The sequence below is a fragment of the Pangasianodon hypophthalmus genome, chromosome 2 (genome assembly GCF_027358585.1).
Source record: "Pangasianodon hypophthalmus isolate fPanHyp1 chromosome 2, fPanHyp1.pri, whole genome shotgun sequence".
Taxonomy (NCBI): Eukaryota; Metazoa; Chordata; class Actinopteri; order Siluriformes; family Pangasiidae; genus Pangasianodon; species Pangasianodon hypophthalmus.
Genome location: NC_069711.1, coordinates 26,716,089 through 26,838,926, shown reverse-complemented (window position 1 = coordinate 26,838,926; position 122,838 = coordinate 26,716,089). Strand labels below are relative to the sequence as shown.

At 38.6% G+C, this 122,838-nt stretch overlaps 6 protein-coding genes across 12 annotated transcripts; 4 read left to right on the top strand and 2 right to left on the bottom strand.

The window, feature by feature from the left end:
• Nucleotides 1-2,145: 2,145 nt before the first annotated feature.
• Nucleotides 2,146-21,862, bottom strand: fhl2b (four and a half LIM domains 2b). Its single transcript, XM_026933434.3, has 6 exons — nucleotides 21,732-21,862; nucleotides 8,381-8,553; nucleotides 5,410-5,584; nucleotides 4,534-4,703; nucleotides 3,822-4,008; nucleotides 2,146-2,704 (listed from the first exon to the last, which is right to left on the bottom strand). Exons 2-6 carry the CDS (start codon nucleotides 8,534-8,536, stop codon nucleotides 2,553-2,555), a joined length of 840 nt encoding a protein of 279 aa, XP_026789235.1. The 5' UTR covers nucleotides 8,537-8,553; nucleotides 21,732-21,862; the 3' UTR covers nucleotides 2,146-2,552.
• A 5,183-nt stretch (nucleotides 21,863-27,045) lies between these two features.
• Nucleotides 27,046-30,308, top strand: dph3 (diphthamide biosynthesis 3). Its single transcript, XM_026933530.3, has 3 exons — nucleotides 27,046-27,228; nucleotides 29,299-29,373; nucleotides 30,016-30,308. Exons 1-3 carry the CDS (start codon nucleotides 27,121-27,123, stop codon nucleotides 30,088-30,090), a joined length of 258 nt encoding a protein of 85 aa, XP_026789331.1. The 5' UTR covers nucleotides 27,046-27,120; the 3' UTR covers nucleotides 30,091-30,308.
• A 141-nt stretch (nucleotides 30,309-30,449) lies between these two features.
• On the top strand, nucleotides 30,450-85,076 carry nck2b (NCK adaptor protein 2b). Its single transcript, XM_026933017.3, has 4 exons — nucleotides 30,450-33,547; nucleotides 69,401-69,642; nucleotides 80,912-81,603; nucleotides 82,117-85,076. Exons 2-4 carry the CDS (start codon nucleotides 69,417-69,419, stop codon nucleotides 82,309-82,311), a joined length of 1,113 nt encoding a protein of 370 aa, XP_026788818.1. The 5' UTR covers nucleotides 30,450-33,547; nucleotides 69,401-69,416; the 3' UTR covers nucleotides 82,312-85,076.
• A 3,635-nt stretch (nucleotides 85,077-88,711) lies between these two features.
• Nucleotides 88,712-95,065, top strand: otos2 (otospiralin 2). 4 transcript variants are annotated; one of them, XM_053231653.1, is made up of 5 exons: nucleotides 88,744-88,944; nucleotides 91,001-91,273; nucleotides 91,635-91,702; nucleotides 94,228-94,245; nucleotides 94,766-95,065. In XM_053231653.1, the coding sequence occupies exons 3-5, from the start codon at nucleotides 91,645-91,647 to the stop codon at nucleotides 94,948-94,950; spliced, it is 261 nt and encodes an 86-aa protein (XP_053087628.1). In that variant the 5' UTR covers nucleotides 88,744-88,944; nucleotides 91,001-91,273; nucleotides 91,635-91,644; the 3' UTR covers nucleotides 94,951-95,065. The 4 variants fall into 4 exon arrangements, with proteins under 4 accessions (XP_053087635.1, XP_053087628.1, XP_034169674.1 ...); XM_053231648.1 differs by having other exon boundaries at nucleotides 88,758-88,944; nucleotides 91,001-91,330; XM_034313783.2 differs by lacking the exon at nucleotides 91,001-91,273 and having other exon boundaries at nucleotides 88,745-88,944.
• A 1,994-nt stretch (nucleotides 95,066-97,059) lies between these two features.
• On the top strand, nucleotides 97,060-102,300 carry ecrg4b (ECRG4 augurin precursor b). Of its 2 annotated transcripts, XM_026933499.3 has the most exons (4): nucleotides 97,060-97,214; nucleotides 99,132-99,179; nucleotides 100,287-100,444; nucleotides 101,941-102,300. In XM_026933499.3, the coding sequence occupies exons 1-4, from the start codon at nucleotides 97,145-97,147 to the stop codon at nucleotides 102,088-102,090; spliced, it is 426 nt and encodes a 141-aa protein (XP_026789300.1). In that variant the 5' UTR covers nucleotides 97,060-97,144; the 3' UTR covers nucleotides 102,091-102,300. The 2 variants fall into 2 exon arrangements, with proteins under 2 accessions (XP_026789300.1, XP_034169672.2); XM_034313781.2 differs by lacking the exons at nucleotides 97,060-97,214; nucleotides 99,132-99,179 and adding an exon at nucleotides 99,258-99,805.
• Nucleotides 102,301-102,302: 2 nt separating this feature from the next.
• Nucleotides 102,303-122,553, bottom strand: st6gal2b (ST6 beta-galactosamide alpha-2,6-sialyltranferase 2b). Of its 3 annotated transcripts, XM_053231634.1 has the most exons (7): nucleotides 122,174-122,492; nucleotides 115,168-115,423; nucleotides 109,630-110,289; nucleotides 107,378-107,475; nucleotides 107,160-107,261; nucleotides 106,758-106,932; nucleotides 102,303-105,897 (listed from the first exon to the last, which is right to left on the bottom strand). In XM_053231634.1, exons 3-7 carry the CDS (start codon nucleotides 110,252-110,254, stop codon nucleotides 105,653-105,655), a joined length of 1,245 nt encoding a protein of 414 aa, XP_053087609.1. In that variant the 5' UTR covers nucleotides 110,255-110,289; nucleotides 115,168-115,423; nucleotides 122,174-122,492; the 3' UTR covers nucleotides 102,303-105,652. The 3 variants fall into 3 exon arrangements, with proteins under 3 accessions (XP_053087609.1, XP_026789298.3, XP_026789299.3); XM_026933497.3 differs by lacking the exon at nucleotides 115,168-115,423 and having other exon boundaries at nucleotides 122,174-122,553; XM_026933498.3 differs by lacking the exons at nucleotides 115,168-115,423; nucleotides 122,174-122,492 and adding an exon at nucleotides 114,816-115,089.
• Nucleotides 122,554-122,838: the final 285 nt, after the last annotated feature.

Here is a 122,838-nt window from a genome sequence, read left to right as displayed (position 1 = left end):
ATTATTTTAAAATTATTTTTTTCCATAAATTGTATTTAGGAGGCATATCTCCATAATATATACTACTGTACGGTATATATTCAAATCATGTCCAAATGTTTATAATTAATCATGTTCATGCATAGTTCAGAATGGTTCAGGAATGGAAAGGAAACCTTACACTAAATGAAAACTCAGAAAGGGTCCCTAAACATACAGTAGTAGATTGTGTGTCTATTTAAAAAGTATTTAAATGTGTTGTGAGACACAGTATATAGAAGCAGCCCATATTTATGATTTGGAACTGCATGCTTTGTCTCTGGCAATATAGAATTATTGGATTATTAATGTTTAACTGCATTCAAACCCAAAATCTTTTTAAATAAATAAAATTTGGTGTCAATTCTAAATGAATTTGACATCTCTATGGTTTTAGAGAATACAGGGATCAGTGGATCAGTTTAACCAATGATCTTTACACACACACACACACACATATATATATATGTAAGAGTTCAGCCAAGGAAAACAGCTGCAGTTGGTGGCAGAAACACTGTGATAGCTGTGATGAAAAACCCAAAAACAACATCACCAACAACTTTCACAGGGCAGGGGTGAAGGTATCACAAGCCTGGAAAAGCATCACAAAAGAAGAACAGTTTGATGGTGTCACTGGATCACAAGCTTGATGCAGATATTGCAAACAAGGGATATGCTACCAAATATTAAGTGTCATTTACTTTAATTTACTTTAAGACTATTTGCTCCAATACATTTGCTCACCTAAACATTGTGTGGTCTGCCACTAAAGAATTGGCCTTGCTGTTCCAATACTTTCAGTGGGGGCTGTATAACACATACATGCCTAGTTTGTCTAATGTTTGAATTGTTGCTGTGATCATTATGGAGTCATATGTCTGAGAACCCCTGCTTTTACAACTACTGAAAGAGGGAAATCAAAGGAGGAAGAAACTATTTCCAGCAGTGGCAAATAAAACTTAATTCATTCTTAACTTATTCATGTAACTCATAATGAAAATAACCACATGAACTATCTTTAAACATACATTTACAAAAATGTTGTAGAAATCATTCACTGTGATCAACGGTAGCTGATCGGTTATTTTTCATTTCCAGAATTTCAATTTTCACCACCAGATGGCGCCAGATATCATATTTATGGACCTTGTAAGACCGTATGTAGCCTGTTAGAGATTCTTCTTAGAAAAGAGCAAAACACAGATATTCATCAGAGCTTTCCCCTGCAAACAGCTGAAGCTTTCTCTGGAAGCTTTCCAGCCAAAAGTGTTGAAAAATGTATCATTTCTTGTTTTTTCAAGTGTCCACTAGAGACATTTAGTCCAGCTTGTCCACCTAGTCAACAGAATATTGGCCTCTGTATCATGTAAAAGTGGTTTGGATGACAGCTGTGTGTGTGTGTGTGTGTGTGTGAAATATTTGGACTAGTAAAAGGTAATGAGAAATTAATGGTTGTTGATAGGCAATGTCAAATAGAGCAATACTTAAGAAGTTACTATTTTAATGTAGCCTAGATATTAACTGTGTATTATTTAAAGCACATGATTACAATGTAAAAGTTCATATTACAGTTTGTTTAAAGTACATTTTAAACCCTAATGTGGTAGACATGGTCTAGTATCCTGCTTTTCTTTCGATAATTTTGATTGAATACATGATAAATTGCTTGGCCTTACAGTAAAGAAAACAGTGAAGTGTCCCCCTAATGAAGAAACAGTGAAGGAAATAAGTCCCACTCGACATCCTGTTTCTGCATCGTCGATGGAGCTTACAGTGCTTAGGTGGAGGTAAGATGAGTCACTGGTCATTGGTGCAATCATGTCTGTAAGGTTTAGTTTTCTACAGCTGGATAGTAATAGTTTTTCTGTTACTGGCCAGTGTACATGGTCATAATATAGACAAAAACTTGACCTTGTCTCAACACAAACCCTAAATGAATCCTCAAATCATTATCAATTACAATAAAACATAAACATTGATACGGAGCTTCACCTAAAGTGCCCTACCTTCTCGAAACATGTTTTGAAGCTTCATGACCCAGCATAACATCACTAGGTGTCAATGATGCACAATGTGATATGGTGATATGGTAATGGAGACCTCTTTAACACAAGACACTTTGGGGCTTTTTTTTTTTTACCATTTTATTAACAGCCATAACATACAGATACCTCTTAATTTTGCAGAAGTAGTCACAGAATCATGCTATTAGTCCATTTCAGTGTTATGTCTACAGAAATCTGCAATATCATAAATCAAAATAGTCTTTAGAGTCAGCATAAAGCCTTTCACACAGCATGTACTACTTTGGTTTGGTTAACCAGCCTCATGAGTTTCCACCTTATATTACCATAATGATATAATAACACAGTTATCTAGTTTAAAATAATGTACATATGAATCACTCAATCAGATTAGATGTGTCAGTGAAAAGTTTGACAAAATGTTAGGCTGGTTAGATTAAAATAGTCATATGACATCAGCTACCTATTATCTCATGCCGTCAGCTGCTTTTCCGCTCAGATGGTCAGTGCTCAGATGTCTTTGCCACAGTCAGGACACAGGATGTTGTCCCTCTCAGTCAGGAAGCCACGACCCACCAAGGACACAGCGCACTTTGTGCAGTTGAAGCAGTCATGGTGCCACTGGCGCTCCTCGAAGGAGATATACTTGCTTCCACCCAAACCTGTAGTTTGCAGGATAGATTTACATTCATAGTGACATAATTGCATTAAACATGAAGGATATTTATTATCTCAAATGACACACTTTACATACTTGCTAGTAATGAGTTTGCACTGGTAAATCCAGTGAAATGTCGTGCACTATTAATATTCAGATACTATACTAAAAATGGTAAAAATGTAGTGAATCGTTTTATGTATATGATTATGAATACATTATTTAGATTGAAAAGATAATGCATTCTAGCATTATCACACACAGATACAAATGGGAAGCAGAAGAAGAATGCCAGAAAGCTTCACATGGATCCGGCTGGATGCAAGAAAGAAGACATCCAAGCAGGTTTTTATTTATTTTTTTACTTTCATATGAGCTAGGCTTTTGCTTGAAGGGAGCCAGGGTTTGCTGCTGTAGCCCAATTTAAGCACTATATTTCTACCATATTTCTGTACAAAAAATGTGCTTCTATTTACAGAGCACCTGCTCCATAAAGCCCTCACAGACCATGCACTGTGCACAGGGTAACATATTTCTACTGGGTGTCCAAGAAATAATAATTTAATACATTTTTAAAATATTAACTTGTACATTCATGATGCAAGTTTTTGTCATTCCATTGTTATTCAAAGAAAATCCTCCTGGAAAAATCATACAGGCATTATAATAATAATGGACCCCAGTTTGACTAGCAGCGGCACCACATCCCAGATTCATAGCAGATTCTGACAGTGTGTCCAGTGATCTTTTCTAATCTTTCTGGAATATATCAAACCCAAAAACTAAATATAAAAAATTTTGTCAAATATAAACATCAGTCCCTTATTTTGGGAAAGATATCATTGTTTTGAAAGATAGTTCACTAGCCTATTCAGTCGCATTAGATAAAAGGTTTGCCAGAAAGTTCTGCACTGTTCTGTTTGAGACTAATTATGAACCCGAGTGATGTAGCTGAGGTTGAGGAATTGAACAAGTTCATTAGTTGAATGAAGTTATGTTCTGCAAATTCTATTCGTTCTAATCGTTGTTATAATTTGTGAATGAACTTCTTATGTGCAGGAGCCCTGGGTTTTTCAGTGTTTCCATGGAACATCATTGTAAAAATATATATATATATATACCACTGATAGGGCTGGTACAGGAGGCACACTTCTTAGCATGAAGGTTGCAGAAACAGGTGAGGCAGTAAGGGAAGCCATCACGAGAAGTAAAGCGCTGGCCAGCCAACTGCTCCTTGCAGCCCGTGCACAGCAAGCAGTCTTTATGCCATGGCTGCTCATGGTAAGTCACACCTCCAGTGGTGATTGGCTAAGGGAAATAAAAAAAAGTAGAGTTTAAACTTGTGACATTTATTTAATTAGTGAAGTTTTGGATGGGGATGTTTTGTATGTAGGCTCCAGGAATGATAAGCAGTTACGGAACATACTGCAAATTTTGGTGGAAATATATATTATCTGTAAAGACAACTTGAATACGCATATATGTTCCTGAATTTATTTTGCAGTATGTTTTAAATATGACATATGAAATGTCACTATCATGTGGATGATAGTGTTATGGAAAGCACACTTGTCTTGAGTTTTCATTCAGTGAATGGGAAAGTTCATTTGTTTTTCTATTTAATATTGTTTTCAAATCTGTATCTTTCATTTAATTTCCAAAGTCCAATATGTCCAACAAAAAAATGTTACTGATAAAAATCAAGTCTTATTTTCATATACGTTGTGTTTTTATGTGTTAATATTACTATAATGTCATAAACTGTGAAGCATGTAGTGTGTTCTGTATCATTTCAGGACATGTTTAGTAAGCTTTTGCTGTTATTAGTGTCACCTTCTTGCACTGCACACACTGGAAGGCAAACTGCTTCTCGTAACAGGGCACACAGTAGTTGCTGTTGTCTTTTGGGATGAAGCTCTTGGTGCCGATAGGCTGCTGGCAACGCTGACAGGCGAAGCATGTCTCATGCCAGCTGTTGCCCTTGTGCTCCATTTTCCTCGAACCTGAAAAAGTGGGTTTACACACATTAACTCTTCAGTTCTCTCAGTGAAACACCAAAACAGAACACTGGATATCATTAATAACATTGTAAGCCCTCCTTCGATGACTTCAATACTGTAATTAAGGAATAAAACACGACAGGACATGGTGTTATAGGAAAATAATTAACGACGAGGTGGTGTGATGTGTTACCACCCTGAAGCTGATCATTTTCTTATAAGTGTTTTATTCTTCTTATACTACAGCAATTTGCCAACTCTAACCATTTTTATTTATTAAAGAATAACACATTGTATGTTTTTACGTCTGTAGTTTAAATTGGTGGAATGTCTCTGAAACAGTAGGAGTCTCCAGTGTCAGAGCTTTGTAACACTATAATAGCAGGAACTAACTTAAATCTAACTATAAACAGATAAAATGTATGACCTGTCATTCTTTAATTGACAAATTGCTGTGGTATAAGAGGACGTCATTAAAATGTAATAATAAAATAAATAAAAAGTCAACTTAACATCACACCACGCTGTCATTGATTATTTTCCTATAACAGCATGTCTGTCATGTTTTATTCCTTATTTAATATACACCTTCTGACCAATCAGAATCTTTGTATAAACACAATTACTATATTTTCTACATGTACATATATGACATTCAACTCAATTGAAAGTGAGTATGATAAAAGCATGCTCCATTTTTTTTTCTCACCAGGCATGATGGTCTTCTTGCACTCATGGCACTTAGATGAATACTCGTTAGCGTAGCACTCGGTGCAGAGCAGCTGCTCATCCTTGGTTGAGAATGGTTTGTCCGCTATGGAGCGTCTACACGTGAAGCATTGGAAGCAGTCACTGTGCCAGTGGCGGTCCTTGTAGGAAAGATCCTGTGTGGGACAACACCAAGCAGCCTGTAAATGCTGCGAACACTCATTAAGATTTAGATGAGTACAGAAGTCTTAACTCTGTCTTACTACATAGCTGTGGATGTCCCATTGACCCTTCCCACCTCTGTTACAGTTTAAATTTAAAATATCTCAATGATTAGCTACATTGTACATGTTATACGGAATTGTACACACACAAAACCTTTTTACATGGTTTATGTGTGTCAGTGTGACTGCAAATATAACATTAGGAGAGATTTTTGTCACTCTCAGGCCAAAATGACTACAATACAATGATTGCAATATAAAATGTCGTGAATTGTGAGCTTCTTTTTCATGTTCATGTTCCAAGCACATAAAATTTAATGTGTTGTATTTATTATTTCTTTTAAATAACTTTTAAATGGCTGTTTGTTGGCTGAAACTCTCACTGCATAAAAGACTAAGCATAAACCGATTTTCTTTAATCTTCAGCATCATGGCAGGTCATTAGGCTGTGTGTGATGGTGCTTGTGATAAATCAGGGTGTTTTGTTGAGACTTAATCTTATCCTGTGAGCACAACAGCACAAGCACAGTCTTGTGACCTGACATACTTAATTATCTGCCAATGTGGCCTAAATGAGCCCGAGGGTGTGCTTGTACATATTAAATCGCTGGTCCGAGGTCCAGCACTGTGCTTTGGAGAGTTCTGGTTGCTGTAAGAGGGATGAGATGGCTAAATAGGCCAAGGACACTGGTCACACAAAAATGGCTCCACTGCAGGTTAATTACCCTGTAATGTGACCCTAATGCCAGGAGCCCGAGGAGAAAAGAGAGAAACACACACTCCACAGAATAACAAATTTTAGAGTATGGCTTATTATTTCAGAATAAACAGGCTAGGTCCTGTTTTTCATGGACTACAATCATCTATTTGATTATTTACTATGCAGATCTTAATGATTGTCATTCTCTAGCTGCATTCTAAATCCTACGTTCCACTTTATAAAGGTTTTTACTGAGTTTTGTCCTTGAAATACCAATGAGGAGCCACGCGTAGCCTGTATATCTACAGAACAGGAATGACTGAGGGCTAATAATACCAAGAAGTTTATGAAGTTTCCAGAATATTTTATCTGGACCTACACTGTTTTGCAATCCTGTTTTCAACAAGCCCCCATCAAATCTCTTTACAAATCAGAAAATTTTCTGCATGACCAAGTAAGGGATATGTGGAGAAGGGTTTAACACTGAACAGATTTTGACATCTTCCTTTCTGCAGTAAGTACAATGTGCTAACTTGTGTGCTGTCTGCTACCTTGTTAATTCAGCAGAAAAATGAAGTTTCATCAGCTGCTGTGTACTGATGAAGTATTTAGCTACATAAAATGCAATGTAAACATAGGAAACCAGATTCATCTGTTAATCCTCATTCCCTAGATCTCCAAGGGCTCATCTAAAAACTTAAATTAATAAACAAAGAACAGCCCTAAAATGGTGACAGCAATTTGTCCAGCAAATGGCAGCATGAGCACTCTGTGGTAACACATTACAATGTAAGACATTTGCAAAATATTAGTTTTTTTCCCTGGTGTAAAATGAAAGGCCATAACAGGGGCAGTTGGTATAAATGGGATAGCAGGGCTACACCCCCTGCCTTTCAAAGATAAAAATAATCAGTATAAGGTTTCATTTTTGGCATCCAAATGAGATTCATTGCTGTTAACAAAATGTGCAACTGCACCACCAATGGTCACAAAAAAAATACATAGAATATTATGATGAAACAAGGCTGGGGCTGATTTCTTTCTAGACCAGACTGTAGATTCATGCAAACCAATAGTGACAGTCATGTCAGGTGATTAAAATGAGTGAAACATTTCCCTAGATTTGAGCTCCATTTGGGCTGATATGACAAATGACAAATATGTGACACATCATCAGCAGTGACTGAGAAGGCAACAATCCGAAGACATTTAGACCCAAGCAAAAATCAATAAATTGATTAAACATGTCAGATCAAATGGAGCCTGGGTAATCATGCAGCAGCGCTAACCAAATCCAACTTATTAATGCCATGCATGGTTCACGGTTCAAGCCAAAAACTGGCTACGATAAGCTATAGATGCTAAATATTGGGCAATCTCCCAAGGTTAGTGATCATGGCTTAGTGATCTAATTTAGTCCATATACCTTACATTGACCTAAGCCTGATAAGCCATGAGTCTTAGTCCATAGTCTATATATTTAATATACATTTTTTTATATTTACAATGACTAGTCATTTGTTATACTTTTATCTAGTCTTACTCTAAATGTGTCAAACTACCCAGAACATGATATCTATAGTGGTATACAGTCAACCCCATCATTGTTGCCCATCCTTATGATAATAAACAAAAAATTATTTATAATTAGATTCCACATTAATTCAACATTTCTTTCTGCAAAATATTGCTAAAATGATTAACACCTTCACAATTAATATCTGGTGTAACCTCCCCTGGAGAGGAAAAACAAACTTCTAACAAATTTGGAGGCACTTGTAGAGGACCTTGCACATTTGATGGAAGTTTGGGGCCATTATCTTGGCAGAAGATTCATTTTGGACTAAAACATCTCTCTGTGTTAAATGTGAATTATTGTTTTATTGTATTTTATAAAGTAATGTTTCCCTGTTCTTTTGAAAGGCATCAATCATTGTGTTCTAAACAAGTATTTCTACTTTTGTTCCACTGTTTGTGAAAATTTAAACTGGGTCCCCAAGAGAACATAAGAGCCAAGATGAAATCTGAAGCAAAACTGATGAACTTACCCTGCTGTCGCAGCCAATGGGTTTCTTGCACTCCTCGCAGGTGTTGGAGTAAAGGCTGTTGTAGCACTTCACACAGTAGGGGTTCTCTTCTCGCAGAACGTACTTACTCCCAAACAGGGACTCCTTGCAGTAGTGACAATCATAGCGTTCTGCCATTTTGGGTCCAACAACAGCTGAAATATATGTATACAGTTGGGATCATAAGTTTACATAGTCCTTGCAGAATCTGCAAAATGTTAATAATTTAAAAAAAAATAAGAGCGATCATAAAAATTGCATTGTTTTTTTATTTAGTACTTCCCTGAATAAGCTATTTCACATAATAGATGTTTTCAAACATTTCCACAAGACACAATAATAACTGAATTTACACAAATGAACAGTTCAAAAGTTTACATATGCTTGATTCTTAATACTGTGTGTGTTACCTGAATGATCAATAACTGCTTTTATGTTTTGTGATAGTTGTTCATGAGTCCCTTGTTTGTCCTGAGCAGTTAAACTGCCCACTGTTCTTCAGAAAAATCCGCCAGTTCCTGCACATTCTTTGCTTTTCCAGCATTTCTGCATATTTGACCCATTTCCAACAGTGACTACATGATGTTGAGATCCATCTTTTCACACTGAGGACAATTGAGGGACCCGTACACAACTATTACAAAAGATGCAAACATTCAGTGATGCTCAAGAAGGCTAAAATAAGAGCCAGGGGGGTGTACATTTTTTAACAGGATGATCGGTAGTAATTGTTATTATTTTGTCTTCATGGAAATGTGTAAATATCTTATGTAGCTTCTGAAGGGCAATAGTAAATGAAAAAATAAGATCTTTTAACAAAATAATAACAATTTACGCCAATAATCCTGTTCAAAAGGTGCTAACTGAGCACTGGAGTTTGAAGAAGAGGAAGGGGCGCTTCATGTTAGACGAGAAGCACACATCCAAGCAGTCGAGACCTCTGACAGTCCACCAGTTCCAGTCCAGGTGAATTATGAAAAGCTCACCCCCATACAGTGAGAAGAATTAAATCAGTTGTTGGCAAAGTATAGTGACATCTTTTCCAAACATGACAGTGACTATGGGTACACGCAGGCAGTGACGCACGACATTCACACTGGTGATGCTCCACCAATAAAACAAAGAGGCACCGTTGGGTACCGCCACATGTTTTTCAAGAATTCAAAAAGCATGTACAGGACCTTGTGTCACAGAGCATACTTAAGGAAAGTACGAGCCCTTGGGTGTCCCTAGCCGTAATAGTTGTGAAGAAAGACGGCAGTGTGCGTTTCTGTTGTGATTACAGAAGGTTAAATCAAGTCACATGTAAAGACGCATACCCGCTTCCTAGAGTGGAGGAATCTCTGGACACGCTGGGGAATGCTCAGTTGTTTTCTACCTTAGATCTGACAGCCGGCTATTTCCAGGTAGCTGTGAGTGAGCGTGATCATGAAAAGACAGCTGTCACCACCCCGTTTGGACTGTTCGAGTGGACGTGGATGGCGTTCGGGCTGTGCAATGCGCCAGCCACTTTCCAGCGCCTTATGGGGGTGGTGCTTGGGGATCTGTCCTTTGAAGTTCTCTTGATATATCTGGATGATATTATCGTATTTTCCAGGGATTTCAAGGGCCACTGCGAAAGACTAGAGCTTGTCTTTGATCAACTGAAGCGCCATGGCCTGAAGTTGAAACCAAGCAAATGCTTTCTCTTTAGATCTGAGGTGAAGTTTCTGGGCCACGTAATCTCCTCCGAAGGAATCAAAGTTGACAGTGAAAAGGATAGTGCCTTGGATACTTGGCCTGTCCCAAGAAGTGTGAAAGAAGTGAGACAATTGATTGGATTCATGAGTTATTACCGGCGGTTTGTACCAAAGTTTGCTCAAATAGCAAGACCATTGCATGCGCTAATGGTCAGCAAAGACAAAAGGAAAGCCTCAGAACCATTCTTGTGGAGTAGCGAATGCCAGGCTGCATTTGATCAATTGAAACTATGCCTGATGTCACCACCTGTCCTCACTTACCCTCACTTTGGCCTCCTGTTTATACTCACAATAGATGGGAGTCACCTGGGCCTCAGAGCTGTATAGAGTCAAAAGCAAGGAGGAGTTGAGTGGGTCATTGCATTTGCAAGCAGGGGCCTGAGAGGGTCAGAGAGACATGACAAGCACTACAGTGCATTCAAATTGGAACTGTTGGCACTTAAATGGGCCGCAACGGAAAAATTCAAAGAGTACTTAATGTTCTCCAAATTTACTGTAATCACTGACAACAATCCACTGCGTTATCTGGAAACTGCTAATCTCGGAGCAGTTGAGCAATGCTGGGTGGCTCAGTTAGCGGAGCCTAATTTCGAGGTTCTGTATAAGCCCGGACAACTGAACACCATTGCTGATGCCCTCTCAAGACTTCCCTCCGGAGAACACCCTGAACAAGAGGACAGAGAGAAGGATTTCATCCGAATGAACTCAGAGGAAGTGCGTGCATGCCTGTGGCCTGCTCAAGAGACCAAGCAGGGAAGAACTGATGTTAAAGTGGCTGTTCAAGCAAACAAACAGAAAGTGGTGAATGGTTAAAACTGGGACGAAATTAGGGCGCTGCAGAGAAGTGATCCCTTGATAGGTCCCATATACCATGCCGTATTCAAAAATAAAAGACCGAACCGAGCAGGACAGCAAAGTAGGCTCCCAGAGTTGAAAAAGCTTTGCAGAGAGTTTGAACGTCTTCAGTTGCATCATGGAGTGATATTTAGATGTATCCTTGACCCATGCGATGGAAAGAAAATAAGGCAGCTAGTTGTTCCAGTTCCCTTACGCCGTTCAGTTTATGACAGCCAACATGAACATGGTCATTTTGGGTGGAAGAGTACTTTGACGTTGATGAGACGAAGCTACTATTGGCCCAGCATGTCTAAAGATGTGCAAGAGTGGATAGAACAGTGTAAAAAATGTACTCTTGCAAAAGATGTCTTCCCAAGAATCTGAGCCCAAATGACATGCAGCAATGTCACAGCTCCGCTAGAAGTTTTGGCCATGGACTACACCCAGCTGGAAATGTCCTCTGGGGGGTATGAAAACGTACTTGTACTGACTGACATGTTCACTCAGTTTACAGTTGCTGTCCCAACCAAGAACCAAACAGCGAATACCACTGCAAAGGCCCTCATCAAACATTGGTTCGTCTACTATGGGTGTCCAGCTCGTCTGCATTCAGATCAGGGAAGATGCTTCGAAGCACAAGTGATCAAGGAACTCTGTAAAGTATATGCTATCGGGAAGAGCCGTACAAGTCCCTACCATTCTCAAGGGAACTCTCAATGTGAGAGGTTTAACCGCACAATGCACGATATGCTGAGAACATTGACACCTGAGAAGAAGAAGGACTGGAAAACTCACTTACCAGAGCTAGTGATGGCATACAACAACCACGTCCACACGTCCACACGTCCACCGGCTATTCTCCTTTTTACTTAATGTTTGGGAGGGATGCACACCTTCCATTAGATGTCCTGGGTGGAAAGGATTTGGAGGAGAGTGATGAAGAAAACTTGGATGATTGGGTGAAGAGTCACCAAAGCCGACTAAAGACTGCTGTAGAAGTTGCAAACACAGTTGCACAGGAAGCCTCTAAAAGACGAAAGAGAGTGTATGACCCTATGGAGCGCTTGTCAGGCCGGGTGACCGTGTGTGTTGCGCAATCACAGACATAGGGGCAGAAACAAAATCCAGGACAAGTGGGAACACACACCATACACTGTAGTGAAGCAGAATCATTCAGACATACCTGTATTCACAGTCAAGCCTGAAAAGGGGTCTAGGGTAATACACAGAGATCAACTTTGTCACTGCACATTTCCCTTATTGCCATCTACTGCACCTCATAAAACCGGATACAGACCTGTAAACCAGTCAGATTCTGAAACAGAATTCCCAGATATTGTGTGTTTTCCAGCCAACGAATAGAGACAGAATAGAGATAAAGAGGTGACACAGGTGGAAACGAGTGATGTAGAAAGAAGGCAGAGTGTAGTGCAAGAACAGGTGGAAGTAGCACAAGATGTAATTCCAGAAAGGGAATTGGAAATACAAGAAGTTTCAGATGATGCTGACATTTCAGATGTTGAATGTGGAAGTGTTCCAGAGCTTAGACGACCAACGACCAAACCGTGGAAAATTATCTGTGAGGTATAGAGTTGATTATCTTAGGAAATAACGTCATAAAAGAAAAAAAATAACTGAGATTGTGTTGAGAAATATGTATGAACTTGTTGAAATTTGAAAAGTTTGAAAGAATGTGTATTTTGTTGCACTTTAAAGTTGTGTATTGTTTATGTTCCAGGGCCAGGCTAACTGGAGATGTCGATGGTATGGCAGGGTTTTGCAGGGGGGAAAATGTAACGGGGGTATTTTTTTAAGGGATTTTTATTTTGACGGGTTGCCCCATTTTCAGTATGGTCGCGGGAGATGTAAAGACGTCTGGGAAAAAGTGGAGAAGAGAGAGCAGTTTTTTTTTTTATGAGAGAGACGCACCATGATTGCTGTGTGAGAGATCAACAGTTTTGCAGCCGGAAACGTGAAAGCCGATAGTAATACGCATTAAATTTGAGTTTTTGCATTTAATTTGAGTCATTTCTGAACCATGCTTTAGATTGGGAGACATTGATTTCTTCCTGCGTGTCATTTAAGTGCACTTGTTAGGGCGCGAAAATGTGTATATGAACTGGAAGTGAGTTTTTCACAGAGTGTTTAATTTTTTTTACTCCCTCTGAGAATTTTTGCATTTTGACCAAGACAGTCCATCGCCTACGGTCAGTTTTGCTTTTGGGAGACACTTTTCTTTTGAGACTGCGTCAGTGCGTGCTGTGGCTAAGTTGCGCCATTTGGTTCTAGAAGGTTCCCGAGTTTTTCCTGGGCCACGCTCAGTTTTTGCTCATGTGTTTTTATTAACCTGCCATCCTGACGACATCTCCTCACTGTCTAGCCCCAGCTGTTCATTTCATCATCACAAGTCGTCGCTGATATAGACTCTTCACTGATATAGATTGAACTGGACTGTTAACTTGAACTAAGTAATTGAACTGGGTTGGTGTGAGAACTGAATCATACGTTGATTCGTAAGAGCTGTTTGAACTGAGCCAAGAGTTATTGCAGAGTTCATTTGAGCTGAATCAAGAGTTATTTCTGAGTTTATTTTAAGTGAATCGTTTGAATTGAATTGCAAGAGTCATTTATATGGTTCAGAGTTTTGGTTGAGATATCCAGTGCTGTTTGAAATTCAATTTGTGTGCTCTGATGTTGAATTTAATTCTGGGAAACTTGTGCATGAAGAGTTAAAAAGAAGTGTTGAACGGTTCCTCCAAAGCTAAAAGAAGACTTCAGAGAACTTGTCATCAATTATTTGTTTTATTTCATTCTTTTATTTAACCAGAGCCAGTCCTTCCAAGGAAAAGTCCAGTTTTCTAAAAAAGAGAAAAAGAATAAACTACTAATTGTTAACGGGCCACACAGTCTATAGTTATTTGTGCAACTTACCTTGGAGTAGGGGCGTCTCACTTACACTATTAGGTTTAGGAGGGTGGGAATGTGAATGATTTATTTTACCTCACATGAACATACTTCAAGGAGCCACCATACTGATACTTACTTACCTGAAGCCTACTTTTCCTATTCTTATAGTTCACAATAGTATAAGCTAAACCATATACACACATAGTGCATACTGAGACTAAAAGTACCGGAGTGGGGACTAAGATTCTTTCACTTTTAGGTCTTCCAAGGACACAAAGTAGTTTCCCCTACAAGGCGGGACTGATAGTCTTGTTACATTTGGCGTCACGAACAGGATAGAATCAGACAGTGCATTCATTTCTTGTGTGTGTCACCAGTCCCAGGCCTACAAGCTGAAGAATGGCAGAGCTCGAAGAACTAAGGAAGGAGCTGGCAGAGATGCAACGGTGGTTTGCAGAACAGGCCGGAGCACTCGAGCAAGCCAGAACCGAACAAAGGGAAGCCCTGTCACTTGCAAGAACGGTTATCGAGCTTCAAGCCACCGTTCAATCGACCCCAGCTGCCATTTATATCCCCAGGGATAGAAAACTTCCAGAATTCAGTGGCCGTTCAACTAATGCAGGAGAGTTAAGCATCGAAGAATGGGTTGCATCAATGAAATCGGCCTTTCAAGTAATGAGAGTACCCACAGAAGATCACGTAGAGTTCGTTAAGCAGCACCTCAAAGAAGAAGCCAAAGCGACCGTGAGGTTTATGTTGGGTGGCCATGAAAAATCTGCTGATGATATTTTTAAAATCCTTCTAGATACATACCTGTATGGAGACAAAGTGCCAATCGGAACCAGACTGAAGGATTTCTATAAATGTAAGCAAATGCAGGGAGAGACGATACGCTCATACGCGTATGACCTACAGGAGAGACTCAGCCGAGTTCAGCGCAGGGAGCCGAACAGAGCTCCAGATGCCGAAAGTGTGTTAAAGGAGCAACTTGTCCTGGGCCTTCGAGATGATTTTCTGAGGCGTGAAATGAAAAGACGAGTTAAGGAGGATACAGGTTTGACTTTTGTTCAGGTGATGCAAGCTGCGATTATGTGGTCTGAAGAAGAGGAGACACAAACAGCGAACAACCAAAAACCCAGCACCCGTGTCAGAGTAGTTAATGCAGATGCAGAACAAGCTTCATCTACGCTAACCCTGGAGAAACTGCACGAAGCCATACAGATGATTGCGGCCCATGAAGAAGAGCTTTACCAGGCAGTACACAGTAACAGCAGAGTACAGCTTCAACAGAGCCATCCAAGAAGGCAGCCACTGAAGGACAGCGATGGCCGATACATCTGTTATTCATGCGGTGAACCTGGGCACACTAGCAGACGCTGTTCACAGTCTGAAGCAGCTAAGGTGTCTGATCAGTTGCGTCATCCTACTGGGACAGCTGAAAGTAACATAGTGAATGTACCAGTAAGCACATCGCAATCTGGACCATCTATGATAAGGAGCCATACGGCTGAATCGACTGATGGAGTGACCAGGCATTGAAAAGAGGTGCATTTGGGTATTGTCTGAGTCAGCATAGCTGGTGTCAAGACAAACTGTTTGCTGGATACGGGCTCAGAAGTGTCCACTATTACAGAGTCGCACTTTAGGAAGCACTTCGGAGAACAAGAGCTTAAACTCTCGTCCGCTCATTGGGTTAGGCCCACTGCAGCTAATGGGCTCGACATTCCTGTCCTAGGATGTTTGCAAGCTGATGTGGAGTGCATGGGGAAGGTCCTCCCGGGGAAGTGCATCTTTGTGCTAACAGACACCAGCCCAGAAGCAGAAGAGATGAGAGGACTTTCGGGAATCATTGGAATGAATATTATCAGTGAGTTTAAGTCATTATTCGCCACAGGAGAGGGCATAAAGACAGACAATAAGTATGGACAACCTGCAGAAGCAAAGATAAGAAGGGTTTTAGCAAGGGTCCAGAAAACTGAATCCCTGGGTCCTGATGGCAAGATTGGATTTGTCAAAGTTGGTGGAAAGCAGGCCATCACCATCCCCCCCACTAAGTGAAAAGGTGTTTGAGGGCCGTTGCAGAGTGCCACCTAAAGTGAAGTGCCAGGTGTTAATTGAGCCCACCTCTGGTGCAAGTCTACCCAAGGGACTCCTGGTAGCCAATGTGCTGACACAAACCGAGGGTGGGAAAGTTTCTGTGCGCATAATGAATTCGAGTGAGCGAAACATCAGACTTAACCCAAGGTGCAGAGTGGCAGTATTGTCTAAGCTTCAGCAGGTGCTAACTGAGCATATACTGGAGTTTAAAGAAGAGGAAGGGGCACTTCATGTTAGACGAGAAGCACACATCCAAGCAGTCGAGACCTCTGACAGTCCACCAGTTCCAGTCCAGGTGAATTACGAAAAGCTCACCCCCATACAGAGAGAAGAATTAAATCAGTTGTTGGCAAAGTATAGTGACATCTTTTCCAAACATGACAGTGACTATGGGTACACACAGGCAGTGACGCACGACATTCACACTGGTGATGCTCCACCAATAAAACAGAGGCACCGCCACATGTTTTTCAAGAATTCAAAAAGCATGTACAGGACCTTGTGTCACAGGGCATACTTAAGGAAAGTACGAGCCCTTGGGCGTCCCTAGCCGTAATAGTTGTGAAGAAAGACGGCAGTGTGCGTTTCTGTTGTGATTACAGAAGGTTAAATCAAGTCACATGTAAAGATGCATACCCGCTTCCTAGAGTGGAGGAATCTCTGGACACGCTGGGGAATGCTCAGTTGTTTTCTACCTTAGATCTGACAGCCGGCTATTTCCAGGTAGCTGTGAGCGAGCGTGATCATGAAAAGACAGCTGTCACCACCCCGTTTGGACTGTTCGAGTGGACGTGGATGGCGTTCGGGCTGTGCAATGCGCCAGCCACTTTCCAGCGCCTTATGGGGGTGGTGCTTGGGGATCTGTCCTTTGAAGTTCTCTTGATATATCTGGATGATATTATCGTATTTTCCAGGGATTTCAAGGGCCACTGCGAAAGACTAGAGCTTGTCTTTGATCAACTGAAGCGCCATGGCCTGAAGTTGAAACCAAGCAAATGCTTTCTCTTTAGATCTGAGGTGAAGTTTCTGGGCCACGTAATCTCCTCCGAAGGAATCAAAGTTGACAGTGAAAAGGATAGTGCCTTGGATACTTGGCCTGTCCCAAGAAGTGTGAAAGAAGTAAGACAATTGATTGGATTCATGAGTTATTACCGGCGGTGTGTACCAAAGTTTGCTCAAATAGCAAGACCATTGCATGCGCTAATGGTCAGCAAAGACAAAAGGAAAGCCTCAGAACCATTCTTGTGGAGTAGCGAATGCCAGGCTGCATTTGATCAATTGAAACTATGCCTGATGTCACCACCTGTCCTCACTTACCCTCACTTTGGCCTCCCGTTTATACTCACAACAGATGGAGAGAAAATAAGGCAGCTAGTTGTTCCAGTTCCCTTACGCCGTTCAGTTTATGACAGCCAACATGAACATGGAGGTCATTTTGGGTGGAAGAGTACTTTGACGTTGATGAGATGGAGCTACTATTGGCCCAACATGTCTAAAGATGTGCAAGAGTGGACAGTGTAAAAGATGTACTCTTGCAAAAGATGTCTTCCCAAGAATCCGAGCCCAAATGACATGCAGCAATGTCACAGCTCCGCTAGAAGTTTTGGCCATGGACTACACCCAGCTGGAAATGTCCTCTGGGGGGTATGAAAACGTACTTGTACTGACTGACATGTTCACTCGGTTTACAGTTGCTGTCCCAACCAAGAACCAAACAGCGAATACCACTGCAAAGGCCCTCATCAAACATTGGTTCGTCTACTATGGGTGTCCAGCTTGTCTGCATTCAGATCAGGGAAGATGCTTTGAAGCACAAGTGATCAAGGAACTCTGTAAAGTATATGGTATCGGAAAGAGCCGTACAAGTCCCTACCATTCTCAAGGGAACTCTCAATGTGAGAGGTTTAACCGCACAATGCACGATATGCTGAGAACATTGACCCCTGAGAAGAAGAAGGACTGGAAAACTCGCTTACCAGAGCTAGTGATGGCATACAACAACCACGTCCACACGCCCACACGTCCACCGGCTATTCTCCTTTTTACTTAATGTTTGGGAGGGATGCACACCTTCCATTAGGTGGAAAGGATTTGGAGGAGAGTGATGAAGAAAACTTGGATGATTGGGTGAAGAGTCACCATAGCCGACTAAAGACTGTTGTAAAAGTTGCAAACACAGTTGCGCAGGAAGCCTCTAAAAGACGGAAGAGAGTGTATGACCCTATGGAGCGCTTGTCAGGCCGGGTGACCATGTGTTGTTGCGCAATCACAAACATAGGGGCAGAAACAAAATCCAGGACAAGTGGGAACACACACCATACACTGTAGTGAAGCAGAATCATTCAGACATACCTGTATTCACAGTCAAGCCTGAAAAGGGGTCTAGGGTAATACACAGAGATCAACTTTGTCACTGCACATTTCCCTTATTGCCATCTACTGCACCTCATAAAACCGGATACAGACCTGTAAACCAGTCAGATTCTGAAACAGAATTCCCAGATATTGTGTGTTTTCCAGCCAAAGAATAGAGACAGAATAGAGATAAAGAGGTGACACAGGTGGAAACAAGTGATGTAGAAAGAAGGCAGAGTGTAGTACAAGAACAGGGGGAAGTAGCACAAGATGTAATTCCAGAAACGGAATTGGAAATACAAGAAGTTTCAGATGATGCTGACATTTCAGATGTTGAATGTGAAAGTATTCCAGAGCTCAGACACTCTCAAAGACCAAACCGTGGAAAATTACCTGTGAGGTATAGAGTTGATTATCTTAGGAAATAACGTCATAAAAGAAAAAATTAACTGAGATTGTGTTGAGAAATATGTATGAACTTGTTGAAATTTGAAAAGTTTGAAAGAATGTGTATTTTGTTGCACTTTAAAGTTGTGTATTGTTTATGTTCCAGGGCCAGGCTAACTGGAGATGTCGATGGTATGGCAGGGTTTTTCAGGGGGGAAAATGTAACGGGGTATTTTTTTAAGGGATTTTTATTTTGACGGGTTGCCCCGTTTTCAGTATGGTCGCGGGAGATGTAAAGACGTCTGGGAAAAAGTGGAGAAGAGAGAGCAGGTTTTTTTTTTTTTTTTTTTTTTACGAGAGAGACGCACCATGATTGCTGTGTGAGAGATCAACAGTTTTGCAGTGGGAAACGTGAAAGCCGATAGTAATATGCATTAAATTTGAGTTTTTGCATTTAATTTGAGTCATTTCTGAACCAAGCTTTAGATTGGGAGACATTGATTTCTTCCTGCGTGTCATTTAAGTGCACTTGTTAGGGCGCGAAAATGTGTATATGAACTGGAAGTGAGTTTTTCACAGAGTGTTTAATTTTTTTTACTCCCTCTGAGAATTTTTGCATTTTGACCAAGACAGTCCATCGCCTACGGTCAGTTTTGCTTTTGGGAGACACTTTTCTTTTGAGACTGCGTCAGTGCGTGCTGTGGCTAAGTTGCGCCATTTGGTTCTAGAAGGTTCCCGAGTTTTTCCTGGGCCACGCTCAGTTTTTGCTCATGTGTTTTTATTAACCTGCCATCCTGACGACATCTCCTCACTGTCTAGCCCCAGCTGTTCATTTCATCATCACAAGTCGTCGCTGATATAGACTCTTCACTGATATAGATTGAACTGGACTGTTAACTTGAACTAAGTAATTGAACTGGGTTGGTGTGAGAACTGAATCATACGTTGATTCGTAAGAGCTGTTTGAACTGAGCCAAGAGTTATTGCAGAGTTCATTTGAGCTGAATCAAGAGTTATTTCTGAGTTTATTTTAAGTGAATCATTTGAATTGAATTGCAAGAGTCATTTATATGGTTCAGAGTTTTGGTTGAGATATCCAGTGCTGTTTGAAATTCAATTTGTGTGCTCTGATGTTGAATTTAATTCTGGGAAACTTGTGCATGAATAGTTAAAAAGAAGTGTTGAACGGTTCCTCCAAAGCTAAAAGAAGACTTCAGAGAATTTGTCATCAATTATTTGTTTTATTTCATTCTTTTATTTAACCAGAGCCAGTCCTTCCAAGGAAAAGTCCAGTTTTCTAAAAAAGAGAAAAAGAATAAACTACTAATTGTTAACGGGCCACACAGTCTATAGTTATTTGTGCAACTTACCTTGGAGTAGGGGCGTCTCACTTACACTATTAGGTTTAGGAGGGTGGGAATGTGAATGATTTATTTTACCTCACATGAACATACTTCAGGGAGCCACCATACTGACACTTACTTACCTGAAGCCTACTTTTCCTATTCTTATAGTTCACAATAGTATAAGCTAAACCATATACACACATAGTGCATACTGAAACTAAAAGTACCGGAGTGGGGACTAAGATTCTTTCACTTTTAGGTCTTCCAAGGACACAAAGTAGTTTCCCCTACAAGGCGGGACTGATAGTCTTGTTACAAATGTGAATAAGATGGAGTATTTACTCTATCATCCTTTTTTCCCCAAAATGCCTTTAGAGGAGAAATTAAAAGTAGAAGCAAACATTCCACAATCAAATATACACAAAAGGACAGATGACTGAACCATATTTTTAGTGGGGTTTTGTAAACAAAAGCATTAAAATTTTGGTGTTTACCATGTTTGGCAATTGGAGGAAATACAGCAAGACCCCAGTACAGCATTACAAACTTGAAATTGGCAATTCTGAATTCAGGTTCAAAAAATTATCTTCACAAGAATTCAACAAGGATTCTTTTGAATATTTATAGTATAAATCAAGATGCTAGCTGATGCTGTTCAACTACGTATTAGATGGATGGTAGATTATGGTAGATTGTACAAATTTCATAAAGCAGCAGGAAAAAGCATGAGGATATGTTAGTAACAGCTGTTGTGTGTTTTTTTGTTTCCTCCAAGGTAAGTCTTTCCCATGTATTATCCCTGGAAATTGTGGTCAACCACTTTACAGTGCTACATCTTACCTGACACTGGCTATAGATGAAAATAGTTGTAATTTGATCTGAAATATAGACAGCTTTGACAAAACATTAATTTGCTTTGAAGCATTGCCAATAATGAAGCAAGATGACTCCAAGAATAAGTTTATATGCCCAGCTGAAAGTGCAGCTCCCCAAAATCTTGCCCTTTTACCTTGCCAATCAGAGATTAAGCTAAATTTAGAGTGTGCATACAGGATCTTTTACTCACCAACACAGTGTGTCTATTGTAAACCTAACAAACTGTAAATAACTTTTATTTAACATTCACTGTAATAGAGAATTAGATGACAGACTGCAGGGGTTGTGGGTCAAGCTGATTTGAGAAAAATCATAATACCTTCTCTGCGTCTATTGCTGCAAAATTGCTTCTCTGATCTGTATTAGATATGGTGGGTATCTGGCATTAGGTCTAAAAAAAACTGATATCAATGCTCAATATGAAATTCAGTAAGTCATACAGATTTTTTGTGACTTGAACAAGGTAGAACAAGGTAGGTTCATCTAATAAACCTGCAACTCTGTCAAATTACATGCATTTCTGTTTGATAAATGTCATGATCATCTCTGAAAACAAGCCTAACTGGGCATTTTTGTGCAGCCTTGGAAACCATGGGGTGGGTTTTAAAAATATTATGCAAACTTTATTCCTAAAAAAAAATGTTTACACTACAGGAAAAAATAATTAGTCTCTTTTGTAATGTATAGTACATAGATTTAAGCCATTTGATAACTACATATATTACAACACAGTCCATTTCAGAGAGGAGAAGAGAAGAAAAGAGCTCAGGCTTTGGATGTTGCACGTACCTGTATTTGATGCAGTGCTGAGCTGTGCTCAGTTCCTCTGTTGCTTTGGATTTAGTATCTGAGGAAGACACAGAGGGGCGATTCTGTCTCTCCTCTTTATTGGATTACTCCCCCTTCACACAGGGCAGTGGCGTGATGGGGATGGGAAATTTACTTTAGCACTAACTATAAATACACTATTAATACATGCACACATATGTAAAAGATACTGAAACATACAAAGTGAACTGACATGCTGCATGTATCTGGTACTTTACAACAAATTAGGGCATAATACAGATTCATATGCACAGTCCCAGTGTATTTTTCAATATACACTATTTGGGAACAAATACAAGATGAGAATGAATATTGTTTCCTTGAGAGCACTTTATCTGCAGCCTCAGGATGTATTTATTTTTCTCGCCCTTCGGGAATGAGAGGTGTGTGAAACAAAATCTGAAAAAGCCCTTTCTCCTTTATGCACTGTACATCTTATTGGCAATTAATAGATCTTCAAACTAATCAGAGTGCTTACTGATGCTTAGTATCTAATGAGCATAATGACATGAAATTCCTGAATATAATGACAACAATCTTGTTGCAATAGAGAAACAAAGAAGGAGAGTACAAGGTGAATTTTGCTTTAATTTCATGTAGTATAGTTAATAATCCATAACTTCCAATCTCATAAAACAAAACACCAAATAACAATCACCTGAATTTGCTCAGAAAAAGACTTTCATACAAGCTGTGTATTCCTCATAGAGTTCAAGCTACTGTTACAGAGCTTAGGTATACTGAATTCATTCAGCAGTGTGGCTTTGACGGTGTACCTCATAGTCTACTAGAAGGATCAGAGGCTAATCTGGGAAGTCTCCATCACCAAGTTCCCCCCAGACTATGCTCTCTCTCACATATCATACACGGACATGCCAACATTTTCCTGTAGTAGCCAGAGAGAAGGCTCTGAACGCTCACATCCCTTGTCAATTAACACATGACATCCACTGGGACAATAGACATTCAGGGGGAAGTCCAAGGGGTCAGCATAAATGATTACTGCTTTATAATTGTATATAAACGTTTTCACTGCTAACTGGAATTGTACCAACAATCAAACATCCACATCTTCAAGCTTTGCATTAAATAATTGAGAGATACCCCACTAACAGAACTCCAGATACATGCTCAATATTCAATATCCTAAATCAGAGAGATGTTCAAGTGACAACACAAAAGCAATCTGTGTATCTTGAAGATATGAGCAAAGCAGAGTCAAATGATGCAGCCTGGTGTCTTTAAGGGTAAATGAAAAGGCATCACACTTACTTTTAGGGGGAAAAAAGGTTTAATTAACTTAAACAAATGAAGTTTTAGTCTTTATTAAATTATTTCAGCCTTTGATGTCCTATGGCTGCTCCCTTTCAGCTTCTGTTTACTCTTAGCCAGACCATGATCTCCCGCAAAAATTGTAGGAATTCGAACAAGTGACACTGATTTCATTGGATTTCATTTGAATGAGGCCGTAAAAAAGCTAGCCTAGGCTCATGCCTGAATATTTGCTATTTGTACCTTTTCTGATGCAAATTCTTACTAATCATAAGACTATGTTGGCACAGTGCCAGGCTTTCTGCCCAGAGATAAGACCTCAGATAAGCTCAGCAGCTGTCTACATGAGGCAGCTAAAGCTCTTCGTTTAGCATTGCAGACCTCCAAAAGGTCAGCAGTGATCCCCCTTACCCCCCTTACCCCCCCCGAACTAAACTCACTCTATGACAAATACTTTTTTTCACAGATCCTGAACAAGCGGTACATGCCCGTCCTCTTTCTAGAACTGACCACACAATTACTGACTGTTTATCTTCAATGAACTGCAGCTTGTCTGTAATTCTGTCTAACTAGGTTACCCATTTCTGTGTGCGTACTGTGTCACTCCTAATGCACAGGAATGTCTCTGACTCCCGTTGACAAGGTGTCCCTTGTCAATATGCAAGTTTAATGTAAAAGGAGACTGTTCGAAGACCCCTATTCTGGATAAATATCCTTCACCAATAGTAAGATTGGGAAATACAATCTTATCTGGTCGATGTGGCTGCAGGTTTTCATCATAGCCCAATAGGAGACATATGGAAAAGTAATTTGAAGACCAAGAACAGCTAATGAAGTGTGACTCCTGTTTATTTGGAACAAAAGCCTGCAGTCACATTGGTGTTTGCAGATAAGATTTAAGACCCCTGACCAGAATCAAAAACAGAATCACACAAACGATATATGGCACGCATGGAATGAATTTGTTTTAACAGCGTTGGCAACATGCATGCACATGCTAATATACAGTAGTATGCAATATGTTAAACCCTAATTAAGATATATTGAAAGAATATGATGTCAAATAAACATCTGACACATGAGTTAAATGCAGTAAGGTCCATAAGTATTTGGACAGTGACACAATTTTCATAATTTTGCCTCTGTACTCCACCACAAAGGATTTGAAATGAAGCATTCAAGATGTGACTGAAGTGTAGACTTTCAGCTTTAATTCAAGGGGTTTAACAAAAAATATTGCATTAACAGTTTAGGAATTACAGCCATTTTCTTTTTTACATAGTCCTTCCATTTTCACAGGCTCAAAAGTAATTGGACACTTGACTGATAAGCAGTTTCATGACCAGGTGTTGCCTGTTTCCTTGTTATTTCATGACAATTTAAGAAGATGAAAGGTCTAGAGTTGATTCCAAGCTTTGAATTTGTATTTGGTAGCAGTTTATGAACTCTCAACATGAACTCTCAATATGCGGTCCAAAGAGGTGTCGATGCAAGTTAAGGAAGCCATCGTTAGGCTGAAAAAACAAAACAGACCTAACAGAGAGATAGCAGAAACTTTACGAGTGGCCAAATCAACCATTTGGTACATTCTTAAAAAGAATGAATGCACTGGTGAGCACAGCAAAACCAAAAAGCCGGTAAGACCACAGAAGACAACTAAAGTGGATGATCACAGAATTCTTTCCTTGTTGAAGAAAAACCCCTTCACAACATCTAGCCAAGTCAACAACACTCTGGAGGAGGTAGGCCTATCATTGTCAAAGTCTACAATCAAGAGACGCCTTCATGAATGTAAATACATACGGTTTACTTCAAGGTGCAAACCACTGGTAACACTCAAGAACAGAATGTCCAGTTTAGACTTTGCGAAAAAAAAAACTCTAAAAAAAGCCTGACCATTTCTGATGCAAGATTAACATTGTACCAGAATGATGGAAAGAGAAGAGTATGCAGAAGGAAAGGAAGGGCTCATGATCCAAAGTATACCACATCATCTGTCAAACATTTGGAAGCAGTGTTAGGGCATGGGCATGTATAATTTCCAATGGAACTGGGTCACTGGTGTTTATTGATGATCTGACTGCTGATAGAAGTAGCAGGATGAATTATATGTTGATCAAGTCAAGGTTTACATTAGTTAGTCTTCTTATGTGTAAATTTACACACACTCAGGAGCATGAGTAGGATATGTCAATGTTTTTCTGAATTTATGTGATTTTCATGAATACCAAATTTCTTGTGTAAAAGCTCTTGATTATGAATGATATACTGAATGATGAATGATTTACTATGAATGATTGAATGATATGAATGATTTACTAAAAAATGTGTGCATATGAAGCTTGGTAAAGAAGGCCCAATGTCAGTTTACCCTTATTTGCCATTTAACCTGTAAGATACTAGAAGAAACATGCATTATGAATGTAAGGTATATAAAATAATGTTTTTTTTTTTATTTATGAGGATACTTAACACTGGGGCATAGAGTATTATCGACATCCAAATAAGTAAGATCAAAATAAAGTGTAAAGTCCATAAAAACAACATACTGTAGGTCTCTGTATGAGTCAATTAACTGGTTAATCCAGTGAAGTCATTTACTCAAATAGTTAACAATAAAAATATTGTGGTATAATTATAAACCAAGATAACGGGGGTGAATTCTCCTGCCTTGTGCCCAGTGTTGCCAGGATGGCTCTAGATCCACTGTGACCCTGTCCAGGATCAAACAGTTACTGAAGATGAATGAATGAATGAATGAATGAATGAATGAATGATAATAATAATAGTAGTAGTAGTAGTAGTAGTAGCAACAACAGCAAGGGTGAGGCCTCAGCGTTAATACTTAATTAATCTGACAGAACTGAAGCCACTATTAGAAAAAACTGAGCTGCCTTTATACTTAACATACTCACTACTAACCCATTGCTATTATACTGTATGATCTCTTTCTGAAATACAGCAGCACATACACATGGGTCAAACCAGTTATTTTAAGTACTGATATTTGTTTAAGAGCAAAATGCAGCCAATGTTAGCAAATAAACATGAGATATTGTTGCCTGAGATGGGTTACCACATACTGCGAATAGTTAAATGCATGTTTTCTTAGATTCAGGTGCTGAAAAATGATTTAAAAAATAATAATAAAGTTTAATATTTTAGGTCCCAGCTAGTCCAAAACTAAAATGATATACCTGATTGATTGACAGCTCTGGACAGTGCCTATTTCTTACCAGCTTTGTTATATATTTTAGTAGTTACACCAGGTGCTGGGGCACGGTGGTTTAATGGTGAGGATGTTTGCCTCGCAGCTCCGGGGTTGGAGGTTCAAATTCCGCCTCCACCCTGTGTGCGTGGAGTTTGCATGTTCTCCCCGTGCTTTGGGGGTTTCCTCCGCGTACTCTGGTTTCCTCCCCCAGTCCAAAGACATACATTGTAGGCTGACTGGCATTTCCAAATTGTCTGTAGTGTGTGAATGTGTGTGTGATTGTCCCCTGCCTTGTGCCTTAAGTTCCCTGGGATAGGCTCCAGGCTCCCCCGTGACCCTGTGTAGGATAAGTAGGATGGATGGATTCCAGGTGTTCTCAAATGTTTTGCAGCCAGGGACCTCTTTAACTGCAAAATACATTCCACTGACCCTCTCAGTACAGATTTATTTAATGAAAATTACTTAAATTAGACAAATTGTTTTAGAGCCATCTATTCCTGAACCTTCCTTAGAGCACAATAGAACTGAGTTTACGTTGGTGCTTGGACCCCGAAACATAATAACAACTACAGTTGTTGTGATTTCCACCACTGTAACAAATTTTACAAAAATTACTGACCACCCTCGCTATGCTTCCCCAGACCCCACTTTTAGAAACCACAGGGCCCTTGTTGTTGATTTTGTGTCTTAGAGTAGTAAATAACATACACACACTAGAAAATTAGTCGAAACAGTAGCCTCTAGTGGCCAAGTACGTCCTAGCACTTGGCTAAAAATGCTCGTTACGTCATATTTCTGCGACGCTTGTGGCAGAAGCCGCGTGAGGCATAACCTCTTGATATTCAGTAGTAACAGTTAGGCTTTAAAATGTCGGTTTTTCACGACGAAGTCGAAATTGAGGACTTCGAATACGACGAAGAAACAGAAACGTATTACTTCCCGTGTCCCTGTGGAGACAAGTTTGCTATCACAAAGGTAAGTAATGCTAAATATACAGTAATGCTGAAATGTAGGACACAACCTGCTTTGCTTACTGAGCTGCATTACCAGATTCACCCCAAATTACTTACACATGCTGTCCTTTTAACTACTTTGCTAAAGATACAGCTTAAGTTCATCATAATGTGTTTATCAAAGCAAACGTTTTACTTCAGTTTAGATAAGAACAAATATAAGATGGCATTGAATGACTTTACACTTACACACAGTTAGAACAATAATAAACTGTTAAAATTAATGAAGAAAACAGCAGGAACAGAATCAGTGGGTCACAGTCCTTAAAACCAGTAAGTAAATAAATAATAACATATATAAGCAGATAGATGGATAGACAGATAGATACAGATGTTGTTGTAAGTTTACATACAGTACAGCTTGCAGAATCTGCAAAATGTTAATTTTTGTTTAAATAAGAGAGATCATAAAAAATTACATTTTGTTTTTTATTTAGTACTGCCCTAAATAAGCTATTTCATATAGCAGATGTTTCCATATAGTCCACAAAACAAAATAATAACTGAATTTACACAAATAAACCAGTTCAAAAGTTTACATATGCTTGATTCTTAATACTGTGTGTGTTACCTAGATGATAAACAACCAGTGATAGTTGTGATAGTTGTTCATGAGTCCCTTGTTTAGTTAAACTGCCCACTGTTCTTTAGAAAAATCCTCCAGGTACTGCACATTATTTGGTTTTCCAGCATCTTCTGTATATTTAATCCCTTTCCAACAGTGACTATATGATGTTGAGATCCGTCTTTTCACAGTGAGGACAACTGAGGGACTCGAGCACAACTATTACAAAAGGTGCAAACATTCAGTGATGCTCAAGAAGGCAACACGAGACATTAAGAGCCAGGGGGATGTAAACTTTTGAACAGGATGACTGGGGTAAATTGTTATTATTTTGTCTTCTGGGAAACGTAAATATCTTATGTAAATTCTGAAGAGCAGTACTAAATGAAAAAAATAGGATCTTTAAACAAAATAATAACAGTAGTGAACAACTATCACAAAACATAAAAACAGTCATTGATCATCCAGGTAACACAGACAGTATTAAGAATCAAGTATATGTAAACTTTTGAACTGGTTCATTTGTGTAAATTCAGTTATCATTGTGCTTGTGGACTATATGGAAACATCTGCTGTATGAAATAGCTCACTCAGGGCAGTACTAAATAAAAAACAAAATGCAATTTTTATGATCTCTCTTATTTTTAAAAAATTATTAACATTTTGCAGATTCTGCAAAGCGTATGTAAACTTATGACCCCAGCTCTATACAGATTGATGTACAAATAGATACATTATATGGCCAAAAGTATGTGGACACCTGACCATCACAGATCCACAGCAGTTCTTCTCCAAACTGTTGCCGCAGACAATTGACTAGGACATCATTGTATGCTGTATCATTAAGATTTTCCTTCACTGGAACTAAGAGGCCCAAACATGTTCCAGCATGACAATGCTCCTGTGCACAAACTGAGGTCCATAAAGATATGGTGTGCCAAGATTGGAGTAGAAGAACTCGAGTGTCCTGCACAGAGACCTGACCTCAACCACACTGAACACCTTTGTCGAACTGGAACGCTGGCTGTGTGCCAGACCTCCTCACCTGACATCAGTGCCCAAGTTCACTAATGCTCTTATGGCTGAATGGGCAAATCCCCACAGCCACATTCCAACAACTAGTGAAAAGCTTTTCCAGAAGAGTGGAGGTTATTATAACAGCAAAGGGGGACTAAATATGGAATGGGATGTTCAGCAAGCATGTAATGGTGTGATGGTCAGGTGTCCTCAAACTTTTGGCCATATAGGATGGATGGATGGATGGATAGACAGACAGACCCACTTATTATCTTTATTATATGTTTTAAATATTGGGCATTGGTATTCTCCCAAATCTTCCATATGCACTATTTACCAGATGCTGTCCGAATAAATGACTTGTTTGTAACTTTTGATGAGAGAGTCTTCTTTTTGTCACTAGTATCTAAAGAAATTATAAAGCAAAAACTTGACACGTGTATTTTACAGGAGGATTTGGAGAATGGTGAGGAAGTGGCCACATGTCCAAGCTGCTCGCTGATTGTTAAAGTAATTTATGACAAGGCAAGTACTTCTGAGTAGTAGTTCACTTCTGTCATGCAGAGTCTTGTTACTGGCTGTGTCTCAAATCGACCCCTTAATGCCCTATTTAGTACACTTTCTCTGTTCTGTTTATACCTTTTGTATTAGTTTGTATGCTCCCTCTTAACAGAACCTCATTACTTTGAAGTATGTAATATAAAGTCTCAAAGTCAACATTTTCTAGGGTGTCCCCTAGGACTAGTATATTCAGTATCACCAACACCTGGGCTAAATGAGAGAAAATCATGTGTCACAGGCTGCTGAGCCAGTATAGTTAATCACCGCATGCTATGACACATAGACTTCTTGTTGCTGGTAAAATGAAGGTGTAACCTTTTTGTTGTATTTGCTGTTTGAATGAAATTGCTTAGCAACTGTCCCAGCCAGGACGTCTTTTGATTTTATAACGATACAACTGCAAACTTTATTCAGAAATTTCTAACATCTGTTCATCTCCATATTAACAATATAACAACATTTTGTAAACTTAGTATTACAAGCTTCTATCTCCCATTCAGTATTACCCCAAATAAAACCTTAGAATACTAAGATTACAACTGATTCAATAGACATACAGGAATGGAAAAGAGTTGTACATGTTTAGAACTATTGTTTATTTTTCAGGAGCAGTTTATGTGTGGGGAAGTCATTGATGCACTGCCTGCATCAGAAACAAAACTGGAGGTGGCCCAGAGATGACAGCTCATCGTCTAAGCCATCTAAATCTAGGCCTAAAGGTTGTTACTGTGTAATGAACATTGGACCTGAAACCCTTACGTGAGTCAGAATTGTGAAAGGAACCATTGTGAAAGGAAGTATCCCTCTCTTCTCATGGACTCAAGACACTTGCAAAAGCAGCATTTTGCACATGGACTATTAGTTTTATAAATGTTATAAACATATTTATTTTAATAATACGTCACGCCTCCTTGTCTGAATATGGGTTGCTTAAATTCTGGAGCATTCGAAACTTACTGTATGGTGTTTAGGCAGCAGGGGGTGCTGCTAGATCATGAGGAAAAATCTGTTGCTTGTGGATTGGTGGATTATCCAAATTAAAACAGGTTTGGGAGGTAACGTCGTGTATGTGTGAGACAAATATACATGTTAGGATAGTGTGAAAATATCACACCAAACACTAAGCGTGATCTACACACGGAAGGGTTTGGCAACAATTGGAAATACATATGAGAATCCATTTTAAATATAGTGAAAATTAAAGTAATTTGAATATTAAAAGGGGTATGATTGCTTTATGGTGGCATTGCCACATAATTTTTAAGTAAATGATTATTCAATAAGTTGTAGCAGTATGCATTTTGAGAGTAACCACGGCGGTGCAGCGGGTAGTGTTGCCTCCTCACAGGGTTCTCACAGATTCGCCAGTTCAATCCTGCACTTGGGTTACTGTCTGTGTGGCAAGATAAATAGATGTCCATCCATCCGTTTTCCATACTGCTTATCCTACATAGGGGTAGCCTGGAGCCTGTCCCAGGGGACTCGGGGCACAAGGCGGAGGACACCCTGGATAGGTAGCCAACACATTCACACACTATGGACAATTTGGAAAATTGTCAGCCTGTAACACCTGTCTTTGGACTCGGGGAGGAAACCCCAGAAGTTCGGGGAGAACATGCAAGCTCTGCGCATACAGGGTGGGGCGTGCAGCTGCGAGGCATTTGTTCTAACCACTAAGCCACCGTGCCCCCAAATTGCTGGTAGTCTGGTATCTAAGACTACCTTATGTCCATCTTGCAGTGATAGTTGGTCTATTTTATAGTTAGCATTTAACAACAAATGTTCACTTTTAAAATTGGCAGTGGGGATGACGGCTGGGTTTTACTCTAAATATTACTTTAAAGTGCCTCACAGTTAAAGCAGAACATAATCAGTTCAAAAGCATGTAAATGATATACCACAGCAGCAGGTTGTTTTATGATTTCCGTTTCCCAGTTCAGGAATTCATACGCTGCATATTCATATTTCAAATCATTATTAGCACATCTGGCTGTGTAATAGAAGCTCTCAGTCTCCGTGACTCAGCTCTGAATAATGATGCTAATGGTGCTAAATGATGAATATGGCTTTTCATAATTATCACTTAACAGGTTGGACAGATTTCTTCTCCAGATCCTTTTTTTAGAAATATTATCCAGTGCTAATAAAAAATCTTCATGTCTCATCACATTTGAAAAATTCAGGAGACAGAGCTCACTCACTTGACTGCACACAATCACAATCTGATTTCCACAGATTTGACTGCATTTATAAAAGCATCATATTACTGAGACCCCAAAAATATTTGTGGAGTGTAGCTACAGAGGAAATAGAGCATAACTGTTGCCAGATGATATTGCTTATAGACTTTTAAAAAGAGCGGTGCACTTAATATTAACTAAATCTGTTCCTACTGATACATGTATTATTGTATTTTGTTACATATTAGTTTATTGTACACAGACTGTCACCTCTACACTAGTTGTATGTATGATACGATACAATTTTGACTCTGAAGGCAATTATATGATATTTGACGATACCTGCTACAATACGACATGATTTTAGTTTGTAAGGCAACTTTTGCAAATTTTTTTATGGTACCACTGAATCTGCTATGATTCGATTCAGTAGCCTCCAGTTGATGTGTGACCAACTTTGTTCAGAATCTGGAGTAAGCCTACTGTTAGCTTGCAAATGATGATGAAGTAGAGAAGGACTATATGAAGTATCAGAATTATGGACAAATCAGCTTGCTGTCCTGTTTACACATCAGTTAAAATATGAATTATTTTTTTACCCACTAGATGTCTGTCCCTTTTTTGGGGGGGCATGGTGGCTTAGTACAAAATCAAAATCAAACTCAAATCCCACCTCCGCCCTGTGTGTACGGAGCCTGCACATGCTCCCCATGCCAGGGGCAGTCAAAAGACATGCATTGTAGGCTGATTGGCATTTCCAAATTATCCATAGTGTGTGAATGTGTGTGCCCTGTGATGCATTGGCACCCTGTCTAGGATGTCCCCCACCCTGTCTAGGATGTGCCCCGAGTCCCCTGGGATAGGTTCCAGGCTTCCCTGCAACCCTGTGTAGGATAAGCAGTACAGAGAATCAATGGATGGATAGTTGTCTGTCCCTATTTGATGACAATCAATTATAATCAATAATAATAATAGATTTATGATTGTTGCCTCAATTCATATCTATTGCCTTTTAAATTGATGCATCAATCCCAATTATCTGATCATTACACCCCTACTCTACACACACTCTTCTATGTAACAAATGATATAGTGTGAGTGTACACAAGCAAACCACACATAACACCACAGGCTCCCAGCCCTGGTCCTGGATTCCCCTCTCTGTTCTACACATTTTAGTGTTTTTCCTGCTCTAACACACCTAATTCTACAAATTAACAGCCCTTCGTGAATTGAAGTGGGTGTGAATTGAAGAGCAGGGAAAACCCTAAAATGTGCAGGACATGCAGGGACTCCAGGGTTGGGAACCTGTGCATTAATCTGATACTCAGGCTGAGGCATGTTTTTTTTTTCTTTTTCTTTTAAAAAACAGCAACCCTACAAATTACCTTGGGATCAATAAAGTATCTATCTATCTATCTTAAAGCAGACAGCCCATCTGCACACACATACACAAACACACACACACCTCAGTGATGAGACGATCCATACAAAAGAGGACTAACAGTTTTTTAAAGCTTATTCATTAAAATTAGCATTAAAAACCAACTTTTAAGACAATACTTAAAGTTAAATTATTTCTGACAGTGTACAAAATTGAGGCAAGTATGCACACAGCCAAGCACGTGCCGTAGATAAAACGTTCATTAAAAGGCGCTTTTAAAATATCTTTTTTATTGTATGATGTGGCTTGTGGTTTGACGCTTGAACAGCGCGCGTGACAGTCCTGTCCGGGCGGCGATGACGTCACGCCGCAGCCCTCGGCGAAGGAGCAGCAGCAGAAGCAGCAGTAGAAGCAGTAGAAGAGGATAGAGGACGAAACTAGGGGAGGCCTGCTGAAACCACCGAGAACACAAGCTCCATACACTTTCATAATAAAACTTTCGCATGTTGTGGAGCAGCAGCAGAGCAGGAAGTTCCACTCCCGCTGTATTCGCTGTCCGAAAGCGAGCCGCAAGGTAAGACTGACATTAAATAGCAGCTCGCTGGAAAGTTGGCTTGTGGTTGCACTGTACATGTGCGTGTGCAAGCGCGCGCGTGTGCGTGCGTGTTGTGCGTGCGTGTGTGTGTGTGTGTGTACACATGTGCATGTGTGTTTAATAGGTGATGCACTGGCGGGACAGTTTGGAAGCGATTTAAAGTGCGATTTGCTGATCAACCTGCACAAATGCAAAAGAAATGCACAAAGTTTCATCTCACCCACGCGAGACTGACATACGGTGTTTATTTGCTTTGCCGATTTATATATTGGACAAATAAAAGGGAATGGCTTTGTGTAGCCGCGCGCGCGGTAGCTAACGTTAGTAGCTACAGCAGGACAGTACAATAGCTGGACACGGTGGCGCTTTTCGTAGCAAAACAGTCGTAAATACTTTCTGCCGATTTTCAGAATGAATAATAATCCATCCTGAGCATCTTGTTCAGCAGAATTTGATCGTTAAACGCCTGGTTAGATGTAGGGTTTTTGTGTTTTCACACATCCTTGTGGTGAGACCGCGTCGCGATAACGCGGTTAGCACGCAGGTTTGTTGTGTTTTTTTTTTTTTTTTTTGGTTAAATAGTTGTAACTGTAAAAGTTGACACAGTTCAGAGAAACTACGTGTGTCTTTTGTGAGAGGTGGGACAGCCGGGTTTGAATGTGTTCACTTTGTGTTTGGGGTGTGTGTACGGCTTGTGTGAAAGGCCATCTGTTTGCCTCGCTAATGTTGCTCAGGATTTACTTCACACTCTGTGCTCTGGCTATCCGCTGAATACAAGCAATAATACTGGTTGTAGATGTAAATGTCGCAGACAGGAGTGATAGGTTCATGATGAAAAGTAAGGGGATTTCCCCTTAACAGTTTTTTTTTTCCTTACCTACCTGATCCATCCTGATGCCCTACTCCTGGTTGGGTTTCTCCATCCATCTATTTTTTTGTACCGCTTTTCCTACACAGGGTTGCAGGGAGCCTGGAGCCTCTCCCAGGGTCACAAGACAGGGGACACCCTGGACACCCTGGGTGCCAACCCATCGCAGGGCACAATCACACACACACACACACACACACACACACCCATTCACTCACTACAGACAGTTTAGTCAGTCAGTCAGTCTGCAAGGCATGTCTTTGGACTGGGGGAGGAAACCCCTGAAGCATGGGGAGAACATGCAAACTCTATTTAAGAACATTGCATTTCCAAGCTCTTGGGTTGCTTTTGCAGTATGTTTTGGGTTATTGGGTCATTCCTGACCCCTTCTGCTGTCCGTACCAGCCTGATCCAACCTGATGCCCTGCTTCAGGTTGGAGTTCTCATCACTTGGAAATCACTCTCTGCTGAGGATGGCCCCACATGGACAGCCTAAAGATCAATGAGATTACTGTGGATGATACCACTTAAAAACCATGAAGATGGCTTTGGACTGCAATTGATATGAGCAGTCTTGCTACGATGGCTTAGGAATACAAGTGCTATGATAGCTTTAGGACTGCAATTCCCACGAACAGTTTTCAGTCTCCATTATTGAACAGTTGATAACTTCAAAATAGACTTCATGTGAAAACTATAATGAATTTCCTTTCTACACAATTGCTTTTTTTTGACAATCCATCAGCTGTTTACCATTAAAACCATTTGCCAAATGATTTCCATTACATAGTAGGATGTATTATGGACATAGGTCCTTAACGGTTTCCACTAGACACAACATGCCAACAAGAGAAGGCAACAAACTACCAGTAGAGACCCACAGGGACCATTACAGTTTCCATTAAAACTAATACAATTCCCGTTATACCCATTACATATTCTATGAGTATTTCTGTTGTTTTTTCTTTTCACCAGGAAGATTTACAGTGAAAATGCGTGACTCGAGAGAGGCGCATCTGAATATAGGAGCAGTCAGGTTAAAGGTGGTGAAAAGTGACTCCTCTTAGACTTGTGGACTTGATGGTCTACAAGTGCACATTACTTCATGGAGAGGCCACTGAGTCTTCCAAACAAAATCCATGAAGTCTTGTTCAAACTATACATTTGTGTGGATTGAAGAAGAGGGACTGGTCCAAATATAGGTGTGAGGTTACTTTAGAGGTAGAAGTGTGAGATAAGTAAGGAATAAAACTTTTGTTAAAGGAAAATAATGACGGAGTGGTGTGATGCGATGAGATGTGAAGCGAAAGGCCATCACTACCCAGAAGTGGCTTATTTTCTTATTACAGCACATTTCAAACTTTTATATTCCTCTTGTACCACAGTAACAATTGTTTGTTGTTTGTTTTAATTGTTTAAGACAATATACTCCTTAATGTGCGATCAATAATTCATCACATGGAAGACAAAAATGGAAGAATTGAAGTAGCCAATGATTCAGTAAAAAGTAAGAAAGTGAGAAACAGTTTGAAAGGATTCATTTAATAAGGTTTCTAAACAGTAATATGCTTCATGTGGCCTCAGACACAGTACAAGATACTGTGTTGATTCAGTTGCCTCTCATATTTCCCCAGCAGATGCACTGTATGGGTGCAAATGCATCCATGCAGTGTGATCAGTAATCACAATGGCAGGATGTAAGATGGGAGTTTTTGCTTTGTTTTGCCCACTGAGTGTCGATAGGCTGGTGAAAGTGATACATGAGATCTAGATGTGAAAGAGCAGACATTCATGGAGGACTGTGCCTCCTGCAACACCACTGGCAACCATGTGAGAGGAGGCAGAGACGGTGAAAATCCTGCTGGTGTAGCTTCCTACTAGCTGGTAGCTGACTCAGCGTTTTTGTTTAACAAGAGCTGGTTGTGGGGGAGGGCGAGGTGAGATGTGACATGATTGATTTTTTTTTTTTTTGGTCCTTATTAGAGTACACATTCACAGAGACTGTTAAAGTTACTGGAAGATTATTTACAAAAAATGCTTAGTTGAAGTGATTTAATACAGAGGAAATGTGCACAATGTAACCAGGAATCTGAGCTCACAAGGTTAAAAATGTCGGTTTTGATTTCAGGTGGTCTTGAAGTTGTATTTTACGAGCTCTTTTGTCAAGAAATCAACTAAATTACAGTGGAATCGATCAGATTATGCAAAATTGCCATAACCGTACACATTCTCATATTGTATCTGCATTCCCACTGAGTAGAAATCCATAGACCACGTGAATCCATTAGCCAGGGTGCGGAGTGATGAGCTGCTCAGCATGTGTGGCTGATGCATCTTTTATTAACCATCTGGGGAAAATAGCGCCTCAATATTTAATCAGGCTAGTGTGCCTACTCAGTGCCAGGAAAAAGAATGACGCTTACTAAAAATAGACACTACTGGAAGTTTCAGTGAGGGGGACAAATTGTAGGCCTATTAAACCGAACTGAATGCCACGTGTTGCTCCTCATTTATTTCAAAAGACAGTTTTGTTGAAACACTAGAATGCCTGTGAATAAGCAACTCTCCATTAGAAAAGATTCAGGGATGATATGAATTCCTGCCTGAGACAGTTATGGGACAATTTAAAAAATGTAATCGGTAAAGCATGCTCCCAGCCTCTCTCTCACCAGGGACCAAATAGCTTTCCTTTATTTTACAAGGGTTTTTAATGCCCTACAGTCATGGGAAAAAGAAAGCACACCCTCCTTCAATTCTGATTATCAGGGCCTAAATAACAACTGTGTGGTCCTCACTAACGTCAGTAAACAAACAAATAACGTCAGGTGACAACAAAACAACACAACAGATTTCAATATGTAGTCATTTTTCCCAAAAAGTAAACGAGCATTCAGAAATCATGTAGGGGGAAAAAAATAAATACATCCTATAATTCAGTAACATGTAGAACCACCTTTAGCAACAATAACCTGTAGTAAACGTTTCCTGTAAGAGTTTGAGTCTCTCGCATGGTTTTGGAGAAATTGTGGCCCTCTCTTCTTTACAACATTGCTTCAGTTCAGTGATGTGTAAGGGCATTCGTTTATGCACAGCTCTCTTAAGGCCAAGAATATTCAGGTATAAAGTGTAGTTCATTGTCGTCTCAATGACTGCAAGTTTCCCAGGCTCTGTGGCTGAAAAACAAGCCCAATTCATCATCCCTCCACCACCATTCTTGACAGCTGATATGAGGTGTTTATGGTGATACGCTGTGTTTGGTTTATGCCAAACATCTCCACCTTGGTCTCATCAGTCCAAAGGATATTGTTCCAGAACTTTTGTGGTTTGTCCAGATGCAATTTTGCAAACCTAAGTGGTGCTGCCATATTCTTTTAAGAAGAAGAAGCAGAAGCAGCCTTTATTTGTGATGTATACATTACAGCACAGTGAAATTCTTTTCTTCGTATATCCCAGCTTGTTAGGAAGCTGGGGTCAGAGCACAGGGTCAGCCAAGATACAGCGCCCCTGGAGCAGAGAGGGTTAAGGGCCTTGCTCAAGGGCCCAACAGTGGCAGCTTGGCAGTGCTGGGACTTGAACATCTGACCTTCTGATCAGTAAACCAGTGCCTTAACCACTGAGTCACCACTACCACTGCCCCTGCTTTTTTTTTGAAGAAGAAGAAAAGGGACATTTTCCTATCCACCCTTCCATGACAGGCTGAAAGGAGTGGAACCTGATGTGGTCTTCTGCTGTTCTATCCCATCCACCTCAAGGCTTGATGTGTTGTGCGTTCTGTGATGCTTTGCTGCTCACCACAGTTGTAAAGAGTGTTTATTTGAGTTTCTATACACTTCGTCAGCTCAGACCAGTCTCCTCAACAAGGTATTTCAGCCTGCAGACCCTCCACTCAGATGATATTTTTTTTCTATTTCATTTCAAACAGAACCATTCTGTGTAAACTCCAGAGACTGTTGTGTGTGAAAATCCCAGGAGATCAGCAGTTTCTGAAATACTCAAACCAGCCCTTCTGGCACAATCAATCATGCCATGATTAAAGTCACAGTGATCTTTTTCCCCATTCTGATGTTTGATGTGAACATTAACTAAATCTCTTGACCTGTATCTGCATGATTGTGCTGCTGCCACGATTGGCTGATTGGATTACTGAATGAATGAGCAGGTGTTCCTATTAAAGTGGACGGTGAGTGTATGTTTGTTTTGTAGAAATTCGTGAGGACCACACAGTTGTTATTTAGGCCCTGATAGATACAAACATAGAATTGAAGGAGGGTGTACTTTCTCTTTCCCATGACTGTAGTCCTGAAAACGGGTCTCATTTAATTATTAATTAATAACTTAAAAATGTACACTTGGGTAGTGAAAATTAAAATGCCCAGATTGATAAATACATGTAAATATGTTATCTGGAAATGTTCTCTGTCTCCTGCCATTCCAAACAACTATCTGGCTAGCGCACCGCTAGCAAACAAACATACTTTCAGAATATATGCTTATTTTTTTAGATCCATGTGCCTTGTATTGTCTACACTAATTGGCCATTTTGTCAGGTACCTACTGTAATGGTCACTTTGCATGTATATAACTATTCATGTAGCCCATCTTCTACTGTGCACAGTTTATCAGCTCTCCTCAACCCGCTTCATTAGTGGAAAACGACAACCACTGACAGTATTATTCGGATGATGAACCATTCTTAGGGCAACCAAGACCGCTGGTGGGTCAAAGCAGTCCATCAACCAAAAATATCCAGCTGGTAGCAGTTCTGTGGGCCTAAGTGAGACCAATGATAGGGCAGAGGACAATTAACACAAATGGTACATTTAAAATATGAGCTACAGTAAGTGTACAGTATTTTTAAAAACCACAGCAAAGCAGCACACACACACACTACTATGGCAATGTCACTGCTATCCTTGAGAATGGTCCGCCATGCAAAAATGATCTAGACAGTGGTGGTCCTTGTGTTCCTTACTGTGTCTGTATAATCGCTGTTCATAAACACGCACATGCCACTTTATTAGGAACACCTTCACATTCATGCAGTAATGTGGCAGCAGCGCAATGCATAAAATATTGCACGTACAGGTCAAGAGCTTAGTCAGTGTTCATATTAAACATCAGAATGGGAGAAAAAAATCTGATCTCAGTCACTTTGTTGGTGCCAGATGGTCAAAAATTGCTGATCTCTTGGGATTTTCATACATAGTTGCCTCTAGAGTTTACGCTGAATGGTACGAAAAACATTCAGTGAGTTGCAGGTCTGCAGGTGGAAATGCCTTGAGGGGTCAGAGGGGAATGGCCAGACTGGTTTGAGCTGACAAGATGGCTATGGTAACCCAAATAACCAATCTTGAAAGAGGTGGTGAGCAGAAAAGCATCTCAGAACATACAACACTTCGAACCTTGAGACCATTGAGTTCCACGCTGGGCAGCTAAGGAAAGGAATCCAAGGCTATAGTGGACACAGGCTCACTGATACTGGGCAACTGAAGATTGGTAAAATGTCAGCTGGTATACTGAAACTTGATTCTTTTTTCTGCTTCTGTTTTGCACAGAATGGTAGTGGAGATATTACTGTCCTACAAAAATCAGATATTATCTATTACATAGTGTAGACAATATGGTGCAAAGTACACCATTTGAGACATATCAGCCTGAATCTATGGCCAGTTATCTCTGCCACTGGCAAGTGAATTATGACATTCCTAAGGGTTTTAGACTCCTGCTCTTGCATAACAATCCAAATCTCTCATAACATCCCAAATCCCAAATCAAAGAACCCAGTTAATGCTGTTCTGTTTTGCTTTGTGGGTGGTAAGTGCAGAGTGTAATGAAAACACTGTAGAAAGCCTTTAGACTAACCTCCTTTATTTGCTAGCTAATTGAAAGAGCTTTGCTGAGATTTATTACAGTAAAAAGACTCAGAAGGAGACACTGAGTGCTTCCATCTCTTCAGATGATATGAGTGACAGTACCAAAATAAAAAAAATCATTCTGTCAGACTATGAGGCTTTTTAACAAGTAATCAACTTGCAAATGAAAGCATTAAGTGTCCTGCAGCTTGTCTGTACTGGAGTATACAGTCCCCTTTGGAAGTTTTGGAATTTCAAGGCCAATACTTTTGTTTTGTCTATACACTGAAAGATCTTTGGGTTTGAGATCAAATGATGAATGAGATGACAGATCAGATTGTCCTTTCAGTCTCCTCTTCGGGAGGTATAATGCAAGCTCATTTGGGTTAAGGTCTGGTGATTGACTTGGCCAGTCTAAAACCTTCCACTTTTTCAACTGATGAAGTCCTTTGTTGTGTTGGCGGTGTGTTTTGGGTCTCTGTCCTGCTGCATGATGAAGTTCCTCCCAATTAGATTGGATGCGTTTTTCTGTAAATTGGCAAAACAGAATGTTTCTGTAGACTTCTGAATTCATTCTGCTGCTACTGTCATGAATTCCATCAATAAAGATTAGTGGGCCTGTTCCAGAAGCAGATCCTTTCTTTCTCCATACTTTGGCCTTTCCATCACTTTAGTAGAGGTTAATCTTGGTTCCATAACTTTTGTGGCTCATCTCTGCATTTCTTTGCCAATTTTGATCTTACTGTTGTTGAATGGTTTGCATCTTGTGGTATGGCCTCTATATTTCTGCTCTTGAAGTCTTCCTTGAATGGTGGATTGTGATCCTTTCACTCCTGCCCTGTGGATGCTTGCTTTTCTCCTATAGATAGCTCTCTGGTCTTTATGTTGGTGTAGCCTTTTGAACAACAAATACAGTCTTCACAGGCAAAAACCCAGAGCTCAGACCAAGAGCAGACATTCAGAGCTATTAATCGTTTAAACAATCAGTCTAACAGGGCAGACCTGGGCAACATGAAACCCCTGTCAGTCACATGTTCCAATATTTTTTGATCACTTGAAATATGGGTGGGTTCAAACAAAAGGTGCCATGTTCTAATTTGTTTAACGTGTCTAGATATATCAGGAAATGAAAGCTGAAATTCTTATCTATCTTCTCATTCATCTTTTGATCTCAAACTCATATGTCTTTATTGTATAGCACGAACAAAAGAATTGGTCTTGCCATTCCAGTACTTTTGAAGGGGACCGTATGTTTTATTGGATTCCAGCATTAATGTCAGTATTCTAAGAAGTTATGTTTCCTCTTTTGCAACAAATGGCTCACGAAAGTCATGATCATGTTCAGTTGTGTGCCTTTCGCGTTTACCTGGTTCCTTTGGAGGAGCTTGGATGCCTTTTGGCCTCTGACTGTTGCTACTGAAGGTATAATTCCACAAAATGGAATTGGTCTAATTCAACAATGAAGGTTAATCTTTACTGTATGTTTAGTTATTGTTCAGTAGGGCTGTCAAATATCTTTTAAAACTGCAACCAAATTTCAGTTGATGAAATCCAGTTTCCACACAATGTTTGGGAGTTACGTTGTCGCATTTCATATTTAGTCAGCTAGGGTTTCTTTGATTTAGAATCTGATTTAGGCTTGTGTTAGGTGACTAAAAGTAAAACATAAGCTCTTGAACATTTGAAAGTGTGTGTTTTTTTTTTTGGTCATTTGAATAGTATTTGAATAGTGAGATTTGTTTTGACAGCCCTATTGTGCAGTGCTCCGTGCGGAAATCTGTGGTGTCCGTACTGTTTTAAAGGTTGGTGTATATTGCGAGCTTGTGTTAGAGGAAGCTTCTTTTAGCGTGCTGTCGGTTGTGTATAATTTACTGTTGAGTCATGTTTGAGGCTGTATTTGATTTGCAGTTTGTGATGTTGCCTCTTTTCGTTTCGGAAGCCTCCAGGCTTCAAGTCTGCCACTGATTATTTATGCGATTCTTTAATTTGCTTTGGCCAACTTCCTTCCTGGAACTGGTCCTCATGTCTTTCTCGCCTTGTCAAATTTTCAATTTGCATATCGATGTATCTTCAATTTACATGTCTGCTGTGCAGAGTGTGTTTCTCTTCCAGAGAAAAGGTCAGCAGTTGTACTGATTCATTTTGAATCGAGCCATCACTCACAAAGCCTCAGCTCTTTATACATCCCAGTGTCTAATTTTGAAAAATATAATTTCTTTGAGCATTCAGTCACATGAGCTTTATCTGTCTTCTCACTCACTCTGCTTCCTTGCAACTCATTTTCAACAAATCACACTTGTCAGCTTGTGAAAGTGTGTGTGATACAGGAGGAGGTAGTTTACTCCATATCTTGTTGGATCTATGGATAACGTGTGTGTGTGTGTGTGTGTGTGTGTGTGTGTGTGTGTGTGTGTGTGTGTGTCTTTGGTTGGTTGACAGGGAGAGCAGTGTGTGGTTAAACTGTCCATTCCAGTTTTAGACCATAAGATGTAAATGTGTGAAAAGGAAGAGTGTTGATGGATAGACATAATGTTTTATTGGCCTAGCGGTTGCTTTGTTGGTATTTGGCAGTTCTGGAAACGGTTCCATTACTAAATTTTTCAGGTTGTAAGACTTTTTTGCCCACTTGAAGGCAAAATGAAGATATGAAGATACAACAGATACTACTATTTTAAGGACAAAGGGAAAGTTGTGTAGGAGCTGTTGTTTGTGTGCAATTGATGAATCCACTTCATCTGCTTGGAAACAAGCTCCTGCCCATTAAGTAGAGAGGCTATCACACTTGACTTTTGCTATAGGTTACTATCTAAATCTTTAGAGTAACCCTGTAATAGGCAGTTGAGATTCGACATACAGTCATACGGCATACAGTTTAGCAGCTCATTTGTAGCAGTTTTAGCTGTATCTTTGCTCAGCTGTGTTCGCCAGGTTTCAGCAAAATTTCCAGCTATCTCAAAACCATCTCTTTAAAAAAAACAAAAAAAAAAAACAACCAAAACTCAGCCTGAATGGGTAACAAGGTCATTATAGCGCACCTGCATTTCTGATCTACTGTCATTATCTACTACATAATCCCCCTTTCATTCCCCAAACTTTGCAATATATCTCACAATACAATACATTATATCTATACATTATAGACACACTGTCTGCACTTACCCTTTGCCTTTTTTTTAAAGAAATATATTTGCTTTAATTCTGATGATATGCTATAAAACAGGATCTTGTTGGCTGTGAAGTGTTATTAAACTAGCTCAATTTGATGTAAAAAACGCATCCCTGGCAACCCTGACACTGTCCTATGCTCCTCCTCTACTGAAAATGTTCATATATTGAGCATGGGGCAGCGTGATTGCAGCGGGCCTCGATTGGCAATTGTTGCCGTTTTTTATATATATGTATGTATATGTATGTATGTATGTATGTATGTGTGTGTATATATATATATATATATATATATATATATATAATGTGTGTGTGTGTGTGTGTGTGTGATAACGGCTCTGCTCCTAGGACACACCAGAATTTTCCCTCATAGACATCCAACTTTCATAAAACCCTAATTCATTCAGGTGTAAAAGGAAAGATCCATAGAAAAAAGTAAACGGACAGTGGGGGGAAAAATGCATTTCATTGAGGCCGAGTTAAAGAAGCTTTTGTCCAATGTTGCTGCAAATAAAAAGACAGCTATAGAAGTGTGCTCTGTTTTTTAAGCTGTTTAAGGTCATATTCAGGTACCGAACTGAACCATTTTGCAACCTGCAGGCTATTGTGAACTTTATTTATAGCTAGGTATTTATTCTTTTCAGAACTCAAATAGTTCAGATTTAACCCGAAGTCAGCGTTAATGAAAGCTTTATTTATAAATATAGATGAGCCTATATATGTTTCCATCCTTAACAAATGAACAGATCCTTATTTCATATAAACAAAACACTGAAAGAAATTAATCGAATACTGAAAAGCAGACAAAATGAATAAATATACACAGTATTTGCTATATTAGTTGGTGATTCTGACACTGATTTTGATTTGAATTTTTCAGGTTGTTAAAATATTGCACTCAAATTTACATGTACTCCAACCAGAAACGAGTTTGACCTCACAGATGCCAAAGATTAAATTGTAGAACAAGGAAACTGTTGGTGGAATTTGTGTGCACTTGCTTTACAATCAGATTTGACTGATGCAGCTTTGATAAATAAGGGTCACTGTGATTGTAATTTGCTTAGTGATGAGCACATTTTAATGTAGTCGCAGTGCACTCTGTAAAGAGCTTTTACCGAGTGATGGGCTAAAAGTACACGAGTGACATGCAGAGAATATACGCTTTTGTGAGGGAAAAGTTTTTGAATTCTTTGCAATTACCTTTAGAGCTGTGTGAGTTTCACATGAAAGACTTAAGTGGCTCTTACTACTAAGCTGGGTAATTTACTGGTGAGGTGTCTCTGAGCAGAGAAATCACCAAATTGTGCTTGAATCTGCTCTCCAAGGCGGCAATTGATAACCCCTTTTTGTTAAGAAAGTACAGAAATGATATTGAACCATCGCTGCACTTTACCTATAGTTGTAAAGCTCCTTGTTTTTCCCAACTGAGTGTTTCCAGTCTCTAATGGGAGATGTTACAGGTTGGCAGTTTTCATCTTGGCAGAAGCAAGACTTCGTTGAAAAGAAGAGCTAGTTTTCTGTGTCTGCAGTGTTCTTGAGGAGATCCACATCAGGATAATGGCTGTGAACTCTGAAGAGGCTTGAAAGACCAATGTTAACAGAAAAAATATCACTCTATAAAGTCTTGTGTGCTGACATTACCAACATTTCAAAGGATGTAGCATTGTAGCATCCTTTTTTTTTTTTTTTTCTTTTTTAATTTTTTTTTTTAATTTTGTGACGCCGATTATTAAGCTTGATTAAGGGTTTGTGGCTAGAGTGAACTACATGCCATACTACTCAGAGTGAGTGGTCACCCTTGTTAATTGTGGTCGGTGTTAAAATTGTGTATCTGATCTATGATGTGGTTTCCAGCCTTGAAGAGGAAGGAGAGCACAGATGGTGACGGAATATAGAATCAAGGATCCCACTGTCAGCACACTCTTTATGTAAAGAATAAACCACCATGAGCCATGCTGTTATAAGCAAATAATGGGGTTGCGGAACTTGCATGAGATAAGCTCCTGCTATCACTTTCTCTATTATTATTTTTCTTGCTCGTGAAGTTAATGGGGCCAAAAAAAAAAAAAACAGTAGAGCTTGTTATGTTACAGAGAAGCCAGAAACTGAAAGCCTCTTCTGAAAGAAAATGTACCGACAGTGGAGACACCTTGCACAATTGTTAAACATCTAACAACAACTTCACCATATCAATGACTATGCATTTTATTTTGTTGAATTACAAAACTTGTTTATTATTGGTCTTAGATTAGTTGCCATACAAATCTGTGTTCGTACTTACTGTACAATTGTTGAAAGGTTTTTTGTATTTTGTTTTCTTTTCTCGGGAGCAATGTCAGTGGGCATGGGCGTTAAAAATGCGCTTAAGTTGCAGGAAAAATTGTGCACGCAGCGGAATTCGCGAGTGTGGAGCAGTGACGCAAGCGTTCAGCAAAACTGAGAGAGAGCACCTCAGTTCTGCGAGCACTAAACACTGATATCTCTTCTCCACCGAAACAGTTCGCGTTCTGGTTCCGGACCCGGTTCTCGGTCAGTGCTGGGCTGGGCAAACTGGAGCCTATTGAGAACCGGCCAATAGTTTCCACAGACTTGAGAAACGAATGGTGACGTAACGGGTTTCATTGCAACATGTTGTTTACGTAAGTATGGTGACTCTGTGTTCATTTGCAGCGAACCACTGTCGCTGAATTCAGTGCGCTGGTGTCCGAGTGCAGAGTCCAAAACATCATAGTGCATGGTTGCTTCGTCCACTGCTGCTTTTGCTGAGCTCCTTCGTCAAGTCAAGTCAAGTTGAGCTTTATTGTCATTCTGCTACGTGTGGACATATAGTGGAACAAAATGTCGTGTCTCGCAGGACCATGGTGCTACATACAAGTTAAACATAAATATGAGCATGCAACAATAGAAGTATAAGAAAAACAATTAAGTTGACCAGAAAAACAATTAAGTTGACCTATACATAATGATAACTATAAATGAAATTGTGCAAAAGAGATATTCTGTACATGAAATTATGCAAAAGAGATATTTTGGGGGGAAGCAGCACATAGTGCAAGATGATTTGTAGTGCAATGCACAGTAAACATATTGTCAAATTGAGTCTTTGTGTGAGGGAGTGTCTATAAAAAGTGTTCAGTGTACATTCATGTACAGTGTACAAAAGAGTGTGTTACTACAGGTGGTTTGTATAGCCCACTCACCTGTGTGTAGCACGCTCAGAATTGCACTTAACAGATTGTCAGTTTTTCAAGAGTTGGGGGAGGGGTGAGGTGTTCATGGTTTCAGGAGATAGGGTTGTGGAAGAGGTTTCAGAGGGGGACAGGGAGATTGGAGTTGAGGGCTCTCACAGCCTGGGGGAAAAAGCTGTTGAGCAATCTGACAGAGCGAGCTTTGATACTCCGGTACCTTCTACCTGATGGCAGCAGCTGGAAGAGATTGTGGGAGGAATGGGTAGGGTCCTTCACAATGCCGGTAGCCATGCTGGAGCATCGTGCAAAAAAAATGTCCAGGATGGAGGGGATAGGGGCACTGATGATCTTTGCAGCTGTGTCCACTGTCCGCTATAGGGTCTTGCGGTCAGCAGCACTGCAATTTCCATACCAGACAGTTATGCAGCTTGTCAGCACACTCTCAATGGTGCCCCTGTAGAAAGTGGTGAGGATGGGTGGAGGGAGACTTGCTCTTTTCAGCCAGCGGAGAAAGTGGAGGCGGAGAAAGTTGGGCCTTCTTGTTGAGTGACGTGATGTTGGTGGTCCAGGTGAGATCCTCTGTAATGTCACTCTCAGGAATTTAGTGCTGCTGACTCTCTCCACGGCCGAGCCATCGATGGTCAGTGGGGGGTGGTCAACAGAGTTTCTCCTGAAGTCCATCACAACCTCCATTGTCTTACTCACATTGAGGGACAGGTTGTTGACACCGCACCATTCAGCCAGCTGTGCCACTTCCTCTCTGTAGTGTGTTTCATTGTTGTTTCTGATGAGGCCTACCGCAGTTGTGTCATCAGCAAACTTGATGATGTGGTTGGAGCTGAACTTGGCAGTGCAGTCGTGAGTCAGCAGCGTGAAGAGCAGCGGGCTGAGCACACAGCCCTGTGGGGCACCTGTGCTCAGTGTGGTAGTGCTGGAGGTGTTGCGGCCGACACGGACTGACTGAGGTCTTTCGGTTAAAAAGTCCAGAATCCAATTACAGAGGGGTAAGTTGAGGCCCAGCAAGTTTAGTTTGTTGATCTGCTCCCTGTACTCCTTCCTACGTTTCTTAAGATGATTTGTTCAGTCATCTAATTGAAGCCGGCGTTGAGCATTTCTTGCTGTTTCTCCTCGTACACCTTTTTTTTCTCCTTTGCGAGCTCTCTAGTTTGTTTTGGATCATAGTTGAAGACCATATTGACAGTAGAATGCATATTTCCTCCGTAAACCACCGCTGAAGTACTTTTTCAGACATTTTGTGTCTTTTTTTCTGCTGCAGTAGTTACTGGAGATGTTAGTCATCAACACTGTTGTTGTTCAGAAAACTTTTCGTGGTGACGCTACATTTCCCCGCCCCCTGATGTAACCGGTTCTGGGGTTCCAGTCCAGCAAGCTTTTAGGGCCGGGGTGGAACTGATTTTTCCAGCCCAGAGCTGCCTTCTCTGTGGTGGAAACCTGCACTGGAACAGTGTTGGTGGAAAAGGGGCCTGAGACGCACTTCTTTTAACCTTGTTGCAAGGGTCTACATATTGGTCTTCATCAAGGTGCATTTCATTGACCTTGCTTTTTAATGATCATGATCGCCGATACTGCTCTGCACGCTTAGGCCAGCCATGCTCATGCTTTTTATTAAAGATGCAGTTTGAACATCATAACATCTTAAAACAAGTAACTCAGCACAAAGAATTCATTGCTAGTGGCACATGGCAGCAGCAGCAACATAAATGGAGCTAAATGGAATTTATTCATACTCAGTCAGAAAAAAATGATATTGATACTAATTTTGTCCATCGCATTATACCTGTACTGTAACACTTTTACATAAGAAAACAAGATATTAAACATAATCCACACAGAATACAAACACCACACAGCAGAGCGATAAAGTAATGAAGTACTGATGAAGTACTGAAGTAATGATGCGAGAAAGAGAAAGTGTGATTTTCTGTTGCCGTACACACACTGGTACACACACTGGTGTCGTGCAGTACCTAAAAATCGCTTGTGTTGCCTTTATTTCAGCAACATTTCATTTACTCTCACCTCCAAATTTCTGTCACTGGTTATTTAGTAATCAAATTCATGTGATGGTGTCATAGAGACAAAAATCTCATTGATTGGAAACCCGAAATGACAATGTAGTCTGTGCTAATTAGCTTAAATAATCAATTGCAATCACGCTCAGCGCCACTTAGAACATACTGTTGTCTGCAACAACAAAACAAAAGGTATGCATCTAATTTTAGAAACGAGAAAATATGTCACATTGGTGCTGCCAGCTGAGCTGTGATTGGCTCATGCCCCGGTCTTTTCTGATTTAGAAACAGAACAGGTTTTGCTTACTGGCAGCGTGTGGAGGAAGAAGTGTTAGCGTCCATCACCGCCATCTTTATTTATAAAAATAAAACCCACTATTTACTTTTGTGGTGGTTTGCTAAAAAGTATGAACTTTAATTTGCTTTATCTTTTTATATTTATTCAACAAGGAATTGAATTTAAAAGGTAATATAAATGTCAAATTCAGTTTGGTTTTTCTTATTTTTGTTCATCATGGAACCAAGGAAGGGCAAAAATATAGCAAAGTACATGTGGTCATTTGTGAAATTGAAAGAACATCCCATTATACTGTGATATCTACTCATGCCGTGATCGTTTTTATCTGTATTGTGATATAAATTTTTGGGCAGGCTACCCACTACTAGCTGGTCTGGAAGTAAATGTTAGCCAGCTATTTGTATTTCAAATACACAAGCTGTGATTTTCCTTATTTCCTCCTACTTTTTTCGTTTTGTTTTTTTCTGCCTCAGTTATTGCAGTATTATTTTTGTTCTTAATTTTTTTTGCTATTCTTCTAACAGAATGCATTTCTGCTCGATGTTCTACTGACCTTTTGTCCCATTGATGTTACTAGTCAAACCCATTTATATAAAGTGATTAGATGACTAGTTACAGTAATTTGTGCTAACGGGAGAAAGTTGCCATGGTTACTATTGAAGTTTACTACATTAAAGCATCACTCATGCTGGCAAAATCGAACATTATTTAAAGTTTGAGAGATTTTAAGTCATTCTTGTGGGTAAGGTACACCCATATTTTGAGTTTTATAGAGTTTTTGTGCAACTGGGCACAGAGCCTCTCAGCAGGACATCGTTTTATTCACTGATACAGTCATCTTTATTCTCCTGCGTTATCAATCACAGTGACTAATGTCCAGAAAACAGATTTCCATTTCAGTTTGCTCATTTCTTCCAGAAGACTAATGATGTAAGTGTGTATATTTATATGTTGTAGTAATTCTTTAGGGAAGATTAATGTGTCTGTTTTCATGTATTTTATTTTACTAATTATCTGTTTGTTCTGTCACAATTTATCCAGGTGTAATGCGCTGTGCAAGCCTAATCTCGCTTTCATAAGCACAGGAAGTAGAAGAAACCACACACTGCCTTTGTACTTTCTGACTTGTACACATGTTTGCTGAACTATCCTTGTGAAGACCTTTCACTGACATACTTATTAATGCAGCTAAATAATGCTGTGCTACACCTGAATCTAATCCTATCCTTAACAATGACTCTGTGACAATGCAGCTAAATAATGCTGTGCTACACCTGAATCTAACCCTATCCTTAACAATGACCTCAATGACACTGACCACTGAGGTACCGCTTCCCCAAAACTGTCAGATATTCCTATCCTCGTGGGGACACAAACACACAATCATAAATGCACCCTGAGAACAGAGCAGGATGGAAATGTGGTACTCGCACAGTGATGATTTTAGACTACTGTGTTGCTGATTGCAGTGGGAGAGAGGATCTTATATAGCTCTCTCCAGCTGTTGTGCTTCTCCTGCATCCTTGCACTCAGACTCTGCCCTCGCATCACGCCTTCACTGAGTCACTCTGCTATGATGGATGTTTTGTATGGTCATTAGGGGCACAGCGATCGACCGCTGATGGATAACTCAGTTTATAACTGTGAAAACTCAAGGGTGAGAGGACAAGAGACAAGAAGTGATTTGATGAAACAAGAAACCAAAAGAAGTCTGTCATACTGGGTGGTGTTAAAGGCTCAGTCCAGTTAATTCCAGGTAAAACGCAGTGTGGACTGAGTCAGTGAGGTGAACAATCATTGCACATCTCACTCTCTTTCTCTGTCTCTCTGCCCTCCTCTCTCTTTCACAAATAGCGTTTTACACCAAACAACACGGCGTACCTAGCCAACCAAGCCGAACCCACAGCTATCTGAGGGCAGTGCTGCCAACTCGTTTCAGGGGAAAATAGCTAATGCATGCTTAAATAGTCCCTAGAACTTGTTAGAGGATGTCATAGACCAATTTGCATATTAACAAATGTCGTCATAATCGTTTGCAAATCAAAATGTGTTACATGAATCAGGAAAAATAGACATGGGGTGAACAGTTATGAAAGGAAGACCTCTCCTTTATTACTTGTAAATAAAGCCAAGAAGAGAGTTTAAAACAAAGAACAAAGTGTGTGTGTGTGTGTGTGTGTGTGTGAGAAAGAGAGAGAGAGAGAGAGACCAATAATAGTGATCATTGATTATTGGGAACAGTGGGAATCAGTGATTAGTCATTGGGAAAAATTATGATCTGTGATCGGTTGTTGGGAACAATGGGGACCAGTGGTTGGTCACTGGGAACAGTGGTGATCAGGGATTGTTCCCTTGGAACATTGGTGATCAGTGATTAGTTGTTGGGAACAACAACAGAGATTGGGCATTGAAAAAAATGGGGTTCAGTTGTGGGTCGTTTTAATAATGGTGGAACAATGGCAATTTGTGATTGGGTGTTGTGGGAATAATGGTTCATCAATGTCTGCTGAAGAAGTCATAAACTTTGTTGCTAGGCTCTTTTTTCTCCAATACTTTAACCTTTAGTGAAAATACTGAGAAATTTTAGTGCAGACTTTATCAAATGTAAAAATACATTGAACAGTTTTTGTCACTCAATCTCAAAGATCCTTCTACATTATTTTTGTAGGGCACAGAGTGACAGCTGCCTTATGTTATACTCTATGTAGGACTCAAATAAAGAGAATAAAAAGGCAATAAGACAGGAAATTACTGTTAAATTACTGTTAAATTAATGTTTGCAATTGTATGTTTGTGGTGTTGCCTTTTACGTTCACCAGAAATAGGCCACTACACACAGCCACCATTGAAGTGTTCAGAGAGAAAAGCAATTCAAGCTAGAAACATTATCAGAACGAGTTTGTAACACCAGTTGGTTTTCTGAGCCACAACGTCCGGTGGGAATGCAGCTGTGTTTGCTTCACTGCAAGCCCAGTTATGGATTAATAGTTGGCATAAGATCCAGAGCCAAGAGCAGCATCTCGTCTTAGAAGTTGCAGCCGGGCTGTTCTCCTAAATTCATGACAGGAGTGTGTTAAGTCTACATAGCTGGGAAACTACAAATCATCCACGAGTGTGAATCGTGCCATTCTCTTAATGTTTCATCAGACCTTCCTTGGCATTTGCATTTCTCCTTCAGGCAATGCTGTGAGAACAGATACACACCCGTAACTAAGCCTGTACATAACAACTGTCATTCTTTCCCTATTTGAATGTAACATGCAATACTAGATGTTTTCTGTGCAGCTGATACCTCGGCATTACCTGTGTTGGGAATTCTTTAATCCAAACAGATGTTCACTGTAGCGTTAACCTACATTTCAATGCTCCAGGGCAGATCTGGGAAGATGCATTCACTGTGATGATAAAGTTACGGTAGCCTCATAACTAAATGTTAACAGATGTTTTTTCCACAATTGAAACCCGATTCTCGTTTCAGTGTCTTGTGAGCTTTGTGTGTGTTTATACGGATGCCTTGTGAATGGTTTAGCTTTTGATTTGCCTTTCACATTAAAGGGAAAATCCACCCTGAATACCTTTCACGTCAATACTGAGTGACATTTAAAGCCGTCTACAGTGTACTTTATACAGAGCTTCTTAGTTAACTTTTTTTTTAGTTTAAGCTTCTTTCATCAACTTGGTCTGTTTTCACTGGCTCTCCATAACTCGAATTTGACACTCACTTAATATAGTGCTCTGTCATTCCTGCGATGTGGAGATAACCGTCTGAATCACAAATGTGATATGAAAACGGATATCGGATATTATGTTCAGATAAAACTGATACGACCTGGATGTTGTTTTGCTTTTAGTGGCTATTCTTTGCTATGTACGTCAAGTACTTCACTGTCTTGGAGTTTCAATACGATGATAAAATCCGACATTTTATAGGCTACCTTGGACAGGGTCGTGCTGAAGTCTTTGCTATATGAACTTGGAAAAGAAACAAGCAAATGGGACAACTCTGCTAGTTCTGCAAGTTCCTCTACTTAACCAAAGAATCACGTTTTCTCCTGTTCAATACAACTCTGTTTTAAAAAGTATTCAGCTTAGAAACAAGCTATAAAATAAACCTCTATCACATCTTTAAGAATAGTAACTGTTTTGAAAACAAGTTTTGTCACTGATCCCTATGTGCTGACAGGCTTCAAGTACAGTTTACAGTGATTTTACGACTGGGTGGCAGTTTCCTTTGGACCGTGTGGTCCAAACACCTGCCACGTGATGCGCTAGAGATGGGCGATATGATAAATATCATCACGATTCTTGAAGGCTTTTCTACTACACATGAAATGTATCATAATATTTAGGTTTGCAAAACAAATTGCTAGCAATACAGTAGTTCTGCAAAAAATGCGTTTCTTTTTCTTTTTTTTTTCATTATAAAAATTTTCTTAAAATAAATAAAATGAAATCAGCTGCTTCCAGTCAGTTTGTAATTTTTTTTTTTCACAAAAATAATAAAAAGATATTCACAGTATCTCAGAAAGGTGTATTGGCATAATTTCTCATGATCTCAGTATCATATCGTCATATCTCCCAGCTCTATTTTGTGCCTTACAAGTGTATTTGAGAGCCATATTTTTTGTGATACAAAATCTCCATAATTGCAGCACTGAGTGCAGTGCTGTAAATGAGCATAGATTAACTGCATGTGAAAGGGAATAACTGTTATAGCACTGGGTAGTTTCATTAACTCAGCTATTCATGCCAATAATGATGCATAGGACTAATACACACACACATTGAGCAGGTTTTTTTTGTGTTTCAGTGCTTTAAAAAGTGAACACTGAGAGATGCATTAGCAAGTTCCGGGCATTGAATGTGAATAGTCAGTCATTCTGTGAGGGCTTGATACACGCCATTATTTTTCTTGGGAACAGTATTAAATTCCTAAATATAATGTGAAACTGTTAACTTCACATGATGTAATCTGCCTTAATTTCAGTTTTGTCAAAATATAAAAGATGATACAATTTTATAATTTTTAAAAATGTTTAGTTTGTAATGTAAGACAGACAACTTTTGACTGAGAATGAAAATATAAATCAAAACAACAGAACAAAGCAGACAATATAGATGTGAGAGGTGTTTAATGACTGGCTGAGACTGACAGTTCTGAGAAACATCTGATCAAAAATATGGAAATGAACAGAGAGGCAAAGCAAGGAGCAAGTAACCAGAGGGGAAGATTTGGATTCCACGTACTGAAACATCTGAAACAATCATTTTTGAGCTGTCTGCTCTGGCTGTTTTTGAAATTATCCTGCAGGCCCTCTGAATACATGAATCTGTAAGTTTCAATGGTAAGGTGTTCAAAATTTTGGCTCTGAGACTTTCTGTAAGTCCCAATGGCAATCATGTGGGCTGTTTAGGAAGCTTTTTCCTGAAAGCTTTTCCTCTGTATTTGCTTTTTAGTTTAGGACAGGGGGTCCTCCGTGTGAGCATCTGATTGGCTGTTAAGATTCATTGCTCAGCAGAAGAGCACTGCGTAATTAATGGTTATGATGAATGTTAAGGAATAGATTAAGTTGTGAAGGTGTGAACCACATGATGGATTACTTAAATAACCCAGTCGCTAGTTTGAGTCAAGTTTGTCCACTTTTGGATAGTTAATATAAAGGTTTCCATTAGAACCAAGCATTTGGTTTCATTCTTTATATATATATATATATATATATATATATATATATATATATATATATATATATATATATATATATATATATATATATATATATATACGGATAGTCAACATAAAGTGGAAAATAGTGTTGGGTATGAATGGCTGCATGATTAATAAAAAAGTAGGAATTGAAATCATGATTTACTGCTCATGATACTTTGACAAATTTTATTTAAAAAAAAAGAAAAAAAATAGGACTAAAATATATATATAGTAAATATATATATATATTAAAAAATATAATAATATATATATATATAAAACAAAGAAAATAAATGTTCAATATCCCTATTTAAATGTAAGCAAATTTATGATATTGACCAAACTGCTTTGTACAGAAGGTCAGATTTTCCACATGTCTAATCTCTTCTATTGAAGCACACGTTCAGACGACACTCAGATGTATTTGATCTAACATGGATCGTAAGTTTTTGCACAAACTTGTGGAGTCCATGCCAGCTCGAGTACACACTGTCATTAAAGCAAAACGGGGACGTACCAAATACTCCGGAACTCTGGAATTCATGTAAAAATTTCAAAGATTCTACTTTTCACTCGAGTTGTTGTCAGTAGTATAGTTTGTAATGAAGATTGTTGTATTATATTAGAGAAAAAAAAAGCGAAATAGAAGCATTTTCACTGGACCCCGCTGTGTACTTTTTTAGTCGATGTTTATGAATGAAAGCTTGTCTACATTTTGAATCACATGTATACTGCAATAGCTGAAATCCTGAAAAAAGTAAATGCTATTTAGTGTAAAACTTTAATAATATCAGGGTGCCAGGAGCGCAGTGTATGGATACTTCCAAAGTTAAAAGGGAAACTAGCATTATTAATAACTGGTTAAATTAGTAATGATGCTTAATCTGTTGATAGTAATTCATAAGGCACTTATAGGAGAATTGGTATTGGAAAACACATGTAATGCATCACTGGCAAGTTTTCTGAGAGAGATGACTGACTCACTCACATTTGTTTATTAGGCCAAAGTTGTCACTTCTCATTACATGCAGACATTTTAAATTTAATCACCTAGAAAGAAAAATATTATCAAGTTATGACAAATCATGTTCAGTTATTCAACAATGCCTTGGTAGTATTAAGATGATATTGACTCACTAATCACAGAAGACAGATAATAGTGGAATGCTGTTCAGGGTCATTTGATACACACTCATGTTTGACGAATCGGGTGAAGTTTCTATCCTGACATGATTCTACTCTGGATTACTTTTGTGCAATACAAGGAGATGCTCATTTTGGAAATGTTTGTCACTATTGAAGATGATCACCAAATGGAGGCAATTAAACCTGTTTGTGTGTGTGTGTGTGTGTGTGTGCGTGCATGTTTGTGTGTGTGCGTGCATGTGTGTGCGTGTGTGTGTGTGTGTGCGTGTGTGTGAGTGTGTGTGCGTGTGTGTGGTTGGAGAGAGCCTAATGACTGACTTGGAGTTATTTATATCTGTAGTGAACAAAAGGATAAAGATCACTTTCCTGCTAAAGGCAAATAGAACCGGATTCTTCTGACAGCTGCGTGTGACTCAAATACTAAGCACAGAGCATCGGGCTTCACTTTGCGTCTTCCTCCTGTTTTGTTTTAAAGAGTCACTTGAGCTATCTCCATCTGTTTTTCTTCAGATAATTTCCGTGTTCATTCATCTCTCTCAGTCTTACTCGCTCTGTCAGGTGTACTTTCTGAATTCTGGCTTAAAACAACATGATTGATGTTACATATTAATGCTGCAAAGATGGTTGCTCCTGTGGTTCTAGCTTCTGGGAAACACAACATCAGAGTGGTGTGACAGTGCAGCTAGAGCTTCTGGGATTTGTGAGAGAGGGTTTAGGATGGCCGGATGAGCTAAACACGGAGGAGAATGTTTGGTCCCTTGTGTATAGTAAAGACAGAGAGAAAATGAAGAGAAATTTGATAGGAGCAGTATGAAATCTATCTCACAAGGCCAGTCCTGAGCTTTTAAGGGCTGCAACTATCAGTTACTAAATATTAAGCCAAATACCGTCCTCAGTATCCTAAAAGGGTAGGAAATCTCTCTAATAATTTAATACAAGATAACCAGCACAATACAAAACGTACAGAAATTCTGTGGGACATCATTCCATTAAATCTAAAGACTAAGCTTACAATTTAAAATACACAACGTACATGTTTAGCAGTGAACCTGTTTACAGCAGGATGTGCATTTTTTTTTTTTAATTCTCTGCTGTCCTGCTCATTTGAGGACTAAATAGTCGATAGAGTAGAACCAAGGTGGAAGTAACAAAATCCCATGCCAAATGATGAACAAATACAGACCCAAACACTTGCTCAAGTGTTTTTCTTAATCACTGCTTATGACGTTCTATGGACTTGTTGAAGCAGGCTTAAATAAATTAGCCCCAATGCACATGAAATCTAGGGGGCGTTTCACTTTGTGTAATCACCTGACACCTGACCTGACTGTCACTGATAGCCTGCAGGAATCTACAGCCTGGGCTAGAAAGAAATCAGCCCAGTTTGTAATAGCAAATAAGACAGGGGTTCCCAAACTCTCTGCGCAAACAGCCCCACATTTTCTGCATCTTACGTACATCACTGGATGGCACACCCAAAAAAAATTTTCTGTCAAGTCACTTGTCATTTGCAAGTCAAAACTGTAAAATGTTTAGCGATTTTATGCGCAGTGTTATTGATATACACTGATGAGCTCCATCTCTTTTAAACATTACTGTCACTGACTTTGACAATGACAGTGTGCATGTGTAGCTTATTTTATAATCATGTGTAGCCTTTTTTTTTTTTTTTTTCTTGAAAGAGAAAAGAGACACAGTGCTTAGCCCAGCCCAACCGTTGCATGTAAATGGCAGTTTTGTGGTTTTAATGAAAAATAATCATTAAAAATAACATAAAATATAAAAATAACAGCAGAATACCATTTTCCTACTTCTCATTGAGAAGCTCATTTAGTTTCCATTTGGTTTTATCCAAATGCTAGCAATGAAATGAAGCAGTAGAGCTCATTGCTCGAAAATAACATTGCTCGAAAATAAAAGTTTCAGTGAGTCTGTGCCCATGATAGCCTCAGATTCTTGTTCTTGGCTGACAGGAGTGGAACTCAATGTGGTCTTCTGCTGTTGTAGCCCATCCACCTCAAGGTTTGATGTGTTGTGTGTTTTGAGATGCTTTTCTGCTCATCACGGTTGCAAACAGTGCCTATTTGAGTTACCTTAGACTTCTGTCAGCTCAGACCAGTCTGGTCGTTGTCCTGTGATCTATCTCATCAACAAGGTGTTTCAGCCTGCAGACACTCCACTCACAGGATGATTTTTGTTTTTTGCACCAGTCTGTGTAAACTCTCGAGACTTTTATATGTGACTTTTGTTTTATTAGTAGTTATGTTAATGCTGGTCAGCTATTGTTTTTTGCTTCATGTTTTTAGGTGAGTGTAGCTGTTATAGTGAAAATGTAAAAAGCATGAGGAAAAGATTTTACTGGTGCCACACCAAGTTGACAAAGCAGAACATGGTGTTTGGTCGTAAGGGACGTCTTTGGAAAAGTTTTACCATTTTTCAATTAAATATAATGATCAAATTTATTGAATATTCATTGCAGCCCTAGAAATTTTTATTGGACAGTCTGTGGATTTTTACTGTTTTATACTGATCTCAGCATACACCAAAGTGTGATATGGCATTAGATGCTCTGTAATAGCTCTACAATGGCAGTCAAATTAAATGAGTGTTAGATGAGATTGTTGTCATTTTGGCACAATTTTAAATACCAGTATACTATGAAAGCATTATCTTGCTTTTTAGTTAGTCATGCCACAAAATCCAAACACAATTCCCCCACACACACTGAGGAGAATGCAGGGATTTGTGCGTCATTGTTTTTAGTCTGCAGATGGCACTGGCTGATTTCTGAAGCTGAACAAAATGTGTGAAATACAACAAGCTGCAAAATTTTCAACAGGGAGAGAAATATTTCCTGTCTCACTGTTTTGCTATTTCTGCACCATTTTGCAAGAAGATTCATAGCAAAATTGCAGTCAGGCTTCATCCTTGTATGTTTCTCTTAGCAGTTTAGTCATATAATTTTTTTTTTTTTTTTTTTTTTTTTTTTTTTTTTTTTTTTGGGTCATGGTGGACCTGTTTTTTTATGATTCTTAAAATTCTTGCTTACAGTACTGTGTATAAAGAGGCTGATTTTGGCAGACAAGTGTCAGCCTGCCATGCATTCCACTGAGGAAGGTTCAGGTACAGCAGGAGTGTGTGTGTGTGTGTGTGTGTGTTCTTTTTTTTCTTTCTTCTTATTTTTCATCTCATCATGTCTTGGAGTATGTTGACTATAGTTCTAAGCATTATCCTATTAGCAAGATACAGATCTTGATTGCAGTAATTGTTTGTCTTGTCATGTGTATGTGAGGTTCGGACAGGCATGGTGTTTAACATAATGCCTGTCAGTAAAGGATTAATGAGAGTGTTTTATGTTTGCTCCATTTTCTCCAATACCACCAGGGATTGTTGCCATTCGCCCTACCAGGCTGTTGGGTACAGTGGGTTAGGACTAGCCGATATAACGCTAACATTTATGATCAGAATTAGTTTTTGGTTTTGGTAATTAACATCTGAGGTACTTTTTTTTTCGATGTTGTTCTATCCTCCTGTCCAATTGCAGAGTTATTTCTATTTCTGTGTCATTCAACTAGGTAACTAGGTAGGTATTTAACTCCACAGACAATGCAGTAAAAGAAATCTAGCCGTAAGTGTAAATAAGAAGTCTGCAAGGCCCTAAATGTGGTAGAAAATTACCTCAGAACATGAGGAAAAATGTCCACGCATGCTCTGCAAGGTGGAATTGGTTTGGTTTTCAGGCAGATGTCACACAGAGCAGCATTATTTGAAATGTTTGCCAGAGACAGTAGACAGATTGGTATTTCTAGTTAACTGGTAGCAGTGAACATGAAGTAAAGTTAAAAAAAATAATAAATTAAAAAAAAAAAAAAAAAAAAAAGTAAACGAGCATTCAGAAATTAGGTGGGGAAAAATAAGTACAACCTATAATTCAGTAACATGTAGAACCACAATAATAACTTGAAAACGTTTCCTGTAGGAGTTTATCAGTCTCTCACATCGTTCTGGAGAAATTTTGGCCCACTCTTCTGTACAACATTGCTTCAGTTCATTGATGTTTGAGGATATTCATTTATACACAGCTCTCTTAAGATCCCGCTACAGCATCTCAATGGGGTTGAGGTCTGGACTTTGACTTAGTCATTCCAACATCTTGATTTTTTTTCTTCTTTAGCCATTCAGATGTCGATTTGCTGGTGTGCTTGGGATTGTACTGTTGCAGGATCCATTTTTGGCCCAGCTTAAGCCTCACATTTGTCTTAAGAATATTGTGGTATAAAGTGGAGTTAATCGTTGTCTCAATGACTGCAAGTTTCCCAGGTCCTGTGGCTGAAAAACAAGCCCAAATCATGACCCTTGCACCATCATGCTTGGCAGTTGGTATGAGGTGTTTGTGGTGATATGCTGTGCTTGGTTTTCACCAAACATGGTGCTGTTTTGCAAACTGTGCTGCCATATTCTTTTTTTTGGAGAAGAGGAGCTTTTTCCTAGCCACCTTTCCATGAAAGCCATACTTGTTCAGTCTTTTTCTGATTATGCTGTCATGAATATTAACATTTAATATGCTTACAGGGACGTGTAGGTCACATGATGTGGCTCTTGGTTTTTTCTTTATATCTCTGAGCGTTAAACAGTCTGATTTTGGACTGAATTTGCTGGGACGTCCACTCCTGGGAAGATTTATAGGTGTCTTGAAGGCTCTCCATTTGTAAACAATCCTTCTTGCTGTAGAATGGTGAATTTAAAATTGTTTGGAGATGGCCTTATAACCCTCCCAGTTGATAATCTGCAACAATTGCTTCTCTGGGGTCATGGCTGATTTCCTTTCTTGGCATGATGTAGAACACACCTGAGTGCTCCAGAACACCACACTGTCAAAAGCTCTGCTTTTAAAGAGGTTGCCACACTTCCTGATTAACTAATCTTATACATTTCATTAGTAACACCTGGCTGCTAATTACTCTCTTAATGATTGTGGAAGTAGGAAGGGTTTACTTATATTTCTCACCTGGTTTCTGAATGTTGGTTTACTTTTTGGGAAAAAATGACTACATATTGAAATCTGTTGTTTTTTGTTGTCACCTGAGGTTATTTTTGTGTATAGAAGCTGGTGAGGACTGTACAATTATTATTTAATTCCTGATAAATAAAAATATAGAATTCAAGGTAGGTGTATTTTCTTTTTCCCCATGACTGTAAAAGGTTTACACGCCCCTGTTAAAATTGCAGGTTTTTGTGATTAAAAAAAAAAAAAAAGAAGATAAATCATCACATCTTTTTCCACCTTTAATGTGATATAGCAACCAACAAAGTTCAAGTGAGAAAGAAATCAAAATGTTTTATTTAAAACTTTTAAAATTTAAAGGCCTCTGTTAGGCAGCTGAGGATGAAGAAAAATTTCCCCTTCCAGAACAACAACCCAAAGCACAAATCCAAGTCAACAAAGGAATTGTTTTAGAAGATAATGATCAACCTTATCTAACCCAGTAAGAGGCTATATCTCATTCCTGTCAAAAACTTGTTGAAGGGAATGGAATGTAGTTTTTTTTTTATTTGATGTAGATATGTTAACCTTGAAGTTGTAACTACAGCGGATTTTTCTGAATCCCACAATCAAAAAAAGTAAAGTACCATGCAAAGCTGTTATGTATCTCTACTGCTAGCACAACAAGCAGTCGCCTCACAGTCAACAGAAAATAAGTACACTAGCCTGACTTGAATATCTTTTATGTGTGATGTGAGGAGTGGAAATTTTTGCCGCTGACTTTCTCAAACCACAATGTGCCACATTCAAAACTTTGATAGAATAATCATGCACTACTCCCTTAGTCTGTATTACATAACTAGCTATCTAGCTCACCATACATTGTTATGTACCATTAGCTACCACTTTTTAGCCTAGTCATTAGGTTTCTGGGCAACCAAAACATGGGTCTGGAGCTATTACATTCCCAGTGGGCTAGAATTCTGCTAATTACTGATACATTATTTATATATACACACTATATATATATATATATATATATATATATATATATATATATATATATATATATATATACGAATGATACATCAGAATACAGAATAAGATAGTTGCTCTCAAACACATGAAGCCATCATTACATCTTTTCAAAATACTTCTCATTCAACATTGCAGGGCAACTCAACACACTTGTTCTCAATTGGCTACAGAAGAGGAAGCCAGTCCTTCTAACACAGAGAACAGGACTCTTTTTGATGGCTGTAGCACCACTAGTATTAAAACTTGCATTCTCCTGACTATTTCATTCTGAAATTTTTAATAGTACCTGTATATTCAGATTTGTAAAAAAAAAATCAATAAATAAATATATATATTTTATATATAAAATCAAATTTGGAGTTACATGCTCCTAGCAACGGGGCAGAGGGGAATAAAATATATTTAGAATTTGACAAACAACAGGCTTTGAAAAGGCAAGATGTCAGTAGTTTGACACTCGTTCCTTCACTCTCCCTTTTTCCTCAGTCACTCTCTCAGGATCAGATGGTTCATGTCTCTAACTTCCTGTGTGTCGCATCTATCTCTGCTCTACACATTCCTGTCTGTCTTGTTCTCTCTTGTGCAATCTGTTTCTCTTGCTCTCTCTCTCTCTTTCTCACTCCTTCATTCTTGCCCTCTCTCTCTCTCTTTGCCTCCGGGTTAAGCTTTTCCCAGCAACTGGGTCACAAGGGGCTCAAGTCACATGGCTCAGTCTGGCTAACAGTACTGAAAACTGACACCACTAATATTGAGACCAGGTTTGAATATCTCTCTCTCTCTCTCTCTCTCTCTCTCTCTCTCACTCAGACACATACACAAACACACACAAAATATATAAAGTACTTCTAACCTCAAAAGTGTGATTTTTATATGGGTAACACCTCTTGTATGTCTGATTCTGTTACTATAAATTCCGCATTTAAAACAAAAACGTTCTCAGTACTTAAAAATTGTTTTCGGAGTGTTATGCAGATCTGATTGTATTCAAGATTAGAGAATGATATGGCACCTGAAAACCTTTAGCTCCCAGAACCTCAATGCTAGTGGACTTGCTCACTATATTGCCTAATTTTGGTGGTGATGAAAATCTTAATTATTATGTAATATTTGGCCAGGTTTATGTACTGTTGAATAAATTGCTGAAAATATAGTGATCTGATACAGAAATCCCACAGCTGTGACAAATGTGGGGTAGCAGACAGTAATCTAACTAAATTGCATTATGCTCAGGGATGGACAGACTACAGATTTATTAGCAAGCCCACAGGACCGGTAAAAGCACCAGTGTGCTGTCCAGTTGGTTTGGTTGCCCGGAAACCTAACGACAAGGCTAAATATTGGTAGTTAATGTACGGAACAGTGCTGTTATATGGTCCAGCATGTTGTTATGTTTACACCACAGTGAATTTGCTGACAATTACAATATTTCATTCATCAATAAACAACATATTTTTACACACACTTTTTAACAGCTTATAGTTAGATTTAATATAGTGGAACTTGTGTGAGGAAAATAGTTACAGCTAGAACTACTGTCTGAGCCTTGCTCAGCAATACAGCTGTTACACAGCAAAAAATACATACTTCTGATGAAATAGATTAAGAGTTTAACCACACTGTGGTAATAAATTTAACCACACTGTGTAATAGCATATATCCAACTTGTTAGCTAATACAAACTGTAACAGCAAGGGAAACTAATTAGCGTATGATCCTGTGGCACACTGTGTTTATCAGCAAGTTGATGGCTTTGAGATTTGGTGTCGGCATTGTTTCAGCAAAACAGTTTGGTTTGGGGAAAATAAAGTAGGAGGAAAAAAGGAGGTGGATTTTTTTTCTATTGTTGAACCTTATTGTCTGCTGAGCAACTACAGATTACACTTGGTTGCTTCTCAGACTAATGGCCTCAGTACACTGGATTATTGGCTTATACATTGTTGCACAGTGACAATCTGTAAAGCTTATTTATTAAAGGCATATTTTTTTTTTTACCTTTAAACAAACATGAAGGAGAATTTGTAGCATACATCTGAGTACAGCTGTCTGTTGGTTTACATAAAAAAATACATTAATTCTCTTCAGTACAATTCTTCTGGCTTGCTAAATCACAATGAGTCAAACAGAAATAATTTAGTTGTCCTTTCATTCTGTATATTTCACAACAGAGACAAAAAAGACTGAAGGAATTAATTTTCTGATGAGAGCAATGAGGATAAGGAGGATTAGTGAGTCTTGGTTATTATTATATTATACAGATCTTCTTATGCTTATATCTGACAGACGCTTGATGAGCCCTCTTTCCCTCTCTCTGAGCGAGACTTGCCAACACGCAATGGTTCACATGGCACATCTTGTAAAATGGAGTAGTTAAAAAAACGCTTACTCTCTACTCCTTGTTCAACTTTTTCCCCTTTTCTGTTTGGCGGCAAACCAGCTCACAGCACCGTTCTCCCTGAATACTGTTGGATGAGGTGCTAAATGAAGAAGGATATTAAGATGAAGAAAAAGGGATAGTGTGAGAGGATCATTTCTTGGATGTGCCTCCATGAGAGCTTAATCTTTGCTTAACAACTCCCAGCACAAGCTGGCGGAATATCGTGGGATTCTTGTTTGCGGAAACAAAATTGCTCTCTCGTGCCCTCGACCCGATCATGTTTTCCAGCTGCAAGGGTGATTACGGGTGGCTGTGGACTAAACCGAAACATCTGCCTTGAAAGAACAAGGTCAGAGATGGTTCCCATAGGCCCCGTGTACATTTTAGACTGTGTGAGGGGGAAGATGGAGGGAACAGGATGAGGTGTTGCTTGTTGGTACTCTGAAAGCATGCTTATCAGCAAGGTTTTATCAGAGAGATTTTAGTTTAAAAAAAAAACAAAAAAAAACTTGTCGAGCTGTTGTGAGACTGAGGAAGTGGAATCAGTGTTTCTTTGATTGTCATTATTTTCAAGAATTAATTAGCCAGTCATGTGCCACTGGACAGTTGAAGACTGGAAAAAGACTAGGTGATTTTTAATCAGTGATTCTAATCTTCAGCTGTCCACTTTGGCTGAGCCTGTGCCCATGATGGCCTCAGACTCCTGTTCTTGGCTGACAGGAGTGGAACCCGATGTGGTCTTCTGCTGTTGTAGCCCATCCACCTCAAGGTTTAATGTTTTGTGCATGCTGAGATGCTTTTCTGCTCACCATGGTTGTAAAGAGTGTTTATTTGAGTCTGTTCATACAATGGGGATGGTGAAACAATAGCAATTAAAAAAGAAGTATATTTGGTATTTTCCTGTGATCAAATGCTTTGCTCGAGCTCTCTCATCCATACCTTGTTTGTCTCTTGGTTGTTTCTCTGGCTATTGGCCTCCTTACCTGTTCACTCACTTTTGGTGGACGACATTCTCTAGGCAGAGTCGTGACACATTCAGTTCATTCCATTTGTCACTAATGGATTTAATAGTGCTCAGCAGGATGTTCAAAGTTTGGAATATTTTAAAGTTTTTTAGCCAAACCCTGATTTAAACTTTTCCAGAACTTTATTCTGGGCTTGTTTTGATATCTTTTTGGTCCTTGTGATGCTGTTTGTTTAGGTATGATCTCCAGGCCTTCCAGGAACGGGCTTATTTATAGTGAGATCATGTGACACTTTAATTGATGGCAACTGGTTGTACCAGACCTAATTTTGTGTTAGGTCTAATTAGATGTTTCACTGCAATGGCGGTGAATACTCATGCCACCACAAATTTTTTTTTATTTGTAAATTATTTTTCAGACTATATTGATATCACAGCAACTGTTTCTGTCATCAGAAGGCAATGGAAAAGTTAACGAACACAAACAAAAGAAAATTTGCAGTACATAATTTGCAGTTTTTTTGAATTTGTGATTGAACCAGTGAACACAATTTTTTTCTAATAAAGCAAATTTGTGAAAGCTTTGTAGTGAATGTCATTGGTTAAATATTTATATCACAAAAGTTTAATTTGAAACAAACTGTCAACAGGAAAATATGCTAATATTTTAACAAGTGTTAATCCCTTACTTGTATTGGTCAATGGAAGTCAATGGAATGTAGCTTTAGTGACTTCTATCTTTCTTTCTTTCATTTTCTTTGTTTCTTTCTTTTCACAGCTGTGCCATCACTGTAGTCTAATAGCATGTTCTGTATCTAGAAAGCATGGCAATCAGAGTGAGATACTGGTTCTGAAAAAGTGCCCCAAACAAAAGATCATTTGTATAAGCACAGCCATTACTGCAAATAGACATGAAGCTGGAAAGCTCATTTTAAATGCAGAAGCCGGAAAAGCATTTTCCTCTACATTTCAGCAGCTTTCACTGGGAATAGTGCACATCAACCTAAATAGATGTGTTCTCAGAGAAAACTATTCTGCCCTGTCTGGAATTATTCACTGCACTTCCTGATACGACCGTTAAGCTCAACAATTGGCATTAGGGCTGCTCTAACTAATCAACAAAATCAATAATAAAAATAGTTTGCAGTGAATTTCATTTAAGCAGTATCACATGAGCAGGAGTGCACTTATAGTGAATATAGTGAATATTGACGCAGCTGTGATTTGGCCATAGGCATGAGCCCACAGGGTGAGTGCTGTAGGTAATCATTTTTCCGATCAGGTAGCCCTGATAAACAATTGTATATTCTTAGCATATGAAATATATATTGTTAATATGTCTTGTGTGTCATCATCAAGTCTCCATCCTGCTTATGCTTGACATCGAAGTCGATCTTAAAAAGAGTCAATTCACTAATTCTGGGCATTGAAAACTAACAGTCAACTGCAAAACGTTGGAGTCGAATTCACACACTGAAAATGATTCATCTCGCTCGTGCAAACGTACACAGCAAGCAAAATGAATTTAGCATTGGAGAGTTTCAGTGAGTGAAACAAGCACAGTTGCGAAAAGTGTGTTAAGTGATTTAAAAGTGATTTAAAAAGTAGTAAAAAATTTATATAATACCGTCACCTTGCGTTAGTCCAACTGTCTCATTTGGATGACATGAGCACTTGATAATTTTCTCATGCTGTTACAGATTATCTGATAAATAGAAATTATATCCTTATTTGTAATTATATCCTTATTTGTAATTTATTTTAAATATGCCACTTATGCACTTCTGGTTAGATGCTAACTGCATTTCATTGGCTTAGTATATGTACTTTGATCAATGACAATAAAGTTGAATCTAATGTGATCTAACCTAATAAATGTCAGTAATGTTATATTGTAGTTAATGTACTGTTATTTAATTAAGCCTGGTTAAGAAAGAGTTGAGTAGTAGTGCTGAATAAAATTCTGCAAATAATTTAAAAAATATATATTTTTTGCATTTAATATATTTAAAAAATACAACTAATCGATTAATTGACAGATTAATTGATTATCAAGTAATCGTTAGTTGCAGTCCTACTTGGCATTTATAGATCAGACAGTTTTATTGAACAGCAGTCGGGTGTTTCAGCCCTGAAAGAATACTGTGTGCAGGGAAAGGCTGTAGAAATGCATCACTCCTCAGCAGTGACTGCATGGTGTTATTCGCTAAGAGGTCTCCCTACTATACAGAAGCCTTATAGCACAAATGTTAAAGTGAAATGCCAAAAATAAAATTTACAGGGGTTTTCCGTTGGTGTGTGAAGTTTGCCTCGTAGCTGTGGTACAAATCTAATGTTTCTGAATCATTACATACTTGCCCTGAAACACATTCATACATCAGTTTCAAATAGTAAAATAGTAATTCATCCAAATTTTGTAACAATTTGTATGACTCCATAGGCATGAAAAGTTAAAATAGTTAGAGCTGAGGTTTGATCACACCGTTCTTCCTATGAAATTGAACGGCATCCATATAACTCACCCTTGTTTAGTATAATTTGTGCAAATTCATTTCATCCGGTTCTTCCTGACCTATGTGGATATGAATATTTTAGATTGAGGAAAGGCTAATTCAACCGAGTAAATACTTGCTGTGTTTGTCTGAGCCGAACCATTGTCATTGTGTGTAATCAGCTCTAAAGCTTTGGGGTTGACTCTTCGTTTTCCATAACTGGAATTATGGAACTGACCCATTTTGTTGTTGACTCCCAGTGTCTTCAATGTCACCCAAAAGCAGGATGATGACTTGAAGACTCGACACATAACCTGTGTTTAAAAAAACGTTTTGAAGGTCAAGAAACTTAAACAATGTAGCGTTTATTAAGAGTGCTACGTGAGCAAATTGATTATAATCAAATTTATTCAAATACACTATATGGCCAAATGTTTGTGGACACCTGACCATCACACTCATGTGCTTTTTGATCATCTCATTCCAGATTTAGTCCCCCCTTTTGCTGTTATAATAACCTCCACTTATTTGGGAAGGCTTTCCAATAGATTTTGAAGCGTGGCTGGGATGTCCAAAAAGCACGTATGGGTGTGATGGTCAGGTGTCCACAAACATTTGGCCATGTAGAGTAGCTTTGCTACTTGGGGTGATTCAGTACTCGCAGTCTCCTGACAACAGGGAGCACGCTTTTCTGGACCACCAGTCAGGGGCAGTATGAAATTAATAAAACATTTATGAATGTGTACCCTACGTGCAAGGTTAATTTTACTGATGTGCTTATTGGCATAAAGTCTTTGACAACTGTCACCCAAAAGCTCATAATCCTGCAGGCCTGCTTCACCATTGGCATGATGCTCAGTGACTGGCTTATTATCTGCTGTACTGGGCCAACTGGAAGCGAGAGAGACAGACACAGAGGGATGATGGGGGAGGGAGAGCTGGGCTGCAAAGTGGCCATGGTTTATGTGCAGTATGATAGATGGCACAGTGTTCTCCCCGGAGACCCTGCAGTGCCCGCTGTACCTGCTACTCCCCAGTGGTTGGGGTGGGTATAGCTCCTGCCAGTGTGATTGGGTAGCAGTGTGAGTAAGAATCCCTGAGGAAGGAAGTGGATTGTCATAGCCCCATCACACTCTATTGCCTCATCTCAATCAGCCAGCTCTTGTCAGAGGCATTCAGTTCATCTGTTCCTCTCTCCCTCGAATTCTGCTTTGTCATTCAGTTTCTCCTTTTCTGGCCATGGTTCCTTTTTCCAAGCTTCAGTGTTTTATGTGCAAAGCTGTCTCGCTGTTTGAGCTTTTTATAGCTGTTAAATAATTTACAGTACTTTAGTGGGACTGGGAAAAGCTTTAATAAGGGAGCTGTTAATTTGAGACTTGTGATTGTAGTCTACACGTGGCATGTGTATATAACTAAGAAAGTGGGATCTGGCCTTTCTCAGCCAGAAAAAGTTTACCTCGGGTTGGCAGGACTCCTGATCCTGTGTCGCTGCCCATCCATGGTCAATTACCCTGGCTGGCAGGAGCACTAGGTGGCAAGCAACATCTGGGTTCCTTAGGTTTGGTGGCTGAGCCAGGGACACAGGTGCTCATGGGCTCTATAGAACTTCATATTCTTTTACGGAGTTCATAATAGAGGTAATTAGCGCAGTAGTGTGTATATGCTAAAGGCTCTCCGATGTACTATTCAGTGGAATTTACCCCACTTCTTCCTTCTTTAGCGTGACTCCATGAAAGATGTCAGAGGAGGTGATTGTGATCGCCAAGTGGGACTACTCGGCACAGCAGGAGCAGGAACTTGACATCCGGAAGAACGAGCGCCTGTGGCTCCTAGACGACTCGAAGACGTGGTGGCGTGTCCGCAATGCAGCCAACCGCACAGGCTACGTGCCATCCAACTATGTGGAGAGGAAAAACAGCCTAAAGAAGGGGTCACTGGTGAAGAACCTCAAGGACACTCTGGGTAAGCGTTATTGATTGGTCAATTACCCGCACAGCAATTGTTGTTCGTTTTTAATTATCGTTCATTATTTGTCATGATCTTGCTTAATGAAAGTCTTCATTAAATGCATCTCTGTAGAATCAGGGTGGTGTTGCCCTTGAAGGACCATTTCAGATGAAGGGTGTGTAGGAGGCTAAACTAATTGAGATGGTTTTATTGTAAAGCAAAATTAATTACTGAGCTCTTTTAATCACACAAAGTGGACGATGGATTGATGGACAATGTCATCACCTATAATGAAAATCTTTTAGGCCAGAATAATAGCATAGAGTCTGGGTATTTCAAAGCGGTCTGAAAGCTGGGATTAGTCTACATAATGCAGTGGAATTCATACTCCAGATTAAAAATATCCTGTTTCGTGTCTGACCTCAGACAGATTTGTGTCTGGTTTACCTGATAGGATTTTGATGGAACAGGGAGAGCTGAAGTACTGCTGCTGATAAGATTATATACTGTGATTCACTCTCTACCACTTGACAAAACCATGAGCTTGTCCTTGTATTTGTAAATGTGAACCTTTAATGCAGACCTCAGTGTGATACTTGCTTGTATTATATCTAGGCAAACTTACCACAAAGCACGTCCAATGAATTGGAGTCTGCTTACATCATAGGTGATTACATTAAATTCCATAGATGATTATGTTAAATTCAATGATGATTACATTAAATTCCAAATAATATTGCAGTAACAATGCAATTCAGTTATTTAGTTATGTGAGCTGCTATAATCTTTTTAAAAAACTCATTGATTAGTTGTTAAGAGAATGCTTGTATTTTTGCTGAAAGTAGAAATAAAATTTTCTATGAAAATGCGGAGTACGGGTTTGATCAGTGACGTCTTGGTGTGGTGTGTAGAAACCCTGAGCATCGATTGTGTGCCTATTTATTGGCACTTAATACTCAGTACGGAGAGGCTTACTTCAGCAAGTGATGGAGCAATTTACACCATCCTCCACTGTGCTGACAGAGTAAAGTGAGCAGCCGTCTGACTGAACACACACTCACACTCGCGCACAAACATGAACACAATACAGCGCCAAATAAACTCAGAATAAATTCAGCATTTTCTCTTCATACTAATTGGATGCTTAGCCTGAGGTCTACATTCTTGGCTGCTCTGGACCTGGACAATAAATCAGTGATTGGAAACAATGCATCTGTTAGAGACAGGAAATGGAAGATTGATATGAGCAGAGTCATGCAGAGACCTTTGGACATATGAAGCTTGGAAGCTGAAAGAAGTATTTTAATATGAATTTTGAATATTTTACTTTTATATATATATATATATATATATATATATATATATATATATATAATGTGTGTGTGTGTATATATATATATATATATATATATATATATATATATATATATATATATATATATAATTAGTCACATTAAATAACATTCTTTTTTCTGTAGTGTATTTAATAACATTTTACATGTTAAAAACGTATATTGCAGAATTACATGTTAAGGTTTTGAGGTTTAAAAAAATCAAAATCCTAAATACAAATCTCAGAAATTAAAATCTCAGAAATATAGATTTCAAATAAATTAGGCCAAAGGTGAAGCATCCAGTGTTCCCAGGAAAAAGTAGACAGGTCAAAACTTTACATCCCCCTTTCAGAATCTGCAAAATGTTTATTATTTTACCAAAATAAGAGGGATCATACAAAATGCATGTTATTGTTTATTTAGTGCTGACCTGAATAAGATATTTCGCATAAAATATGTTTTCATATAGTCCACAAGAGAAAATAATAGTTGAATTTATAAAAATGACCCCGTTCAAAAGTTTACATCCCCTTGATTCTTAATACTGTGTTGTTACCTGAATGATCCACAGCTGTGTTTTTTTGTTTACTGATAGTTGTTCAAGAGTCCCTTGTTTGTCCTGAACAGTTAAACTGCCTGCTGTTCTTCAGAAAAATCCTTCAGGTCCCACAAATTCTTTGGTTTTCCAGCATTTTTGTGTATTTGAACCCTATTACAGAACTATTACAGAAGGTTCAAACGCTCACAGATGCTCCAGAAGGAAAAACCATGCATTAAGAGCCGGGGGTGAAAACTTTTTGAATTTGAAGATCAGGGTAAATTTAACTTATTTTGTTTTCTGGGAAACATGTAACTATCTTTTGTAGCCTCTGAAGGGCAGTACTAAATGAAAAAATATGATATTTAGGCAAAATAAGAAAAATGTACACATCCCCATTCTGTTCAAAAGTTTTCACCCCCCGGCTCTTAATGCATGTTTTTTTTTCTGGAGCATCAGTGTGCGTTTGAACCCTCTGTAATAGTTGCATATGAATCCCTCAGTTGTCCTCATTGTGAAAAGATGGATCTCAAAATCATACAGTCATTGTTGGAAAGGGTTCAAATACACAAAAAATGCTGGAAAACCAAAGAATTTGTGGGACCTGAAGGATTTTTCTGAAGAACAACAGGCAGTTTAACTGTTCAGGACAGTTAAAGGGTCTCTTGAACAACTATCAGTAAACAAAAAAACACAGCTGTGGACTTTTGAACGGAGTCATTTTTATAAATTCAACTATTATTTTCTCTTGTGGACTATATGTAAACATCTTTTATGTGAAATATCTTATTCAGGTCAGCACTAAATAAACAATAACATGCATTTTGTATGATCCCTCTTATTTTGGTAAAATAATAAACATTTTGCAGATTCTGAAAGGGGGATGTAAAGTTTTGACCTCAACTGTATGTTCTACTGAAATAGCTACATTTCTGTTAAGCAGCTAACTTTGGGAATATACTAAGCATTGAGTATTGAACATCAATGTAGAAATCTGCCAATTTGAGTAGAACATAAAAACTTTTTATTTGTTTGACCACTCTTGAAGCATCTACTTTTCCCCAAGAATCTCAGGCGCTTCACATTTGGCTTAATTTACATAAAATCTGTGAATTTGAGATTTGTATTTAGGGTTTAGATTTTTTTGTTTTTTAATCTCAAAACTGTAACTTGTAATTTTGAACTATTTTTAAAGGCAAATCTTACTCCTAGCAAGGTAAAAACAAAGAAAAAATGTAGGCCAAACTGTAAATGTACTAAATACACAACAGAAAACATTGTGAAACACCAAGTCCAGCATAATCTTCTAAACTACAGGAACCGGCGATCTAGCAGAACATAACATACCGTACTGTATGACTAGATTGGAATTTATCAAATTATATAATCCATTTTAGTGTCTCAAATAATAAAAGACAGTATGTGGACTAAACACAACCTAGCTTTGAATCAAAATTCTTGCTACAGGAGTTAGACATTGTACTGCAGAAGCAATGAACGTGCTGAACCGTTTTTCCAACCTCACCTGCAGGTATTTAAATGTCATTGAATAGGTCAGATTATTCTGAAGTCAGATTTAATTAAAGCTTCATTTATACACACACGGGAGCCATTCTGTACGTTCCCATTATGAACAAATGAACAAATCCTTAGTGCATTTCATGTAACCCAAACACATTTACAAATCAATCATACCAGAATGATATCTTTTTGTTGATCTGAAATGATATAATAACCTCAAAAAACATGCGATGATATCCGCACATCTTTGCCTAGTCCTGGTATGTGTCTGTCCAGCCTGGTCAGCTTTCTGTAGTTAACACTAACTGCACAAGTATCCTTTTTGTAAGTGTGTGTTCTGTGTTGTGGTCTCGCTAGTGAGTTCCCTTAATCAAATTGATTGAAATCATGCTTTTGCACTTAGTTAGTTATATGAGATCTTTCTATGAATCCAGCTTATTTTATTGTATACTTGCTAATTACAGCATTAGGTTATAAACATGATAACTCATCAAATAAATATTTTTAAAAAGTAATTAAAACATTAGGTATTTCTGTACTGTTCCTAGGAATAAAACCAACCAAAACTGTGTAATTGGTTCATTTTTCCATCAGCAACAGCAAAAGTAATAAAATTTAAAAAAAAAAAAAAAAAAAAAATGATGCAGTGACAAAATACAGAAAGTAGGACAAGAATGAGAATGTATAAAACATTAATTCATCTTCATTGTTTAGAGACCACAAGCTACCAGATCAGCTTTAATTGCCTTGGCCTAGATTCTACAAGTCTCTGGAAGTATACAGGATGGATGAACACCATTCCTTCAAAAGACATTGCGTCAGTTTGTGTTTTGATGATGGAGGTGTAGAGAGCTATCTGTCACGTCACTCCAAAACCTCTTCTAGGGGGTTAATTAGGTTGAGATACGGTGGCTGGTTTGGTGAGTATGAAAATAATCTAAATCACATGCTGTGGCCCAGAGTCAGAAATGAACTTTTTTTTATCAAGGGGCAATAGTTGCCTTCTGGAGTTGATTTTCAGGGGCATTTATTATCTTTATGAAGGCTTTTTTTTTCTACCCATATTATTTGTATTCATTTTCATGACAAATTTATTAGCTAAATAAACATCTTCCATAAAATTTAATTACTTAGTTTATTTTTCATGGTCATCAAATGACGTGTGTGTGTGTGTGTGTGTGTGTGTGTGACACACACACACACACACACACACGTCATTTGATGACCATGAAAAATAAACTAAGTAATTAAATTACACACACACAAACATTTAACTTACAAACAATGACCATATATTATAAAAATTAATATAATTTGAAATAGTCTATGAAATATGTTTCATTCCTTACCCTAAAAACGTCATGGAAGGATTACCCCTGTACAGACGTTTTGTGTAGAGCACATCTTTTTCAGTACAGCTTCAGCTGTAGAGCTGACATATACTGACATATCTTCCTTTTTGGATCTGCTCTCTGATCTGTGCCTGTACATCAGCTGCCAAAAAGTGGGTAAAAGCCCTTGCTTACTTTGGATTACAGTATGTTTCTCCAAGGTCAGTGCTTCTTCTCATGCCTTTTCTCTAGAGTCACAATGGCCAAAAAATATTCCAAAGGCTTTTCGTGCTTAGCCAAATGATACGCAATATCAAATCGTTTCAGTATTTTTGAATAACCTGCAGGTCTTGCAGAAGATAGCCAGATCGCCATTAGCATGAGTTTCATTATTGAGCCAGTCCATTTTCCACGCCTCGATAGCTGATATTTTCACACTGGTTTTGGATGTCTGATAGTGTTTGATGGCGTGTTCAGGTTTGCATGGCTGATTTTATTCTTTTTAATCAAAACCTGCTCCATCTTTGCTGCACATTAACAACACTCATGTCACAGCATGCAGAGATTAAAAAAAAAAAGTATATGCAGAGATTTCAGAAATATCGTGTTAATTAACCTAGATTGGTCTTTATATTTAGTATATATAGTATACCAAATGATCCTAATAAAAACAGGAATTAACTACAGGGGCTTTCTTTTTGCCCTGAGCCCGCATTAAGTGCTATAGCCTTCACATTCAGTGACTCTCATGCATGGAGTCATATAGGATAAAGGCCATCAGTCAGAAAAACGTTGGCTGTGTCAGTGAATTCAGTACTAGAGATCTGACAGAGAGTACATATTACACCAATTTGAAAGTCTTTACACTGCTTACCTATTGATTTTAAAATCTTATTACTAGTTTATAAAGCACTGCATGGACTTGCACCTGGTCGTGTGTCGGAAGGTCCTTGTAGGTGTGCATCAGGCGGCCTTTCAGGTCTGCTCAGAGGAATTTCTTAACTATTCCACAAAGTAAGATTAAAAAACATTTAGCCATTATTCTGCCAGTATGATAATCAGCCCGTGTGTTATGTTCAGCTGATATCTGCTGATACTAGGCTGAAAATAGGCCACCCTTTTTTAACATTGTTGTAGCTTCAGGGATTTACCTGTGTCCCTGTATTAACATAGTATAATTGACTCATGAGTCATCTTCTGCTGTGTTTTCATGAGAACCGTTTGGAATTTAGTGATCTTGATGCCTCATGGCTGTCTGATGTTAGATCCATTTTTGTTGCATGTTAAAAATGAGTCAATGACACGATGCCAGATTTAATCAAATAACCATTTCCGATAATCACACCAGTATATTGTCATATATTTTGGGAAAAGCCACTCAAACACATCGTTATATCAAGACAAAGTCCAGGTTAAAACAAAATGCTTAGCCTAGCTGAGCAAAGTGAAGAAAAAAAGGCAAAACAGAGATGCTGTTTCCCTCTGAGTGTCATCTGTTCAATTTGTTTGTGTGGAGCCATGCGAGACTCAGAGACCCAAAACACAGCAGATGCACAGGGCCTCAGGTGGGGTTTCCATTCCACCTGTTTTTATGCAAATATTGAATGAGTGCCAAAGAGAGGCCTGAAACACCAAAAAAAAAAAAAAAGCCAAAAACATTTCCAAGCTATGCTGATGTGGCAAAGTTTTGTATCAATACCAAAGAATGCAGTGAAGAGTAATATATTCAGGGTTTCTTTTAAAATAAATTCCACAGCAGAGACTTGTTCCAGTCTATCCCTGGCTATTTACATAACAGTTTTGATACAGTTAAAAAAAATATGTTCAAAACAGTATTACAATTCTAAGCTGTTTATTTCCCATCTCATCTATCACCTTTTTTTGAGACGAAACACTAAAGCCACAATGCGAGAAAATATACAATTTTAATATATTTATTTTGTAATGACAACAAATTGAACTACTGCAATATCAGTACATTGCAAGAAAAGTAGATCAGGATTTATAATATAAGGTGTAATGTTCCCCTATTATAACATGTTATTTAATCTTTTTTCAGTGTCATAACTTTCGTATGTAAATTATATAAAATTATATAACAAATTAGTGTCATCAGCACTCCTACTGCTGCCTGACATCCACCTGAAATGCACAAGTGTTTCACATTTATTTTGTATATTTCCTCATCCGAATGAAATTCATTTCCGTTTACGCCACTCCCAGGAAAACACACGATGTGCTTCTGAATTGTTTTAGACGTTCAGACCGTGGTCAAGCCAGTCGCAGTAGAAACCTGAGTGCACATATGTATACGGCGGTTTGTAGTAACTGCCCTTTGGATGGCTATGCTACAGATTCACTGTTAATTGTGGATAGCGTGAAAACATTGAGTAGTAGTGTACTATGAGCCGTGTAATTATTATTTTTTCCATGCTCACACAGGCTGAATGAAATGTGGCCTTGTGTTTGAAACGTGCCATAACGCTTCCTTCTGATTAGCTTAACTTTTTGGACTATTAAATAAGCATGCTTTGAGACAGTTAGGTTCCCGCTCGCAAACTTTGTGGTCTGTGTGCTACTGTATCTGGTGCTGCTGCCTAGTGTGTAAAAAAAAAAAAAAAAAAAAAAAAAAGGAAGTAGAGCTCATAATGAATATTAAATGGAAATGTTGTGATACAGAAGCAAATTTCCTCCATTTTGTATCACAGTATTCGAGACAATTAAATTCTGTCTCATGCCCGGTATCTCAAGGAAATTGGGCATTGTTTTTTTCCCAATCAGAGAAGGGTGGTCATAGGGGAATGGTCTTATGCAATGCACATACACATAATCATACCTTCAGGGGCAAAAACAGATGACATCTATCAGTCATTTATCAGTTCTAAGCCTTGTGGTATTTGGAGCATTTTGTTAGCGGGCTAGTGCAGGAAGAATGAAATTAAAATCAGAGAAAACAACTTTGTTCAGTTTTAAAGTCACTGGTATAGCAACATTTTGCATTCTCAGTATCATAAAATAAACATAAGGCTGTTCCATATTGCCAGTTTCAGATGATGTCAGATTAATGATGAGATGTGCTGAAAAAAATTCCTTGAAATATGAAATCGCTCCATTCCATATACACATATACCATTCATAACAACGAGATGAATTATAGTGTCTAAAGGACATGTACACTCACTGTTCATTTAAATAGGAACACCTGTAAACCTGATTAGTCATGCAATTATCCAGTCAGCCAATCATGTGGCAGCAACACAATGCTAAAATCGTGCAGATACAAGTCAAGAACTTCAGGTAATGTCTACATCAAATATCATAATGGGGGAATAATGTGATCTCAGTGACTTTGGCAGTGGTATGATTGTTGGTGCCAGATGGGGTGGCTTGAAGAAACTTCTGATATTCTGAGATTTTCGTGCACAACAGTCTGTAAAGTTTACACAGAATGGTGCAGAAAAACAAAAAACATCCAGTTCTGTGGGTGGAAACGCCTTGTTGATGAGAGAAGTCAGAGGAGAATCGCCAGACCGGTTTGAACTGACAGAAATGTTATGATAACTAAAAAAAAAAAAAACATATTTTACAACTGTGGTGAGCAGAAAAGCATCTCAGAATGTACAACATGCCGAACCTTGAGGTGGATGAGCTACAACAGCAGAGGACCACATCGGCTTCAACCCCTTTACCCAAAAACAGGAATCTGAGGCTACAGTGAGGACAGGCTTATCAAAACTGGATAGTTGTACATTGGAAAAATCCCAGGCGACGTTTTCCCAATCTTCAACTAGTTAAGGTGAAAATTTAATTACTGCGTGTTCCTAAATGTTGGTAACTGAACTGGTGTAAATATTGGAACTCACCAGTCAGCCACACACACTGTGGGATTAATTTTACTAACTGATGCTAAGAACATTGGTTGGAACTGGAACTACTGATTATTTGGTTTATTATTTAAAAGAAAAACATCAGTTAATACAAGTGTTGCTTACTTTGTTTATGGTGTATTAATGTTGAAGTACATGGATTGTCCATGTTAATTCAAGCATTAAATAATGTCAGTTAAGGCAATATTAATGTAAAGCATTACCATAAAGTGGAAATAGTATGACAAATAAAAGACAAGCAATACCTAATAACTGCATTACACCCTATTTATTCCTTGTGGCACAGCTGCCCCATTTAGTGTGCTGCCATCTTGGATCATGACATCCTAGTTATCTAGACTAAATTGGATGAGACCTGTGTCCTGACATCTTGGAGTCGCCGTGAGATGCATTTGCTTGATGATGATGTGAGTCATCTTCTGCTGTGCTTTCATGTGAACCGTTTCTATGGAAAAATAGTGACCTTCATGATTCACGGCTCTCTAGAGCTTCTATTTTTGTTGCCTGTTAAAAGCTCATTGTTGACCCCTGATTCTACACGATGTCTTCTAACACAGGACTTTGTTTTAAAGATTACGTTAAAAAAAACAATATTATTATTATTATTATTATTATTATTGTTATTATTATAGTAATATAATAATATTACTAATAATATTAGTAGTAGTAGTATTTTGCCCTTTGAGGAGGACAAGACTGCAAATGTGAAAAATAAATATTTTGTGTAGAGCCACAATAGTGGAGTAAGCAGTATATAGTCAGACACAGGACGAAGAAAATTCTTTATTTCTACCGAAATATATGCGCTGTAAACCAGTTATCTGAACATACACAAGCAGAGATTGTCAAGTCATTAATTCATTACCCATCCCAAACAGCTCTGTCAATTTAACCATTAAGATCACCTTAATGTTTGCCAACAGCTCATTTCTGGTTCTCCCCCTGTGTGTAAATTAAAGTAACCAAGACCAGCGTTTTAGGATAATGGATAAGTGCACCAAATGCAAATGCATGCAGGGAAAAAACTAATTTTGCCTATCAAGTTCATATCATCTATATTTTTAAATAAATTGATCAATCATTGAAGAGTAATTGAGTCACTTATAAGTCAATGATAAGTGAATGAGTCAGTGATCAGTCAGTGATTAGTCAATGATTAATGATCATAGATCAATGATCAGTCACTGATGAATCAATTATAAGTCAGTAATGAGTCAATGATCAGACAGTGATCTAAGATCAGTGATCAGTCCTTGAGTCAGTATAAGTCAGTAATGAGTCAGTGATCAGTCAATGTTCAGTAATTGATGAGTCAACTATAAGTCAGTGATGAGTCAGTGATCAATGATCGGTCAAGGGTCAATGATCGGTCATTGATGAAGCAGTGATCAGTCAAAGATTACTATATATATATATATATATATATATATATATATATATATATATATACACTAATAATAATAATAATAATAATCATTATCATTATTATTATTAATATTTTATGTATAATTTAATGTCCATATATTGTTTTGTAAATTAGGCCTCCCTCTGTCTTTGCTGCATAAAAACCAGAGACACAGCGGTGTTGCCGCTGAATTGGGGCTTGTTGATAAAGAGACGTTGTGTGTTGTGGTTAGTCAGATGAGAGGTGTGTGCAGGCGTATGCACATAAAAGGCTTGGATTACATGCCACCACTTCCTCAGGAAGGCATCAGGTTGACAGTCTGCTGCGTGTGTTCGAGAGAGAGAGCATACTCCTTACATCCTACATTCTATAGAAGCATCTAAATACAGACAGAATGTCAGTTTTTTTCCTGCCTGCTGGTTAAAAATAGAGCTCGTCATGGTGTGCATTTGTTTATGGGAGACTGGCAGTGCAAAGTGCTTGTATGTGCTTTGCACAGTAACAATGGGCTTGAGTATTCGACAGTCTCAATCCGTGAATTTCAGCTTTTTCTTATTACTGCTCATATGTTCGATTTGGGATTCTTTCATGTTGAGTTTTTCTACTAAGACAAGATATTTACTTGTCATAATATTTATCAAATATGAAAAACTTATTATAAAACTTGTTATAGTTGTCTAAAAGCCATAAAGTAGAAAAAAACCTTACTTTTAATGGATACCAGTGTTACAGGAAAACCTTTCACATGGTCGAAATCTGCTGCTCATGCTGCTTTACAGGGCAGTGTAACACTCAGAGGGAAGCGCTATCTGCCCTCTTCTGCACACATGAGCTCACAGATGCCCAATCACTGTGACTGAGGGGGTAGAATATATTTGTGTTTTTTAAAGTAGATACATGAAAGTATATTATTGGCAGAAAAACTCAATTTTGTTCAAAAACCTGTTTTCAAGAATTCAGCCATATAGAAAGTGCTAGCCTTGTAGGCTCCTCCTGTAGCATAAGGCAATAATTATTGAATTTGCATACCACCTTTATTAAACTACATACATTTGGTATGAAATGATGTGAAGCAACCTATAATATTTCTAATTCTGAACTCACCTAGATGTTAATATTTTTGGGTTGAAAATCAGATTAACTTTTTTGTATTTGTTGTAATTTATAATACACCACATTATTTTAATCCTTTCGTATTGTATTATGTTAATGTATTTTAATTCGATTGCGTTTTTTGAAATGGACTTATGAATGGAATATTGTTGCAGGTCTGGGTAAGACTAAGCGGAAGCCGAGCACAGATGCTGAGTGCCCACCGAACGGCGTCGGTGCAGGAGCAGAGCGTATCTACGAGCTGCACACAGCGGCAGTGGCCAAGTTTGCATACACAGCGGAGCGTGAAGATGAACTGAGCCTGGCGAAGGGCACACGTCTGCTGGTGCTTGAGAAATGCAGTGATGGCTGGTGGCGCGGCCGCTGCAGTGACGGCCGGGTCGGCTGGTTCCCCTCCAACTACGTCCAGGAGGAGGAGGATGATGAGGAGGATGAGGAAGAGGCAGGCGTGGGTGACGGGCAGTGCTCACGAGCATTGCACAAGGTGCAGACGCTTTACCCCTTCAGCTCAGCCACAGAGGAAGAGCTGAATTTTGATAAAGGAGAAATCATGGAGGTGTTGGAGAAGCCCGAGAATGACCCCGAGTGGTGGAGGTGTAAAAACAGTCAAGGCCAAGTGGGCCTTGTGCCCAAAAACTATGTGACGGTGCTGGAAGATGGGTCGGCACAAGGGGGAGGGGCCAGCAGTTTCACAGCCCATCCTTTGCAGCATGCAGGCCCTGCCCACACAGGCAGATTCGCTGGGAAGGTATGGTACTACGGCAGCGTGACGCGGCACCAGGCTGAATGCACACTAAACGAGAGGGGAGCCGAGGGAGACTTCCTAGTGCGGGACAGCGAGTCCTCTGTGAGTAAACGAGGGAATTAGTGGTTAACATTCAGGGTGGTTCTCGAACATTCTCTGAATAGCAAGATTGTTTGGTTTCTGCTCTTTTCTGCTTGCCAGAGTGATTCTTGACCATTTCACAAAATTGGAGCAGGGAGCAAAATTATAAACTGTTCTATTATTCCAGTAAATGTCTTTGCTCATAAAATATACTCATACTGTGCTCATATAATCACAGAAGGCTTTATTGAACTGCTCAAACAGAACCTGTTGCTTTTACCTTTTTCAATTAACGTCTGTAACTTAATATAACCATATACTCATAGCTCTTTTCAGTAACTCGAGGAGATTTACAGTAGGAAAAACATTACACAGAAAAAACAGAGAGCACACTGGTGAAGAAAGGGGGAAGAAAAAAGAGTCACAGTTGCCTAGATTGGATACAAATTGGAAATCTTTGTTTTATGTATTTTATATTTTTTCATAATTCACTAATACAGTGATGCTCATGGCCTGATGTGTCTCTTTCCTTAGCCAAGTGATTTCTCCATCTCCTTGAAGGCATCAGGCAAGAACAAGCACTTCAAGGTGCAGTGCGGCGAGGGTGTGTACTGCATCGGGCAGCGGCGTTTCAACGCTATGGACGAGCTCATCGAGCACTACAAGAAAGCACCCATTTTTACCAGTGAGCACGGAGACAAGCTCTACCTTGTCAAACCCCTGCAGTGACCTTCCAGCCAAAAATGAGCCTTGAGAACCTAAATAGACCTCACACTGAGCCAAGCCTCCTTACTGTTCTCCTTGGTGGTCAGTTCTCACCAGCAAGTGGGCAACAGAGTGCCAACGCAAGCAGCCGGGCAGTGCCATTGTCCTTTATTTTTGAATCATTGTCATTTCCTGTTTACTTCTTCATATATTTTGTCCTTGGTTATAATAATCTTTCCATTTAAGTGTTGAGAGATAATAAGAGGTACACACTTTTGTTGCTGCAATTCAGATTTTACACAGCAAACAGACTTAAATTCACAAGAAGTAGCCTTTTAATTTTATTTTTTTTAATAATATGATTTGACGGTACAATATGGAATATTCTGAGCCTTCACAAGGCAGTCTGTATCAGAGGAGCTACGGGATTATCTGTTCACACTTACTGCCAAAAAGAGCCAATTTGTGGCACACAGATACTGACTGCCCCCTGCTGGACACACAGATGCATGGACTCACACAAGGGAGGTCTGTTTATGAGATGAGATGAATGTCAGATGCTCAACCAAATGTGCCACACACTCGTTAAATGTATCACTCCACATTATTCCAACCCAAAATTGACAATAGCCTGAGTCGTACTATATCTGTATGGGTATCTTGTATAATTACAAGAGAGCTTATTCTGTACACGCGTTTAATTTCCCAGCTTTTTTAAAGTATGTGTCTGAATGTAAGAGCATTGTTATTTAAATCTGTGTCTATTTAAACTAGAGCATTAGGTGCATATAGGAGGAATTTGCTAAGCACTGTACCAATGACCGTTATGTTGGAAGTTGAAATACATTTTGTTTAATTAAACATTTTGCAAAATAACGGTAAAATGTCTCAGGCTTTTATCATTGACAGGGTCATGTATAGAGAGTTAGAGTAAAAAAACTTACCATCAAATATGTTTCATGAGGCTCAGTTAGTTCAGTGCAGAAAGCTTTGCACAACCTTCACTACAGACCAGGAGTCAACTCAGATTTGTAAAGGTGGTTATGTTTTGCTTTGTAATGGTGCTTCACTTTTGATTAGCGTAACAGACTCTGAACATATGAGATGCATTTGTCCTGAATTTGATGCAGGGAGAATAAATCCATGCTTCCCTGTCCATTCATTATTAAACATTGTTATTGTTGTCAGTTTACTAATCAGACCAGAGATGGTAAATAAAATGAAAAATGTGTGAAAGTCTGTGAAAACACTCCACTTAGCCCTGTAGCTAGTCTCTGGTTCAATGAGCTGCCATCAGCTAAATAATTTTTATACACTATATGGCCAAAATTTTGTGGACACCTGACCATACACATGTGCTTGTTGAACATCCCATTCCAGATTTAGTCCCCCTTTTGCTGCTACAGTAACTTCCACTCTTCTGGGAAGGATTTCCTCTAGATTTTGGAGCATGGCTGTGGGGATTTCTGCTCATTCAGCCACAAGAGCTTTAGTGAGACTGGTCACTGATGTTGGACGAGAAGGCCTGACATGTATTTGTCATTCCAGTTCATCCCAAAGGTTTTCAATGGGGTTGAAGTCAGGGCTCTGAGCAGGCCACTCATGTTCATCCACAGCAACCTGTGAGCAAACTCACTTTGTCCACAGGGGCATTGTCGTGCTGGAACAGGTTTGGGCTCCATAGTTGCAGTGAACGGAAATTGTAATGCTACAGCATACAAAGACATTCTAAACAATTGTGTGCTTCCAACTTTGTGGCAATAATTTGTGGAAGGCCCACATATGGGTGTGATGGTCAGGTGGTGGTCCACGAACTTTTGGCCATATAGCGTATTTGCATATAATTGGCTGCAACAATCTGAAACAGAGGATATGCTACAGAAGCTGTGCTGGCTCATGTTTAGAAAACTACAGTCACTGACCTATGGCTAGTTTATCGTTTATTACCTCTTCTACAGTATTTATACTATATTCATACTTGATTTGATCCACTGGAATACATTGCTACAGTCTGCCAGTTGACGACCCCTAGTCTAGTGCAGTGTCTTATTATGGTTGGTTGGTTGGTTATTTAAAAAAAAAAAAAAAGAAAGGTAAGTTTTTAGTACAGGATTTGTCTTTTATGAATATTAATGGTTTCATTGCTGTCACATGATCTTGCTGCCTGATCTTATTCACAAAGCTAACCATGCTTTAATCCACAGTTTACTGTCTGGACCAAAGGTATTTTGTGTTGGGAGACCCAAATAATGATGATTTTACAATGAAGGATTAGGATTAAGAGATTAAGAGTTAGTCTGTGAAATCAGTGTGTCCTGCTGTCAGTCACACACTCAGTGTGTGATGCCAGTTTTTAGTTCCTGTGAGTTAATGTGAGCAATAGTTGAATAGCAATTTAATAGTTCAGTTGCAGCTTTTGTCTGATACACACTGTTCTGAATCAGGGCTGCTGTAGTGTAAGTATGGAGACTGCTGTACTGATTCAAAACCGTGTTCATCACGCAAAAGCCGTGACTAAATCTGATGCACATCAATTATTACTCATACTGTTTTTTTTTTTTTCTTTCTAAAACGTGTCTAATTTATTTTCTTTCATTAGTGTATTTCTATCTTGTATACTGACTATGATTAGAGTACAGATTTTATTTACTGTATAACAAATGAGTTTCTAAGAGGAATATTACAGACCAAACAAGTCTTAGTCATCTCTTGAAATTGCGCAAAGCTTCTTTCTATGCTAGTTTAGACCATTTTAACAAAATTCAACCTGTTAGCAACAAAACCTTAAAAAATGATGCATTGTTGCCTGAGCTTTCTTAGAGTCAATGTTGAAAAATGAAATAAAGAATAATTTCTGTAAGTTAAAAGGTCTGAATGGCACTGCAACTGTGGAATCACCCTAAATGTAACATTAGCTCAAGTCAGACTGTTGTTATTTCACATATTATTAAAAGTTCAAAAGGTGTGTAATATGCACAAGATGGAGATCAATTTAACAAGTGGAATGTGGAAATGTGGAAACAGTTCTAATCAGTGCAAAGGAAAGTGTCCTTACAGTGGAGACATGCTGATTTGAATGGCTTCAGGTCCAGGGTTGTCACAGCTGTTGTTGACCCATTCATAGGTTAAAGATGGATATCTGCATGAAGTAAAGAATAAAACATGATGGGGCATGCTGTTATAGGAAAATAATTAATGACCGTGTGGTGTGATGGTGCCTTTAACAGCCCAAAGTTGATTATTTTCCTATCACACCATGCTCCAAAGTGTTTTATTCCTCTTCTAGTGCAGCAATTTGCCAAAGAACAAACAAGTTTGGTCACGTTTATGTTATAGCAGATCTAAACATTCACTCCCTCGCCAGCCTCTCTCTCTCTCTCTCTCTCTCTCTCTCTCTCTCTTGCTCTCTCTCTCTTTCTTTCTCTATATTTTTTAATAAGCCAAAAAAATGCAGCTTGTTACAGGGAGACTACAAAACCCTTTAGCTTTAGATTTTTCTTGCACGGTGCTTTTACAAAGTGCTGACACTAGAGACTCCATCGATAAATGTTAAATAAACACCTTCTTGCAGCAAATTTCATAAGAATTAGATCTTTTTTGTTAAATATCAACACATTTTTAATGTTTATTAGACTTTGAGTTTGTGCAGAGCAAGTCATGAAGAGTTAGAAACTATAATGAATTAAAAGAAGCGCATTAATATAAACCTGTGAGTGTTGGTGTATAACAGAGGTGAAATAATTTTTTTTTTTTTTTTTTTTTATCATGATGGTTTCCAGGGCCTCGTTTCTTGAATATTGACTGCATTTCACAAAATAAACTTTTGAGTCAGATTGCATGCTGACAGTACAAACAGTAACAAGGCAGTATAACCTGGTGATATGGAGGCACTACATATAGAGAGGACATGTGAAGTGCAAACAGAGCATTCCAGCCTTCAGTCTGTTCTCCGTCAGCGTCGTGGGTTAAAGAACAGAAACATCTCCAGAAACACACCAAGAGCTGCAGAGGTGGAATAAAGTGCTGCAGGTAATCTCACAAACAACTGTTTCATTAATGTTTCATTTATTATTGGTTGGTTTTCTACAATACAAAGAATTATATTAGAATTGATGTATTGAGGAAAATGTGTCTTATTATGGTTGCTTTATTCTTTTCCTTTTTTTTCTTTTTAGAGGGTAAGCTTTTAGTGCAGGACTTGTCTTTTATGAATATTAATGGTTTCATTGCTGTCACATCCTGATCTTATTCACACACAGCTTGCCATGCTTTAATCCACAGTTTACTGTCTGGACCAAAGGTATTTTGTGTTGGGAGACCCAAATAATGATGATTTTACAATGAAGGATTAGGATTATGAGATTAAGAGTTAGACTGTGAGATCAGTGTGTCCTGCTGTCAGTCACACACACAGTATGTGATGCCTGTTTTTAGTTTGTTTATTGTGAGGGATAGTTGAATAGCAATTAATAGCATTTTTACTGTGTTTTTTATGTAAGCTCTATTTTAAAACATGATGGGGCATGCTGTTATAGGAAAATAACTAATGACTGGATGGTACGCTGGTGCCTTTAACACCCCAGAGTTGATTATTTTCCTATCACACGATGTTCCAAGAGTTTTATTCCTCTTCTAGCATAGCAATTTGCCAAAGAACAAACAAGTTTGATCTTGCATATGTTATAACAGATATAAACAGTCTCTCCCTCACCAGCTTCTCTCTCTCTTTTCTTTTTTTTTTTTTTTTTTTTTTTTTTTGTTAATAAGTCAAAAAAAATGCAACTTGTTACAGAGAAACCGCAAAACCCTCTAGCTTTAGATTTTACTTTCACAGAAAACTTTACAAAGTGTTGACACTGGAGTCTCCATCCATTAATATAAACTAAAGACCTCTTAAAGCAAATTTCATAATAAGAATTAGATCTCTCTTTTTTTTTGTTAAATATCAACACATTTTTAATCTGTTTATTAGACTTCGAGTTTGTGTATCCGCCAAGCAAGTCCTGAATTCATTAGAAACAATAATGAATTATAACAAGCACATTAATATACACCAATCAGCCATAATATTAAAACCACCTGCCTAATATTGTGTAGGTCCCCCTTGTACTGCCAAAACAGCTCTGACCCGTCGAGGCATGGACTCCACAACACCTCTGAAAGTGTGCTCTGGTATCTGATACCAAGACGTTAGCAGCAGATCCTTTAAGTCTTGTAAATTGCGAGGTGGGGCCTCCATGGATTGGACTTGTTTGTCCAGCACATCCCACAGATGCTCCATTGGATTGAGATCTGGGGAATTTGGAGGCCAAGTCAACACCTTGAACTCTTTGGCATGTTCCTCAAACCATTCCTGAACAATTTTTGCAGTGTGGCAGGGCACATTATCCTGCTGAAAGAGGCCACTGCCATTAGGGAATACCGTTGCCATGAAGGGGTGTACTTGGTCTGCAACAATGTTTAGGTAGGTGGTACGCGTCAAAGTAACATCCACATGAATGCCAGGACCCAAGGTTTCCCAGCAGAACATTGCCCAGAGCATCACACTGCCTCCGCCAGCTTGCCTTCTTCTCATAGTGCATCCAGGTGCCATCTCTTCCCCAGGTAACCGACGCACATGCACCTGGCCATCCACATGATGTAAAAGAAAACGTGATTCAGCAGACCAGGCCACCTTCTTCCATTGCTCCATGGTCCAATTCTGATGCTCACGTGCCCATTGTAGGCGCTTTTGGCGGTGGACAGCAGTCAGCATGGGAGCTCTGACCGGTATGCGCCTACGCAGCCCCATACGCAGCAAACTGCGATGCACTGTGTGTTCTGACACCTTTCTATCATAGCCAGCATTAACTTTTTCAGCAATTTGTGCTACAGTATCTCTTCTGTGGGATCGGACCATACGGGCTAACCTTCGCTCACCTCGTGCATCAATGAGCCTTGGGCGCCCATGACCCTGTCTCCGGTTCACCGGTTGTCCTTCCTTGCACCACTTTTGGTAGGTACTAACCACTGCATATCGGGAACACCCCACAAGACCTGCCGTTTTGGAGATGCTCTGACCCAGTCGTCTTGCCATCACAATTTTGCCCTTGTCAAAGTCACTCAGATCCTTACGCTTGCCCATTTTTCCTGCTTCCAGCACGTCAACTTCAAGAACTGACTGTTCACTTGCTGCCTAATATATCCCACCCCTTGACAGGTGCCACTGTAATGAGAAAATCAATGTTATTCACTTCACCTGTCAGTAGTTTTAATGTTATGGCTGATTGGTGAAAACCTGTGAGTGTTGGGGTATAATGGAGGTGAACTGTCACATCCACTAATAGTTAATGTTTTAAATGTTTTTTTACTGTGTTAAAGCATGTTTTTTTTTTTTTTTATCATGATGGTTTCCCGAGCCTCGTTTCTTGAATATTGACTGCATTTCACAAAATAAACTTTGAGTCAGATTGCATGCTGATGTGTGAGATCTCACTACAAACAGTAACAAGGCAGTATAACCTGGTGATATGGAGGCACTACATATAGAGAGGACATGTGAAGTGCAAACAGAGCATTCCAGCCTTCAGTCTGTTCTCCGTCAGCGTCGTGGGTTAAAGAACAGAAACATCTCCAGAAACACACCAAGAGCTACAGAGGTGGAATAAAGTGCTGCAGGTAATCTCACAAACAACTGTTTCATTAATGTTTCATTTATTATTGGTTGGTTTTCTACAATACAAAGAATTATATTAGAATTGATGTATTGAAGAAAACTGACATGATATTTAGTATTTTGGGGGGAATGTTATTATGGTTGCTTTTTTTTTAGAGGGTAAGCTTTTAGTACAGGATTTGTCTTTTATAAATATTAATGGTTTCATTGCTGTCACATCCTGATCTTATTCACACACAACTTACCATGCTTTAATCCACAGTTTACTGTCTGGACCAAAGGTATTTTGTGTTGGGAGACCCAAATAATAATGATTTTACAGTGAAGGATTAGGATTAAGAGATTAAGAGTTAGTCTGTGAAATCAGTGTGTCCTGCTGTCAGTCACACACTCAGTGTGTGATGCCAGTTTTTAGTTCCTGTGAGTTAATGTGAGCAATAGTTGAAAAGCAATTTAATAGTTCAGTTGCAGCTTTTGTCTGATACACACTGTTTTGAATCAGGGCTGCTGTAGTGTAAGTATGGAGACTGCTGTACTGATTCAAAACCGTGTTCATCACGCAAAAGCCGTGACTAAATCTGATGCACATCAATTATTACTCATACTGTTTTTTTTCTAAAACGTGTCTAATTTATTTTCTTTCATTAGTGTATTTCTATCTTGTATACTGACTATGGTTAGAGTACAGATTTTATTTATTGTATAACAAGTGTGTATAACAGTTTCTAAGAGGAATATTACAGACCAAACAAGTCTTAGTCATCTCTTGAAATTGCACAAAGCTCGAGTTTGACTAGCACTGTTCAGGGATGAGTATCCCAAACGCCTTGCAGTTCAAAGTTCAACAAATGTTACATTGTTACAAATGTTATATTGATCTCTCTCTCTCTCTCTCTCTCTCTCTCTCTCTCTCTCTCTCTCTCTCTCTCAGCCTAGTTTAGACCATTTTAACTTTTTCAGGGTGCTTTCACATCTATTAGCGTAACTACAAAATTCAACCTGTTAGCAACAAAACCGTAAAAAAATGATGTATTGTTGCCTGAGCTTTCTTAGAGTCAAGGTTGAAAAACGAAATATAGATATTAATATATATATATAGATATTATTAAAATATTCTGTAAGTTAAAAGGTCTGAATGGCACTGCAACTGTGGAATCACCCTAAATGTAACATTAGCTCAAGTCAGACTGTTGTTATTTCACATATTATTAAAAGTTCAAAAGGTGTGTAATATGCACAAGATGGAGATCAATTTAACAAGAAAGTCTAAATGTGGAAACAGTTCTAATCAGTGCAAAGGAAAGTGTCCTTACAGTGGAGACATGCTGATTTGAATGGCTTCAGGTCCAGGGTTGTCACAGCTGTTGTTGACCCATTCATAGGTAAAGATGGATATCTGCATGAAGTAAAGAATAAAACATGATGGGGCATGCTGTTATAGGAAAATAATTAATGACCGTGTGGTGTGATGGTGCCTTTAACAGCCCAAAGTTGATTATTTTCCTATCACACCATGCTCCAAAGTGTTTTATTCCTCTTCTAGTGCAGCAATTTACAATTTATGTGATAGCAGATCTAAACATTCACTCCCTCGCCAGCCTCTCTCTCTCTCTCTCTCTCTCTCTCTCTCTCTCTCTCTCTCTCTCTCTCTATATATATATATATATATATATATATATATAAATACAGCTTGTTACAGAGAGACTGCAAAACCCTCTAGCTTTAGATTTTTCTTGCATGGAAAACTTTACAAAGTGCTGACATTGTAGACTCCATCCATAAATGTAAAATAAACACCTTCTTACAACAGATTTCGTAAGAATTAGATCTTCTTTTGTTAAATATCAACACATTTTTAATCCGTTTATTAGACTTTCTGCAGAGCAAGTCCTGATGAATTAGCAGTTACATTAGAACCAATGATGAACTATAAGAAGCACATTAATATAGACCTGTGAGTGTTGTGGTATAAAAGAGGTGAACTGTCACTTCCACTAATTTTTAAAGTTTTAAATGTTTTTACTGTGTTAAAGCATGTTTTTTTTTTTATCATGATAGGCAAGTTTCCAGGGCCTCGTTTCTTGAATATTGACTGCATTTCACAATACAAACTTTGAGCCAGACTACATGCTGATGTGAGAGATCTCACTACAAACAGTAACAAGGCAGTATAACCTGGTGATATGGAGGCACTACATATAGAGAGGACATGTGAAGTGCAAACAGAGCGTTCCAGCCTTCAGTCTGTTCTCTGTCAGTGTCGTGGGTTAAAGAACAGAAACATCTCCAGAAACACACCAAGAGCTGCAGAGGTGGAATAAAGTGCTGCAGGTAGAAATATCTCCAGAAACACACCAAGAGCTACAGAGGTGGAATAAGGTGCTGCAGGTAATCTCACAAACAACTGCAATTATTAATATTGCCTTGTTTCTATGCTGATTAGGATATTACTGTTTATGTAGCTCACCAGGTTTCATTTACTGTTGGTTGGTTTTCTACAATACAAAGCATTATATTAGAATTGATGTATTGAAGAAAACTGACATGATATTTACAAATTGGGAAAAAGAATGTATCTGGACACAGCAGTGTTTTAGAAGCATATATGCCTCATAATCCTTGGTGAGGATGGCTAATACTTATTGCAAAAAAAAAAAATCAATTATCATTAAGAAGACATTTTACTTTTCAGTGAAGTGACCATGCCTCGCTTCTCATTAGTCCTGTGTGTGTTTGCGCTCGGACTCTTCTGCCTGTCAGGTAAGAAACCTAGCTACTTTTAAATAATTATTATTTAAATAATAAAGGATGTCTGCTGCATACTGCCAATTCATCTGAACTGCGAAAGACATTTGCATTTTCTGCACTCCTCAGGCTAATCTTATATTCATTTTTTTTAAATAAATAAATATTCTTACCTAACTGAATAAATGATGGCTCATAGATTAAGATGTGGTTGTTGAAACCTGTAAGAAGCCTGATAGGACAAATCTTCTTTGTGCTTTTACAGATTTTCTGGGGTAGTCGTCTCATTCCTCTTCCTTTTGCCAGTTTCAAAATTTAAATCTTGACTTTATGCTTTATCTTTGGTAAAGATCCATGAAAAAAGTCTAAGACTGTGGTAAGGATAATTATATTTGTTATGTTAAATTATATAGTAACTCTACTGCAGCATACTCCTCTGCCTAAAGCCAAAAACTAGAAAAAGAAAAGTTTCAGATAAAATAATTTGGAAGCAGCAAGAGACTAGAAGAGTGATTTTTCTAATTCAGTCCTTGGGGATACCAGTTGGTTCTCATTTTTACTTTTTTCGGCTCCTAACATACTGGATGATGAAGAGATGAGAGTGTAAGAACTAGCACAATGTAGTGAGAGAGAGAGAGGGAGAGAAATACAAAATACAAGAAAAGCAGAAAGTAAAAGATGAAAGAGGGAGAAGAAAGGCCCCGCCGTGTGCACCTGCACTCTGAGTGTGTGTGTGTTTGTGTGTGTGTGTCTATTTAAAGCAGAGACAATTTCAATTAGGAAAGTGCACAGGTAATCAAACACTGAAAACACTGTTCTGGTATTTGTTATGCTCTACGTCCACATGATATCAGGAAGAAAAATCACATGGTAATATTTTGGTGCAGAGAGCAGCTCTGTCGTCGTGTGCAAGAAAAAGTTGTGGGGTTTTAACTCTTATGCAAATGGGAGTGTGTGGACAGAAATGAAGCTTGTAGGAGAGAAGAGAGATAATACATTTGCAAGAATGTTCAGTACAACCCTATTAAAAGTCTCCAGTAAAAGACTTAAACTACATTGAACTAAAAACAGGTACTTAGGGTTCGCAAATTAAGTCCATTTTACACCAGAAGTGAGGCTACTCACACAAGACATTTATCCCCACACCATGACACTGCTCTCATGTGGCACATGTATCTCTGTGTTTTCATGATCTGTATATATATCTGTACTGACCATCAGATCATTGTAAACATACATGATCACCACTGTGCTGCTGCACTAGGGCAACATGCTGAAATATTCAACTGCCATTCAGTAATGCTGATATTCAGTAAACCTTACTGTGCATTTTAAGATTTCTCTTCATTATTTCCCTATATTACATTTTTATACTTGATTTTCCCCTCTCCCAGCAGTTAATAGAATATCCTTTTCACTTTCAGACCAGAAAAGTGTTCAAATTCTGAATTATGTTTTCATTTATTCTATTCAGAAATTGTGACTGTAATGATTTTTTTTTAAATAAATAACCAATTTTCTTTGTTCTTTATTATTATTATTAATGTGATGTCATTACTTTAAGTCACTGATAAGCATAGGCTGTGATGCCAGAGACATACTTTCATTAAAGATGTATTATCTAAGATGGCATCAACAGCATCTCAAAGCACACATTATTAATTACACCAGCATCAATAAATTATTATAGTAAATCCTTTTTTTGTAAATATTATTTTATAGGAAGATTGAAAGGTGTAACTCCAAAGATAGCTCTAAAAAAATCAAGCAAGAAAAAAATTTCCAAGTAAATGAATAACTTATAGAGTGTGGAGGGAAACTACTGGGGTTAGTTGAAAGGAAAACCTATTCTTTTGAACTTTGACCCTGGAAGCACTTATCCATAACTTTTGTGATTTCATGACTTAAAAAAAAAAAAAAAGCCCACGACAAGCCTTTTAAAAACAGCTATGACATGAAATGCAGGGACAAAGGTTCTTTTTAAATGATATTTACATACATTTTCAGACATATTTTATTCTGCTAATTTACATATTTGGCAGACTTCATACTTATGTTCATGTCATGACCAATAATTTAAGGGACAAGTTTGACACCATATTCAGAGAATGACTCTATTATCTCTTACAGATATTTGAATATTAGATAAAATTAGATAGAAGGAGCATCACTAATGTAAACTGTAAAATCTCAACATTAATAAAAAATATTAAAAATTACATTTGATCAAAAGCAAAAAACCAATTTCTTCTTTCTTGCTGCAAATCATCAAAATGCAGTTTGAACAGAGTCTGTGTGTTAAGTTGTTCTTTTACTTGATCTAGTTTATAACCTACCCTATGCCTTAATGGTAACCATTTGTAATTTTTCATACATATTAGTTTTTGCAAATTCATGCCTTAACCTACTTTTGAGTACTGTTGTGTGCTTTATCTGAGCTTGGATCATCTGGACAAAGCTTATTTAGCGCACAAGACTCAGAGTTTAACTGCCATTTTAAGCTGATTTTATTCACCCTGGTTTAAATCTTTTCATTTCAGGTGCTGAAGATAGCCAAGGTGAGCATTCACTGTAAACATTATGAATCTTCGAAACAGTATATAATGCTCTCAATTGTGTATAGATTATACAGTGATAATGTGCAATATTGAATATTCAACAACTGCAATAATCAGAATTTTCAAGATTAAATATCAAAACCCAAGTAAAGATGCAGTACTAAATGAAATATATTAGTTTATTACCTAAATGTAATTCCAGAAATGGTGATAAAATACATATTAATCACTGCTATCAGCACATGCTCAGTGTCTTGTAACATACATTTCTGATTGACTGACCAAAATGTTATCCTCTTCCACTTCTGACTGGCTTTCATTTAATATTCTACTTACTCTTGAATTTCTTATTCAAACAATGTTTAAAGGTTATGAAAGTTATTAAAAGATAAAAATTATATAGCAGCACCCTATATTTTTTACATATAGGATTTTTATAAGTACAATAAGTTAAGTTATGCTCAATCTTTTAAACATTACTCATTGGTTGTCATTGGCTAACTGTCTGATTGGTTCTCAGCTGAGTCCAGGGAAAAGCGGGACATGCCAAACTGGGCGCTGACCTCCTCGGACTTTTTCGGCTGGATCGAAGAGCTGCGCAATCACGCTGGCTATGACAAAATCGACGAGCTGGCCAGAACCTTCTGGGCTCATTTCCCCTCAGCTAGTCGCTTGGGCTACGATTCCCCAGCTCCTGAAGAATGATGACGTATGCGCTGTTTTTCTGTGCAATAACACTAATGCTGTCTGAACTGCTACCACTTTTCAGAAATTCCTGCCTATTTTGAAGTTCCATTAAAGATTGTCAAAATGTCTTTGACATGCAAATGTCCAGTCACTTTATCTACCACTAGACAGCGAAGGCAAAGTATAAACGCTAAAGAGTGATTTCTTTTTTTTTTTTTTTTTTTTTTTGTATTAAAATAAATAGAATAGACATTGTAAAGCACACAATAAATATATGAGAAATGTTCTGCATGTGCTCAATCTCTGCAATTCTTACATTGTAAATAGTAGGACAGTTTTTGTTGCTTCCATTTGGTCTGTTTAAGTAAACAGACTTCTTTAATTCATCCTCCTTGGGACTGCTGTGGCTATGGATACTGTATGTGAACCATATAGAGTTGAAAAGGTTGGCTGGTAAAGAAAAGTAAAGAATGTGGCTTGAAGGCTAAGATAACATTATGGAGACGCTTCTTTCTTTCAGCCTCAGGCTGTCCACATATTTATCTGCTCATAGCTTCATCCATTTCTGCCACAGAGCCTTGTTTAATCTTAGCTGTTTTTTTTTCAGTAGTGCAGGATGCTAATTGGCTCACTAAGTTTACTAATTTTACTCCAAAGTCCAGTTCCAAATATGCAATAACCAACACATTATACCCTTATTAATAAGGAATAAAATATTTCAGAGTGTGCTGTTACAGGAATATAATCAACTATCACTTACGTTATAGCAGCTATAAACAGCCTATTTTCTCTAATAAGACAAAAAATGCAGCTTGTGAGGTTATCAAGAAACCAGAAAGTCTTCTGTCCTGAAGATGTCAGAGAAGTTCGCTGACACTGACACTGACACTAGAGACTAAAAATGTTGAATAAACATACAAGTTCCTGTGAATTATCTGTTACTATAGACAAATACAGGTAAAGAGCTTCAGGTAATGTTCACATCAAACATCAGAATGAAGAAAAAGAGTGATCTCTATGACTTTGACTGTGTCATGGTTGTTGGTACCAGGATTGAGTATTTCAGACACTGCTGATCTCCTGGGATTTTCACACCCAAGAGTCTCTAGAGTTTACACAGAATGGTGCGAAAAACAAAAAACACTGAGCGAGCGACAGTTCTGTGGGTGGAAACACCTTGCTGATGTGAGAGGTCAGAAGAGAATGACCAAAATGGTTCGAGCTGCCAGGAAGGATATAGTAACTCAAATAATTACTCTTTACAGCTGTGGTAAGCAGAAAATCATCTGAAATTGCATGAACATCTGAAATTGCATGAACTTTGTGGTGGATGGGCTACAACAACAGAAAACCACATCAGGTTCCACTCCTGTCAGCCAAGAACAGGAATCTGAGGCTATCATGGGCACAGACTCAAACTGGAACTGGACAGTTAGAAAAAATAATCCCCTTTTTGTCCAGTTTGGGTGAGTCTGTGCCTCAGATTCTTGTTCTTGGCTGACAGGAGTGGAACCTGATGTGGTCTTCTGCTGTTGTAGCCCATCCACCTCAAGGTTTGATGTTTTGTGCATGCTGAGATGCTTTTCTGCTCACCTTGGTTGTAAAGAGTGCTTATTTGAGTTACTATAGACTTCCTGACCGGTCTGTTCATTCTCTTCCAATCTCTCTCATCAACAAGGTGTTTCAGCCTGCAGACCCTGCACACACAGGATATTTTTGTTTTTTGCACCATTTTGTGTAAACTCTAGAGAACTATTGTGTGTGAAAATCCCAGGAGATCAGCAGTTTCTGAAACACTCAAACCAGCCCATCTGGCACCAACAACCATGACACAATCAAATCCACAGAGATCACTCTTTCTTCATTCCGATGTTTGATATGAACATTACCCAAAGCTCTTGACCTGTAACTGCATGATTTTTGCATTGCGCTGTTGCCACATGATTGGATTATTAGATAACTTCATGAATGTGCAGGTGTTCCTAATAAAGTGGATGGTGATTGTATTACAGCCCAAGTTGGAGGGCTACAGAAACGTTAGCTTCTTTTGCTCTGCTATTGGCTGCATTCCTTCACAGGCAGTGGCAGGTTTTTTTAGCAGGAATGTTTGCCTCTTTGTCCTTAGGGCTATTCTTCCTACAGCCTACAGTACCTACAGTAGCTTATTTTAGCTCATACCACACAGCCCCAGCTAAGCTACAAGACCGAAGACATGAAGCTCTACAGCGTTTGTATAAAAGCTTTGCTCTTCCTCATCTTCCTCATCCTCTGCAACACCTCAGGTATGTTAATATCTCTAAAACAATCCTTTGCTTTGCTTAATTTAATTTCCTCTTTTCTGAAGCATCCCCCGCTGTAATGGCTTTTGCATTAGTTCCCATTACCAGATCAATGTAAACAATCAGGGTTATGCAGAGAGAGTGGTTTAGGATTTAAATGACCACTGAAAACTTTTGTTGCAAACAGTGTATTATAATGAACATAAAAGACAAGATCCAGCAAGACCAGGCAACACAGATTTACCAGGACCACCACTGACCATAAGTACAGTATCTCTGATCCCTGATTTTGCAATTTTATTGACCTTCTGTATCTTACTGCTAAGAAAAATCCCTAGAGGCCTGATAGCAAAATATTCTGCTGTGCTGAAATATCTATTCACTTTGTGCCTTTGTGATGTCCCTCACATCTCTCATCCATGTGAATTTGAACAGGAAGGCTGTTGGTCATGTAGGTTCCACCTTATATAGAGTGATGGAAAACATTTTCTAGGCTTCTGAGCAACTCCATCTGTCTTGAGAAAAGTGTTTATATAAAATATAATATCAATCTTCCATGCATCATTTCCCTGTTAAAGGACACACAGCTTTGTCTCTGCAGCCTAGAAACAGTAAAGCAAATATTCTGGAGTTCAAGTAATATTAATATGGGACATTAATATTACAATATTTTGTAATCATTAAAGTGGAAAGTTTAATTTGAGCCTGCAGCATCTAATAATAATTACAAAAATATTGTGCTTGTTTGTTTAATGTTCTATGGTGTTATCACTGAATGCTAGGAACTATTTGCACTACACACACACACACTCATGTCTATAGACCCTTACTTCATATTTATTTATCCCCAACTGCAAAACTTGTACATAAGACAAAATAGCAATTCAACAAACGAATGTTTGCAATATATTTGTTTTATTTTAATTTTAATTTCTATTGTTATATTTAAAATGTATAAATCTTACGGGATCACACTGTTCAAATGTGCAATATGTTAAGTGCAATATCTTAGCTGCTTTACTATCTTAACTGAACAGATCTGATCATTTATGTTAATATTTATATCCTTTTATATTCATGTTATCTCTTACTCCTTTTATTTTATTCTTCTGCGCCATTAGGAGGGACACTCAATTTCGTTATACCCTGTGCAATGACAATAAAGAATCTATCTTTGTTAAATCAAAATAATAATATGCTACAAATTAATTAGGCATTATTGTTGCAGTATAGTAGTTTGATTTGTCAAACTATAAAAATGAGTTTAGACCTACAGCATTGATGTAATTCTAAGAGCATGATGAAAATATAGCGACTTTTAAACCTTAAACTCTCAGCTTATTCATTTATGCATCTTAGATATTCAGCAATTAAGGTGAAACTATAAGGAAATGTACATTTTTACAAGAGAGAAGACTATAAGTGTGGACCCAGTGTCAGGTCCTGGGAGTTTAAGGGCTGAAAGCATTTTTGGATTCGTTTACATTTTCTGGAGCATAAGAAGTGAAATTTAGGCAGCTAACTGTAGCATTGGCTAAGATTAGCAAGGATATTTGAAATGCGCAGCTCATTTCATTCTGTATAAACAAGTAACTGAGCTGGCCCAGACTTCTGACCTATGAGAGTGCACTACTGTACACCTAGTGAAAGACGCAAATAATGATAAAAGCAGCCATAGCTAATGGTTAAAAAAAAAAAAAAAAGTCATCCGTGCAACAATACATCCATACTATATTCTGAGACCTAAACTATGGTGATGCATGCATTGATCCCTGACATGTGGAGAATCAATAATATGACCAAATGCCTTTTTTCGGATGGTCGCTCTGGATGGCAGGTCATTTGAAATTGCAATACAATGATACGAGACAACTCAGCTTTACTGCCATGGCTGAACAGTATTGTGATTGTCTGTTCCAGGTGGATCAGGTGAAAGTACACTGAGCAAGATACTGAAGAAGAGGGATGGTAATGTGTCAGCTAATTGTTTTATCCAGTACAGCCTCTCAAAGCACAATGATTTTATATGTAGCCTAAAATATAACTGTCCATTACTGTTGATATGTATATCAGGGCAATATGGATATTGTGGGGCTTGAATGAAAGGAAAACTCCACCCTGAAACACATTAAATATGTTTATATTGACATTTTTGTGATGTACTTAGTGATTCCGGTGATAATTTGTTGTATTAGTTGGTGCGTTTTTATATTATTCCTGTGAGAAGTTAATGTTTCTGTGCCATACTGCCATTAGAATGGTATTTAATAGGAGAAAAAAATTTCACTGATCTCAAATATAAGTGATAATGCTCAAGTTTTGTGCTTTGCTCCTAAAAAACAACAGAGCAAGGGCTTCTTTTCTCACTCACCATTTTCCAGCAATGTTCAACATCGTAATAATGAGAAATCCAATACAGATTAGAAGAGAAAACAAACTTTGAGCTCGAAGTCCCAGAATGCAGTGCAGCTATACAAAGCAGCTGCATTGAGTTAAGGCTTAGATAATTAGCAATCTAAGAGATAACGATGGTATGGCACTAAAGTTGAAGCTATGGAATTTTATCTGTTGGAACAAAGTGAACAGATGTGGAGGTGAGACTGCCAGACAGACTAAAGGACTAAAGTGCTACTGCATCTGTCTTGTTAGGTAGAGATGAAGCTAAATCCCACTAACACTATCAACATGTAGTCAAACAGCATTGTGGGTAATGTAGTGGGTTAAAAAGTCAAATAAGAATTTGATTACAAAATAAATTGTGGATGCCATTAAAGACTACATCTTAATTATAAAAAATAGTATGCAAATCATTTAGGGTGGATTTTTCCTCTATGCTGTGTCAACCTCAGCAAGTGTTAATGGATTTAGCACTGTATTTCCACTAACCAAAGACTGGAACTAAGTTTTATGCATAGATTTTGAAACATATTTTTCCTCTCATGGAATTATTTGGACCAAACTTTCTCAGCCATGTTGTTAAATTGATCTAACAATCAGAATGATAAAGCTGGTCTATAAAACATAAAACCTGTCAAACAGACCCAATGAGTGCAGCTCTCAACATCCATTTCACAGTCCAGAGCAGATCTGCAGACGAACTCGTGGTCTCACAGGTAAAAGCTAAGGAATTCCTGTCAGCTCCCCGGAGACCTCGGAGAAACCTGTGGGACCGCAGCCGTCCAGACGTGCAGCAGTGGATCCAGCAGTTCATGCACATGGGTTACGATGAGGCTGTGAGTGTAATTAAATCAGCAACAAATCATTTGAACTCAACTTCACTATATTTAAAACTCAGCTGCTACAAATCTAATGCATATATATAAAAAAGCAAACGTTTCATTTTAACTCTCAGAGTAGAAGCTGGACTCCTTGGGGGTCTGGCGGTCCACCACAAAACTCTGGGATTCTAACCCTGTTAATCCACACACGTTCTCTTCTCTTCTACTTTATACCACAGTGCTGCTGAATTCTCAATTCTGATTGGTCAGAAGGTGTTGATTAAAAGTTTTGGCTGCAAGGCAGATCACAGGTTTACATTAATGCTCACTTCTTCATATGTTATTGTTTCTATACAACAATTTAGAAGCATGTTATTTAACAATAAAAAAAACAATCATTCATATGGTGAAGTTTTCTGTTAGGAGACGTTTACTTCACATGTATGGAAGGAGTCTCCAGTGTCAGTGCTTTGTAATGATCAGAAGTAAAGCTGTAATTTTAAGTTTTTCAACATGGAAAAGTCTAAGGACTTTTGCAGTTTCTTCGTAACTTGGTAAGATGTCTCGTGTATCTTCCATAACATTAAATGTAACTATAAATGGTTAAAAAGTATGATGTCTTGCATTAATACATTTTTCAAAACTGTAATTGTTGGTAAATTGCTGTGGTATATGAGGAATAATAATGTTGATAACATTTTAATAACATCTTTAAAATTCTAAAATTTAAAATCACTTCATTCAACATATCATCACCACCTGCCATCTTTTTGCTTTTGCATTTTTGTGTCTAACTGTGTCTTGTCTGTGCAAACTGTAATTGCTTGTAGCTACTCATTTTTTGAGCATTCTTTATGAAGCCTCACATTTTTATTCTAATGAAGGACTCACATGCGTAGTATAGTCATTTCCTGAATGTAGCTGAGATAATCTTCTGTATGAACTCACAAGAACACTGTGAACATTTTGATTAAGGTTCTTCCTTAAAGAGTTCACAACACAATAATACTTACATAACTTTCTTATAAGTTGTATGTAAACATTTATAAATGCCTACAACTATGAGCAGTGTAGATACACACAGGCAGTGTAATACTTGTAGTTAATGTTTGTTTAAGAAGTAACAGCAATGTGTCATACAGGATGTTTGTAGAGGGAACACAGCTTCATAAATTGCATAAAGACTCCAACAACATGAAAAAATATGAAATAACATGGAATGGTAGTCAAGTTGATTGGCTGCATGGATAGATGCATAGGTATATGAATAAACAGGAAATAAGAAATTTCTCTAAATGACACAGAAGTACATGATCTATCCTATCACTGATGCTTCCTAGCTTACTGAAAGTGCCCAGTATGTGGCTGTTGAGTGAAAGAAAAAGTGCAGATATACACTTTATAGATCTTAGTAGACTTTTAAGTGATTTTCCTCCCTGTTTTCTTTAATAAAGTTAAATAACTGCCTTTGAATTACTAATGAAACATTATATTGTGCTTCCTACTTACAGAGGCTTGAGACAGATCTCGCTTACTGGATGGACCATGCCAAAGCTAACGATCAGGGTCGGCAGCATCACTACGATGAGAGCGCTGCAATGGGACCGCGGGATGCCAGCGCCTTCAGACATGGAGCCAATGTCAACTATGATTATTATTAATCATAATCTCCTGATTAATAAATGAGTAGTTCTCTTTATATTTTTTTGTCTTCTTAATAGGCACAGCGAATAAATCTATGCCTTCTTCTATAGGTCATTGTCTAGTGATGCACATTACAATTGTGTCCATTTTGATAGTGGGACTTTTTTAAATCAATTTTTTTTTAAAAAGTAAATACTAAAGTTTTAATAAAGAAATTGCATCCACAATTGTGATTTGTGTTAACAAAAAACAACTGAAAAGATAATCTGACAATTTTAATACACAATTTGAACCCAATGTTGAGTTGCCCTTAAAAAATGGAGCTATTTGCTAGCAATTAACATAGAAAAGCAGAAAAAGAAACACACATACAATAAAACTTCAGATTTCATGCAGCAGGCTGAACTACATCACCAAATGAACACCTTGTATTAACCAACAATGGTTGAACTTCAAGACATGCATTTTAAAATACAAGTTAAATATTCTAAAATTAAAGAGTATATCAGAGGGTGGACAATAAATAAGTTCTTTAATTCTTTTTAATTTAATTTTTCCTTGTTTAAATGCCAATAGTGGTTAAAATGTAATAAATCATAAAACATACAGTACAATCCTGAGCAACAGTTACCTTGAAATAAGGACACATTTTTGAAATTACAATACTGTAAATTAATGTGTATTCTCAATATAAATACGAGTCGCATATAGTGGTTTACCCCTAATGATGATAAAGATACGGCACCCTTTTCTTTAAAATTGGGTCCCTTTTTGTTTATTCAGCTTAACAGGATGAAGGCAGAGCCAGCAGGTAGAGTTGCCAGCAGGGTTTCACATGTTCTCTTCATGTCTGTGTTGGTTTCCTCCAGGTTCTCTGGTTTCCTTCCACCTCCCAAAAACATGCCAGTAAGTGGACTGGGGACTGTAAGTTGCCCCTAGGTGTGAATGAGTGTGTGCCCTGCAAAGGACTGGCATTCAAAGGACTCCCACTGTTCTTGGGATTGGTTCACTATGACCATGACCTGAATAAAGTGGTTACTAAAGAAAAATGAATGAATTAATGATTTCAGGAACTCTTGGAAATGGCCCATTATGGACCACAGTGTCTGTCTCAGTGCCTTTTCTAATTTTGTTAATGTAAATATTGTTATGTCCCAGGGCTATATGATGAAGTGTTAGAAGTAATCAGATCAGGTGCAGACTGTACAAGTGCAATGCTTTTAGCTCCCTGAGTCGCAAGGAGTGTTAGAATGCTTCCACCAAACCCTTAAATCTATGCTCTGTGCCTTCTATGTAGAGACCAGGAAAGATTGGGAAGATGGCTTGCGTTTGCTCATGTTTGCTGTGAGAGAATCCCTGGGATTTAGTCCCGCAGAACTGGTGTTTGCACAGACAGTGCAAAGACCCTTGAAGATGTTAAAGGAACAGTTAATAGGTAAAAGTAACACATCTATTTGTGTTTTGGACTATGTCAGTTCGTATCGCGAGCGTCTTCACAAAGCCTGTGAACTTGCAAAAACTAATCTCGCCATGGCACAGTCTAAGATGAAAACTTACACCAATCAGCTATAACATTAAAACTACCTGCTTGATATTGTGTAGGCCCCCCTTGTGCTGCCAAACGGCTCTGACCCGTCAAGGCATGGACTCCACAAGACCTCTGAAGGTGCGCTGTGCTGTCTGGGACCCCGACGTAAGCAGCAGACCCTTTAAGTCCTGTAAGTTGTGAGGTGGGGTCTCCATGGATTGGACTTGTTTGTCCAGCACATCATGGATCAGATTGATCGAGAATTTGGAGGTCAAGTCAACACCTTGAACTCTTTGGCATGTTCCTCAAACCATTCCTGAACAATTTTTGCAGTGTGGCAGGGCACATTATCCTGCTGAAAGAGGCCACTGCCATTAGGGAATACCGTTGCCATGAAGGGGTGTACTTGGTCTGCAGCAATGTTTTGGTAGGTAGTACGTCTCAAAGTAACATCCGCATGAATGCCAGGACCCAAGGTTTCCCCAGCAGAATGTTGCCCAGAGCAGCACACTGCCTCTGCCTGCATGCCTTCTTACCATAGTGCATCCTGGTGCCATCTCTTCCCCAGGTAAGCGATGCACACACACCCAGCCGTCCACATGATGTAAAAGAAAACGTGATTCAGCAGACCAGGCCACCTTCTTCCATGGCTCCATGGTCCAATTCTGATGCTCACGTGCCCATTGTAGGCGCTTTTGGCGGTGGACAGCAGTCAGCATGGGAGCTCTGACCGGTATGCGCCTACGCAGCCCCATACGCAGCAAGCTGCGATGCACTGTGTGTTCTGACACCTTTCTATCATAGCCAGCATTAACTTTTTCAGCAATTTGTGCTACAGTATCTCTTCTGTGGGATCGGAACAGACAGGCTAGCCTTCACTCCCCACGCACATCAGTATGCCTTGGACACCCATGACCCTGTCTCCGGGTCACCGGTTGTCCTTCCTTGCACCACTTTTGGTAGGTACTATCCACTGCATACTGGGAACACCCCACAAGACCTGCCATTTTAGAGATGCTCTGACCCAGTCGTCTTGCCATCACATTTTTTCCTGCTTCCAACACATCAACTTCAAGAACTGACTGTTTACTTGCTGCCTAACATATCCCACCCTTGACAGGTGCCATTGTAATGAGAATCAATGTTATTCACTTCACCTCTCAGTAGTTTTAATCTTATGGCTGATCGGTGTATTTTATATATGTGCTGAGTTCTTACTAAGGAGTTCTTCCTAAGCTTTCAAAATAAAATTAAAATCAACAAGTTCTTACCTCACTCCCTCTCTAACCAAAAACAGGAGAAAACAGAGACATGAACAAAAATGGCATCCACCTCCCTACAGCTTCCAAGAAAGAAACACATACAATTTAAGACTATAGTTTTGTTATTAAAACATAGATCAGATACAGGCTGGTGTTAGCCACTTTAGTGAACAACAACTGCTACACTAGCTGAAGCAACAACGGCCTAACCTTCAAAGACAGTAGCACACAAGCTAAAGTTCTGGGGCAGGAGAAGACAAAGTCCAACCAGCCTGGAGACAAAAGGCCTCTCTTAACTGGGTTTCTTCTCCAACTTTATCCACAGGCTCCACCTCCAGCAGCCAATCAGAGCAGTCCTGCAGTTAATGGCAAGCAGAGTCAGCTGGTGTCCATTAAGCTTTGGCTGGATAGAGAGAGAAACTCCATATGTTTATACATATTGGCTGGATGAGAAGAAGAAACCTTTATGATTTGTAACAAGTACTTTGAAGGTCTAAATAGAAATGTAAGGAATGTACACTTTCTGAATGTACATTTTTCTTGGAAATGTAATTAAGAGTACAAATACTCAATATAAAATAATACTCAAGTAAAGTATAAATACACCGAAATAATCCTTAAGTATAGAAACAAAGTACAACTACTCAGGTACTTTCCCCTGCCAGTTTCCCTATATTAACAATAGTGTTGTAGCTTCTGATTTATTTCGTATTCCAATTTGGTCATTTCTGTTTGTGTGGTTTTTAAATCAGCTCTGAGTTTATGCTGCCGTCTTTACTATACTTGTCGTCATGTGCATTTGATCTGACTAAACCCTGGGAGAGTGACCTTGCCCTTTGTTTTAAGTTCATCCAAAGAGACAGTGCTCATTCTTCTGATGAGGAGCTTCTCATAAAACAGTGGGTGATATGCTCCCAATGTGCAGGCAAAGTCATGGTACTGTTCGTAGTAGTGGCACAGAGTCGTGTGTCTTTTGGACGGGATGAACTCGTAGACATCAAGATTCTTGCAAATGCTCATCATCAGAATGATGCCTGAAACAAAACAAAATGAAAAAAGCGTCATTATTTTATATGTAAAGGAACAATGCCAGCGCTGTTGGGAGCATCGTATTTTCCTAATCCAAAGAAAGAGGAATTCTCATTTTGTTTATTGTGACTGCCATCTGCTTACAGATTTACACACACACATATACACATGCTTAGTCAAGAAAAGAAATGGAATCACATACATGCCTATCAAATAGGATTGTACCCATGACCCTGGAGCTGTGAGGCAACAACGCATGACATGTGCAATCTCAGCGAAGGCAAATGCAGCTTCATTGCTAATTGGCCAGCAATAATAATGTTGGCAATTACATTTTTGATTATTGTTAATGCATATAATTAATATTCCACTTTTTTTTATAGCTTTAGACAAGTTGAGATATTTGTTCAGTTGCTGATTGTAGACAGCCCCCAAAAAGTAACTGGTGTCAATTAATCACATGAAGAAAGCACAGGTGTAACAATTGGATGATTTGCATTAATGCATCGATTTAAAAAGGCAAATAATTTTGTATCGTGCGGAAGCCTGAGGTTTATACCTCTAGAAGAAAGTTGCATGAAGGGATTTTGAGTTGAATATTCTTATTACATGGCAAGAGTGTGTAGATCTTGGATATTTGAACTTTTAATATATTGATGTGTACATCTAGAAATTACACTTTTGTAACATCATTAATACTGATATAGCAATGGTATACCATTATTTCAAACTCACCAATATTGCTATCAGCTTATTCTGATGAGGTCATCCAAAAGTTCATTGAGGTGCTGTAAAAGTCTTTAAAAGTCTTTGTATCACCTGTGCAAACAGTTTTTTATAAATTCTGTGTGGATGTTAGTCTAACCTATAAACCCAGACGAGGGTGGATTGGGATGGACGTTCTCTTCTGTGTTGCTCTGAAGAATGTCCCACAGGTTCCAGAGGAAGCCTGGGTGCAGGATGTAGAAGTGCTGTGATGGAGATCTCTTCCTATGTTCAATATATGCTGTGAACAGGTCATGATCTGGGCTCTTATACCACTGCAAAAGACCCAAGAGACATGGGTAGTGATAATGGATCTGGAATCTTATGCAAATATTTCTAATGAAATATTTCTAAAATATTTCTAATGAATTAGAAATAAAGGTACATGACATAAATCTTGGACTAAGCTGGACTTGCCAGGCAAAAGATTGGCTGTTTTCCTGACATACTGATCAACATAGGTAAGCTATTGAACTTTTGGCTACTTTTGGTTATTACTCACCTTTTCGAGGTTGCCAGAATATGGACCAGGGTCCCATGCCACAAGTGTAATATTCTTATAGAGATGACTGTCTGCAAACCTATGCTGTGGATCAGCCATAATCTGTTCACAGATGGAGATAATATGTCTTCTTAATTACATTCCATCCCTGTCCTCTCTGCTAGAGAGCAAGTGCATGTGTATATGAGAGAGACAGGTGGGTTTGGACCGAGATCTACCTGTGAGTTGATGACACGGATGGTGGTCTTGCTGCCCACATCATTCTCATAACCCTCAGTTGGAGCAGCGTTGAAACGAAGCACGGCATCGTGAGAATCTATTGACACAATAACAATATTCATTCATTCATCTTTAGTAACCTAGTTATCATGGTCAGGATTGCGGAGCTTATCACGGGAACACTGGGCGTGAGGTGGGAATGCACCGTGGATGAACTGCATTCCACATTTTTACCACTGCCAATCCACCTACTGGCATGGAGGTGGGAGGAAACCAGGAAAACTCGAATAAACTGGTGTCTCCCCAATAAAAAAAAATATGGCAAATCAAATTCATATACAGTGGATATAAAAAAGTCTACACTCCCCATTAAAATTGCAGGTTTTTGTTACACTAGCCAGGTTATTGTATGTTTTTTCCTGTTTTTTGTTTCTATGTTTCTACTTGTTTTTCACTTGAATTTTGTTGGTAAATGATCTGACATAATTTATCTTGGTTTTATCGCAAAAACCTGCAATTTTAATGGGGAGTGTAGACTTGTTTTTTTTCACTGTACAATATCAGGACCTAACCATATAATTGAATTTTGATGTAATTTAACGTTCCACTGACATATAAAGGACAGATGATGTTTGTTTAAATAATAATGGGTGGTAAAACGAGGCTGTGTAATAGCCCCAGTCATATTTGTGTTCCTTGCTGCTGTTGCTGCTATTACACTCCTGAAGATGGTATCTAGCTTCAGCTGTTCAGTATCTGGCAATCTCTCACACAATGCAACATCATTATTATTTACAAACGACCATATGCAGGTGACTGTGCCCTTCTCAGAATTTTTGACTCCTTAAACTTGGTAACAATCCTGTTAAAAAATTTTTAGTAAACCATATATAATATACAATTGACTGACATGTATACAGTTTTGTTAGACAAAGATATTAATCGAATTCATGCATAGTATCGAGGGTCACGACAGTGGGGCAATGGCAGCTCAGTGGTTAAGGCTTTGGGTTACACCAAGCTGCTCAATTATATCTTGGCTCAGTTGTAAGTTGCTTTAGATAACAACATTAGCCAAATGATTAACAATCTAAATGTAGGCATAACTTGATATGTCCTTCTATGACTACTAGATGGCAGCAAAGGCTACATCACCTCACTCAGAGGTGAGGCATGTAAGAAGAGCATGTGAATATAGAAAACATAAGCAGAGATCTTGGACATTTTTTAAATGTACAGTAGATAGCCAAAGATCAAAACAATGGTGCTGATATAATGTAGGTTGATATAACTGAAAACTGGCAATTCAGTATAACTCAAAGTTTCCACAAATGGACCTACCACATGTAGATAACAGCTTCCCTATTATGATCATTCTGTGTATAGTGTGTGAAGTGTGAACTGTTTCTGAGTGGAAGGGAGTAAATTAGCAAGTGTCCTATTTAAGCAAGCAAACACTACTAAAGAACTTCTAGTATTGCACCATACTGTCTGTCTGTTAGTAACTTTCAGCCATAATGTTCATGCTGCAACACATTCAGCAATTAATCATTGAGAAACAGCAATATTCAACAGGTGAGCAAATTAAACATGAATAATTGCCAGAAGTGTCCAAAAGCCTGATTCCGCTACAAAGAACAGTTACTGTCAAACTAAATCTTTAAAAAGGATTACATAATTTTTCACTACTATACTTTAGTACTTTATATTTAGTATTATGTACTTTTTTTTACATTTACTGTATATACTGGTGGTGATGATAATGAACAATGCATAGAGGACCTTACTATTAAGTATATCAGATATTGGTCAATAAGAAACAATGATATACCTAATCATTATCACAATATATTATTAATATTTTAATGTTATTTAACATTAATGTTGTTAGAATGATATACATGTGACCACTTGAATGAAATATGGCTTCACTAAATTTTGAAAACATGAAGCATGTGACATACAGGGTATTAATACATTTTTAAATTGCACATGAGGTTTTCTCAAAATGGTTTGGTTGAGTTTTAAATGATGTATAAAGTATGTGTAATACAACTGCATAAATATTAGTATTAGTTTTTCATAACTGAAATAAAATTATCCTTTTGGCCCTCTAGTATGTTTTTTTGGTTTACAGTAGACTTTATAGGAAACAAATCTCAACCAATAGGACTTCATTTAACAGCAAAATGCCAAGCACTTATCTACGCAATCTTTCAAACTTGTTTACATCCTAAACCCAGCCACTCACCAATCTCTCTACCCAGGGATGAGTTGAGAATGGCACCAGCCGAGGAAACCACAGCACATGTCCTGTAGGGGCCACTAATGGCCTCCTCCAGAGGTTGACGAGGCACCAGCTTCTGCCATCCCAGGCTCGCGAAGGGCTCCTCCGACCCAGTCAGTGTCCTGAGCAGTTTGTGCTGCTTCAGCTGGCAGAGGAGGTTCTTCTTGTCCCTCTGCTTCTTCCAGTATCCTGTGTAGGTCACCCTGTACAGGTTGATAGCAGTATAGTCCTTCTTGGCTTTCCGAAGATCTGAACTCAGCATGTCAGAAGATGCCCAGCCCATCCATAGTCCTCTAACAACTTTATCCACCCAGGACTCATCTAAACTCGAATTCTGCTGCATTACAGGAGGTATGATAGCTCTGCTACGACGACGATCCTTCTGCTTCGGCTGTTCAGTGCTGGCCTTGTTTTCCACACGGGGGGCATCGATGGGCCTCTTGTTGCCCAGGGCGGAAGTTGAGACTACAGAAGCACGGAAGAAGATCAAGTTGGAATCTGTGCTCTGAAAGAAGAAAATAAAGGAGAGCAGCGCCCAGGCTACTACACCCACTAAAAACAGCTTCTGATGCTTCTTCTTCTTCATCATGTACTGCCAAGCTAGGCTGGCCTCAGGGTTCAAATCTGAGATGGGGAAAAGAGAGGATGTGATAGTTTATGGTCATAAAACAGGTTCTTATTTGGTGAGATTTGCCTCTTTTGCAGTTTTGGATGAATGACACCCAAACTGTTTATGAAAATGCGTCCAATCTTGTTGCAGATGTGGCTTTCATGTATAAAATATCCTCAACTCTACGCATGCCTCAAATGATAATGATTTTTTTTCTTCCTGCATAGATATATACGTTTTTCCCCATTATGTAATGTTTGGATTTCTGGATTTGCACTCCAAATCTGTGCAGAAGTTAAAAACAAATCAGGCAACCCTTCTTCTCTGTCTGAAGTTCCACATCTAGCCTATTGTCAAGCTACAGATTGTATGCAGATTTGTCCAGTATTTCATTGGCATTGTACCTCTTTCTAGTGGTGTATTCTTTCACAATACACAGTGTAGGGAAATGAGTAAACCGACACTGCTGTTTTTGTTATTATAAGTTTCCATTGCATATATCCACTCCACATTTAGACAAAGACTTTGTACTTAAATAAATATGAACAAAAAAGTATAGATAGATAGATAGATAGATAGATAGATAGATAGATAGATAGACTTTATTGATCCCATGAGGGAAATTCTTGTGTTACAGCAGCATGGTCAGTAGCAAGATACAACACGTACACACACAAAATATAAAATACAATAAGTTAAATTAAATGTAGTAGTGCAGATATGGAACATAGTTGTAGATTTAACCAGATTTAAATCAGTATTTACATAAGTACACTTGTGAAAACTGGCAGTGAATAATGAATATGAAGAACCGTGAGAATGTAGAATATAATGACAGCTTTCTAAATGATAGCTTACTTGTAGTGTAATGTGAAAGTGTTATCATCTGTCACACACAGGTGAGCTGTTGTACAATGTTACTGCGAATGGTAAGAAAGAACTCCTGTAACTCCTGTATTCATAAGCACAAATCATTAAAAAATATATATTTTTTAAAAAACAAAATTAATAGGGAAAAAAGTAATTGCACACCACAATTTAACAACGTTGTTACTTTGTTGCAAATTACAGCTTCAAGATATCTACAGTAAGAAGTAATCAGGTTTTCTGCAGCACTGTGGTTCAGCTTTGGCACATTCCTCTTGGCACATCGTCTTAAATTCACCAACGCTACAAGATCCCACTGATGGGCTCTCAATTTCAAAATACTTCATACATTTTCAGTGGGATTCAAGTCTGGATTGTTGGCTGTATGTTGGGGTTGTTGTCTTGTTGAAACGTCCATGTTCTCCCCAGATTCAGTTTCTTGGCTGATTAGTTTAATATGTCCAGGTTCATTGCTTGAAAAGAAGCAGCCCCATATCATGATGCTCCCACCTCTGTATGAGCATGGTGTTCACTGTGGGTATGCACGGCCCTTCTTTTCCCCAACATGACGAACTGAATTACTGCCAAATAACCAAATCTGACCAGACTATATTGTTCCAAAAGAGTTCTGCTTTGTCTAAATGCTTTTAGACACACATCTCTGTGGTTCTTTTTTTTTTAGCAGACACTCAGACACTCAGTAAAGATCAGTAAAGCCACTTCCTTTGGCAGAAACCATAGCTTGGCAATATCATGCTGTTTGTAGCCAGCTAAGAGCATGTCTGTTTTTGTTTAATGAATTTTCACCCACTCTTCCTTGCATATCACTTCTAGCTCTGAGATATTCTTGTGTCGTCTTGCATGCACAGCATGTGTAAGATCTACCCGCAGGTCTTCAGTGATGTTCAAGTCAGGGGAATGCGAGGGCCATTCCAAAAGCTTCTGCTTGCGTTTCGTTGAATAGTTCATAGTTGATTTCGAGGTATGTTTTGGATCATTGTCGTGTTGCAGAAGCCAATCTCTTTTTAGCTACAGTTTCTTAACTGACTGCGTCAAATTTGCTTCCAGAATTTGCTGATATTTACTGGAATCCATTCTTCCATCTATCTGTGCAATGTTTCCTGTACCAATGGCTATCACACCACCCCAACGCAAATCTACCCCCATGCTTAATGGTTGATAAAAAAAGCACTCTTGTAGGTGGGGTATAAACAGCTCTCTCTCGCTAGGAGCTGCCACTTTCAGAAGCCGCATTGAATGACGTTGCTCAGCAACCAGTGTAAACTTTTCTATAATAAAGAGTATACCAAATAAACAGACGCCACTTTGTGCCCTTTCCCCTGCAACTTGTACACTATTATCAGATGATATCATCACATGAAATGTATTTTAGTTTCTGTTAACAGTTGAATGTGCTGCCAGAGTGGAGATCAGACTCATTCAAAAGCTGAAGAACAGAACTGCAGTTCACTGAAGAACCCAAAAAACAAAGTCATTTTCAACTGTAATAAAAACACTGAAAATTATGGCTGTGTACTGTACACAATATCTTTAATCATAGGAATTAGAGTAGACCTAGTTTTTAATATTTAATAAAAATCTCATGAGGCAGTGGGACATTTCTTCTGGGAAAATCCTAACTTGAATAAAATTATTTTAAATGTCACTGCGGCCAAAGCTTAACCTGACAGACGCTTATAATGTGTCTGCACATTTTCTCAGTTCCTGTTGTAGCCTATGTTCAACTCTACTTCTGTTATTGCACAACTAGTTTATGTAGAACAATGTTATAATGTTGTTGAAAGGCAGGGAAACCTTTTTTTTTTGCTTATGTTGTGTCGGTATTGATTGGGAGAGCTGCTCAAAATGAGTGAATAATTTTTTTATATAGGCTGGCTGTGTGGCTATAGCACTGTGGATAACATCTATTTGGATACATCTGGTATTTCACTGAAATGTGAAAAAAAGCACTTGCAAAACACAGCAGTATAAACAGTTATTTTTCCTTTTGTGATATATCCAGCTGCTAGATTTAGTTGATATGTAATATTAGGCACTACTCACTGTATCCTGTGACAGCCCTTTTGCTGGGTTCATATTAAACCTGGGTAATATGGTACCCAGGTTTTCTGAAGGTAGGCTTTCTGCTCTGGCAAAAGAACAAACCTCTTGCATGATGGCTTTTAAACTACTTGGCCATTTATTGCAATCACCAGCCTGTTTTTTTTACCCTATTTTTTAAGTGCATCAAATATAAGGTAGCTTAGATAGCTTGCTCCAGTGGTTCTGTGCACTTTAAAAAATAATTAAAAAAAAAAAAAAGTAAGTTGGCAAGGGGTGCCCACCTTTGCATACAGTTATGTATGTATGTATGTATTTTTGTATTTATCTATTTTCCATACCGCTTATCCTACACAGGGTCATGGGGTAGCCTGGAGCCTATCCCAGGGAAGGCGGGGGACACCCTGGATGAGGTGCCAACCCATCACAGGGCACAATCGCACACATATTCACACAATACGGACAATTTTCCAACTACCAATCAGCCTACAATGCATGTCTTTGGACTGGGGGAGGAAACCAGAGTACCCAGAGGAAAACCCCAAAGCATGGGAAGAACACGCAAACTCCACACACACAGGGCAGAGGCGGGATTCGAACCCCCAATCCCTTGTTTGTGAGGCAAACGTAATAATCTCTTTTTTTTTTTAACATACAGTATCTTTGCTAATACTTTTTAGCTCATTTTTATAAGAACAAAGACAAAAGACATCATGTGTGTAAATCTGAAGTGGATATACAGTGTGCACTGGAATGATATTAAATAACAAAACAAATGTGTCAAAATATGTATTTCCCCTTGCTGTACACAATATAATTAATATACTACAGTAGTAGTGGTTTTTTTTTGCCTGTCTCTGACTAACTTTTCTTTCTTTTTTAATATATATATATATATATATATATATATATATATATATATATATATATATATATATATTATGCTTGTGACCATAATCCTTTCCTAACTCATCTAAACAAAATTGCCTTGAGAAAAACAGAGCTCAATGAAACAAATAACACAAAATAACAGGATAATTGGCTTTTTTTTAGTACAGAATGTAAAGAATAGAGAATGGATAGGGATTTTTTTTTGTTTTTTATTTGTTGTCTATAGTATTTAGTCTTTCTCTGAGTTAAAACCAGCCTATGGGAGTGTAGTCTTTTGAAATAGTTACTGTTTAAGACAGCTGTACACGGTTGTGAAGGCAGCCTCTGAGATGTTAATGATACAGAAGCTTTCAGCTAGTTTATGGTGATTCACCTTGGTAAACTATTTAATAAGGAAGTATGAGGTTTTGAATGCATCCCATGACTTTGTCCGAGTTTATTTACCTTTGGTGGAGTAGAGGTTAGTGTTTAATACAGTGAGGTAACCCGGGTGTTTAAGGTAATCTGAGGTAATCTGAGGTAATCTGTGCGTGTGCTCATAAACCGGGCAAAAAGTCTTCAGCAAAGCACCGCCCCTCTTTCCCTGAACAAATGCCAGATGCTAAAGCATGGTACGCTTTATGTATGAAAAGGCTGCTCTAGAAAATGAATATTAAATGAAATATGAATTTAACAGAATGATATTGCAGTTGTCGCTGTATTTAGGAAAAGTCACACTGACCTGTTCTCACGCCTCTTACGCCGTTACAGGGCTTTACTTTCATTCTTTCTTCGGTCAGCTTCTCTTGTGAGTTTTTGACACTATTAGTGTGGGTGGGTGGGTCTTATGCGGACACACTGAGCGTCTATTTGTCAATAGGAATTAGAATGACGCAGGGCTCCACCTATGGCCAGCCAATGATGGGCAGCCCAGGTACAGTTAAGGTGTGTTATTACACCGAGAACACTTCTTCCAGATCATGACTGGTTAAACCGCTTTCAAGTGTGTGTGTGTGTGTGTGTGTGTGTGTTTTGCAGCTCCTTGACCACCGAAGGCTCTATGAGTTTAGATATGGGCTCAAAGACACACTCACCTCACCCAGTGGTGGTAGCCACACAGACCCTCCAAATGATGTTTGAGTGTTAAATGTGGGTTAAGTGTTGATCACTCGCTGATGTCGAGACGTGATAATGCCATGGCATCATCCATCCATCCATTTTCTGTACCGCTTATTCTACACAGGGTCACGGGGAGCCTGGAGCCTATCCCAGGGGACACTCGGGGCACAAGGCGGGGAACACCCTGGATGGGGTACCAACCCTTTGAAGGGCACCATCACACACACATATCTACGGACAATTTAGATATGCCAATTAGCCTACAATGTATGTCTTTGGACTGGGGGAGGAAACCCCCGAAGCACAGGGAGAACATGCAAACTCCGCGCACACAGGGCAGAGGCAGGAATTTAACCCCCAGCCTCGGAGGTGCAAGACAATTAGATTGGATACATTTCTCTGTAAATTGGCAGACATCTGAATTCATTCTGTTGCTACCATCATGCATTACATCATTAGTAAAGATTAGTTCCAGAAGCAGCTATGCCAAGCCATGACACTACCTCCACCATGCTTGACCAGTAAGCCTATTTGTTTTGGATCATGAGCAGAACCTTTCTTTCTCCACACCTTGGCCTTTCCATCAATTTGGTAGAGGTGAATCTTGGTTCCAGAACTTTTGTGGCTCATCTCTGTATTTCTTCCGATCTAGCCTTCCGGACACTGTATATCACCCTACGTTCATAAATAGGCCACTTCATCTCAGTGCTTATTATACTGTATCTGTAACAACAACTCACAACTCAGTTGTGGCTACTAAAGGCCAGTTCACAACAAAAGATTTTATGAAGGGTCTTTAAGTCACATAAGCTTCTATTTTAACTGTGCTTAAGCACAGTCTTCTATTTTGCTCCTTAAAAAAACACATACCCATCAGTGAGATGCACCCTAAAAACACATACCCATTAGTTTTTACGCATACATAAGTAAAGCTAAACTACACTATATGGCCAAAAGTATGTGGACACCTGACCTATCACACCCATATGTGCTTGTTGAAGATCCCATTCCAGATTTTGGTGTTTATGTAGGCCCACTCTCAAAAGATGATCTTGACATCACTGAAAGATCCAAAAAGAAATTGCAAAATTGTGATTGTTTATTCTAGATAACCCTCTTGAGCCCAAGGCTTTAGTTCTCCTGCAATATGTAAAAAAATAGACTTGGCAGAGATTACATTATAAAAAGCAAAATTTTCAACCTATTGAGAAACGTGTTTGCTGGCAATGACTACAATGCATAACTAAAACATAGAGGCCCATGAGCACTCAGTTCCACTGATAAAAACACAATGTGTATGTTGTTCTTCTTTCGGCTGCTCTTGTTAGGGGTCGCCACAGCCGATCATTGGTCTGCATATTTGATTTGGCACAGTTTTTATGCCAGATGCCCTTTCTGACACAAACCTCCCCAATTTTATCCGGGCTTGGGACCAGCACTCGGAGTGCGCTACTGTGCGTAACTCCAGTGGCTAGGGTCGGTTCCCTGGCTGGGAATCGAACCTAGACCATAGCAGTGAGAGCGCCGAGGCCTAACACCTAATCCTCCAGGGACCCAAAAACACAAATATATATTTGGCATACTATATATATATATGTTTGGTGTTTATTGTGTTCATTGAATTACTATTAAATTCTATTCTATTAAATATTATTAATATATATATATATATATATATATATATATATATATATATATATATATATATATATATATGGCATAATATTTTTATTATGTAGAATATAGCCTGGATCTTTGGAGACTGTGTCCAAGTCTCCATGTTTACTACATTACCACTGAAATATTGACAAAAAAAACTATTTTTTGTAAATTCTGTCAGTTCGTGGGTAAATTTTTATAAAGTTAGTAGGTGAAATGTTTTCTATATTCAAATCTATTCTATTGTACTCAAACTCAAACTCAAAATTAATTTTATTATGTTATCAGTTTTGCGCCACGTTAGCTCCTGTTTCACTGGTCAGGAAGATACCAAAAATATACAACAAATCAATTTTGCACCTTGTTTTTGAGTGCACTATGATCACAAAAATAGTGTGCTGTCAGATTACATTATTGCAATACAGTATATTATCATGGAAAACAGGTCACAATGCTTTGTTTTTGTTAAACTGGCTCCTTACCCCCAGGGCCATACCAGAATCAAAATTTTAGTGAGGTCCACAGAAATGTCACCCACTTCATATAACACAATATCAAATGTATACTTGCTCATTTCTACTCTTATGTCATCACTCAGGTCAGCCTTTTCACTGAGGTAAAAAAGAGCCACAAGAGGTTTGGACTATGTCTGTATTGTGTAAATAAGGGACATCTTTGAGCCATTTCTGTGGTGTTCAAGCTTGAATTATTTAACAGCTGGAACTTGAGCAGCTGGTAACTTCAAGGATGAAGCAATGGCTAAATTGTTGAATATTTCCTTTGTCCCTCTCACAGGCTCCCTAAATATCAAGGATCCCTAAATGTCATCTTGCACACTGAAACTCTCTCATTCATGATAACCAAATCTCTCCAAACTCTGTTATTCTAGACTCACCCTGGCTGACTAATAATGCACTACGAATTTCCTGGCAGGAAGGTGAGCTAATATGCTGGATTTCTCAATGTTTCAAAAACTGTCTCTCTCGGCCCTGTCATTTAACACAGCTGATCTACCAAGAGGTAAAGATCCCAGACCCTCATCTTGACCTGGCTGATGTGTTAAGCAAACTGAAAGCTCCAAAACTGACTCCACATCATTACTGGGATTGCGCCGGCGACCTCCTGGCAGTTTCTGAGCCCCTAGAGGTCCTTCCTGAGACAAAGGCTATAGAGGTTACAAGGTTACATTCAGCCATCCACCTTACCTGCTGCAGACAGATTCTTCTTTGTGGAGAAAAAAACGATGGAGGCGATAGATTACTGGTGCCTGAATGCTATCATGATATCCTCTCCTTATCAGATTGTGCCTTCTCAAGAAAACTAGCACAAGCTGAACATAACTATGATGTGGGCAACTGTGAACTACTCACCATTAAAGCTACACTAGGGCAATGGCTGTATTGGCTTGAGGGAGCAGAACACCCATTCCCTATCCTCACTTACCACCAAAACCTAGAATGCATCAAGTTGGCAAAATGACTAAATCCATCTAAAGCCAGTTGGGCCCTCTTTTTCACAAGACTTAATTTTACCATCACATATAGACCTGGATCAAAACATAACTAAGGCACTGTCATGAATTTATAAAAGTCCTCAAGCTAATCAATTCCCTGAAACCATCCTGCCTCAGTTCTGTATTGCAGTACTTGTCAACTGGAAAAGCACAAATGACATTCTAAGAGCACAACAAGAGCATTGGATTCCACCTGAATGCCCCCCTAGGAAGACATCTGCACCTCAGAACATGCCAGAGAACGTCCTCCAGTGGGTTCACACCTCGCTCAGTGCTGGACACCCAGGTATTCAGAGAACCAAAAGGTTAGTGGAGGAGAAATTTTGGTGGAGAAGTTTAACCTCTGATGTTAAACAGTTTGTCAAAGCCTGTTCAGTGTGTGATCTTGTACCTCATGACAGTTGCCAGCAGGTCTCTTCAAGCCACTGCCCATCCCACAACAACCCCGGTTGCACATTGCCCTTGACTTCGTTACTGATCTCCCTACATCGCAACATCGCAACACTACAATTCTCACAATAATTGATAATTTTTCTAAAGCCTGTTGTCTGGTGCCTTTACAATTTCAAACCTTACCTAAGCTCCTAACAGCCAGGGAAACCACTGAGTTAATATTTAAGGAGGTGTTCAGGTGCTGCAGCCTTCCTGAGGATTTAATAACCAATAGAGGGGTAAAATTCACCTCATGACTCTGGCATACACATTGTCTCAACTTTAATATCAATCAGGTTATCATCCACAACCCTACAGCTAAACAAAATGCCTCAACCAGGAAATTGGGAGGTTTTTAACAGCCTACTATGTAAACACCCGGAATGAATGGGCAGTGTACGTAGTGTACTCCCTCAAGCATTCATTCAAGTCAAGTCAAGTCTTTATTACAATATGGCTTTATTGTCATTTCAACCGTATACAGGTAGTTAGTACACAGCGAAATGAAACAACTTTCCTCCAGGACCATCGTGCTTCATCAAACAACACAGAACTACAAGTGAATACACATTTCTACATAGAGTGCACATGCAAACGTGTGCAAAGAGCAAGACAATACAAAACTACGTAAACAGTACAATAACTACTAAAGCAGGACAATAGGCACAGTGAGAGACAGTGCAGCGCTGACCAGTACACAGTTCTAGTATGAAAGTGTCAGATATAACAGTAGTGCAAAAGAATAACAGTATGTAAAAATGTTGCACAGAATGTAAACATAACATAGTATGACACAGTATTCGGCAGATTTATAAGCTTATACTATATATGGACGTAGCAGTTATTGGGGTAGCAGCCAGGTAGACAGTACAGTAATGACAAGAAATTATGTACAATATTTTATAAATACAATAGTAGCAAAACAAAATCTAGGTAGTAAATACAGAAATGTGCAAAAATTGCAAACGGAGTGGGATGGTGTCCAGTTGAATATGAGTGTGTGTGTGTGTGTGTTGTCAGTCTAGTCTCTGAGTGTTGAGGAGTCTGATGGCTTGGGGGAGGAAACTGTTACACAGTCTGGCCACGAGGGCTCGAATGCTTCGGTAACTTTTGCCAGATGGCAGGAGGGGGAAGAGTTTGTGTGAGGGGTGCATGGGGTCATCCACAATGCTGGTGTCTTTGCGGATGCAGTGTGTGGTGTAAATGTCTATGAGGGACGGAAGGTCTCACTCCCTTCTAGTGATTGCTGGAGTATCAGCCACCCCTATTCCCCCGGTCTTTATCTTTATACTCTCTACCCGGCTGCTACTCCTTATGTTTACATTACAGCAACTTATTTTGTCAATCTTTTGAACTACTGTCATATGATTCGGCGCTGCACTGTAACTCACCTTGCCCATTGTCTTGTGTTGATAGTTTTGTACTGTCTTGTGCCTTCTGCACATGTTTGCACTGTGCAATTTACGTAAATATATGGAATGTCTCCTGTAGTTCTGTGTTTTGTTTTTATGGAGCACCTTGGTCCTGGAGGAACGTTGTTTCGTTTCACTGTGTACTAACTAGGTGTATATGGTTGAAATGACAATAAAGCCACTTGGCTTGACTTGACTTGATTGTTCTGCAGAACCTTCCAATGTCGTAGCCATCAAACAAATGGGTAAAGAGGAGTGAACAAACCTGGAAAGTCGGATACGCGTGACTGCAAAGATCCAGCATCAGACAAAAGTAACAAGCAGACCAACACTGCTGCCCTTACCCTCAGCTGCATCCAGGACAGATGGTCTGACTGAAAACACTTCCTCATTGGTCTTTTCAATTTCCTGCCCTCAACAATGAAAAGCACATGAACCATACACTTAACACAAAGCCTTGCTATTTGCTAGTTCATTCATGTGAGGTCTAAGCCATTGTTATAATTGATTCTTGTGTATGACCTTGCTTTACCTGTTTTTTTTTTTAACCATCTTGGATTAGTCTCTGATCAAGTTTGCTCTGATTTTCTGTGTACCTGCCATTATCTGTGCTATGATGATCATGACCATGATTTTGGATCTGTCTGTTGGACTGTATTTTTGCTGAGCCTATTTTGTGTATGACTCCGATATGTTCCCTGTTTATGGTTTTTGTATTTTGGATATTTGTGACATTAAATCTCGTGTGTATGGATCCTCGCCACCCTTCTGCGTGTCTTCTGTTACAGTTATACTTACAATCTTCCATAAACTGCTTTAACCCAGGTTAGACTATTTAAAGTTATTAAGTTAAATATTTCGGTTTACAGCTATCTCTCACTTTCTCTGTGTGTGGTTGTCCTGTTTTTGCTCTCTTGTGTCTGTAACAGGGTTAAAAAAAATAACCTTATTTGATATTTCTGAATTCCTCACAAAATTATTCATTTTTTGTTGGTATATTTATTACTAATTATATTAATTACACTGTATAACACAACTACAGCAACCTACAACAAGCAGCTGCCATTTATTTACTTATTTGTAATCGTTCTTTATTTTTACATGCACCCTTTTTGTCACCTCACGCTTTTCCATACCTCAGCATGTGTGTGTGTGTCTCAAATAAAAAGGAAATTTTGTGTGTATGTGCAGAATAAAAGTAGAGATACCAGCACTGATATTGTTAGTGTCAAAGCTCTATTCGGTGATTACTGAAAAAGCATACATTAAGAATGCTATGTAGCCTGCAGCTAACACAAGGTGCATCAGCTAGCATTACTGCATTTTAGAAACTGTCAATTATCACTCACATATATAAGTTGTTGCACAAGCACAACCATTTATATCATAGTTATATCAGATATGGAAAAGTCTGGTAGTGTAGCATACCGAGTCTGTGAGCAAACGTACTGTGTACAAAAATAAGCATCATTGCTGATTGAGAAGTATTTTGTATACAAGTTTTTACACATAGTAGGCTACATCACGTGTGTATTCTCAGGACGTCACTGTTTCTATACTGAGTTTGACAACTGGAGATTCTATTTGGGAAGTAAAAAAAAAAAAAAACACCACCAACAAAAAACCTTTCTAAAACTACAGATGACCTTGCTGTCCTCATAGCAATAGTTATAGCAATAAGATTAAGATAGCCCTAGGCAAGATTAAAAAGCAAATAAAAATATTTTGGCAAAATATAATTATGTTCTCTTAAAATAGAGATGTTGAATTATTATTGGCAGAAAAACTCAATTTTGGTCAAACCCAATTTTTCATCTTTTTTGTCTGTTTTTCAGAATTCACAGTAACATCTGGCAGGTTTGACCAGGCCACATGACCTGTACTCCAACTTGCTCTGAAAGGCCTTAAACTAGATCATGAGGCACAAAATTAGAGAAAAAAAGAAAGATAGCAATTGTCACTTACTGTCATGAATCATACCAGTGTGAATTTCCTTCTCGTTGCCTTTGAAGAATGGGACTCTTGTAAGGGCAAAACACATCTGCCTTTCCAATGACCTGAAACAAATGCACTACCTTTGCCCTGCACAAACACATAAGTAATACCTTAAAAGCATATCTCAATTTGCTTTCTGGCTACCTGCCCTGACAAACATGTTTCTGTTTGCTATTGCCAGTAGGCATTGACTAATTTAGTGGGAAAAAAATATATGAAGTAAAACATCAGGCCCATAGTATGCTTAATCTCTCCTCTTTTTATGTCTCTGTTACTGTAAGCAATGTGTTCAAGGTGCAATAGTGTTTATTGTACTATAGTTGCTACAGTACACACTTCTGCACATCAAATAGGTGTATAATGCCAGTTTTTTTATGTCTTGTCAGTTTATTGTTTATACATGCACATGTACATGCACAATGATAATGCACCCATTCAAACGATTTTGATTCTTAAGGCAACAATTTGATATTTAACAATACCACTGAATCTGCCATGATATTATATAATATGATTTGAATTTGTGAATGATAATGACATAGAAAAGGACTATTTAATGTGTCAGAGTCACAGACTAATCACCTTGCTAATCTATTTATATTTTACATTTATCAGTTTTAAAAATATGAATTATT

Bases quoted from the DNA above. Each gene is read 5' to 3' on its own strand.
- ecrg4b (XM_026933499.3), top strand. From the start codon at position 97,145: ATGAAGCTCTACAGCGTTTGTATAAAAGCTTTGCTCTTCCTCATCTTC. The intron at 97,215-99,131 runs GTATGTTAATAT...TGTCTGTTCCAG, and splicing joins CATCCTCTGCAACACCTCAG to GTGGATCAGGTGAAAGTACA. The intron at 99,180-100,286 runs GTAATGTGTCAG...TCCATTTCACAG, and splicing joins GATACTGAAGAAGAGGGATG to TCCAGAGCAGATCTGCAGAC.
- fhl2b (XM_026933434.3), bottom strand. From the start codon at position 8,536: ATGGCAGAACGCTATGATTGTCACTACTGCAAGGAGTCCCTGTTTGGG. The intron at 4,009-4,533 runs GTGACACTAATA...TATTTCCCTTAG, and splicing joins AGTGTGTGCAGTGCAAGAAG to CCAATCACCACTGGAGGTGT. The intron at 2,705-3,821 runs GTATATATATAT...TGCAAACTACAG, and splicing joins CTGTACCAGCCCTATCAGTG to GTTTGGGTGGAAGCAAGTAT.
- nck2b (XM_026933017.3), top strand. From the start codon at position 69,417: ATGTCAGAGGAGGTGATTGTGATCGCCAAGTGGGACTACTCGGCACAG. The intron at 69,643-80,911 runs GTAAGCGTTATT...ATATTGTTGCAG, and splicing joins GAACCTCAAGGACACTCTGG to GTCTGGGTAAGACTAAGCGG. The intron at 81,604-82,116 runs GTGAGTAAACGA...CTCTTTCCTTAG, and splicing joins TGCGGGACAGCGAGTCCTCT to CCAAGTGATTTCTCCATCTC.
- dph3 (XM_026933530.3), top strand. From the start codon at position 27,121: ATGTCGGTTTTTCACGACGAAGTCGAAATTGAGGACTTCGAATACGAC. The intron at 27,229-29,298 runs GTAAGTAATGCT...TGTATTTTACAG, and splicing joins ACAAGTTTGCTATCACAAAG to GAGGATTTGGAGAATGGTGA. The intron at 29,374-30,015 runs GCAAGTACTTCT...TTTATTTTTCAG, and splicing joins TTAAAGTAATTTATGACAAG to GAGCAGTTTATGTGTGGGGA.
- otos2 (XM_053231653.1), top strand. From the start codon at position 91,645: ATGCCTCGCTTCTCATTAGTCCTGTGTGTGTTTGCGCTCGGACTCTTC.
- st6gal2b (XM_026933497.3), bottom strand. From the start codon at position 122,249: ATGTGTTTTGCCCTTACAAGAGTCCCATTCTTCAAAGGCAACGAGAAG. The intron at 110,290-122,173 runs GTAAGTGACAAT...TCCCCATCTCAG, and splicing joins CACTGGTATGATTCATGACA to ATTTGAACCCTGAGGCCAGC. The intron at 107,262-107,377 runs GTAGATCTCGGT...ATCTGTGAACAG, and splicing joins TCCGTGTCATCAACTCACAG to ATTATGGCTGATCCACAGCA.